Genomic DNA, 127,498 nt, shown 5'->3' with positions numbered 1-127,498 from the left:
CACACACACACTTTTCTGTAAACAAACTAACAGGGCAGATCTGTGCCAACTCCAGGGTGGTGTAACATCAGATGAGCTAAATTTTTGTACAAGGCACATGCAGAAGGCACTATAACATTATACACTGCAATTACATTCCACATAGAAAATGGCATTTACAAGTGTTCAGTTTGCTTATATTATGTGCTATATTTGTCTAAACTTTTATTTGCTCAGTTTTTACATTTCAAAGTCATTACAAAGAATTAAAAGCTGGGTAAAAACATTACAACAGGACACAGTGAGTAAAACCCAATTGAGATAGTACAAATCAAAATGGAGCACATAATTACTCAAGCACAAAAACTATTGTTCATCTGGTGTGACATAAAACACCCAAGAGAATTTTCTGGCCTAAGTCCCAGGGGGAGACTATTACACAGCCAGGTACTCAGGCCAGCAAATACGCAATTCCCTCAGGTCCTCAGAGAGGGTGCAGAGGTATATTGGATTAGTAGTTTACTGATTTACTCAGCTGGAGCAAGATTATTTATCGTCTTATTGATGAGGAGGAGGCTCATCACCTGAATCCTAATTTTGATCAGAAACCAGTGTGGGAACATCCAAAGAGGGCTGGTATGAAATTGATGTTGCCTTAATTAGCAATTTTGAACTAACTGTGATCAGGCAACAGCATCTTAATGAAGATGATGTATTTTTGTAATATTCCTCAGGTTAAAGTAGCAAAATTGTGTGAATTACTTAACATATTCAGCTGAAGTGTGTAGTAGAGACTCAGCCTGGGATAAAACTTAGAACAGCTTTACCCGAATTCAAAACGGGGAAAGTTTGAGACATCTAGTTTCTAATCTTGACCAATGTCTGAGTAGTTAAATTTGATATGTCACCAAGAATAATGGACAATTATCACTGTGTATCATCAGTGAAGCAATAATAAAACACACAACCAAACTGTCACATCAAGTGCCCAAAGGGGATCATATATAATGAAAATAAAATAGGTGCAAGAATTGACCCCTGAGGCACCTCACAAATCAAAGGGGCACAGATGGATGCCTTGCTATCAGTTGAAGCGAACAACTTACGTTTAGAGCTACTACTTGGACATCCACTACCAAGCCCAACACCTCTCTCTCGCTCTCACCCTTTGTGTGTATTTGAGTGTGTTGTGGCTGCCTGAATTTGAGCCAGTCACCACCAGCTGCAGCCCATTGCCACTATCAAGTTGTCTTCAAATACTCAGCTCTGCCACACCTACTTTGCCAGACAGTAGTCTCGGTTGCACCTGTCTCTGATTACCACCTCTGTTTGCCCTCCTTGCCAGACCCAATTAATTACCCCCTCTGCCCTAACTGCCCAGTTCCTGGAGCGCCAAGCTCCCAGCTACCAAATCAAACTGCATGTGAACGCTCAATAAATACTCCTTCCCAGTCTCAGCAGCCCTGCTGTGTCACAGTATTTTGGTCCATCTGTTCTTAAAATGCTAACCATTTCAATGCCACAGCAGGTATCCCAATAAGGTTTTCAACCAACCAATGATGTGATAAATCACGTCAAAGACTATACAATAATCAAGACAAAAAACACTGAAATGGTAAGTTTACCACAGTTTATGGTCACGAGAGGAGCTGTCAGCCCAGGTTGTTTGTGCAGCAGTTCATTATAACCCATGAGCAGCCCTGGTGATTGTGTCAGCAAGAGGGAAATGTGTGTCAGGGAAGTATAGAGAGAATGATACAGTCTCTGTTGAATTCTGCTCATCTGAACTCACAACCACTCCCACCTCATCAGGACTATTCCCCTCACCTGCTGCAGTCAGCTGGTCCTGATCACCAATCAGTCGGTATATAAACCTCTCCTGTGCACCCGCTCACTGTTTGCCAGATTGTTCTTAGCTCTCACGTAAAGACTTTCTAGCAGTCTTTACCACACTGATTGCCAATTTCCGAGGTTGCCTGTCTCTGACCTGTCTCCCTAGTCTCTGTCCTGGAAAAATTTTCTGCTCCCTGCCTGCTCCCCTTCAGCCTGGTTGCCCTTGCCGGAGGACCCAGCTCGTTCAGAGCCTTGAAACCAGCACCCTGCACCAGGTCAGTATCCAGCTTTTGGTTCCAAACACAGAACCCTCACATGTACGGTTGTTGACTTCAGTGGAGAGTTTATCGGATATGAAACTTTCTTGAGCCAGAAGTAGTTTGTGAGTTACTTTTTTTAATTGCTGATGTAAAAGATACATCTGTAAGTTCATTGGTCAGCTGTGCTATAAGTGTAGTTTCTTTAGAAGAGGTTGAACTGAGGTCACTGAAATTTTCAGGAACGTAGCCTCAGGAGAAAAATGGACTCAAAAGCAGAAAGTGATGCTCCAATACTGCTGATGAATTCTTTAAGTAATTAGGGAAGCACAATGTCAAGTGGGCATGTGGAAGAGCAACTATGGGAAATAGTTTATATCAAATCACTGAGGGAGATGGGAGAGAAGTGATCCAGTGGGATGGGACAGATGTGTCATGGCTGATTATGGAGGCTGGGGAATATGATAACACTCAACCTACAAAAGGGACAAAGCATTTTCATCATCTTCCAACAACAGGGGGCCATGATAGAGGCAAGGTTCTTTCAGACATGCTCAATCAACCAGAAAAGAGACCAAACATTTCTCTTAACCAAAAATATTAAAAATTGAATTTTGTTTTTTTAATCTGACCTATATCTTTGAAGAAGTGATGCAATAGCAACATACATTTGTGATCACAGACTATTTAATTTTATTGTGCCACACAGCATTATTTGGAGTTGATACTTGGAAGCAGAAGGGAATATGAAGGTAGCGAAATGGCAGATTCAGTAGACCGTGGAATAACCCATTCACCGGATATGTTCAAGAGGAGAATTTTCTCTATGCTGTTATGTGTGAACATTTCACATTTTGTTCAAAGTAGATTTGCCGTGTTATCTCAGCTGTTGATTTACATGAAAGAATTTACAGTCAGAAGGATTTTTGATTATCTAACCGCTCAAACAAGCTGAGATGTTGTCAAGGATTATATGGTTTAGCTAAATTTGTCTCTGTCCAACCTAAAGTCTATTGGAGTTTGACTGTTTCACCTGTGATAACTATGAATCACAAACTACACATACAGACACTGTTGTTTCTATGGTTTGTTTATTTTTGAGTTATTTTATTTTGAGTCACATTTATGATTCTCATCTGCATTTGGGCAGTAATTCTTTATCAAATAGGCGGCAAAGTAAGCAACAGCTCAGTCCCCCACAGAGGGGCTTCAGTGCAAGAGAATCTGTTTGCAAAGTCTGCCAAACTGTGTTTTTAGCTGTGCTGGAACAGTTTAGAAGTTATTCCTTTGTTGGCTTGCCTACTAGACCATTACAGTTACCATCAGGTTCTGCAAATGGACAGTAGTGTTTGTGAAAGCGGTGCATCAGAACCTTTATATGGAGGTGCATTTTGTTATAATTGTCTGAGGAAAAAAGGCAAATGTGTGTATATACACACACGCACACCGTAACTGGGGGAAAAAAAAATGTTGCATTAAAGACTAGAAACTAGCAGTTGAGACCATAAACTGGGTAAGAAAGCATTTATTAAGGTAACAAATCAAGTGAGAAACATGTCCATATTCATGTTTCACATCTGTACAGGCTTCTTTTTGCAACCAGTGAAGTCGCCCCCTGATGGTCATTAGACAGGATGCAGGTTTAAGATTCTTCAGCATTGGCTCCACTTTAAAGAGTAATAGTCATTGTCCACTTTGCAGGTAGTGTTCTGCTGTTTTTGTGCAATGAATAAACCTGCAAAATTACTCCATGATTTGCTTTTGTTGTAATCTCCTGAATTTGAATGTCTCACCTGACACTCCCCTCCCTGTGGTGCAAGGAAATGTAATGAGTAAATCATTTTGTTTTATTTTTGCCATCTCCTTGATTGCATTCATTGAAATTGACATTACTTGGATCTTACCGTATTTATGAAGTGGATTCGGGTTCATTATTTGCTATTGTATCATTGAATGCTCTATTCTGACTTTCCAAAATGACAGAGCTGAGACAAGTGCAACTGGAATTTGTGGCTTTAAAATCACACCTGTACCTGTGGAGCACATTTTTGCCTGACAAATAAAAAATAATGGTGCACAATTATTTTCACCCATGTGTGGGAGAAGTTGATTATAATGTGCTCTGACATTTTGCAAAGAAAATAGGCCTATTTGCAGTTTATGGTGATTGCGTGTTAGAAGTTAGGTCCCCCCTGATTTGAAGCAGTAAGTGGAGGTGATCTGACTGTGTGAGGCAAGAAATAAGCATTATTTGCCGACACAGGGTAGAAGTGTTAACATGAGTGTTAACATGAACATCTGCCAGCTCCATAATAATGCTCTGCAGTTATTTTAATGTTTTCAGTGCTATATAAATTCTATATAGTTACATTTTCTGTTGTCTAATTGTGAGTGGACTGAAGATTCTGTGTGCACGCTTCATATGCTGAGATCATTTAGCCAAATTCACATATACTTTGTATTAAACGCGACATATAACATGTTGGAAGAATCTAAATCTGAACTGAGGCAAACAATAAGTGGCAGATTAAGCATAACATCCTAATAATACACATTATATTCTAAGTATTTATTATGACTCAAATATCAGGAATCACAAAAGACAGATACATTTTTGAGACACTTTAAGTTTTATCCTTCTTCTAACTTGGACTTGACAAAGATTTGTGTGTGGCTCTGACTCGCTGTAGTTGAAAATGACATTATTTAAAAAACTGGACTGAATACGAAAATGATTTTCTGGAGAAAACAATGAAGGCAATTTTGTGCTCTGACTAGGGACTTGTATGTTTCTCACAGTGGATTCATCTACTTTTACCTCTGGTGTTACAAGAAGATACCTTTTGTTACAGTTTTTGCCAATCTAATGTTTCCGCTTCACAAAGGCTTTATTTTCAATTAGGTCATCCTCATCATTACCAAGTGGATGTAGTCATTATCCACACTGCTCCCAAGTTTGACGGACTGACTCATTACAGAGCACTTTATCTTATTACACTAGTGAATGAAGCCTCAGAGGCTGCAGGGAAACGAGGCTGTCATGACAGCCATGTCATGTCCAAATCCTCAATATAAGGCTTTTGTTATTTGATGATTTCTGGCTAATGAGCTCAATCAAATACATCAGCCCTCCATTGTTGGCATGTCTAGATATGATCAAGTCTGCTTCAGCACAGGAAACAAAAGTCTTTCATTTTTAATTGTGCATGCGTCTTTGTGTGTATGGTAATCATTACTTTGTTGGGCCACAAATATGTTTACATAATCACATTGTTGGGACTCTTGTCTGATCTAAAGAGACATTTCAAACCAGTATTTTATGGCCAGGGGTTACTGTAAGCAATGCATAAATGAATGTCAGTCAATACAACAGCCACACAAGATAAATAAATCACTGAGTGTTGTGTTCTCATAGCTTAAATGTCACTGAGCTTGTATCCCACCTCTCATGGCATTTCTCTTCCCTCCCACCTCCCCTAATTGTCAAATCGGATGAATAACATTATCTTAAGTTCTATCAGACAGAATTAAAGATGTTTTTGCAGCTGCAGCTTTTTTTATACATTTTATACATAGTGCACTATACTTTTGATGGACAGATGTTTAAGCTCTGAACGGGGGAGTCCCTCCTCCCCCCCATTCACTGACAAGAGGGAAATGAGGCTTATTCCATGCCTCAAGCCAAAACCCCATTCTGCTCCTTTACAGACCGTGGCACTTTACATAGCTAACTATTTATGAAGATAGATTGAAACTTGTATAATCATTGACCTTTGTGAGTAATGTTGCATCAGCCTAATTAATTTGTATCAGATTATTTCCATGTTTATAAAGAAATGACCACACTTAGATTTTGATCCTGCAACCCATTAATTTGTTTAGATTAAATATTAAAGCAGGGGGAAACAGCAGGCCTGGCCTCATCAAAAGACAACAATGTCTAACAGCACATTTAAAGCTCAGGATTGTTTACTTTTTATTCTGTTTTCGGAAAAATTACGCCTTTATGTACTTATTCTTTGGTTACACCAACAGACATTAACGTACTACTGATGTGGCATGAGTTTTCATCCAGGTGGGTATTTAAAAATGTAGCAGGCAGTTTATATTATATATGTACTTGGTCATAATCCTGACAGCAGTCAATTTGACATACACTGAGGATCATTTTTATTTGACAAACACTACCTCTTTATTTTCCACTATTTGAAAAAAGAAAATTTAGCAAACAGTTCTCTACAACCACAAACATATGTGACTGCTCATTCCTCACTGAATGCACCTGCTGATTGGTTAAGTGTTTGGAAAAAGTGACACTTTATACATTTCCTTCCATATGGACAGTTGTAACTCTCATTGCAGTGACTGTGTATGTGTATAAACATTGCCCTACAGTGAAACTAAACCTAAATAGCCAATAAGACAATGCGACAGCTCTAGGCCTGCCAGGCTGCAGTACACTGCTGCTAACACATTTTGTGAAATTAGTTTTCCTGAGAACTCTGAGATGCAGATTTTGTTTTGTGGACACAAATTTATGTGAACATTGTGTTCATCTGCCATGAAAAGATTATGTGACACTGCCATAAATTGGACTTTATGATAATAGTACGTTTATAAGCTAAGGGCCAATCTAATTTTATTGACCATATAGGCTATAGCTGCTATGACATGGGTCATTGAATTTGTGCTGTACTCGATAGTTTTCAGTGATGTCAGCATGAAGTTGGCTGCCGGGTGTGGAAGGTTCCTACAAATAATCCTGGATGTCTTGATACCCACACAACAAGAGAGAGGAGTCAAGAGCGCATGACTTGATTTCTGTGCTTTGAGACGACGTCACTACAAGAAATTGCAGAAATTCTGACAAATGATGCTGGACTTTGAAAACAGGTTCTGTTTCACACAGAGATAGCAGGCTGTACAGCTCTGTCCACCTGATGTCCTCACTGTTAAGTCTTTGACCCTGATTTGCTTAAGCTTTTGCACTGACAAGCCTGTCTGCTTCCCCAGTGTGTTTGTTCCAGAACCATTTCTTTTCCCCGATGGTCCTTTGGCCCGTGTTTCACCTGCCCTTCAACATCCCATCATGTCTGTGCTCTGACTGTGCCGGTTGGCTCCTGTGCTTTAGTTTCATTTGCATCCTGCTGAAAAACTCCTGCAGCGCTGACTGTTAAATCTTTAGGTTTTAACATTGTCAGTTTCATTTTACTTTTTACCTTCACAGATTTAAAATTTTCAATTAGGTTGGATAGTTTCATCTCCCCTGCCAGTACAAAGTCATGCTAAGTAGGCTTTAACTTCTGAATCTGCTGTTTAGCATTTAAGGCTGTACTTTATAATCTCCCTAAACTCTTAAAAATTTGACTTATAATCTGAATGGGCATGCAAAAAGATTTACATTTGATAACAATTGTTAATTCTAAATTTACATAGTTTCCTCTGTGCTGGGTTTGCCCTTTTTTTTTTTCTACAGGAAACTAAACTGTTCTGTTTTTTTACAGAAGTATTGGTGCTTCCTTTTGAAATTTTCTTTCAGTATTGAAAAGTGACGCATCTTTGGAAAATAGTAATATTGTAGAGCCTCTTATTTGAATGAACACGACATTATCCCTACAATTATAGTTGTCCTTTAATGCGAATGTGACTATATAAGGTGCAAATCTCCGTCAAAATCATATATCTGTGAGGAATGATGCTCAATTATCATCTGTTGTGTCCCTGTTAAGCTGCTGTAACTGAGAGAAGTGGTCGTCAGTCCCCTGACATATTCACATAAACCTGAAGAGCCAGCTCATTCAGTTATTCTCCTGTGGTTTATTTTGTGTGTGAACATAAAACTGCCAAAAGGCCTTTCACTAGCTCAACCATTCAGCTACTTTAACACAAAGGTTTTATAACAAATGAATGACATTATTGCTCTATTTTCTATGCAAAACGTAAAGCTCTTGCTCCTGCCAGAGTTTCATAAACAGCTTTGAGCCAAATCATTTGCATTTCATGTTGAAGCTTTTATGAACTAATACAAAGGAGGAAAGAAATTAATGTTTTGATATTTCACAAACTCTCAAAAATGAAATGACAAGGTTTTTATTGAAAATAGATGATTTATATTGGCAGTCATGTATAAAAATCATTAAAATTGTGTAAAAGTAAATATTTAGATGGATCAAGGTTAAATTTACATCACTACAGATGCTTTTATTAAATCAAAAACTTTATCAGGAAATTGTTCACTTTAGCATGTTGCAAAACTGATACAGATGAATTTTGTCCATACAACAGTGACTAAACTCAGACCTACAGACAATTTAGAATCACCAATTAACCCAAACATGTCTTTAGACGGTAGGAAGAAACCAGAGGATAGGGCGAAATCTGCACAGAAAGGCCCCAGGCCAGGAACCAAACCTGCAACCTTCTTATTGTGGGGAAACAACGCTAACCACTACAAGGCCGTGCTGCCTCATTTCCTTACAATGACACGTAATTATGTCACACATTCTGGTATTGTTCTCCGTTTGCACTGTCCTTGACCAAAGTGTGAACATGGTTGAAAAATTGTAGTATAAAAAGCAATTTCAAGTACAGGACATCCATAAATGGATGAGGAAAAACTTAGATCAGCAGAGAGGTGGCCTTACCAACAAATACAATCAACTGAAATGTTGAAATTTGATTTGGGAGAAAATTGATGTTAGATCCCTACAAGTAATCCAAGCTTTGAAGACTGACCTGTTGCATTGATCATGCTGAAACGTTTGTATGCAAAAATGATAGCTGAGGGTGAAGGAAATCTCAGCATACAACACAGCCAGCGAGAGGAAGGGAAAGGTGGGGGGAGATGAGCCTCAGCCAAAACACAGCTGCTGGCTGAATAAGTAAAGCCACCTACAGGAGGAACAGAATGATGAGAGGAAGCAAGAGAGAGAAGCAATTCCCACAGACGACTTCTTTTTTTTTTTTTTTTTTGGTTAACATACTTGGACAAATTTCAAGAGAAACCCATGTACCCAGGACAAGGAGAAACCGATGCCTTAGTTCTTAGTTTATTTTCTGACACCTACAGGCCTGCCCAGCAATATTGCAAATCATGCAGGCACAAAGCAGAAGATTGAGAGGACATAGAGCGGCAGCTTTTTGAAAGGGTGGGGGTTGGGGGAAATATTTCTGTAAGAGAGCACATAGTGAGAGACATGAGGCAACAGATGGAGAGACGAGCTCCACAGAGACTGACAGCAGTGATACTCCGGAGGGAGAAAGTGGAGGGGGGGTGAAGCCCTGTGTACGATAAATAACTATCAGAACCTTATTACGGAGAAGCAATAACGGGGTTCAGAATTAGACCTGAGACCATCTATTGATATGTATGAGTCTATTAAGCTCGAAGTGGTGATTGCATGTGTGGTAGCACAAGAAAAAAATTATTATTTTGATTTAATATCCAAACATTAATGGTAATTTTTTTTTAAAGCCAATGATTGCATTTGTAGTTAGACCCAATACAGTGCATGTCATTATGCCCCATCATCCACCGAATTGCACATCAACAACAATGTACAGGCATAATGTGTGTGCTTGTAGAAAGGGGCAAGTTAGGAAATTGGAGGAGGGGTGGGAGGAGGTGGAGTAGGAGGAGGAGGAGGAAAATGAAAATGAAGATGAAATGTTTGATGTATGTCTTGAGAGCAAGAGCGGCCTTAATGATAAAACACTGTCAATGAATAAGTCTGCCAGTGGACAGGGCGGGCCTGTCAGCGTAAGCATAAAAGGTGATGAGTGAGAGCTTTGCTCTGTTAAACCTTCATGCTCCAGGATGCACAAGGCTCAAGAGGAGGCCTGTGAATATAAAATATAGCTGTAGGCTAATTAAGTGCTGGCATAAAAGTGGCAGCACCCACTCTATTTTTCAACAAATAATAAAAAAAGAAAGACACAACAAACAGGATTTGGCCTGAATCAGAAATCTCAGTTTCATTAAATTATTTGCGGTGTCATGGATGTGACTACATTCAAAGATATTTTTGCTACGTCTGTCAACAAAACTCAGCATTTCATCTTTGTTCATCTTTTCACCAAATACGAGGCCACTGTTTTTTCAAGGGAACAGCCTGGTGTGCAACAAAAACTGTCCGGTTATACATGCGAGTTGGCTGTATGGAGGTAGTGGTGAGCCCAAATAAATAAGCATCAGTGTTAGATTGCTGATATGAATTAATGTGTATTAGTTTGATATATTAACAGAATTTTGGGCCCAACACATCTCACACTGTCACACAGGGGTAATAGATTGAATTCACAGATTTTTACTCATCAGTCTTTTTACATTTTGTGGAGATGAAAGACAAAGTTGTGTAAATCCTTTTGCGGCTCCACAGGGAGTTGTGTGGAATCTAATTATTTGCCTCAAGTGATGTCACTTGAGTTTCCCAGACCTCTGTAGATTGCTTTTCAGGCTGGTAGCCAAAGTGTCGGCAATGGAATTGCATCTTAGGTAATGTAGGCATCAGGTTTTGAAAAGTTAGAAGACTCCATGTGATTAAAATAATAATAAAAAGATGATATATCTGATTCTGTTGTATTTACTTTGATTCTGTGATTACAGGAGTGCAGCACTTAGAGATCTGGTTGGAGTTAGATTGAGCCTTCAGGGAATGGAAGTCAATTATTATCCGGGGATGGTCTATCACAGCCTCAGTAATCCACATTGACATTATAAAGTACTTCATCTTCAAATTAATGTGACCCTAGTTCACCACCAACATCTAAACCACATCAGCTCCAAGCCTCAATGTCATAAAAAATGTGTGCACTAACAGAACATTTCACACTCTCATGATTTTTTATTCTGCACCAGTGTTCTCATATCTGCAAGTTATCAAACAAGTTCTCCTTTTAGCCAACAGGCACTTTTATCAGATACTTGAAAACCTGCTTTGAATAGATTACCATGCATGATGAAGTCTGCGTTTTAGAAGTCTGAAGATAGCTTGTTATACATTTGGTCTTAAATTCATTTTCATTGCCTCGTAAACACCTGTTGGCAAAGTAAATCTAAAATCCCTGCCCTAACAGGAGCCCATCACAATATCTGTCTATCTTAGTACAACTTTAATGGAAACAGAGACTGTGGGAGAGAAAAATAAAATCAATGTTGTTGTTGTCTTTTTGCTGTTTCATCCTGGTGCATCATGTTTTTATTTATTATGGGAATTTAAACTAAAATTTTGCAAAGCTGTTACATTAGTATTGGTGAGTGAGGCTCCTAAAGAGAGTGTATTAAAACCTCGTGGCTCCTTTGTTTTTGTTTCTCATTTTTCTCTGTCTTTGTAATCATGTTGACATTTAGCGTAAAGCTTCACAGAGCTGAGCATGAAGCTGGAAACTCTAAGTAACTCTCACTCTGTAGTATTTCACTGTGAGGTTTTAAAAGCACCTTGAGATTTAAAGTGATTATATCCATGCACTATTTTACCCACACATAAACACACACGCACTATAAAAAACACACATACACTACTGAACAAAACACTGACACAAAAAAATACAACTCCTATGGTAATATAAATGCCAGCCAGATTATCTGTCTCTGATGTAATTGCACTTACATCAGTTAGGCCAACACGGCGACCCTTTGTTCTCCCAAATGGGGTCGATCAGATCATAGCAACATGCTGTGAATAGGTACAACTGAGACACTTAGCAGCGTAACCATAGGAGACCCCATAAGGAAAGACATTTAAAGTGCATTTTTATGTGCAGGAGCTTGTGATTATAAAAGTCACTTCAGGGCAGATGTCAGCTGATTTCCAACCAGCTTTTTAGCCCTTTGATTCAACTGGGAGCTGGTGGTCAGACCTTCAAAGCCTACAGTCAGGAAGGGTGAGGGTTACACAAAAGCACTTCCTCTCTATTCAGTTGTGTACAATGGCAGAGGCCCTTTTCGAGACTTTTGCTTTGCGGGTAAATTATGCAACTTAATGGGTTCATCTTCTGTGATGGATAGGAAGGAGAGAGTGCAGCGATGTCTGGGAACGTTGAGAATTACAGGGGAGGATGAAGGGATATAAAACGGGGGCAAAAGAGAGGAATGGGAGATGGGATATCTCAGAGGTAACGGTAACCAGGGGCTTTAAAGCTGTAAATCTTTCTTTCTTGAAGCGATGTGATTTTTGCTCTTGCTTTTAATTCTTCTTACCTCATGCCCAACTCCTCAGCCCTGAACCTCTCATCTTAGAGACAAAAGCATAAATGCACATATTTTCTCCAGCAGACATTAGACCGCACCATCCATAAAATATAGAATAGTCTAAGGTGTAAAAACAGAATATGCTCTTATGCTTAAAGAAAAGTGAATGGTCATCTTTAATAACAGGAAATGATTATCTCGATTACCTGTGAGTCTTTCACTATCCGCGTCATTCAATTTCCTTGCTATTGATCGGCATTCAGTGACAACGCTGCTTATATTCTGAATGCTAATTCAAACTTTTCCGGTCACTCAGAGAAAACTAATATTCCTCTCCTCCAAAGTGCATGAGCGTGTTTACAGTCTTTAACATGCAACACTGAAATGTCCACCGGTACTGGCAGGATACCAGTTAGCTATTTAGATTTTCTGCCATTAATGCAATATTTTCTCCACTTTCAATATTTATTTATTTATTTATTTATTTATTTTTTACATATGAGCCTTCAGATACCAAACAATACTCCCCAAGGGCACCTTGGCAATGTATCATATGAGTTTGTGTCGTCGGAGGAATCCTGCACAGAATCTAAACTAAGAAATAGAATGCAGGGTACTGTGTGTTCTGTCCTTTCTCTCGGATGCTTTGGAAAGATGTTGCTTCTAGTTCAGCAACTCTTCGTATGCAATTTAATGTAGGTAGGTGAACGACTACCTTATCATATGAGAGCTGGAAACTTGAGTAGCAGTCTTGACAGTCAAGGTGACAAAACTAATTCTTTGCTATGAATAATACAAAAGTGGTATACTTCCATAACAAATAAGCTGTGTCGTCAGAGTTAATGGCTGTAACAGATTTTTCAATACTAGACCGACTGACAGTCATGTAAAATGAACTGACATTGTGACTGTGCTGTAGTGTCTTTTTATTGTAAAACACATGATGATATCCAGTGAAAGCAGCAAGCCAAAGAGATGTCAGCCAGGAAGGTGAAGAGGTGAAGGAAACACACATCTCTACATGTGTGATGGAAAGGCACAAGCTAAGGGATGGAAGAATGAGTGGTCCACCTGTCTTCTGTTTATTAAATGAAACTGGCACTGGATCAAGACGGCGAGCAAGAGCTGATAGAGGGAGTTGGAGAGGATTAAAAGTGGTATTAATTCTGACCCATAATCTCTATGCCTCTGTAATTGAGGTCGCACATCAAGGGAGGCTGAGTTTGGATAGCAACTGGCTTTCTGCTTTTCTAAGCTCCAAGGAAGGAGCAAACAGACACAGAAATGAACTGAGGTGATGTGATCCCTCTCAGACCTCTTGACTGTGGAGTTTGTATAGAAACAAACTGAAGGGAGTCAGTCGAGGACACAAAGAGGACGACCCCAGCAGAATCCCACAGATCCACAGTGGAGACAAATTAAAGACAAGACTAAAGGGAAGTTTGCTCAGAGTCTGACATGAGACCTAAAGATCAATACACAGAATGCATCCAGGTTTCTAATGATTATGTGGCTGAAATAACTTGCAAATTTCTGTTTTGATTTTAACATAGTTAAAAAAATAAAAAAATAAATAAAACACACACATGAAAAAGACAGAATCAGAAAATCACAACCACGCAACTAAAACTACAAATATTTCCCCTCTGTACAGAAAGTCACACTTCACAGTAAGGCCTCCTGGTGTGCCACTTCACTTGGCAAAAAAAAACATCAGAAGAAATTTAAATTGTCTGCTTCTACAATATTAATACCAGACTTAGCTTAGCTTGCTCGTATGTGGCCCCACTGATTGTTCTCGCTGCGTTTGTTTTTTGTGTCTGCCTCCAAAACTTCACTCCTCTATTCACTCTGTTCTTCTGCATCTGTGTGAGATCAATATTGTAATAACTGGAGAGGAGGCAGTCCCATCATAATCAATAAGAGCAATGTATAGCTAGGCAGAGGTAGACAGAGAGAAATCATTCTGCCCAGCAGCAGAGCTGAATGTTTCTGACACCTCATTCATTACACTATTGAATAATCCATTGGCTCTGTCACAGCCACAGAAGAAGAGAATAAGCTCCAGTGCAAGCACATCTGCAGGCGCTCACAGCAGGAGGAAACCTACAGAGAGCTTCATATTTCCTTTGATTACACACAAGATTCATATGAGTTTAAGAACACATTAATGTATCCACAGGAGGCTGGAGCAAGTCTCAAACAAGTCTCAAGACTTTCATAGTTAGGTCTCAAATCTAAACTGGAAGACAAAGCTACTAGTAATCCTCATTTGAGCATTTTAAAACAGCTGATGAGTCTAGTGAGGCATATCACATTGCTGTGCTGTCTTATGTCTCACTGTTTAAGCAAATGCGTTCTAAAGTCAAGTAAGCAAAGAAAGTCAAGGCTCAGAGTTGTCATTTCCAATCAACTTTTCCGTTGTGTGTTGCGTGTCAAATCTGCAACTTATGTCTACAGCACCACAAAATCCTACGAGAAATGAAAGGGCAAAACATCTAAAATGTAAGAATATTCAAATATTCATAGTTCCTTCATGTCTATTTTTAAGCTTATCTGTTGTTTCATCAAAAGAAATACCTGCGTTGGCATTATTTATCAAATATTAGGTAAAATAATGGTAAGGGAGCCAATAGGACTGTGGCTGTGGTATTGAGATATATATGTATAGTCAGTGTTAGGAACCAAATGTATGTGATGACGATCCCAGGAAAAATGTTGAATCATTTCAAATCTCAATTTCTTAAAATGCAGAAACACAAATCGACTTTGATTATGAAGTTGTCATAAGAGATGTAATGTGTTGGCCAATATTGTTGCATCTATGCTCATGTTAATTTATTTTTTTGACAGCAGTTCTGCTTGAAGTATTGCAGGGAGTGATGGAACAAGGAGGAGCAGCCTTAGGGAGCTGTTACATGAGCAGCCAGGTAACCAACTACTTTCACAGTGCCCAGCTGTTTGCAGCCTCAAGCTGTGCAACATAAAATCAGATCATGGAAGCCCACAGAATCACAGGAAAAGACCCAATTATTGACTGACTTTATTATAACACTGACTTGTTTTGGTGCTCCTAGAATTCTTTGACCTGTTGTATTAATGCATATTTGCTGTTCTGACCGTAAAGTACAGGTTCCAAACTCAGTTTCCTTAATTCCCTCTTGATTGTCACTTTTTTTTTTTAGAATGTTGTGAGATGTGAATAATAGAGCGTTGGGGCATTTTTAGTGCAAAAGAACTGAGTGCCTGTGAAAGTGGAATTTGTAGTTGTACAAAATAATGCGAGCATCAGAAAATTTGAGGTCAGAGAGATAAATGTCTTCAGATTAGTACATTTGCAACAAGAGCAACACAGAATTTACACCCGCTGCATTGCAGGGGCACAAATCCTCTTCCGAAGTAAAACACATTGCTTTTGTTTTGCACCACACTCACTTTGGAAACTGAAGGAAAGAATGTGAGCGTATCCATTAATAAGAAGGCCTGCCGTTGATATTTTTGACAAACAATGTGTGAATTTGTTTGCTCTGAATTATGCACCAAATAACTTCAACAACCTCATACAAGGCTGCGCTGACATGTTGGATTAGTCATAAGTTTCACTGGAGTGTAAAACATACAGAGCTGCAGCTGTTCAGTGCATCTATAGCTGAGCATATGAACAGCTAACATAAGCTCATTCTGATATAGCAACTAAAGCCATGCCAGAAGGCTAAAATAAAATTAGCATTCTGATCGGAAGATGTACAAAGTTTGTTTGTTTGTTTGTTTTATTAAGGGCGTGTGAATGTGTACTGCACCATCGATCGAGACTGTGTTGGGATATGAGTATAGATTTATTTTATGTTGTCCATTCATTTGTGACCTGCACAGTAGGATTTGTGTACCTGAAGTGCGAATTTTAAGATGCTCTAAATTTTGTGTTGTATTTGATGGACTGAAAAAAATTGTGCAAATACAGAAGAATTTTAGTTTACTACATCAAAATTCCCGATGCACGTGCGACTAGTGTGTACAACCACAGATTTTCATTGGTTTTTCTTCAAAACTACACTTTTTGGAGACTACACACTATCAGGTTGGTTCAAAACAGAGAGGACATTATTATGCATGACCATTGTAGCCATTATTGGGCATCAATACCTCTTTATATGCTCACACCACTGCAGCTGACATATCACCACAGATATTGTTTGTAGTCCATCATTTCAGTCACCTCTCACAGCCTTAGATGGCAAGTGGGTTGTCAAAGTTTAGAGCTCCAGTGTTTTAGGTAGCTATTTCATTCTTTACAAGTTTATTCACTGACAGCGACATCAGTTTACCAAACCCTGAGGAATTAGAAAATCCATGCACATTAGTGGCCACCAAAACTTCATAACCTGCTCTACCGTCTCTGGGGACAGTTAGGACATTAACTAATGATGTGATGTTATCAATATAGCTTAGGGAACTTTTCTTTTTTTTTTTTTCTTTTTTTTTTTTTTTTTGCTTGATCTCTGGTTGAGATTAAATTTGGTCTTGCTTGGGTTAAAATTATTGCAGCTGCCATGCATATAGCTGACATCCACCTCCACTGAAATCATTACACCCTGAGTACAGACGCAGAGGTGGGAGGAGAAACACTTTTCACATACGATGCAAAGTCACCAGCTCCGACCCACATGTGCCTGACAGATAGAATGAACTTCTTAAGAATTGCTCTTGGAGGGCCTGTCAGTTGACTTTGGTGTGCTTTAAACTCAGGGCTAATAAGAATGTGCAGTTGGGAATTTGTGTGCATGACAGCTAAGCAGAAAGAGAGGCTTTGATTAGCTATGGGGCCCTTGCAAAGGAATCATAGCAAATAAACCAGTGGTAGACCTGAACGGAAGAGTAAAAAAGGTTTGAGGTCTACAGAGGTTCAAGATGGTTTAAGGAAATTACAGCATTCAACATGCATTTCCTCTGACTAGATGCAATGCCTTTTAAGGTTAAATGAGCAGGCGATCTCAAGGTCAAACACATTACACTGCACTGCTAAGATGTCAACCATAGCAAACACATTAGCAGTACAATTGTGTAAAACAAGACAGATACCTAGAGAACAGCCTGGCCCGTCTGAACATGTGAAACCAGTTGAGGATGTCAAACTGTACTGTGCTAATTTTTGGAGTAACATAGAGTCAGTGTGTTAGACCATATCTCTCTCATAAAACAACTTTAACACATGAAATGTGTTAATGATTAGAAAACATAAGGGACTCTCAACAGGGGCCCTGGTCTGGTCCAGTGGGTGTTGTCTTCAGGCTATTTCACACTAAGTGGAACTCATTAAGCGGCTGTGATTCATTTTGATTGGTGGTTGCAAAAAATAAATATACTGTGACCATTTTGGGTCATAAAAATGCAGCAATAACAGCAGTTCAGAGCGCCCAAATGATGTATCTTTAATCCATTAAGACCTGAACTCCAGCAGTATTAGATATATAAATAATATTCATATCTAAACTTAGTATTGTGTGCAATCACTGCTTTAAGCTTATTAGAGGTCAGTTGGTGTCAGTATTGCCGCATTGTTATATGTAGCACTTTTCTATTTGATGCCACGAACACAAAGAAAGTAGCACAAACACACAGTATTTAATGAAATTATTAAACTAAAACAATGTAAATAACTTAATACACATGAACATGGTTACTGAGTTCAGAGCTCAAATGCCTTTCCAATTAATATGCCATTAATTTTAAAGTAAGAAAAAGTGGTTATTAATATCTAAAGTCCAGAGCATGAAAATATAGTTTAAAAATGTCTTGCCTGAAATGTATTCAATATATAGATTTTTTTTTAATCATTATAACTTCTAATCATTCTTGACTTAGACGATCAATTTTTTTAGTCTTTGCATTTCATGTGTAATATGAGCAAAGCAAAAGAACAATCTGAAAATGCTAACATGCTGACTTTATTTCACACATACACACACACACACATATATATATATATAAGAAAAACATGGTAGTACCTCAGACAGAGTTCATTCAGACCTTGCCTACTTTGTCATCCAGCTGGACCGTTTTTTCCACAGATTAAAAATGACTGACCTCAAGGGAGACTGGACTGTAGTGTCCTCCAATCACAGCACAGGGCAGGAGGACGGTCTGCATCATGTCACGCTCGCTGGCAGGGAGCTTGGGAAATGTGCAGCCCGACAGGAGGGCGTATTGACACAAACACTCCAGCTGTTTGTAGACCCCACATTCTTACGCACTGGCAGCAGGTGACTGCATCCTTTAGTGGACGCTTTTATAGGTCTTTTTTTTGAGCCAGCTTCTCACTGTGAGTCACGCTGCCCTTCTTCCTACCAAATTTACAACAGTTTTTGTTGTCTCTCCTGGGTCTTCTCCACATAAATCCCATTGGTCTAGTTGTGTTGTGTCTATAGGCCCTTTAACACATGGTGATCAACAAAATGCCAATTTCTTTGGACTGTGGAAGGAGAGAAACATACAGACGAAGGGGGAGCAGTCAAAGCCCACAAAGAAAGGCCAGGGTTCAAACCAAGAACGCCCTTGCTGCGCGGCAACCGTGCTAACCACTTCCCCACCATGCCACCCTGTTGCCAGACTACTGTAAATCAAATCAGGTCGAGCTGCGCTCCCACAGTCCTACTAAAATTAACGTCCTGCCGTAACATCGGCAGCTAATACAGCACCAAGGATCACCTTTCCAGACACGACACATTTTGTTTTTGGCATTTCCAGAAACCAAAACAATATTAAATAAACTATATTAATGTGACATTGTAAATCGTAAAAGAGCATGACTTTCCCATCCCAGCCATTCACTGCTCTATTTACATCAGATACTCTCCAGTTAACATCATAAATATTTCCTCTATCATCCTCAGGTACTTATACATTTTCTCGAGGGTGCGTATCTGAAACCAGCTTTACCTATTTAAGCTTTTTCTGAATGTCATACACTGAATCTAATAGCTGAATAAAGTGTAAAGTTCCAAGACCAGGATTCAGCCTTTTATACCTTATTAGACCATGTAGGGAGGAGAGAGTGGGGACATTTGGGAGAGAGTTTGGGTGAGGAGGATGTGCTTTAAAGGTCAGGATTTGGACTTAAATCAATAATTTGCACCTGGTTGATTTCTACCTCTTTTCTTCTTTCTCCTTCTCACATCCATGTCAATTAGTCTTACTAAAGAAAAGGTAATTTGTTTTGGGTTTTTTCCCCTTCGTGCAAGCAGTCTAGCGTGACTTAAGAGCTCCTGACAGACCAAGTGACAAGATGACAGTTGGGGGAAAGAGCGGAAAGGCAGTGAGAGATTCTTCTGGACAGCTTCATATTACTTGTTATTCCCCTAATGCATAATGATCTCAAACTGTTTACTCCCTGAGCCTTAATTGGCACGGCTCATGTAGATGTGCAATGATTTACAATAAGGATTAAGAATGCAAATTAAGTCAAATACGGACATATTTCAAAAGCCACTTTGTTCCCTGACTCTCCACCACAGCTGCCTGTGTTGAAATTTCATCAAAACAAAAAGCAAATCAAGCAGTACTAAGTTTTGTACCACGGCTCACACAGCAATAAGGAATACCTGGCTTTATTGTCATGGAAAATATATTTTCAAGCAGCAGTCAATCAAAGAATTTGTTCATAAATCTCTTGCTGCTCATGCTCTGTTACCTTAAAAACAGCTGAAAAAGCTGTGCCAAAGAGAAGGAGAAAGAAGTCAAAGGGAAGAGAAATTTAGAGAGCAGCTGTTATTTGATGCAGAAGATGTAGAAATAATACGAGATCAGCCAGGCCAGTGAGTGCAGACAGATGGCAACATCTCAAGGCAAAGCGAAATGAGAGGAGGAAATATGAGTGCAAGTGCACCAAAGAAAGATGATGCAATAAAGCTCTGACACTACAGAGAAAGATGGAAGTGGAAAAGGGAGATGGATGGACGGAGGGTGAAATAAACTGGAAATCTGTGGAAAAAATGTTTCAGGAAAAAAAAAATGGCGGTTAGCAAGCGGCCGTTGGTAACCACACATCAACAGGAGATAGAAACACGTAGCGGGAGAAGAAGAGAAGTAGACGCAGAGAAGTGGGTGGGTGGCCATCAGTGCACAAGCCCGAAGCAATGAAACATTACGCTGGGATAATGAAGATGGTTCTGCTCGGTCACACTCCACATTAGCCCTGAGTCAGGCCGACCCCAAAGTGTCAACAAGTTAATAGACTGGGTATCAGTGACTCTTTCGCACTGCTGCTCTCCTCCACAAACTCCAATTATTTACAGGAATTCTGCGGATAAATAAACATAGATACCTCCACATGAAAATTGATAACACAGTCTCAGCCTGAGGTACAGTCAAGTGTGTGAGCATTAATGAGTGGGGTGAATTGTTTATTGCCATGTAGAGTGTGTTGCCCCTGGTGTGATAAGACTATTAGTGTTTTATGGTATTTGTGTGTAAGAAAAAGGCAAAGGAAAAGAGGATCTTTGCTGTGAGTCTAGTTACCTGTTTGTCGCACTGGACAATAATTATTTCTTCATAATCACAGTAGGAATCACAGTGTGAAAAAAGTACAATGTTATTTTATCTTAATTTTATGTAGATTCTTTTGATGTTCAGGATGTTGTGGTAATACCAGGAGTGATTATTCTAAAATGAAAATCAGTGGGGTGTCATGTAGCAAAAGAAAGGCAATTTCTTTTGATGGACGACGTGAAGCTTTTGCACTGTCAAAAATCAGTTTGATTTTCTGATACGGGTGCTGAATGAATTGCAAATGAAAACAAATTTGTTTACTAAAAAAAAAAAAAGAAAAACCTTTTGGTGTAAAACAGGTGACTTTAAGATATATTTGTGTGTAAATTAAATATAGCGACAAGGGAGAGTTCTTATATTTTAAGGATTCACAGTGGAGACATCTTTTTTACATACCCATATGAGTATTTGATGTGTGCTCTGCAAAGCATAGTGCACAGGAGCACTGGCTAACTTATTGCCAAGTTAATTAATCAATTCATTCATTATTGAGTAGCCTTTCAAAATCTATGTGGGATCTCTTAATTAATTCAGTGTTATGGCCTAAAACATTCAATAGTTTTCTCCCGTCTGCAAAAACATTTTATAACAACAACAACAAATAAGGCAGTCTGCTGTCTGCTGCTATCAGCTCCATAGTTTCTGTCTAAATATCACTATAGTATAGAGTCTGGCCTGCACTTTAGCGCAGTTAAGCCTCCTACACTGTATATTATAACTTTGTTGTGTTGAAAATATAACAACAACAGAAGGTCCTTGGCAAAATCAGATAAATGGTTGTTAATGCTGATGGTTGCTTTGCAGGAAATAGGATCCTGTAACACTTACTTCAGAATAATGGCTGAGTCTGCACCTGTGGCTGATGGGTATGTCATTAGTATTTGGTCAAAAGTGTTTGACAGTAAAACGTTGATGTGATGGAGACATTATTTGGAAAACAGATCAACAAAGTGATTAAAAAGGATAGCTGCACCAAACTTTATGGAAATCCATTCAACGCTTGTCAAATGTGAACCTGAAGTCACAGTGAACCATGAATGCGGTTTAAAACATCTAGTTGCTCAGATTTTACGTTTTTCAGCTGGTGGCTCCAACCGAAGTAGCGCTTAGTTATTCATGTTTTAAGGCTAAACAGAACTTTCCTCTCAATCTCCCATGATTCATTGCTTGACTCTCTACACAATAAAAGCAATTTATTGGGATGCATTCCATTAACATTACGATGAAGACTAGCTGGACTAGCTCTGCCCTTTAAGGCACTTGTTACCCGAAGCCCTGAAGCCATGAATCTTAATTCATATTACTGATGAATATACCATTCTTTTGGACTGAATTCTTTGGACGCCACACAACAAACACTTCAACAGTATGTGATCTTGTAGAGAGCTAAGAAGTAACAGCCCAATGGCAGATTTATAGATCCTAAATCAATTCTTGTTTTGTCTGTCATGGGGTGATATAAAATCAAACTGAAACTGCAAGAGAGTCTTTGGAGTACAAATCTTAGGTGCTCATTCTGATTATTTCAGTTCACACAACAGTAAACATCAAAAGGAGGCTGCCATAAACAAACCAAGCATCTCCAAGTTTTCATTTGAGCAAAATTAAATAGAGGGGGAGCTCTTAAAGATAATTTGCAACCCTCTATCTCAAGCAATTAGGTAAAGATGGGATTGACAGCAGCAGAAAGCAAGTGGAGAAATGTGACAGGCAGCCGGGCGCTCTCCAGTGTGGTACACCCAATGCACCTAATATTTTGGCTTGTAGATAACTTTACAGATCAGCTATGATTATGTTGCTTATTAATTCAATCAGTCAGCTCCAGCTGGCTGCTCTTTTATTAGTGAAGTCTCTTACTAACTTACTCTACAAAGGCATGATGTTGAGTGATGCAAGGAAAAGGAAAGGAAAAGAGGGAGAGGCAAATAGACAGAAGACAGAGGAGACCTTTGGCAAACTCGAGTAATTTTTAAAAGGGTTTTGGGGATGAAATATTGGTCTGTGGATCTATTTAATCAGTAGCTGACTCAAGAGTTGTCCTTTAGCACAGAAAAGGCTGAAATAAAATGGAATTCTGGGTTTCCGATTTTACATTTCTGACATTCAGGGGGGTTCCACATTAATTGACCATATCAGAGGTCTTTGCCTCTCTCAGCAAGTTTCTACAGATTCAGCCTCACCTTGTCATGAAGACCAAACACACCCTCTGACAGCCACCAGAGACCCAGCTGAGAATTTCCTTTTCTCTTTTCTTTTTAGGCCAGAGAAATCCTCAGAAGAACCTGCTTAAATTATTTATTATATCACACTTAAAGCCTAAATCTTACAACCTAAATCCTAAAATCATTCTTGAACCACCAATACATCACATGACAAAAGATGAATTTATTCATCACTCTGAGTTCCATATTTCTTTTGCTTCTAACACACGAGAAAGACACTGTAATCAAATTGTATGCTGTACAACTGTATTTACCATGTTTAGATTGTGTTGTGTGGGTGAAAGAGAGATAGACAGAGAGACACACACAGAGAGCGAGAGAGAGAGATTTACAATGCAGTATGTATTCTTTTTTTCTCATTCATAGCAAAACACTATAAAATGCACTCACCTCCTGTTGTTTACACATGAAGAATTGATTTCTTATCCTTTTTCGCTGCCTCTCTCGTGCTCCTGAAGTAAATGTGAATACATCATATTAACTTATAATAGAATATGATGTTCTATTATAATACACATCAACTTAAATAATGTACGGGACTGAAAGGCTGATCCGTGAATTTGACTGTTTTCTCACATGAATTCACTCAATGGCTTCCATCAAAGGTTTGCGAAGCAATGGGAAGTCACTCCTTATTTTCCTCAAGAGAATCAATTTTTAATCATTTCTCAACATTGTGGTGGTAAAGAAATTCAGACACTCTGCTCTATCCCTGTGGAAAAACAAAGCCGATACTAAAGTTCAAAAATCCATTGTATCCAAAAAACTTTCTGAATATTTCTGTGATTCTTGAATGACAAGAGCTGTGTGAATAATGTGATTAATAAATTCAATACCTCTCTCTCCCTACACCGTCATAGCCTGTAATTCACTCATGTAAAACAATAAAATTAGAATTAAAAACAAAGGCTCAGCCATGTGCCGTTAATTGAGCTTTAGCAACAATGACACATCCCAACCACAGAAGGCAAACACAGAATAGGCATTTCCCTTCTCTGAAGGTAAATGTAGCCTTACATAGCTAATCAACCTTAAAATATAAAACTAGAATTACAGAGAAAAAGCTGTTGGTTTTACCATCGCTAATATATAAAATGTCACTCAAAAGTCCAAATATAACTTGATATGCAGTTGTACATTGCACAAAGCAATGAGTCTCTTTTGAAAATAGCTGTCTAACCATCTTAATGATTCTTTTGTCCTTGTTCGGCATCAGTTTTTTAATTATTCTGCTTAGTTGTTAATTAATTTTGTTTCAAGGCCCTGCGTGTGTTTAAAAGCTTGAAACAAAGAGTGAAACAGAAAGAGGAGGCATGGAAGTTTTTTAGGTTTTTGAATTAATATATCTTCCTCAGCTTTTAAACGCTCAAAGTGTTTCACCGTGTTCAAGCATGAATAACGGCAACAGCAGTCTGAATCGGGGGGATAAAATAGTGGCATAATGGGGACTCAGTGATGTTTCGCATCTCTTCCAGGCTTGATGAGGTCTCCAACATGCCGCTTCTTCAAGGCCTTGATCTAAAAAAAAATAAATAAATAAATAAAAAAATTGCGGTTCACTGTCAGCAGTTGAGATGACGCACATATCTTCACACACAATGATGTAGTGTATGATGTGCTCATGTCAGCAAGTTCATCAAAAGTGTCCCAAGCTGCTGCAAATATAACCCAGTATGTACACGTAAAAACGCATCCTTAGAGGAGCAGCATGGTCACACTTTCCCAGCAGAGCAGAGACAGGCAGTGAGCTTCAGAGGTTGGCACGAACCTTTACTCATGTGTTTTGTCCACTGGGACATATCATCTGTTCCTTGTTGTGGAGCACCTCAAACAGCAGCCTGCTGTGGTTTACAGTGGCAAACATGATAACAGTGCAAAGCGTGGGAACCTCCCAGTGTGATGATGAGGTGATCCACCACAAAAAAGAAGGCAGTGGCTCTTCTTATCAGGATGTAAATATAGGTCCCAACAATGGAAATGTATTCTTCACACAAAAAAGGGGGGGGACTCTGTTTGAGTTGCTGTTAAAATGAACCGAAATATTAAAGGCTATTCAAGTGGACGTGACCTTACCTTTAAATTTAAAGGGTATTCCAGTTTGCCAAACAGCATGAGAACTAGTGTGGTCTGGATGGTCAGACTATCGTAAGTAATTTTTCTGGTCTGAAATGAAACTAGAATTTATTTTACAGCTAAATGATTTGATATTTAAAACCCCCGGACACACACCCCCCACCAGAAGTAAAGGATCTGGTTCTAAGGTCTTGGTGTCAGATACCACACCTCACCTTTGGAGGTCTCGTGGACTGGGGTCGTTTTGAGGTAAAAGGAGACAAAAACAATGTTAGATTGGTGGTCATAATGATATAGCTGATCAATATACATTTTCCATGTTACTGTACAGTAAAGGTGATGATATATCAGTCACATAAAATGGGAAAATTTTATTTTGTTTTTTTTATCATATTTTGTACAGATTTTTTTTTCCTTAACTTTTCAGTTTCACATATTTGTTTTTTTTTTTTTTTGTTTTTTTTTTTTTTGGAAACTTTGCAACCTAAACCAGAATTTAGAGTCAGCATTCAGTTTACACAATGTTTGGCTCCACAGCATGAGATTGTAATGGCCATAGACTGGATATAAAAGTGGATGTTGACTCCAGGGCTGGAAAGTGAAGCTAATACCATCAGGGGGCAACTGCACTTGTCCAAAATAAATTATATAGAGGTCTCAGAGAAAATGGCACTAATCATCATTTGACTTACTACCTCAGTAAACATTTTCCTAATGAGCTTATCTCAATTGTCTCAATTGATACCTTCAAACCATCTTGTTTAACACAAGATGGTTTTTATTTTTTTTAATTTAGGAGGAAAAGAGATCAAGAATTTCATTAGGGCATGGCTACCGTGTGAATGACAGACTCTACCAACAACACAACCTGTCATCTTCCAGTTTCAAAAGAAATAAGACAACATCCAAACTACTGAATTGCATTTCACAAACCAGTGGGTGATATCAGGGAAGTTTTTCATTTGGTTATGGCTGAGCAGCCAGCAGGTCAAACTAGCAGTGCCAGTCACTGCAGCTCAAAGGTCAAAGTTTAAACCTCAATGTTGATTTTTAGAGGTCAAGGCATCTTGGGGGGAGATGGTCCTAAACCCGTGTATGTCACAGATGTTCCCCATAAACTATAATGAAATTGGTTGCTACATTACATTTACATTGATCTTAGAAACCATCATCATTTGTCTCTGTTTCAGCAGTGGGCAAGAAACACTTTTAGTTTTCTAATACTGATGAAACATTTTGTTCCTTTAAGTATTAAGTAAAGTTTCGGTTGGAATAAAAGTAACAGCAACACACAATATTGACCTCTTTGATTAATTACCTAAAAGCATTGAACCGTTTGTTGGAAACAGCATAAAGCATATAGTCCTGTTATAAATTTTGTAAGACCTCCCAGGAAGAAGAATTGATAGCAGAATTTGTGTCATGTTTCATAAAATATTGACTTATTTATTTATATTTCCTTGAATGCTGCCATGTGCCATCCCAATACATGCTCTGTGCTGCCATTTCTGACCTGAATTACATCTGTTGATAATTATGTTGGACTGGCTTATTACATGTCTAAATTCATCCCTGCACCGTAACTCCTGCAGTTGACCGAGAACTCAATGGTGTGAAATTACTAAAAAACTGCACTCAGCGAAACCGAGGGGATTTAAATTTTTTGGTGTTTCAGTTTAAATGCGATGCGGTGCCAGGTTTAACTGAAGGGTGACTCTAACTGAGTTATTATAATTTGTTATGAGCAGCTGGCCACATGATACCGGTTGCCAGCAGAATCCATATTCCACATAGAAAAACCGAAAGTAAGAAGGGTATTGTGTACCAGAAAATAATAACGGCGGTGTAATTGCATATTGCTGACAGAGGTTTTCCATACGAATTAGACAGCTACATGATTCCAGTGTCCTGTGGATTTGGACAGCGGGGTGGGAGTGGGGGTGGGGGATAGCACTGGGTTGCATGTAACATTAGATTTATTGTGTCTACTCCCACTCCTTTCAGCACCTGTCCCAAAAGGCAAATTAATCCCATACCTCTCTCCCCCTCGGTGCACAGACATGACACATCTGTCTCAGCCATTATCCACCACATGACATGTTTCTGGGACACATCACATGCCACCTCGACTAGGAGGACGTGGTTACTGCCTGGCTCTGCCTGACTGAGAACAACTTAAATTATGAGCTCTTTTTATTAATTGATTTATTTTTTTTTATCTCTTTTCTTTTTCCTTTTCTGTTGTTGCGCCTCACCTCTCTTCTCTCCTCACATTACCTCAATCAAAACACTTTCTCCGTGGTAGAGAATAGACAACACTTGAGTAGAAAAATGTCAGATTACCCTGCAGGGGACGGCCTATCTCTACACGTTGAGGTGGAAAGGAAAGACATTTTTCTTCAGCATCATGTCTTGAATAGCATGCTTCCCTTCTCTTTTTGGAGAATGTAAATACTTTACCGTGTCACAATGGCACAAAAAGAGCCAGAAATAAGACGATAAATATAATCCAGTATTGACCAGTGACTGTGTCCCTGTGAAGGCAGTGTGCTGCAGTGCCCAGTGCTCAGGTGGTGGCTGTCCTGATGAGACATGGCTGTTGGCTGCTTTCAGTCAAGCAAACATCGTCATCAACAGCCAATCACAGGGTCATGCACTGATCAAAACCACAGGGACTGGACGTGCCCGTAAAACCACATTTTCACGCTTTCCTTCACAAATATAACAGATGTACAGAAATGTTTTTCTTTAAGGACAGAATATCACAGTTTCTCTCTCAAACATGCTTTCTATTCTCGCTTTTTTTTGTTATTTTCAATTTTTATATTACTATCTCCTGCAGCCATACCAGTGGACCTCCAGCATCTAATGGTGCTTTGATATATACCAGCAAAGAGAAATAAGAAAGGGGAAACAACGAAAACACAGAAAATAACAGTATCCAAGCTTTTATGATAATGAATATCTAATAAAACAGACAAAACCCCAACTATTTTAGGCTCATTTGAACTTTGATCTCCACCTTTGAAGAGATAAATTGAGCAGTAGCGCACTCACTTTTATTATTTATACACAGAGAATGTGGGCTCACATGACACACAGACATTATTGTATTTTTGTAATAATAAAAACAGCAAATCAAAATGGCATATACTAGGTATAATTATGCATTATATTGATTTTTACAAACAGCTTTAAGTCACAAGGTGAAACCATACACACACACACACACACACACACACACACACACACACACACACACACACAAACACACACAAAATCAAGCACATTGTTGGCACATTTTCCCTTTCAATTACACAGCTGTCTCAAAATTCTGTCTCAGCAGCTCCATCGCGCACTTTACTGCCCCATACCTGCAGGAGGTGTATGTGTGTGTGTGTGTTTGTGTGTGTGGTGGAGAAGTTTAAGTGAAGAACTACAGAGGCAAGGAGAAAAAAAGACATCAGAAATGTGTGTGCACGAATGTGTATGTGGGAGGAAGAGAGGAAGGGCTGAGTGAAAGGAATGGACTATATGGCCCATCTCTGCACCTCTTTCAACCTGCTCAGTGAGCCATGTGCTTGGCCTTGTAAACTGCACTGCTACTTGATTACTTTGTCAGTCTTCTTAAGTGGCTTTTGCTCTGTGGAGAAAATAGGGAGACATGTCTGACAGAGGATGTCCACCAAAGACATGGGAGGAGGTGAGTAGAGACACTGCAACAAAATGAAGGGAAATTATATTCTCGTGTTTTGTGAGAGAATAACGGAGAGTTGTCAGACGCATCAAGATTTTTTTTTTTTGAATGATGCATTTTATATGTCCTATCAGACCAAACAACCATAACTTTAGTATCAGGCTGCACTGCCGTGGAGGAACCATCCTCTCTCAGCTGTGGACATAGCTCAAAACTATTCTGTCATCCTCACTTTTTCTCAATAAGGACATTTTACACACACTGCTCCAAAGGTAACTTAAAAGAGAGGGGAGACAGGATGTGGATGGTCAACCGTTTTGTCAGATTTGTTAAGAAATTATGGTAATGCTGGTAGGTCAGTTGTAGGCCAATTAAAACTACTCTTATTTTTTTTTTCTAATATTACAATTTACACAATTTTAAAAAGTTTTATGGTAGCTTGAGCATTTTCCTTCTCCTGTCCTTATGAATCCAGCCAGACAGCGCCACTCTGTGGCAGAAATAGGTGCTAAATTAAAACAGAACTGAGAGCCATTATCCCATCAAAAGTGCACATGACAATCCAAATGAATAAGTAAAGTTACACCTGCTGCAGGAAATCTAAAACATTTATATCGACAAGTATGCATTATGAATGCACAGAGGAAGTTTTAGTAAGAACTTGCACTACATGTTATTTCTTTTTAAATCTTAGCACTCACCTTTTTGTTCTGTTGCTTTATTGTTGGATAAGGCAGCTCTGGACATCAGTCAGGGTGAGGACTGTGATTAAAAAACACTTTTTTGCCTCTGTAATCACTGTGCGCCTGAAAGAAATTACATGTTTCTGCTCCATGCCTCACACGAGACAAAGAAACTCAGACAAACAATACTTTAAAGAATGCACATGCACAGAGATTCAGAGTCAGAGTTCACTGACAGTTGTCATGTGGATCTTAATGCATGCTGAGTGTGTGAACACCTGCCAGTCTAATGTTTCAATGGTACATGCTGGATATAATTACTGGGTTCGACATATTAACTTGCTGTACATTTGATCCTTTGCATGCATTTATTTTCCTAAAATGTGTCTATAAATCTATTATTATACCAAAGAAATAAGTGAGGATTTGACTGGTATACATAAAAAATGCTGTGCTTGTATTTCTATGCAATTCCCTGAGATTTTGACAGACAGGAACATGATGAGTCCTTGTCAACTCAGCGCCATTGAAGCAGGGCTGAGCACAGAGGCCAGTGGCAGGAGCTGGGCAGGCAATCAACTGAAAAACATTACGATACAAGAAAGAACCATAATGCCGCTGCTCTTTCACAACTTACTACTGAGTTAGATATTGATGAAATTATTTACTGCTGTTTCAGTCCAAGCAAATGCAGATAATAGGCTGGGTTTAGCAGAGCAATAAAGGGCCATTCAAAGGACATAAATAATGACTGTCTGTGTGACAGCTCTTTATATATCTATAGCTGTGTAAATTCCAAACACCTGCATGGTGACATACTATGTAGGGGAATTAACTATTCTGGGGATGAACTGGATATTTTAATGCTTGTAGTAGTGCCCCCACAAATACATTCAACAAAGCTATTCAGAGAAACATGCTTAGATAATCCATCACAATCATTTCATTTAAGAAAGACAATCCTATTTTCTTGCTCTAACTCCAGTCCAACTGGTCAGTTATTTTAACCTATGATCCTTATAACCTCAGAGAGTCAGGAGTAAGCCTACTGTGCAGCAGGGTTAAGCCCCAGGGTCATGCTGGGATTTCCCACATTTTAAATTACGAGTGCAAAACAATCGTAAACTCAGGGCTTAAAGAAGTCTAAGTCCTTGCCAAACAGAAATCTCAGCCAAAGACTAAATATAGAGGGGAAACTCTACTGATGTTCCATTCATTAATAATATCCATGCAGTATATGTTTACAGATGAACTAAACCCAACAATATGGTTGTAATTTTAAATGGATAAACTGCAGTGGGGGAAAAAAGTGCATTTAAAGTGCATTTTTTGTAATTCCTTTGTTATAATAGCAAAAAATATTTTTTTATTTTATTTGTTTTTTTTTTTTTTATTGAAAATGAAGCTTATGGTGCATAATGGCTGACTTAAGGATAACGAATAGGAAAGGAATTGACTAACACATGGAGCTGTTTGCAAATGTGTTTAAAACCAGTCAGAAATCTATGACATCTGAAACAAATTACATGGCTGCAATAGCAAATGCTATTTCTGACAAAATTATAAATATCCACAAGTCTTTTAATTTGAGGGCAAGCGGAAGTGACGTCATTCGGGTGAGCGGGACTTCCTCTCTGTAACTTCCACCAATAATAGTGCGGCTTGGTAAAATATGAAAATGGCGGCTCTGTGTGGTGAGTTTGGAGACCTGGTCCAGATCAAGAAACAGTTGATCTCGGTGATATCGCTGTGCAAAGAAAGAGGCCTCCTCCACAGCGCCAAGTGGTGAGTCTGTCTGTCTGTCTGTCTGTCGGCTCAGTAACTGATGCTAAAGGTTCATTTACCGCCCTGTTAGCCGCGTTAGCGCCACTGTTGACAAGTCCCGTTTGAATTCAGCTAATGTTGCTCACTAACGTTACTATGATATCACTATAACTACTAAAACTGTGTTTTAGTGATGATTAGTTTGGTTTGGTTTGGTTAAAATATATCGACTGTAAGTAGAAATGATGTATAATCTGACTACATTACCCAGATATATCACATTAGTGTGTATAATGTTGGAGTCCTGTGTTGTTGTCCGGCTCCACCTCGAGTTGGTGATAGTTGCTGAAAATTAGCAGCCACATACTGAAATGAAGATGGGTGAAAGAGGAGAGAATCTAAAAGTGTTTTTTTTATTGTCTTCAAACAGTATCTTCTTCTATGACGCTGGGTTTAAGCTCATGGAGCTATTATAAGGTTTAAGATAAGTGTTTCATTTCTTACTTGGATATCACTGTGGTAAATGATGCTGAGCTCCTAACATGCTCCAGAGGATCAGATCAAAACCTGTCAGCTGGGTGAAAAATCACAAGTGGCAGCTGACATTTATAGAAATCAGTCAGTTCTTTTTGTTGTTTGAGTTTTTACATGCTTTCACTTATTAACATCTCTAACAAGCAAAGGCCAGTTCGTCACCACATACGCTGCCAACAGTTCTCTGTCCTGTGAATCTGTTGGTCGTACCGACCAAATCATTCTTATGTCACATGCAGGGCTTCTGAGTTGGCTTTTGCTTTGGACCCTCTTCCTAAGGATGAACTGCCCCCGTCAGCTCCCTTCACAGAGGTTTGTACACTGCCACAGAGTAGGCTTTTCTCAGTTGTTTTCATGATATCTTCAGATGTTGAAAACATCTTTGTCCACCTCTCACTCTTGCTCTCTCTGATACAGTCAAAACATTTAGGCACAAAAAAAAAAAAAAAAAGTTAAGCCAATAGCTCATTATGACTCGGGCTGTATGTTTGATTGTTGTGCTTCTGAATAAATTGAGTGTGGGACAGATTAGTGGCCTCTTTTATCCTAAAATCATTAACCTGCAACATTTATTATGTACAGTTCCTTGATCCACCTCTTCATTGGCACGCATGCATGATTTATGGTGGCGCATGCGTGGAAATGTACTCAATGTAGTGTGTACATTTTCCAAGGATTCAGATGAGTCCCCCAACAGCCTCAATCGAAGATGTGCATGTATAAATAGGACATGATAATAAACTGTCTTTATTAATAATGCTCTGGATACAGACGCCACTCAGTACTAGGCTCAGCATAATGTTGCTTTTTTGGGGGAGTTTCGTGGGCTCTTTGTCAGCAAAAAATTTAAGTATCTGACAATGTTCAGACTATTTTTGAGTAGTAATGATTACTGGCTGTATAGTCAAAAGTTACAGCATATTAATTTAATTTCTTAGGTTTTATTTTCCATTTAATTACTACTTAGCGAAAATATTCTGTCTTAGCTCATGGTTTTATATTTGATGATAATAGAAAAAGGCTGTTTACTAATTTATGAATGTACTAGATGATCAGAATAATTTTTATTTTCTGTTCAAAATGCAGGAAGATGCACAAGATCTGGATGCACTTACACTGGCCAAATCCTACTTTGACTTGAAAGAGTATGACCGTGCTGCGTACTTTCTGAAAGGCTGCTGTAGTCAAAAGGCTTATTTCCTCTATATGTATTCTCGTTATCTGGTAAGAGTCTGAAGATGAACATGACAGGCATATTCATCTTCACTTTGTCACAACACTGCCTTTGCTGTGATTCTGATACCTGTGAACCACTTTGAAAAGGATATTTCTGTGTCTTCAGTCAGGAGAGAAAAAGAAGGATGATGAGACAGTGGACAGCCTGGGTAAGGACGTGACTGTTTGTACTTCCAGGATTAAAAAAATGCTTTTGTTCGCTTTTTTTTTTTTTTCCCTCCACATCCTGAAATTGTGTGTGCTTTTCTATCTGGTTGTAGGTCCTCTAGAAAAGGGTCAAGTTCGCAATGAGGCCTTGAGAGAACTGAGAGTTGAGCTTAGTAAGAAGCACAATGCAGGAGAGTTGGATGGCTTCACCCTTTACCTGTAAGAACACTTCTTCCAATCTGTGCACACTTACTTCAGATTATGCAGAGGAATCGTGTGGAAAGTGTCGATCATAACGTGTGTGTGTGTGTGTGTGTGTGTGCGCGCTAACAGGTATGGGGTGGTGCTACGTAAACTGGATCTCCTGAAAGAGGCTGTGGATGTGTTTGTTGAGGCGATTCATGCACTCCCTCTTCACTGGGGAGCTTGGCTGGAGCTCAGTAACCTTGTCACTAACATAGAGATGGTAATAATTTGTTTTTACAATTTTGAACCAAATATTGCATTTCAGAACAAACATGGTACGATGCAATCTTTCCTCTTTGTTCTTCTCCCCAGCTGAAGTCACTGTCGCTGCCAGACAGCTGGATTAAAGACTTCTTCATGGCCCACATGTACACAGAGCTGCAGATGATCAAAGAAGCATTGCAGAAATACCAGAATCTCATCGAGGCTGGCTTTTCTAAGAGCACGTACATCATCTCCCAGATTGCTGTGGCCTACCACAACATCAGAGGTTTATTTTTTTACCAATTGATTAAGATTTTTGGCTCTCAGAAGAATTCTATGGGACTAGGTTCAGTCTTACAGCCTCTGTCTTGTTTCATTTCAGATATTGACCAGGCTTTGGCTCTGTTCAATGAGCTGAGGGACCAGGATCCATATCGTATTGACAACATGGACACATTCTCTAACCTTCTCTATGTTAAGGTGGACTCAAATTACTTTTTTCCTTGGCACTTTGACAGGATGGTTAGAGGGTAAGGATGCCTTGCACTAAGGCACCTGAGTGGGACGTGTAGTTATTGGCACAGTGCGGTCAATGTTTCCCCTAAGTGAATTCATTTGAATTCTAATCATTATTATTGTTATTATTACTTTGACCAATGATTTATGCCTGGGGTTAGTGAAGAGACTGACTATTGAGAGAATGTTTTGCTCTGTGGCTGACGGTAATGCACGTTTCCACAGAGCATGAAGCCAGAGTTGAGCTACTTGGCCCACAACCTGGTGGAGATTGACAAGTACAGAGTGGAGACGTGCTGTGTCATCGGTAAGCATTCAGCTGATCTAACCCATTCACAGCTTCTACACTATACCCTTTTGTTTTAGATTTTTTTTATAATCAATGTGTATATTTAAAATATTAAAATAAATTAATGAACTATCAGATGACTCAAATAAAAAATGGTTCAACTCTTTTGTACTTTTGAGCATTACTGGGAGCTGAAGCCATCACTCTGAACAAAACCAATTTCTGGTTAGTGCTGATAAATCATGTGTCTTACTGACAGGTAATTATTACAGTTTACGCTCTCAGCATGAGAAAGCAGCTCTGTACTTCCAGCGAGCCCTCAAATTGAACCCCCGCTGCCTCGGTGCCTGGACCCTCATGGGCCACGAATACATGGAAATGAAGAACACCTCAGCTGCCATTCAGGCCTACAGGTTATACTGAATATGTATAACATAGAAAATATCTTACCAGACCTTTCACAAACAGAATTTATATTGTGAGTACTGGTTTTTAGTTATATGTGTGTGTTTTGTTTTGTTTTGTTTTTTTTGTTTCCCCTATCAGGCATGCTATTGAAGTGAACAAGCGGGACTACCGTGCCTGGTATGGCTTAGGTCAGACATACGAGATCCTTAAGATGCCCTTTTACTGTTTGTACTATTATCGAAAGGCTCACCAGCTCAGGTATGGATGTTGCCAACATAGGAAGTTTTAAAACAAAATATAAACATGAACAGCATGAATAAACCAAAAGGTCATTGTTTGTTTTTGACACAACATGATCTCTTGTAGGCCTAATGACTCACGTATGTTGGTTGCACTGGGTGAAAGCTACGAAAAACTGTCACAGCAGGTTGAAGCCAAGAAGGTTTGTTTGTTACATCTGTTAGTGAATTCTCCTGTATGTAATGAATTCATAAAGTGTCCGTCTTAGCGTGCGTTTTCTCTGTAAATCTAGTGTTACTGGAGGGCGTACTCTGTTGGAGATGTGGAGAAAATGGCTCTACTAAAATTAGCAAAGTAAGTGTCTCCTACTGTCCCAGTTTATCAATAAAACAGATCATATGGTCTAAAAAAATAGCATATATCAATTTTTTTTTTAATAGTTACAGATAAAATTATAGAAGCCCTGAAAGGCAAGAGGAGAAAAAAATGTAGTTCATCTAAACATCCCCCTTGAGGCAATTGATTTATTTTTTCTCATCTATAAAAACAACATTTTTTTCCAGGAAAACAAATCACTTATCTCTCAAGTGTATTTTCAAAAGGAAAATAAAAGAAAATTTCACTTGCCTTTCAGGGCTTCTGTGAAATGAAAATCTGATATGCAGCTTCTTGTTCATTGTCATCTGTTATTTGTATTACCTGGAAATGGATGGTAAATACGAATTCTGCTTTTTCTTGACAGGCTCCATGAACAGCTGAATGAGTCTGATGATGCTGCTCAGTGTTACATGCTTTACATCCAGGATATTTTCTCTTGTGGGGTAAGTATTTTAAAGCCCCTGAATACCGATGATGTCTGCTGTCACTCCTGCAATATTTGAAATGATGGTTCCCAAACTTCCTGGCAGAAGTTTGGAGAATTTCTGTCCCTGTTTCAGCATATTTCCCTGGCTGTGCTCAAAGTTAAGTCCATTATAAAAAAACAAAAAACAAAAACACAAGTCATCTGTATAGAAACCTGACGTGAACCCCATATAACACCCGGGGGATGAATTGGAAAAACGACTATGCGGTGCCTTAGCCACTGAGCCGACTCACTACTACAACTCACTATTCTTTTATGGCTGAATAGAGTAAATCCCCCAAACAGCATGGAGGCAGTAACACCGGATTAATGCCCGTGGTCTTGGTAAAAGGAATGAAACGATCAATATCACAAATGGGTATAATATCTATTTGTCCATATCCTTCAGGCCATGTCTGATATCTGTTTGGAAAAATTTTAATAAAATCTTGTCATGACAGGAACAACTAGAACATGCTGAAGTGAGCACAGCCCTGCGGTACCTGGGTCAGTACTATTTCAAGAACAAGCTTTACAATGAGGCTTCTCTCTGCGCTCAACGCTGCTGTGACTACAACGATGTAAGTGTGTCTGTATAAACTGAGTGTCCAGTTCTTGTTTTAGTAGAGCGTAGAAAGAAATATTAACTGCTGTTAACGATTCTGTAGGCACGTGAGGAGGGAAAAGCTTTGTTAAGGCAGATCTCACAGGTCAGAGATCAGATTGAGACACCGTCAGCAGATCTGTTCACGCCGCTCTCAAACAGTAACACTCCAGTCAGGAGGGTGTCTCCTCTGAATCTCATCTCTTTTACACCCTGACACCACCCTCTGGCCTAGAAATGGATGATTTCTGTATCCTGTGACAAAAATTTTTGGGGTGGTTTGACTTCACCTAAAGACTGTTGGATAGATTTACTTGTACAGAGTTGTTTGACATTAAAATTACATTTATTTGTAAAGCATGCAATTCTGATCATTTGTTTCCTGGAAAGGTCAAGAGCTATGCTTCAAAATTAGAAACCAAGTTTTTCTTTTTTCTTTTTTTAAGGCTGAGGTCAGCCAGATTTCTGAAAATATTTTTCAGTACACAGAGCTTTTGTGCAATCTTTAATTTGTAAAGCAAAGTAAGAAGTACAAATGAAAAGACTCCTTCAGCACACAGGCACTTAATACAGAAGACACCTTGAACCATTTCCAAACAACAAAAAGGATATCACACACATTGAGTTACAGTCATGAGTCTCTCTCTCACACACTCACACAAAAAGTATATAACTCAAAGTAGCTAAGCAAATACTGTTTTTGTATTTTGTACAGAATGACTGTAGTGAAAAATAAATGTAGACTTAAAAAAAGAATGATTTAAAGTGTAAATCACATTTTCCTAAAAACTAAATACTTAATTGATTGACAAATAGGTATTTACAGCAAAGGCTTAGTGAGCAGTTTTAGAGAAGGTTAATTATACATGTGTGCTTTTACCATACAAAATTCAACCGCACCTCAGTTCCCTTAGTATGCTGCAACCTTTTTAAAGCATTAATTGTTTTACTGGCATGAACGTAATTACTGACTTTGGCATCAGAGTTACCTGCACTGCAAACTGTAAGCATATAAAAACCTATAAAAATACTATAAAGTTACCAGAAAGTATGCTTGCAGGTGACATAAGTTTTGCATAATGTGTATATCAATAAGGACATTTCCTCTGCTGCTAAATGTGACTCAGTACTTCCCCCTGAGACTACGAGGGGTGGGGACAGGGCTGGGAGGTGGAGAATGCTGCCGAGAGCGCAAGATCCGTGAGTAGGGCGTCACATTTGGTTCTTCGGCACCTCGAGTGTGGTATTTATGTGTCGGAGTACGTGTTGGGAACAGAGAGTGGAAAAAGCGTTTCTGCGGAGGCCGGTTCTCTGTGTCACTCACTGTGTTGGCTCCACAGCCCCTCTTCTTACAGGAAGCAGGTGTGGTGGAAGCGGAGGCAGAAAATCCAGACGGGGGCAGCTGGGGTTGGCTAGCCTGCATGTGGGCCAGAGTGTCTGCTTTCCGTCTCAAGTCAGCTTTCACCAGCATCAGGCTGTTCAGGAGCTCTATGAGGATATGGTCCTAAGAAGAAGTCAGTGAACAGGGTTAGACAAGACCACAGAGTGAAGTGAAGGTGAAGAACAGGGGTGAGGTTGGAAGGTGACACATGCAGCCCTGGAACATGCTTTTGGGCCTTGTGTCCTGGTGCAGACGTTAGGAGCCCAGATTTAGATTAAAAGGTGGCTGTGCATCAATTGTTATTGAAGCAAGTAGAGGGAGAGAAAAACAAAGGATTTTAAATTGAGATTTGCATTTTAAACAGATGCTGCATTATTATACTGTTAATTACAGTTTCTCCAAAGACAGGACATCCGTAATCACAGATTATTACAGACACTGCAGATATACAGCACTATATAATTTGCGTGGTTTTACCTGTTTGGCGAGTGTCTCGTCAGCAGCATTTAATGCCTGCCGCAGCTTTTCCCCCCCAGTGTTGCGACAGCAGGCTCGTTCTCCAGACTGCAGATCTGCACCAAGCCTCTGCAAATCCAGACGCAGTTGACGCAGATTCTGTTGAGAAAGAGTCCAGATTTTAGTCTAGGGCTCGGATATTCACGTGCAGGAAAAACAACCGTTAGTAGCAGTAACTGACCCGTTGACCTTCCTCAAGCTTGCGGTCAGCTGCATTGGTGACAGTGCCTGCTGAGCCAGGCACTTCCAGCTGCATCTTTACCTTTGTCAGCTCTGTAGAGGCAAAAAGAACGAAACAGTCAGCTACCATTAACAGTACCCAAACACGTACAGGCCATCAGACAGTACCTTGTGTCTTGGTGAGCAGCTCTGTCTGACACTGGTCGAGCTCAGCACGTAGTCTGCCAAGTTCTGTCTGAGTGGTGACACGCTGAGAACGACGAGGCCCGTCGCCCTGCGTCGCTGACACAGAGACCAATTCAGCTTCTTTTTTTTGTTTAAGGGCTGCAGACAAAGATTCAATCTCCTGATCACGCTCCTGAGAGAAATGATGGCACATACATTCAAATAACTCAGCACAGACGCAGGAATAGTATCAGAAAAACTGTATGACACCATGCATACTGCATCTGGGAAATAATGCAGCTTTTAGACTGTGGAGTCGCTCTGACAGGTGGAAACTTAAGGCTGAGCATGAACTCTCACCTTCAGCTCCTCGCTGTAGAATTTCTTCAAATGTTTCTGCAGGTTGGTTATCTTGTCCTCATACCTCTCTTCAATTAAAGCTCTCTCTGCCTCCAACGTCTCGCTGTGGGGCAAAAAAACATCACAACTTATCTGTATTCATCTAGATCAGGAAGAAAACCATTTTCTTTCAGCTTCTGTCAGCTTTTTAACTGAACTTAAAACCATTTACTATCAACAGGGAACTGTTAGATTATCATCTAAAACATTTTGTGGTGTTTCTAATACATGTCCTCAGCACCGCCTGGTTAGTGATAAAAAGAAAAAAAGGTGTTATTTTGATTTAAACAAGGCAGACACACCTGAAGCCATCCTGCATCCCAGTGATAACCTCCATCATCTCAGAAACCACCTGCTCTCTCACAGTGGCCTCAAGAGCATCTTTCTCCTCCCGTTGGCGCTGCACTTCTCTCTTCAGAACATCAATAGCCTGCAGCAATGCCTGAATCGAGTACAGTCAGCTGTTAGCAGCACCGGACAAGTATTTTTAGATTTTTAAAATGCTCCTAGTACACACTTAGTATCTGAGTTTTACTGTGTCCTTAGAAGCTTCATATAGGGGCTCATGCACAACACTCCTGTTGGAAACCTTAATCCAACATTTTCCAACCTCGTATGTTGACGGAGGATGTTACCTCAGTATTCAACATGGTGATATCTCCATCTTCAACATCACTCTCCTCCTCTTCCTCCTCCAGCACTGTGCTGTCGTTACCATGTCCTGTTGGCTCGCGCAGTAGAGACAGGATGTAGGCCACTCTGGTCTTTGTGGATGGGCCGTGGACCAGCTGAAATGTGAGGGACACCATAGGTCTTTTTTTCTCATACCTGAATTACCATCAATAAATCAGACCTTTGTACGGCAGTATTTCTTACTTGGGTTGCAATAGCGGAGAATTTTAAGGCTTGAAGGGTCTCATCATAGACAGAGGCACATTGATTGATGTTGACCACCATGCTAGAGGTTCCTCTGCCACAGAAGAAACCCTGCAACACCCGGGTCAGTTTACTGTCCCTGAACGGCACCACCTGAGGAGGCCGTGATCTGTGGATGAAACACTGCGCTCTCAAACAGTTCATCCATATTTCTTCAACAAAATAGGTCAATTTATTATTCACTTTCAGTCACATCCTGCAGAAAATAAAGTTAAGAGCATACTTGTTCTGGTTGTGCCTCAGAGCAGCAATACAGCGGCCCAGGGTTAAAAGGGAGGTGTTAATGTTGTTGGCTTCCTTCATCCTCTCGCCATTACGCTGCTCTTTACAGCGTTCAGACCCAGCCAGGTCACACACAGTCATTCTACAAAGAAACACTGCATGTTATCACTTTTACACTTTTTAATCCAAAGACAATAATTCCTAATAATAACTGAACCTGGATATGTCACAGAAATTGTATATTAAACTAAAATAACTAATATTAAACTTGCAAATTAATGATAATAGAAATTTTAGGGACAGTTTTATTTTAAAGAATGTAATCAAATGCAAACTTTTTTAATAAATAACTTCTAAGGGGTGGCTGAAATCAGTGCTTTATGGATCTACAAGACCCACAGATACAGTAACTATAAGAGCTAGAGGCTGGATCTCAGAGGGCGCTGAATAAATTTAGAGAAACAAAGATAACGTACTCGCTGATGTGCCTGGCCTGGCCAGAATCTGCCTCTGGGCGGATGTGCAGGACACGGATGGAGAAGATGCTGTGACTGAGGAGATGATACATATATGATTAGAGATTCTATGAGTACAAGCCAAACAAATCTGTTACAATAAATCAAAAATAGGGTCATTTGCTCCTACCTGCGGCTGGAGTTTTGGTTGAGGTGAGTGCTGGCAAAACTCTGGTTACAACGTCCAACCTTGAGAATCTTCCACGCCTCCTCAGCACTGCGGACATGGATCCAGGTGAGATCTGACAAAACCAGATTAAGAAGCAAAACTTTACAATCTTGCAACATGAAAAGCAGCTGGTGCAACATTTTATGTGCTTCATTTTGAAATAACACCAACATCCTCTGCAATTTGCATAACTGGATTGAACTTCAGCTGGCTTAAAAATATGCTAGAAGCATATACTGTAGAATACAAAGATGTAATGCTTGATATGATACCATTGTGAATGAGTCAGCCTTACCTTTCACATAGGGGTTTCCCTGCTTGTCATCACTAAGTCGCAGTGTGACTCTCTTCCGGGGCTGCAGCGAGGGTGAAGCGTCCAGCAGATCATACAGGAACTCATTGTAGATCTCGTAAAAAGACACCCAGATAGAAAACTGCACCCCTTCCTCCAGGTCATTGCCACCACTGTGTGAAAGGCTATCGGGCTCCAGACAAACACTGTCAGTGTCTGCAGATTGAGTCAAAAAATAAGCTTGTTTCATATTTAAAATGAAGATTAAACGATTACACACTTTTTAAGATGTGATTCGACAAGTGCAACACAAACTGTTCACAGGGCCAATTAATTTTCCTTCTGCAAGGAATTTTAATGGATAAAACTTTGACCATCCTCCTCACCTTCCAGATGGCTGGGGATATTACTTGTAGAAGAGAGCCCTCCGATGCCACTGTCCCACATTGTACTTGTGCCACCTCGACGAGAAGTTGAAATCCCATCCTGTAACATTCAGTAAGACGCATACATCAACCCCAGTCCGTGCAAGGGCCGTGTCAGTAGCAGTCACCAAAATCAGCTAACGTATTACCGGAAGAATCCATAAATATATACTGTTTGATATTTAAAAAGTGTTGGATGTTTTATTCGATTTCCTGACTGGTTGGGACAAAGATGAGGATGAATTCCATTTCAGTTTCACATAACCATAAAACATTTCCTTCATAATTGGATGCATAAACCAACTCTTTTGTTGTTTGTGGTCTTTGCATCCATCTAAAAACTGCATTGTCCAAATAATAATCAAGTTCAGCTCATTCAATTCAGAACCCACTACAGCTTAGTCAGCATTTAATTACAAAGAATGTGTTCATGCCCAAGTTCAGAATGAGCTGCTGAAAATTATTTTAAAAACATGCCGATGATACAAATGTATATCTATAGAAAAATTAAAAGCATATTTCTGTATTTGCATAAGAAAAGCAGTCCCTCCGTTTACCTCTTTGAGCAGAGAGTTTCTGCGGATTTCTTCCGACCTGACCTCACCGGGTTCAAGCTGTCTCACATCCTGAGACATGACAGGCTTCAGGTCCATGGCATGATAAAGACGACCCTGCAGTTTCCTGAACAGAGACACTAAAGCTCGCGGCAGGAGGCCTGCCTGCTGTCCACTGCCTGTAAGTCAGAACACAAGCATAACCATTTAATACAGCTGTAAACACCAACATTCCAGCGGAGCCTGGGTTCTATGCTAATATGTCCAAGTATTGTTAGCAGAAGAATAAAATCTTACCCTGAATGGTGTACGTCTTTCCAGAATTGGTGACTCCATAAGTGTAGAGGAGTCTGTTTTCTCCTTGAAGCACATCCTTCACCATTTCTTTCATTGTGCACTCATAAAACTGCTGCTGTGTGGTCTCTGGTCCAAAGATCTATGTAAGAGGGATAATGAAAACAATCAGTGTGTGATGCATAAATCAAATTACTCCAGCACCCTCTTTGTTTATTACTGACATTGGTTATTATTCAGGCCTTTCAGCCGATATTTACTATCAATATTTTTCAGCAAAATGCCAGTGAGGAATTATTATCACTGCCACTCAGGTCATTCTGCCGGCAGCACCAATTTACCATAATTTCCAGATTATAAGACGCAAATTTTTTCACACACTTTGAATCCTGCGGCCTAAACGACTATGTGGCTAATTTATGGATTTTTATGGGTGACGAGCTTCATGCCACCAATACATTTAGCGTCACATCAGACCAATGAAATTACCCAACAGGTCACAGTGGACCACTGAAATTATTCAAATTAAAAGCACACACACTAAAATCTTCAGATGATTTATTTTGCGTTTCATGCACACACCCTTATCATGGAAAACAAACAAAGCAATGCATATGATGCAGCTTTCAAGTTAAAGTCGATCGATCCGGCGAAAAGGCGAAATCTTTCTGTGTAACATAATTCCTGCCAAATGCCATTTCCTCCCATATATAAGACACCTGTGTCTTATAGAAAAAGTGCAGCCTATATATGTACAAAACCGTTTTTTGCTTTAAATTTAGCAGGTACAGCTTATATTCAGGTGCGCTCTATAGTCTGGAAATTACAGTATATTTCTATTTTATGACAAAATAAGTGCAAGCGTATGATTTTAGGTTGAAAAACAGTGCACAATATGTAAACACAGAGCCCAATTTTACCTTCGAGAAACTGAACTTGTGCATGCTCTGGGTGATTCCCCTCTCTGCAGTCCTCATGTTCTGAGAGTCCTTTGGTGCTTTGAGCAGCAGAGTCTCTTCATCTTGAACAGCCACACAACCCTGAAAGAAGAGTAAACACTGAGCATGTTGGTCACATCCAGAAAAACTCATTCTTGTGGACTGTAAACATTCTGAAATGAACATCTTACCTGTTCTTCTCCTTTCACCTTCTCCATTTCAGTAAGTGGCCGGATGCGCAAATAAACCTTCACCCTTTCTCCATTTCCTTCATTACCACATCCTTGTCTCAATAATCCAGGTTTCACAGCTGGTTTCTGTACACATAAAGTTAAAGCATTTTAAACAACTCAATGTTGACTCAATACACCCATTGTTTTACAGTGGAAATGTCACCAAGCACACTGCATGCAACTGTCAACTCTCACCGGCTCTGCAGCAAATGGTCGAGGATCCAGGCCTGGGGAAATGACAGAAATCTCAGGTAGACGCGGTCTGTTCAGGCCGCCATGTTCTGCTGCTGTAGACTCAAACACAGCCACTTCCTCGTCCTCATCGGAGGGGCATCCACACGGGGAGGACAAAGACAGGGCCATCATTACCTGCTGCAAAAACAAATTATATTGAGTATGATGTAATAACAACATAGGTCAGCTGTGAACCATTGTAAACCCACTCTGTAGCCTCTTTACAAATTTCATTAGCATTACAATAAAAACATTAAAAAAAAAAAAAAAATCAAATCAGATTTAGTTATATAGCGCAGACTCATAAGAAAGTTACATCAAGGCCCTTTAGGCCCTCTGTCTCCCAGCTCCTCTCCTCATCCTGCAGGTAGTGACTTGTTCCTGCAACGCCTGCTGCTCCCTGATCTTCACACTACTTCATACTACAGCATGTTCCATCCCCACCCAACCGGTCGAGGCAGATGGCCGCCCCCCCTGAGCCTGGTTCTGCTCGAGGTTTCTGCCTCTTAAAGGACGTTTTTCCTGCCACTGTTGCCAAGTGCTTGCTCATCGGGGGATCTGTTGGGTCTGTTGACATCACTTTATAAAGAGTTTGGTCTAGACCTGCTCTATATGTAAAGTGCCTCGATGTAACTTTGTTATGATTTGGCGCAATACAAATGAATCTGATTTGATTGTTTGCCCTTCAGAGACAAACAGCAGCTACGTGAGCACCTTGGCTGTCAGGACACGTTTGCCACTGCAGCAGCAGAAACGCGATTTTATGAATAAATACAACGAGCGAGAGGAATGTTAAACATTTGTACTAATTATGTGGGACACTGTGCGCTTTCAAAAAGACGATGACATTTTTCACGTATTGCTATTAATCTAAGTGCTTTGTCCCCGAAACCACGCAACCAGAAAACATCACACAGGAGCACAAACATCCTGAGCTGCTTCCTTTTCTTTTGGGTAAAGGCTGGTTCACTCACCTCGGAGGTGCTGAATGTTGAGCACTCGCTGAAAACCGTCGGTGAAACGGACTGAACACGGACACACCGGAGGTGTTCCTGCAGCTCCGTTTGGTTTTTGAACAATGCGCGTCCCCTGGAGAGCGAGCCGCTGATTGGCTGACGTGCCCGCTGGCCTGCCTTCCGATTGGCTGACGCAGGTTCAACACGGTGGGCCGTTTAAAGTGCGCCTCCCTAAACTAGGACGTGTTTCAAAAGTTCCTACCACGTGTTGTAAATAAATAAATGAAGGCGACACCTCAACAAAAATATGTGGGCAGTTGGTGTGGGTTAGCAATGTTGTCATAGGGGATTTTAAAATATAGGCAATGCAAAAAGAATGGAAAAGAAAAGAAAAAAGCTGGAGAGTTGCTCAACCAGAATTTTAAATCACATCATATTTATTTGACAAAAATATACAGATACACAATTACGCTACTTTGAGTGATATAGGAAATAGAGGAAATGCAGGGAACTGAAAATTTATGATTTCATCTGTTGAAATGTGGTTTATTGATTGTAGAATAATTACACACATCATTACACATATGGGATTTACCTCCAGGATATAAACTTAATGTTTTCTTTTGGCAAGAGAGCTACTTGTTTCTAGTAGTTGCCTTTTTCCAGAACTTTTTGAAACTGGTGGCATTTACATTTAACGCACATAATGTCTTGTGCTCACGGCATGTTCTTATCAGTGAATTGTTGTTCAGCCACTGTAATCTTGTCCAGGTTCAGTGTTTTGCTCTATATTTGTGGTAATGCTGTGAATACTGACTCGGCTGTGTGAATTTTCAATCCTTTGTTTTTGCACGCTGTGCTGGACACCATAACAAAAGTAGATGATTAAACCTGTTGAAAAAAAAAGTTGCATTATCTCTGGTTATGCACACTTTAGTTTATATTTTGGAACACTTTTTGTTTCAGTGAAAATTTGTATATTTTCATGACGTTCTTTGCATACCTATTGCCATCCACACTGCGTAACGGATCCATGTGTCTGATCCAAGTTGGACCATAAGATAGACATTAACAAAGGTGCTGAAAACAGGAAGCAATGGCACTAAAGGAACCTGTACATGAGAAAAAGCAGAAAGACTGTGAGAAACAAACCAAAATAGTAGAGATGATGGCTGGATCAATAACAGTTGGGATTTTTTTTGAAGGATTAGGGTTATTCCCTGATAAAGACATATGATAGATGAAGTAAGCAATACCATGAAAGCTGCTGTTGTTGTACTCTGAGGTTGCCTCCAGATGGCCAGGACACTGAGTGCCAGAATCAGTGCGACCACGGTGACGCAAAGTAAACTCCACCACTCAAGGGCCTGCAGGGAGTTTACTGTCCCAGATATGAAGAGGCTAAGGATGACAGCTAAAGAGACTGAGGACAACATTGTAAGTTTCAGTGGTAATAAACAAATTTCAAACAAACAAGGAGCATTTTAAAAATTTCACTTACTAATGAAAACAGTTAAAATAGACACATTTCTTGATGTCCGCCTGGTGGCTTGAGAGGGAGGAGATATTACGTGGCCGAACGAAAAGGGTTCTGCTTTATTGAAGCTTGAGTCCTCACTGGGGTCTGCTTGGTATCTGCAAACATTTTATATAAATATACCAAGACAGTGTTGGTGAGACATAATTTTTGTATACATATACATAGCTGTGACTTAAAACAAGTGTTAACTGGGTTTTATTCTTCTCCTTTATCATTTCTCACTTAATAATTGTTTCGGGCACACACCAGAACAGGGTCATCTTGTGTAACACAATTTTTTATTTATAGCCACTGAAAGTAGTTAAATGAAATGAACCTAGAAGGTATCAGTAGCTCAAATATTTAGTGAAATGTTGATGGCCCTACCTGTATATGCTTAGGTTGTTCTTTTGTACATAAAAGATGTAATTTAACTTTATTGTCCCAAGTTATTATGACAACCTAAAATTAGACCCTGCTATTCTTCTGTCTGTTGGCATTGAGCCACAAGTACAACTACTTTTTTAGACTGCAGGGATATGATAACTGTAAGGACTTCTAACATTTCATACCTTAATATGAGGATACAGATGGCAACAAGAGTGTAGGCAAAGAGTGTTCCGATTGACATCATGTCAACCAATGCCTTCAGGTCAAACAATAGCGCCATGACAGCTGAAAAAACACAAACAAGTAACATGAACCTACATGATGACACGCTCATTCCAGTTAGCATATTTCAGCCACACCTTCACCCAAAGGTTGGTCTACAACTTGTAATTGGAGATTTAATACTCAGAACTCATTCTACACAAGGAGAGACATATAGATATCAATTATGAATATTTTTTCCCGGCCATTGTCTTATCACCTCTAACCAGCAAAATTTATGAAACTATACTATATAGCTAAGTTTCAACTATTGTTAAAACATTGACAATTGAACAAAGAAAGGACATTAAAGTCTGATGAGTTTTACCTGATACAACTCCTGAAGCCAAAGTTGCTATGACAGGACTTTGTCTATCACTCATTTTACTGAGAGGTCTGAAGAGAAGGCCATCCCTGGCCATGGCAAACAGGACGCGAGGCATTGGAAACATCGATCCAAGGAGGCTGGAAGAAAAAAACTCCAATGAGTCCATCAGTGACACACGCGTTGTTTATTCAGATCATTTTCATTTACAGTATGACAAATCGGAAATTTCATACTGATAAAATTAAGCTTATTTTGATTTTACTGGTGGACCAGAATGAGATTTGCAAATGGCACACCTTGTTGACAGTGCACAGAGGGAGCCCACAGCTACTGCATACTTTGCAGGGCCCCAACCAATGTATGTAAAGGCCACAGGCAGTGGGCTGTGCACACTGAGCAAATAGTAGGGCATCATAAGTGTCAGGGCAGCAGACACACCAAAATAAGCCAATAAGCAGATCAGAAGCGACGCCACAATTCCAAGTGGGATTGACTTCTGGGGATTTTGAACCTCCTCTCCTGAAGAAAATAGACATTTAAATTTATAATTTATAATTTGCTCAGCAATTACAGTGTTTTTTTTTTCTGTATAAATTCAATGTATAGTGCAACAAATACTGTTTACTGCAATGTGTTCCAGGTCTTTGTCCATATTAGACTTTCTTGTCAGCAGTTTGTTGTTCTATTTGCACCAAGCAATGCTCAACAGCTTTGCAACAATAATTTTGTTGGCTTTTCTTTAATTACCTGTTGTAGCAATGCAGTCAAATCCAACAAACGCGTAAAAGCAAGTGGCTGCTCCTGCTAATGTTCCCTCAAAGCCAAAAGGAAAAAATCCCCCGCTGCCTGCTCTGCTGGTTTCATTCAGTGATGTGTGGTTTCTGTAACAGGCAGGCATGTTGATATTTGCTCTTTTAATAATAATAAACAAGCCATTAGGCAAGTCACGGGAATAGTTATTCAAATGGAAAATATATTTTACTGTATGCCTGTATGGCACAACATCCTATTTCTTTTCTTTGTACGTGTTTTTTTTTTTTTTCAAATTAATAATGCATACTCAGTCAGGAGCGAGTCTTCACCAATGTACCAGTTGTTGGTGTCTCCTTTCATGAAGCCAGACAGTATAACAAACAGCAACACCAGGATGTTAACTGCTGTAAAAACCTTGTTTACAAGAGCTGACTCTTTCACACCAAATGCAAGAATCCCTAGAGAGAAAAGAAAAAGTTATTCAATTAAGTTCATCATGAAGTACAATCAAAAGCTAATTTGGCAAAAACAACAACAACAACAACATCAATAACAACAACAACAACAATAATAATAATAATAATAATAATAATAATAATAATAATAATAATAATAATAATAATAATAATAATAACATAAACGTTTAATTCCAAGAAAAAAAATAAATATATATTATATATTATGTATATAATTCAATATTATTTACATTTTCCCTTCATCTTTACAAAACTTGCCTGCCAAGAGCATTATGAGGCCAGCTGCAAAGAAGTCCGGGTAGGGAGCCAATCCAGGTAAGTACATTGCAGCCTGTTTGCCCAGGGAGTTGGTAATAATGTTTCCAATAAGGTCATCAAAGGTCCCACTCCATGCTCTGGCTACACTTGATGTTCCTAAAGGACAGTTAACAGGAAGGAGTTAAGCAAGAAATTCACAATATGTTTATTTTGGTCATTTTATTTATTTCAGCTTTGAGGCTTGTGATATCAAAAGTTTACAGAGAAAGTACGTTTTTGCTGAAGCGATTTTTCCAGGAGAACAATTAAACAGCCATCACATACAAACATACTCAGAGAGACAGTGTCTGTACCTATAACATAAGACAGCAGCAGGTTCCAGCCAGTGATAAAAGCCCAGATCTCCCCCACAGTCACATAGCTGTAGAGATAGGCCGAGCCAGTCTTAGGAACGCGAGCTCCAAATTCAGCATAGCACAGTCCGGCAAAAATGGAAGCAACTGCGGCTATCAGGAAAGAGATTATGATGCTCGGCCCAGCCACGGCTCTGGCCACCTCTCCTGACAGGACATACACACCGGCCCCCAATGTGCTGCCGACCCCCAGAGCCACAAGGTCGAGGGTGGTCAGGCAACGGCGAAAGTTGGACACTTCACCCTCTGGCTCCAGAGGTTTCCTGCGTGACAGACTCCGCAGGAACAGCAGAACCTTTGCACCAGACATCCTATTAATCAAATATTTGGTGCTCATTGTTAGATTGCTCAATATGAAGTTAATAGTGACACAAGCACAATCAAATAGCAGTGCAAAGCCAGTGATTTCACATAAAAGTCTAATGCACATGCTTTTTAAAAAGTAGCAAAATGCAAACAACCAATTCAAAGATTTTCTGACCAAAGAAGGGAGGACTCTTACGTTATATGAACAATTTCTAATGAAATGCTAAAAACATTGGACACAAATAATGGATTTTTTTAGTTTATTTGTAATAAATCCCTCAAAGATACACATCCTGTTCATTTGATTTCACTCTTTGCGATATAATGATACTACTGAGAAATTCAGGAAAATTACAAGCAAACACAAAACACACACAGACAAAAACTCCCTGTTCACAAGATATCCCTATTACAAAGTATATATTCACAGTAATCCTTCCAATTCCATTTTAATATCAGGACATTGTTGAAGATGAACAACAAAAACACCAAAAGTTACTGCATGCATTTATTTTATCTGTTGGCAGTTACTTAACGACCTGTGTGTATGAAAAAGGAATACATTATTAAAGTATGTTTATCAATTTGCTGTCTTCATGATTTATCAGTAATTCATCAGAGAATTTGAATTTTTGTTTTATACTTACTGGCCACGATCTGCAAATGATTTTCTTAATTTAAGAAAGATTGTCTTACCTGTTTCAATGGAAAGCAGCAGTGGAAGCGACTGTTTTGTCCCAGAACCACTATATGTGAAGATAAACCGTTTCACCATGAACTCCCCACACCTCAACATTTTTGACACGTTATGTTACATTTCGGACATATGTGCCATTTCTGCAAAAGACATGATCTGAGGGAGGACATTGCTGAGAAGAGCAACACTGGATGAAAACGTTAAAGCCCCACAAAGCTGCTGATTTCAGTGTGTGCTTTTAATTTTTGTCTCCTTGCGTTAATTGTACATTTTAACTGAAGGTCATGAAACCGGTCCAGACCTTCACTATACATTTTTACTTTCATCCATCAACTTTGCAAATCTCTTGCATGGATATAAAATAAATCGCTTTCCTTTAAGTTCAGAGACTTCTCTTCCTTTCCTGTGTGTGTGAATAAATAAAAAATAAATATAATGGCAACTGAAAAGTCTAGAAATTCCTTTCAGTAATATTTAATGCATAAAATAAAACTGACTCTCCTGCTGCTGATTCATCAGCTCTGATACACCAAGTTCTGTGTGTTACATTCCTAATTGGCTTTTCCTTGTTTTATTGAACTCCTTTACTGTTGAAGCGTTTTCATCTACTTTTAGAAGAATTGGCAAAAACAAAGAAGCAATGAATTCATCTTTTTACTGACACTAACAATAACCATCCTATCTATGCTTGGCAGTTTAGATCCCCTTATGTGTCTGGTGCCTTGTGTGCTGGGTTGGGACACAGGTAAGTCAACATGTTGTTCACTGAAATTGTTCTTACTAGAGACATCTGCCCAGCAACAAATTGAAGACTCGTCCATCAGAGCAGAAGGAGACAGCTAATTGTTTGAGGAACATAATGATGCAGTCCATTGCTTCCAGGGGCTCCTGGTATCACGCTGCAGCTCTGCCGCTAAAATGCAATGCCAGATCAAACCTGCTTAGAAAACTGATCACTGGATGTCAAACAGATGCAGACACAGGCACCAGGAATGACTGAGGATTAGAGGAAATGTGTGTGTGACTGCTGAGAGACATATCTGAAATGACTGAAAAGAGATACCATCATAAAACACTGTTAGAAGACAGAATTAGTGTTCTATTTGCACATGTTCCTTCAAAAGTTCCTTCAGTGCTGTAGTCATAGTAGATCATTACAAATTAAAGTAACCCTCCTAACTCACTGTAGGTTACGGTGGCTTTGGCTCAGGAGGAGTGAACTGTGAGCAGACTTCATTAGCTGAAGGAAATGGACTCCCCTCTCTCTGTAAATGATTCATCTGCAGAAAGAGATTCAGAAGCTCACTCCTTGTCCAGTAAATCCATTCAGCATCCTGTACATTTGGAGGAAAGGTCCAAAGAAATCTGTTCAACTGCTTTTTTTTGAAGGGTTAGGGCAAACTCCGGCATTCAGGTGGTAAGTTTGGGCCTGTGTTATTGTCTATGTTTGATGTTTTAATAGTTTTACTTTGGAAGTTGAAGTTATTTAATTAGCATCAGTTTTAGAGAATTTGGAATTAACCTGTTTAGTTCAACTTCGTTTTCCAATTTGTTTTAGTTTCAATGTTTATTTTTAACAAACTGGAAGAGCTGACTTTTACACTGATGTTGCATAGTCTCTGAGTTATTTAAAACTAACAGTGAACCCAATCTTTGCTGGTAGTTACATAGTTAGTTAGAAATGGTGTGACTAAATCTGTTTTATCAATTTAGAACAAGTGGAAAATAATGTGATGTGTATTTTTATTGTTATTTTCAAGGAGATGACTGAGGGGCCATTGCATACCAACACTGGGCATTGGATAGTTATATAATTATGCTGCTTTCTAGCATAGTTATTTAGCGGCAATAGATCTAAATCATTTTTATTTTACTTTATTTTTTTGTTAATCTTGCTTTCAAGTACTTTTCAAGTACCAGCAATAATAGATTGAATAGATTTTTTCAGGCTGTGTGGTGGCGTTCTCTCAGTCATGGTTAATATGGCAAACAGTGGCTCTTTAAGGCATGAGTTGCTTCATTATCACAGCTCTGCCCAAGCATTTTTCCAGTACTATTAGCCAGATGCAGTGAGGCTACTATGGCTTTTCTCCATGGTGACTTGGTTCACTGGCCACAGCGTGGGACTGAGCATTTTCAGGAAGGAAGGTCATTAGAGTGTGACTTTACTTTTGCCTCATGTAAATCCTGCTTCTATTTTGGGTGCAGATGGATATTTCAAGCAACAAAGACAAGTGTGACCACATTGTTACCGAAGTTTTAAATGTTCAAATTCATTTGTTTTTAGAAAGAGCAACAGAGAAGTCAGTTTATTCCAAAAGACTACACGTCTGATTCATCCAGCTAACGTCTCAGATTCCATACTGCCCTTTTTTATGAGGTAAGTGACTGGAGTTTGTTGGATAGTCTCACCATAGCAGCACATCGATGTTTATTTATTGCTGGGTTATCAAGAAAATGTAAATGAGATCATTTTTCTGCCAAAATAAAAATGTTATTTTTAACATCAGTTTTATCGGAAAAAATAGCTACCTGCAGTTATTGAACCCCTTTTAATTAATCTTAAACACAGCAATGACATGCTTCTTTTGTTTGCTTCCTACAGGTGGGCAGTCTCATTAGTGCAAACATGAATAACACAAAACAGAGCAGCAGGCAGATCGGTGGGAGGAGATTATACTGAGAATATTTTATACTCTGAGAAGTTCAGGAAAATAATCCTATCTATTTTCAAAAAGAAAGGATGAAACTGCTTCTCTATTATCTCATACTTTTGGGGTCCAGCTATGTCATTTCAACCTACGGGCCCTATCAACGAGCACAGATGACTGGGGACATCTTACTTGGAGGTCTTTTCCCCATACACTTTGGTGTTTCATCCAAAGACCAAGACCTTGCAGCCAGACCAGAATCTACACAGTGTGTCAGGTAAAATTCGACATGGCTTTTATGTCGACACCAAACATTTCTGAAATGTAACTCTAATGAAGCTCTTTTAAATGTTGTTTCCTGCAGGTTCAATTTCCGTGGTTTCCGCTGGCTCCAGGCCATGATTTTTGCAATTGATGAGATTAACAACAGCAGCGCTCTCCTGCCCAACATCACTCTGGGATACAGGATATTTGATACATGCAACACGGTTTCAAAAGCTCTGGAAGCTACGCTCAGTTTTGTGGCCCAAAACAAGATAGATTCCCTAAATTTGGATGAATTTTGTAACTGCACTGATCACATCCCATCAACCATTGCAGTAGTCGGAGCAGCTGGATCGGCAGTGTCCACAGCAGTTGCAAACCTTCTCGGCCTTTTTTATATTCCTCAGGTGAGTAGCTGAGTAACTTGTCTCTATCAACCACCTTAAATCCTGAGCAAATCCTAGAAACTATGTTCATACATTATTAGTTTTGGATAATGTAGATATAACTTATTGACTAGACTGACTAGACATTTGTCAAAGAATGACAAAATCTACAACATGAACACCATTAAGCAATTGTAATCAATACTTTTCAGATCAGCTACGCCTCCTCTAGTCGTTTACTGAGTAACAAGAATCAGTACAAGTCCTTCATGAGAACCATTCCCACGGATGAATACCAGGCCACAGCCATGGCAGACATCATCGAGCACTTTGAGTGGAACTGGGTCATTGCTGTGGCCTCAGATGATGACTATGGACGGCCAGGGATCGAAAAGTTTGAAAAAGAAATGGAAGAGCGAGACATCTGCATTCACCTAAATGAACTTATATCTCAGTACTTTGAGGATCATGAAATCCAAGCTCTGGCCGACAGGATTGAGAACTCCACAGCCAAAGTGATTGTTGTTTTTGCCAGCGCGCCAGATATTGAGCCATTAATCAAAGAGATGGCCAGAAGAAACATCACTGATCGCATTTGGTTAGCCAGCGAAGCGTGGTCAGGGTCCTCCCTTATTGCCAAACCAGAATACCTGGACGTTGTGGCAGGGACTATCGGCTTTGCTCTGAAAGCAGGGCGGATACCTGGTTTTCGAGAGTTCTTGCAACAAGTCCAACCAAAGAAAGACAGTCATAATGAATTTGTCAGGGAGTTTTGGGAAGAAACCTTCAACTGCTATTTGGAAGACAGCCCGAGACTGCAGGAGAGTGACAGCACTAGCTTCAGGCCTCTGTGTACTGGTGAGGAAGACATCACAAATGTTGAGACCCCGTACCTGGACTACACACACCTTCGCATCTCCTATAACGTGTATGTGGCAGTGTATTCCATTGCACAGGCCCTGCAGGACATACTCACCTGCACGCCTGGAAATGGACTTTTTGCCAACAATTCTTGTGCAGATATCAAGAAAATGGAAGCATGGCAGGTGAAGTATTGCTTCTTCCTATGAATAGTTACATTTCTTAATAAGTGAATCATCCACATGTATGTTTGCACTTTTACAGGTGCTGAAGCAGCTCAGACATTTGAATTACACCAACAGTATGGGGGAAAAGATGCACTTTGATGAGAATGCAGACCTGGCAGCAAATTATACCATTATAAACTGGCACAGGTCCGCCGAAGACGGCTCCGTGGTGTTCAAGGAGGTTGGGTATTACAACATGCACACTAAGAGAGGAGCCAAACTGTTCATCGACAAGACAAAGATTCTGTGGAACGGCTACGGCTCAGAGGTCAGTCGGACTGTTTCGTTGCAAATGTTTGAGTTAGAGCATTCCTTTTTTTCCCATCATTAGGAAGTTTTTTCATTATCATGCAGTAATATCTTTAGAATTGTCGACAGATAATCGTACAGTTTATCTTAAGATGATCTCTGTGGACAGATGCAGTTCATCCCCGCTTTAGAGCTGCATCAACAGATTTTCTTTTTCGTTACTCCCTTTGTCACTCTTGGCAGATAGACAATCAAAGATGGCCTGTTAAAGTGATGGTGAGGTAGTCATCTGTGTATTTTCTGCAGTAGATTCAGATCAGCACGATCCCATTCTACAGAAGCAGCAGGATCACTGGCACAGAAGATGAATGATGTACTGTTGTGAACAGGAAACAGCATTTTATGTGTTGTATGTTTTGAATATTTACACTGCTTGATCTTGTCCCCAAACAGTACCAGGCTGGATCTATTTTTTCCACCTCCAAACTAAGTCTAATTAGACTGATGCACTTGAACTTGGCTCAGACTGAGGAGCACAGTGTTTGTTGTAGGTCCACAGGTCCACTAGTGTGTACCAATATGTGCTGTAGTTCCAAAGGTAAACGATATTTGAGGGCAGGATTAAGTTGTGAAGTACTGAAAATAAAACATACACTTAAACTAATGTTGACTTTTTTTCTTCACTGGTGCTCCTATTGCTCCAGGTATTACACCGGATATGAATCTATCCCACACATCCCCACATCAAATAACCCAAACTATCACTTTAATGGTGACAGTGTAGATGAAAGCGACATTTTAGAGCAAAGAGAAATTGAATCGATGGGTAACAAAGAGGATTAATCACTTTAACTGACCACATTACTGAATATTTACATCCATTCTGAATGTATTTTCTTCTCTCTTTGTGATGCAACTCTTTCTGATGTCCATTTCACGTCCCATAGGTGCCGTTCTCTAATTGCAGTGAGGACTGTGAACCTGGCACAAGAAAAGGGATCATAGATAGTATGCCCACATGCTGCTTTGAATGCACGGAGTGCTCAGATGGAGAGTACAGTAACCACAGAGGTATGAGGAAGTCAAACATTCACTATGATCTCATTCTACTAATATTACACCTTGCTACAATTTCATTAGTTTAACATACATGTTCTTTATACAGATGCCAGTGTTTGCACCAAGTGTCCAAACAACTCCTGGTCCAATGGGAACCACACATTCTGCTTCCTGAAGGAAATTGAGTTTCTCTCTTGGACAGAACCTTTCGGCATAGCTTTGGCCATATGTGCAGTGGTGGGAGTTGTTTTGACAGCTTTTGTGATGGTTGTCTTTGTTAGATTTCGGAACACCCCAATAGTGAAGGCGACAAATCGAGAACTGTCCTATGTTCTCTTGTTCTCACTGATCTGTTGCTTCTCCAGCTCTCTGGTCTTCATCGGTGAGCCACAAGATTGGACATGCCGCTTACGCCAGCCAGCCTTTGGGATCAGTTTTGTACTCTGCATTTCCTGCATCCTAGTGAAAACTAACAGAGTACTTTTGGTGTTTGAGGCCAAGATCCCTACAAGTCTCCACCGTAAGTGGTGGGGATTAAACCTACAGTTTCTGTTGGTCTTTCTCTGCACATTTGTCCAAGTCATGATTTGCGTCATCTGGCTTTACAACGCCCCTCCTTCTAGTTACAGGAATCACGACATTGATGAGATTATTTTTATCACCTGCAATGAGGGCTCTGTGATGGCTCTTGGGTTTCTTATTGGCTACACATGCCTCCTGGCAGCTATATGCTTCTTCTTTGCATTTAAATCACGGAAGCTTCCAGAAAATTTCACAGAAGCTAAGTTCATCACTTTTAGCATGCTTATATTCTTCATCGTTTGGATTTCTTTTATCCCCGCCTACTTTAGTACTTATGGCAAGTTTGTTTCTGCTGTGGAGGTCATTGCCATCTTGGCATCCAGTTTTGGGATGTTGGCCTGTATTTTCTTTAATAAAGTTTATATTATCCTCTTCAAACCATCAAGGAACACCATTGAGGAGGTCAGATGCAGCACTGCAGCCCATGCTTTCAAGGTAGCTGCCAAAGCTACGCTAAAACATAGCGCAGCTTCCAGAAAAAAGTCCAGCAGCATTGGGGGATCTTCTGCCTCGACTCCATCCTCATCCTTCAGTCTGAAGACCAACGGGAATGACTGTGACCCAACATCTGTAAAACATAAGCCAAGGGTGAGCTTTGGCAGTGGAACAGTTACTCTGTCCTTGAGCTTTGAGGAGTCAAGGAGGAGTTCTCTGATGTGACCATTTATGTGTGGAGTTGTTAGATTTCAGCTTCATCAGTCCCATTAATAAGGTGTGATTTGGACTTATTATGTAAAGGAAACCTGCTAATAAGGGGAAACATTTTGTACAATTAAAGATATTATATAACATCCAAGTTGTTTTTCCTTTAGGTGCTCTGTCTATCTATCTATGTATTTATACACTCTCAATATTTGTCAATATTTAAGGTTGAGGAGCATGTTTACATGTGAGGTGGTCATATAGAAAGAGAGGATTTAAGAAGCATGACAGTGTTGAACTTTCAGGGAACTTTGTTTGCTTTTAATAAAGCTGTAACAACTGCAAACAGTATTTGCTAATCTCACATGTTAATGTCATTCCTGCTGTGAGCCCACACTCATAGCTCAGACTACAGACTATATATATATATATATATATATATATATATATATATATATATATATATATATATATATATATCAGTATATGAGAAAAACTGCTTAGGAAGAAAAAGTAGGTAAAAGGCATTTGAAAACTGTAGCACATTGCTTGGCAAGAAGATGACATGCTGAGACAGTCAGGATCATGGCTGACCACCTGAGCAGGCTGGAGCAGCTGCACTAAGTCCACTGTGAGAAGGACGAAGACCTTTATCCTCATAGGCAGTGGAGCCCAGCAGAGAGAGCAGCATGTTGTCTCTGTGTGGGCTGCAGGGAGCAGAGAGGCAGACTGTAGAAGAATGACCCAACTGTGTTGAATAATAGAAATGTGAATTAATGTTTGCAATTACAATTGGTGTATGTCACTCGTGATTACAGCACATTTTAGTATGGCTGCCCTGTAGCTACAACATGTATTGATCTACTGTGTTATCTATTAACTTATTTTTCCTCAGCAGGAAATAGAGGTTCCAAGAATTGCAACAACTATTTTGAAAACCACCCACCGGAAGTATGCAAATCACATGAACCCCGTTTTTCGGTGTTTAATCACATAAAATAACAACTGCTTCCTGTTTGGCGTCGCTGCCTTTAAAATAAAATATATTCTACACGTTTCCTTTTGGGAAATAAAATAGAATTTTTAAAGGTATCTGCTGAGTTTTCAGCAAATTTCGAAAAAAAAAAAACTATTTTTGAAGACTGTGATAACCATAAATAATAAATTAATAGTCACGGCTTAGTAGGCACTTATGTTGCTATCATATAATTTATGCGGCAACATATCTATTCGAGATTTTTCGCTGAATGTTATTATTATTATTATCTTTATTATTCTTATCCTGTAGATTTAAAGCCCTCGTCCATTGCTTGGGCTTTTATTATGAAATACATTCAGCAGACATGTGTGTATTTCCGTCAGCTTGACATCGCTCGCTGTTGCGATAACCTGTATAATGACGGTGTGAATGAGGAGAGATGCGGCGGTCCCTCATCAGGAGTCCGGACAGGAAGACGCTCAGCTGCCGATCACTCCAACGGTGAGGCAGTTACGGCCTAAATATCTTCACAGGACCCTAACGGAGGCATTTCCGTTAGGCAGCTAGCGGACAGCTAGGTGTAAAACAAAACAAAACAAAACAAAAAAAAACGGTGGATGTGGACATTTACGGGCAGGTATGGGGACTAACCGGAGCCGGTTTACCGGGCACAGGAGGCAGCTGTCCGGGAAAGAAGGAGATGTCAGCCCATAAACACAGGCAGACATGTCGGCGAAGCTCAGCCACGGTTAGCATGTGACTGCTCCATCATGAACACCAACACGTAGAGATGGAGACACAGCTTTAACGTTACTCTTCATACACAGAACTTCCACCGGCAACACGACTAGTTTTGTGCTTGTGCTCTGCCATCTAAAGTTTACTTAACGGCCCACACATCTGCCTTCAGTGTTTGCTGTCAAACAACCGAAGTTTTAGCCCCAGAGTTGGCTTTGTGATGGGAACATTGGTGACGTGTGAAACGAGCAGTCGGTCAATCATCGTCATTGTGGAGAAGAGAGGGCGCAGTTTGGACTGGAAAGAGGGTAAAGTGATACTGCAGCACGAGACAGTGTGTGTGAATGATCCGAGCTGAGAGTGAACAAAACAAGTCAGGTGTGTGTGAATGATCCGAGCTGAGAGTGAACGAAACAAGTCAGGTGTGTGTGAATGATCCGAGCTGAGAGTGAAACAAGTGAGACAGTCTTTGTATTTCAAATGGATGCGTCCATTTAGAAATGTAAGATCAGAGCAATTTAGTTATCCCACGTATGGGAAATTTCTTGTTACAGCAGAAGCCATAGATATGATAAAATAATACTTTTTTTGATCCCCGCTGGAGTAATTCAAATGTCACAGCAGCACAAGGCAAGAGGGTTAGGGTTAGGGACAGGTGAGAAATGAAGAAATTAAATAGGACACAGAGGACAGGTGACAAAAAACATTAAATAAGACAGAGACAACAAGAAGATTGGGAGGAAAAGAAAAAAAACTGCTACAGAACAAAGTGACCAGAAACTAAGTGGAGATCAGACAGCTAGGTTAGGACTGTGTGCTGTCCAAACTGCTGTTGTGCAGTCTGATGGGACTGACTGAATGAGCTGCCCATCAGTCAGGAGCGTGTTGTGCAGAGGGAAGGCAAGAAGAAGATATAAGAATAAAAACAAATACAAACAAAAATACCAAAGCGAGAAAAAAAAATTATATAAAAATTATATTTAATATATATATATATATAGTTAGTGGTAAAGATAACGTGACTGTGAGAATAGAAACTCTCATCCACAAAAAAAAAAAAAGAGATGCAGTTAGTGTGGAGTGCAGATTTTTTTATTGCAGCTACAGAGAAGTGTTATAAAGTTTGATTGCGGTTGGTATGAATGGCCTGCATAGTTCCCCCACAGTGTCATGAAGCGTGTGGGAGCGGTTGTCCAAGATAGATGGCACTTTGGCCAAGATCCTCCTCTCATGCACCTCCTCAATGCAGTCCAAAGAGCAGTCCAGGACAGTTCCGGCTTCCTGTCCCTCTCTGAACATCCACTGCATGAAAGACGGCAGATGCTTGAGTCATAGAAAGTCCTTAGCAGAGGCCTGCACACTCTAAAGGACCTCAGTTTTCTCAGTAGGTGGAGACGACTCTGGCCCTTTTTGTACAGTGCATCAGTGTTTAGTGACCAGTCCAGTTTGTTGTTGAGGTGAACACCCAGGTATTTGTACTCCATGTTCTGTATAACCTGCTCTGTCAGTTTGTCATCCTGCAGAGGAGTCCAATGTAGTGTCAGAGCAAGATGGAAATAAACCTTGTGTTTCATTCTCATTTGTGACTTCTATTCTCTTTAAATCCATTCACAGGTTTCAGAGAACAACAATTTTGGCATCATTTCCTTCAAGTGGACTTTCTTCTCCCTTCATTGATGGATTCCTGTCTATAAGCTTTCATTACTAAGCAGTGATCATTTCAGTGGATCACTGTCAAGATCAGCGGCATGTTTCAAAACCATGGGATGACTGCTTAGTAGTTCTGTGGCTCTCAGTATTTTAGCTGAAATGGTCCACGAGGGGGATATATCTTAAACTGTAGCTAACGGCATCTCCAGCTGCCACTTTCACTCTTTCACATTTACAAACTCAAACAGCGATGGGCTTCTGTTTGCCTGTGTGCAAGGTTTTGCGCAGGGGAAAGTATTTTTTACTGCTCTTTCTGTCGCTATCGCTGTTAGCGTGGATTGTAACTTTTTCAGGGGAAACAGCCAAATCCTTCCAGGTTTCCTCTGTCACAACACAAACTCAAAATCTCATAGAAGACAGTTTTAGGAATAAACTGACCCCTTGGACTGCAGCACCTGGTCGCCTAAATACTCCACCACCAAAAGTGGAATGCCCTCAGGAGTCACCATTGTTACGTAAGTGTGGATGAATGCAAATGTTTTAGGAAATGACAAAGTTGCAGTGGATATATATATATATATACATATATATAGATGGAAAAAAGGGGAGTAAATTGTGACTTAATTGACGTTATAAATCACATAAGAAAATAATTGCAAGCAGGACTCGGCTTTTTACAGAGGGAGTGGTGAAGCTGTCGTTTGAGTCTTCTCTGAAACTGAAAGACGTGGAGAGTGATAACAAAGGTGTGACTGGGGGCAAGTATGAGCCCAAAGACTGTACAGCGAAGCAGAGCGTAGCGATCATTATCCCTCATCGCAACCGAGAGAGACACCTGCTCTACCTGCTGCACCACCTGCACCCCTTTCTGCAGAGGCAGCAGCTGCATTATGGCATTTACGTCATCCAGCAGGTACGGCTCCGCATAAAACGCGTCACACAGTTTCCATACAAAAAGGAATGATCAGTTTAATATTATAGGGATGAATTAATTATTAATGTTAGTAGGGCTGGATGATATGGCCAATTTTGATATCACAATATACTTCAGTCAATACCAGATAGTTCAAATGTCGATATGAACCTTATAAAACTTGTGTTCTGGTCTTTTTGCATGGCTTGAGTAAGTGACAATATATATATTGCATTAGGTTCCAGCCCGAAATGCTAGTTGTTCAGGGGCCTGCTGGTAATTTTTCTTTTTTTTTTTTGTTGTTGTTTGCTAAAATACCTCTGACAACAGACAGCGGAAACTGTCTGAAGGCACTTTACATAGAGCCAGTTTAGAAGGGGTATTTAATAATAATTACAGAGATCGACATTGGCAAGTATTTGTTGACTGTCAAAAAGCATCCTTTTAAGAAGCAGAAAGCTCAAGCAGAACCAGGCTCGGGGTGAGTGGCCATCTGCCTGTACTGTTGGGAGAGAGGTGAGAGAAAAAGAGGCACACAGGCTGGAACTCATGCTTGACAGAATAAACAAACAAAGAGGCGTAGTAATTTTCACAAAGTTTACAGTAATTTCATTTGTGGGACAACATGAACTATGCTGTATTATTTATTTAATGAGAGAGAAACAAACCTGCCAGGGGTAAAATTGTAACAGGTGCAGAGTCTGAAACAGTGAAATGGGCAAGTTTATACAGGTTAATTTCTGTTTCCTTTTTTTTTAATAGGCTGGTTCTCTAACCTTTAACCGTGCCAAATTACTGAATGTGGGCTACTTGGAGGCACTGAAGGACTACCGTTGGGAGTGTTTCATCTTCCATGATGTGGATCTAGTTCCTGAGAATGACCACAATTTATACGTCTGTGACAAGCAGCCCAAGCACTTGGTGGTAGGCCGCAATGCTACAGGATACAAGTGAGTATATGACTAAGACTTAATTAATCTAAAGTAATGAGTCAGAAGTTTAATTTTCTATTAGCTTTGCCAATAAACAACATGGCATTAATGAATCACTGATGATAATACCTTGAAAGGACATCATCTCAAACAAATCAAAATTTTCCTCCTAATCTTTCAGGCTTCGTTACAAAGGCTACTTTGGAGGAGTCACAGCCATGACTAAAGAGCAGTTCCTACAAGTGAATGGATTCTCCAACACTTACTGGGGTTGGGGGGGTGAAGATGATGACCTTCGCATCAGGTGAGACAGCTAAGTGAAAATAGAATTTGTTATAATTAGATAAAAATTGCACTCCCACCAATCTGGAGCAGCGAGATGGTTCTGGATATTCTTTCTTTCATTTATTCATTGATGGATGTGGGTCGGCTGTGCTCTGCAGGGTTGAACTGCAGAAAATGAAGATTGTGCGACCTCCAGCTGATGTAGCTCGCTATACCATGGTCTTCCACAAACGGGACAGTGGCAATGAAATAAATAAAGACAGGTCTGTAAATGTGTTGTACTGCAGCATACTGTATTTCAGGTTTTTTAAGTATGCAAAGCCCAGTTTGTTTAAATCTTTTAAATGGATTTATTTGTTCTCAGGATGAGATTATTGGGACGAACACCCCAGGTGTGGAGAAAAGATGGACTCAACAGCTGCTCATATAAGACTCTGTCAGTGGAGAGGGTTCCTCTTTATGTGAATGTCACGGTAGATATTGGTAAGCCACAGAGTTGAGATTTAAAATGAAAAGTTGTGCTGAGACCAAAAATATTTTTAGATTTTATACAGAATGCAGATTCCCAAGAGCAGAAACACCACAATGTGTCCAAAATGTAATACTAAAATGCTTATTGTTTTGATTAGATTATATATTAAAATCAAGTTTTGGTTGCAGCCACATTAGCTGGTGCATCTTTTAACCAAATCATACTTCATCTCTTTATATTATTACTTGACTTTTTTCATAATGTTACTGAGTGGCCTGACAAATGTTTCTCAAAATCCAGCTGTCACACTTCATTTATATGTATGCAGGGTTATTTATGCATGATTGCATTAAACGTTAAAACACACCATTTTAAATATATTTTAGAATGGTGCTCCTGCAAGGCAACGAGCTGAACTAAAAAAAGACAGAACTGTGGGGCTGAGACATGCACAGCTCTACAAACAAATGCAATTCAATTTCAGATGGTTCAAATTATGGAGGTTGTAGCATATGGAATTTTATTATTTTATTGAGGTCCTGAGAACTTACGAGACGCTATAATAGAATTGAAATTATGACAACAATAACGGCGTTGGTGTGAAGGTGAAGACTTTTTCTGTGTGGAGTTGTCATAGTGTGTGTAAGATGCTAAGTTGATAAATGATCCATAGTCATAGGCTATTTGGTTATCTTAAATGCAATCTGTCTTTTTAATGAGATATGTTTTCATAGTGAATTATACCACAGGGGGTGTTGAGAGATTGCTTCTGTTTTTCCAGTTTAGAAATCACTGTACCGTCTGTGTGAGAAATGTGTTTGTGTGTGAGATCTCAGTCTAGAATATTTTAAGGGGAAGTAGAGCCAGGTGGTGTCAGTGCTAGATTGGTGTGAGTTTATTTGAAGTTATGAAGTGTCCAAAAATTTCATTCGATTTCGACCAAGCTGCCAGAGTCACAGATATAAATGTAGTAGGTTTTTTTTTTTTTTTTTTAAATGGGTTGTGTAAAAAAATTGAGGTGTGATAGTGTTTTGAGATACTATCACTCTTGGAGTGTTGTTCTGGGTCAGGCCAGGAGTGTAGCAGTGATTGAGAGTCATAAAAGGTGGAGGGTGTGATTAAAGCTTCTTATTTTCCAGTAGAATCTAGTGTGAACCAATGGGATATGGGCTGGACTGGGATCACGGAAAAAAACAGTTCCCTGGCTGCAAACGTGTCTTTGTACAGAATATTTTCTTCATAGTGTTTCATACACTAAATTTCACAGCGCCAATTTCCAATGGAAGCAAGTTTGACTTTATGGCACTTACACAATGGAGCTGCACAAGAGGAGAAAAATGAAACCACTCATATCCAACTGAGGTTAATGTGAATGGTGTGAGCAGGTTATTGCATCTCTGCAGAGTTTGAAAAATACTGACGCCATCAATTCTGTGGAATAAATCCAGCGAAGAGCACCATTTCGTAATTTGGTTTGGTGTTTTTTGGTTTTTTTTTTAAAGAATAAAAATACAAAATAATTTATCCCCATAACCCAAATCTAAAATGTCTGGTGTCTGTAACAGTTATGCAGAGCTCTTTATCTATGTCTTGTCAGTGATATTGCTGCTCTGTATCAGTGAGAAAAATGTAAACATTACTTTGAGTCTGCAGTCTTATGGCAGACAACAGACAGGATTTATTGAAGCACCACTGAAAAGCAATACATTTATATGGAAGGATGAGTGTATCAAGTGATATTTAATAAAAAGTGACTGATATTGGTTAACTGTAATTTACACAGCAGGTGTTTTTTATGTGTGACGACTGGAAAAAGAGGAAACAAAAGTATTTCTGCTCTTAGGATTTGCTCTGCTCTAAAATCTCTGGCTGCTCCACTATAGACCTAAGTTATCATTGTGTTTTTGTCGTTTGCTAACTAAATTCTCCTGCTCTGGAAATACAGCAAGCTCAAGGCAGCCCAAGTTTTTTATTTTACTGTTGTTTTGGGGAGGAGGTTGGGTGTGTTTTTCTTTCCTTACACGTTTGGCATTTAAGATGAAATTACTGGTGGGCTGATTTTGATTTCTTAGTGAAGCGTTTCAATAATAATTGCAATCATTTGATGCATTTTTGTAGATACATGATTTGATTATCGCATGCTGCTTAGAAATGTGACAGATAGACCCATATCATTTTTTAAAAACTATGTGTGTATAAACTAGTGTAGCCGCTGGGATGTTATGAATACAATGTGTTGTATTATTTTATCTTTCGAAGACATTTAATAAATAGTTTTTTTTCATATGCATTGTGGTGTTTGCGTGTTTTTAAGCATCCAAAGTGTGAAAACAAATGCACCTGAGTGCTACAGTGATTCTTTTAACTGTCATGATTGCAAAAGTAACTGTCCTGTAGTACAAACTCTCATTAAATCTTGATGATCTTTGAGGGTAATAAGCCCGTTTTGTTATGACAGTTGGTTGTGTACATGCACTTTGTGGGCATTATTGGTTGTCATATTCCATCAGACTTAGATTCAGTGGTGGTAATTCAAACCATGCTCAAGCATCATCCCTCGTCAGCAGTGTTTAGTTAAGATTCTAAAATTCCTATCTGCATATTTACAACCAGTAAAGTCCCACCAAAGTTGCAACAACATGCAGTGCATGGGTGTGACCAGTGGAGGGCAAAGAGAGCACAACCCACACACAAACAGTGTGGTTTCTTGTCCTTTTTAATTACAGAAAGATTTAATTTATAGCACGGCAGTCTTAATGCACCAGACAGACTGATTAAGTCTTACTTGGCTGAAAGGTGGGAATATGTTGAACACACCATGAGCTGTATAATGGGGAAAAACAGCAAATCTAAGATTATCAGCGCAACTGAATAAATGAATTATCAATGTTTTTCCCTTGTAGAATTAAAATGTATTGACAGGAAACAGTAAAATGTGAATTTTGAAAATTTAAAGTTATTTTGGGTGATAAAGAATGGAAAATTATTTTGTTCACCTTTTCATTAGGTGCAGTTTCGTCCCGCTCTGGCACATTGTTGTTAATAAGATGGATACTGGGTATGAATATAAATTATGGCATCCCAAATAGGACCAGGCCAATATTGTAGCAAATCATCAAATGGTTTCTGTTTTGAAGTCACATAGCCTGAACTACTTGATTCCTGAACATGGATTTCATTTTCTGACTATTATTTATGGCGAATATGATCCATCTCAGTTAATAAGATGAACTTTTCATGTATTATCTTTACTTTTCAGTTAACTAGATCTTATATGCAAGAAGGGTTATCTTTCCTTTGCCTCATTTTACTATTTCCATGCTCTCACAGTAGAAGAAGCTAAACTGAAGACATTGCATCACTCTAAAGAGATGTACTAAAAGTTAAGTTCGAGAATAACCCCTTATTATTCAGATACAATGAAATGTCTTCTCAACATGAGCAGATTTTCTTTTCCTTTCACCAGTGTGCAAAGAAAGAGCGGGATGGACAGAATGATGTCATCTCCTCTTCCTATGGTGCAGAAAGAACGCTTTGTGTTGGTGAGGCCAGGCCTAGTCACTAGTTCACATGTGACATTCACAAAACACTTTCAGCACAAAAATATCAACTCTTCAAGGCAGAATACTTCTGTTTTACAAAACTGCCAGTGGTGTTTGTGATGTGTACTCCATTGTTCCTGCCTGTAAATATAGTAACTTTTGTGTCCAAGAGCGTAAAAGTTTACCAGTGCGGTATTTATATTTATTTACAGCAGCAAGGAGAATATTAATTAATGGAAAAAATTAAACCTCGGCACTCTGGATTAAATATTAAATAAAGACTTCATTTCAAAATCAAAAATGTGATTGAATTCACACACGCAGAAATCATGTCTGATGAGCATGATTTAACAGTTGGGAAGTAAGCTGTTTTCCAAACTGATTTATCAATCGAGCCAGAAAATATCAAATCATTTTTATTGTACTATTTAAAAGCAGCCCAACTTCATGGCAGCGGGATCTGAGGCTCCTCTACCTGGCTGAGCCTGTTTCCTGCCTCAGCTCAAAGACATGACAGTGAGGTGAACTGAAAGCTCAGCAGATATATTTGTGCTCATGCTGGAACAGGCTCTCCCGTAACTTGATTAGAACTAAGCAGATAAAGAAGATGGATGGATGTTGTGTATGCTCTCTAAGCAGTAAACATTTTTTTCAAAGAAAACCAGCACAATTAAAGCTGCGATAATTAATTAATATTTCCATGTGAACAAAGCCTTTTAGTGCGGAGAATAGTGTATAGAATAATAATATAATATATATAATAGAGAATACATAGTGAATAGAGTCACTTGTGGAGTCCATATTGGATCATTACTTAACTGTTTTTTTTTCTCAGCTCCACCAATGGCTTCAGCGTCTGTCAGCTCATTGTTTTAATTTTCCGGCCTGCGGCTATACTGCTTTGGTGCTACTCTGAGTTCTCTTCAGAAAAAAAAAAGAAAAGAAAACCAACACTAAACAGAGTTTGCAACTAACTGGTGAACACAGTGACACATTTAGTTTCAGGTAAAGTTTTCCTTTAGGCGCTGGTGGAGACCAAAACTGAGAGTGACTTATGGATGTGTAGCTCAGCAACCATTTTCAAAAAAATTCATTATTTGAGGTTTAAGTATGTTCACCAATTGTGCATCATTAAATTTGTTGCATGTTGCATTTTTACCTCTTGAGAGGTGACCATGTAAAGGCCAGTGCAAGTGTTACACCAGTGCATCAGTAAGTGGATGTCAGTAGGTGAATGTTGCTGTTTATTCCTGCTGTTTGATTACTGCTAAGAGTAGTGGCCTTGAATTGCAATTTTACAAAATGTTGACAACTCAGTAAATTATTGCAGACACTTGTGGTTTGACAGCAGTCCAGCAGGGCTATTAGTGATTAGGTCTTAGTTCAGAGTCTGTTATTTCCAATGTGAATCTGTTAAAATGCTGAGAGTACGAGGAATGTAGTGCCCTCCACTGAAGGATACAACAGGACTGCATTTACTCAAACAAGAAGCAACGAAGATATTCTACAGTGAATGAGATCAATTACTTACTTTATGGAATTAACATCAGTGCTATAATGCATTCATTAATTATGCGTTTCTGATTAAATTGCTTGTCCAGTGTTAAAAAGAACAAGATGACACACATCGCATTGAGTAACGAGAACCATGTGCCGTCCATCTCCTTACCCCTGCCCCCCCTAGTTTCCCCCCATTTCCCATCTGTGCCCTTCAGGCCCTCACTTCAGTCACCTCCCACTTCCCTCTTCCTTCAGAACCCGTCTGTTTTTGTTTTCGAGCTCTGGCTCTTTGGACAGGAAACTGTATACATTGGGAGCATTCAGGAAGGCAAAGAGAAGCTTTCCCGTTAGCTGAGTTTGGGCACATGGAAAAAAAGTGGATAAAAGAGGTCAGTAATTCCTAAAGTAGTAGAGAAACACAAGTCAGCTGTTCTCCTCCCCTCACTTCACTTCCCTCCCCTTTATACAATCTCTGCATTTCAAAAATCCCTGCCACACCACCGCCACAAATTCAGCTCTAAATCCAGAATATTTCAAAATCTTGGAAACATTAGAGTATAACCAGAAGCTAACACTGCTGAGGGGATCTACCTCTTCATACATGTATGGCTCCTCAGCCATAGAGAAAAGGGGAGACTGTGTGGAATGAAGGAAAGGAGGAGGAGATAAAAGAGGAGCAGAGAGAGAGAGAGACTGGCTGGGGGTAAAAAAACAACAGGAAACCAACCGATTCTAATGCTGTTTCTGCAAATCTTTTGGAGATAAGGCAGCGGACTGCCACGTCCAAGTCAAACAGCAGTCGCACCATTTCTTTTCTTGGACCATCACTGGAAATAATGACAATCTAAAAGGAGTTAAAGTTTCAAACGTGACGTCACTTCTGCTCTCAGCCTCCGACACTGTGGTTAGTCAGAATGTGAGCGGATGCAGACTTTTGGTAGCTGATAGCTGGGATTTCAATGTGGCTGCTTTTTGACCTACAAACCTAACCTTTTTTCTTGGGGTCATATGGATCAGTCGCCGTGCTTTCAAGGATCGTTGTCTTTTAATCATCTGGACGACTAACTGGAGCCACATGAAGAATAAAGGGACTAAGCAGAAGTCCAAGAAGAAAGGAAGTGAAAATGCGTTCGGCTGTGACCTGACAGAACATCTTCAGAATTCAGGACAAGATGGTAAAAGTTTGTTTGTTTGTTTTTTCATTTTCTTTGAAATTCAACACTTGTTTAAAGCAGCTCTCAACGAACTACACTTTTCATTTCTTTGAGCAGTTGGCTTAAAAAATAAAATATAATATTTATTAAATTCAGCCTGATTGCCTTTATGGCTTATCATTTTATAAACCTTAAAATGTACATTGTGGTAAATTGAAGTCAAAGTGATTTCATAAAACCCACACAGGCTTTCGTCAAATGTTACATGTAGAAATTGTAGGTGCACATGTGTTTTATATTTAGGAACGCCATTCATTCACCCATTGGCTGTATTAAATGGTCATTTGTGACTTTGGGTGTGGCTCTTACATTTTTTGTGTTAATTTCCTTCAGTGACTATAGTTCCTATGACTATTTTTCTGTCTGACAAGAGACTGGGCGGTGCTACAGCTTGAAGATAAGAGAAAAATAATAAGCCAAGAGAGAAACCAATCAAACTATATCCTAACATAGTTAAATACAAGCTGGGGGCAGGTTTGTTTGAGAGCCTTTTGACCTAAAAATCTCTTTTCTTTTCTCTGATTATATGCTTTGCTCTTGTCTTACAACCAGCATTTGTGATATTTTTGGAAGCACTGTGAAATGTAAAATGAAAAAAAGTCTCCCACGTGCATAGGCATAAGAATAGCTATGCTGAGGATAACTTTAAGGCTGACCTGTCGGAGTGGACACACACAAAGGCGGGGCATTCAGTGCAGGAAGTGAGGGAGGAGGTTTGGGCTATATCCTTCATTATGACTGTCCAGCAGAAATATGGCGGAGTGCCCTCCAGTACTACTGAAAGCTGCTCAGAAACATAAAGATACACAAGTTTAGAGATCATCAAAATTGTATTACGAAATACATCTTTTCTTATGAATGAATCTTGTGTTTTTATTCAAATGTTGCTGGTAACTTTGTGTTCCCTTCATAACTATAATTTGGGTGTTGAAGGTTAGAGTCAGGATAGATCTTGTTTTAGCATCACAACCTTACTGAATATCCAAGCCAAAATTTTGTTCTTCTTCATTCTAGCTTGTCTCCCTAAAGGTTTGTCAAATTATATTGGAACATTAATTGGCAATAAAGAGATGTGAATTAAAAAGTTAAAATCTGTGATGGACCAAAAAAAAAAAAAAAAGAAACTCAAAGTTCCTGTTATAATGATTACATAGTTTGAAGTATTTTAAGGTCATTTCTGTTGTGATTTTCAGACCCATTTGACTAATTTTGTAGGTTGTCATGTTGCTGTTTTAAAACTGCAACAATTTCAGAAAACCCTTTCAAACCTAGACAAATTTCCCTTAGGACCTACTTTATAATAAGGCTAAAAGGTATCATGTGACCATTCAGCATGTCAACAAAACCTGAATGAGCAGCAGCTGCACTTTCATAATTTAATGGGAAATTAAACATTACAGCAGAAAGAAATGACTAAATAACTTGCATCTGCTGATTTTGTGTCAAAACCTGAGTCATAACTAAAGTTGAAACTATCCCTGCATGCATGACACATTGGTTTAGTTCCATGTGCTACCTTACAACATCTGTAAAAGTCAGCACAGAGAAGAGAGAAGCAGAAATGTTCTCTCAGGGCAGAGACAGACACGAACTGCAGAGTTCATCATCCAGCATCTGACCACAGGCATGTCACTGAAAGTCCAATTAAGTCAAATAGGTCAGTGTATAAATGGAAGCCTCTTAACCTGGAGTGATGACACGAGGAACACTTTTTAACTCATATTAAATCTGACTGAGTCCCTAGAAGAAGCCTACAGAACAACAGAATAATTCATTATTACTTGGAAATCTAATAATATGGTGTTGTTAAGAAGTGAAGCACTGAATAGACGTTGAAAACTGTGAGAACTATGTTGTAATGTTCTGTACTGATTTTATTTTTGGTCTATGGAACAAATGCTATTCTTTATCAGTGAGCTGCGATTAAATTAAGTTCAAAAACAAGCCAAGCCAACTCAGCAGTTTATATTTTATTTTCTTTGTGAATATTTAGTTAAAAGCCTGTTGCTCTCATGCTTTTGAAAGAAAAAAAAAATTAAAAGTCGCAACGCTGTCAAAAATACATCAGTCTTGTCTTCAGCTCAAAATTTTTTCACAAAGGTCAGCTTGTGTTTCCCAACATCTGTGCATGAAAAACTGCAGAGTTCAATTGAAAAGAACCAGCGTTTCCAACAAAACTAATGTGCAATCAATTGTTATTTTCAGTATAAGCTAAAGGTTCAGACTGAATCAGAGCAAGTCATTTAAGAAAGTCTGAAATCTGTTGACCAAAAAAAAGCTAATCACAGTAGTGTACAGAAGGTGATGTACTGTAGCTAAGAAAGCTTTGTCGGTCAGTGGTAAGATTTCAAAAGGCATTTTCTATTAGAGGAAATGTCGTAAGTAATACAAGCTACAAGGACTGGGTGTGTCAACCTTCCTTTGAAACAAACAAACCATTTTTAACTTCCTGTCAAAGTCCACCTACAATCAGCGGCCCAAAGGGACAGAAAAGAGCCATGGTGGAGCAACGCCATACCATGAAGTCAACCTTATGTCCATTGTTACCAATGGAACGTCACACTTAAAAACCTTTCCTTCTCCTGCTTTTAAGATTTACTTTTGACCGTCAAGTCCACAGTGCATGTACAAAATAAAAGAGGTGAAACAGGAGGGGGAAAAGTGTTTGAATGATGACTAATACAATTTATTAACTACAGTTCCCCAGGTTCTGAAGACTTGTGCAGAGTTTATTGAGAAGCATGGGATTGTGGACGGGATCTACAGACTGTCGGGAGTCACCTCAAATATCCAGCGCCTCAGGTACAACTTCGCTTACAGCAATCCATTTCCAAAGCTTTGCAATAGTGAAAAATCCAGCTGCTGCTGCATGAAGTGAGAAAAACACTATCAATTTTAGGGGCTTCCATAAGACATTGGACAAAACTAATTAAAAGAAAATAGTAGTTTTATAACAAAGCAGTAGCCTCTAAAATGGTGGACTACAGTGTATGAACAGAATGTATCCCCTCAGTTCAAATGCTGTACAATTACATGCATAGATCCTCTTTGGAGCTGCTCTAGTTATGCAGTAAAAATGAAAAATGAAAGATGCCACACTAAATCAAATTACGCCCATGAAATTAGTTCGATCAAATTTTTGTTATCCGTGCAGACAAAATAAATGTCATGGTATATTTAATTTACATAATATTGTTTGCTTTGACTAGAATTGAGTTTATTTTTTCAAAACGCATGTCAGTCAAAGAGGCTAAAATCTGCCGCAATAGCTAGCTGGGGTGTTAAACAATCACAGCATTCAGCTTTGTGCGTGTTGTGTGCGCAGGCAGGAATTCTGCTCTGAGGCGTGCCCTGACCTTACAAAGGAAGTGTACCTCCAGGACATCCACTGTGTGGGTTCCTTATGTAAGCTGTACTTCAGGGAGCTACCCAATCCACTGCTCACATATGAGCTATACAGCAAATTTACCGTAAGTACGTTTAAATCACTTTTGCAGTTTTGATGAAGGGTGAAAAATTCATGGTTCACAGACAGCAAGGAGTTACGGAGTCAACAAACCATGTTTATCCCACATGACAACTCTGTATATTTGTGTCAGCACCACATGAGTTTGACCTCAACTTTCTGCTTCATTATTAATCTACTCTTTTCATCCCTCCCCTCAGGAATACAAATTAAACTACTCCTTCTATCATAGTGTGATTTATTATTATTTTCATCTTCAATATTAGAAGTGGTAGTTTTACTGCCCTTTAATTGCACAAAGATGAGTCTGCTCAAACTTGATGACAAAGAGACTTAGAGAAGTGTTTGTGATGTGTTTTAGCTTTCATGTGTGCCATTTCTGTGTTTTTGACAACTACCCTGCTGCCAGACCCGCCTGACAAATAACAGTTTTGTTCTGATATGCTGTTTACCAGAGGAGCTTGAGTTTCCAGCCCTTCCGGGCAAGGAGTTTAAGCTTCACAACGAAGCAAGTGAAAAAACACTGAAATAAGATCCTGTATGATAACCTGTGTGGCACAATCTACATTTAATGCTTGAGAGAAACAAAATTTTCTGGATGAACTTGAACTTGAATGATTTTGAAAGAAGCTAAAGAAATGAGCTGGGGAGAAGGGAACCAAAATATAAAACTGTGAGACTTGGCTCATGCTCTCTGTGTAGCTTTCTGTTCTTCGGGCCATTTGCATACTTTGGCATTCATACATGTCTTCCTGTTCATGCCTGAAAACTCCAGTAGTCCAGTCTTTTAGGAACATATGGACCTCATATGGGGCAATATATATATTAAAAAACACTGTGGTCCTATTGTAGAACTTTCTTTTTGTCATAGGAAGAATGTTTTACATAGTTGCACATTGGATGTCTTTTTTCTTGTTTTTTATTTCCACATCTAATTGATCTGACACTTTGTTGTAGATTGTGGCCTTTTCGGATAAGAGCACAGGACCACACAAGAAAACTTTTCAACGACTTCACACATGACTCGCACAACAGCTGTTCAGCCCTAAATCACATTAGTCTGACTGCATACTCTCTAGCACGCCTGTCTACATTTTTTTTAGCAGGGAAAACTGTGTTGAGAGAGTAAGAGTAGGTGGGTAGAAGGGCCATGCAGAGAAACGCAGCTTCACACTGCAGTTCATCAGTGATAGGGGAGAGCTGGGGAGAAGCAGCTGTTAGATGTCCTGGTGGAGTAGGGGCATGTCTTTGAGTTTTACAAACGATTGAAAGATACTTGTCAGAGAGAATTTTAAGAGCGCGCATTAGAAGAATGTAGTTCATATGTAAGATCAAGTAGCTATTGGAAAAGCATCCACTTTAAAGATCAGACAGATTCCTAACACATGATCATGAACTGGAAAGAAACATTTGAAGGCGAGGTGCAGTGATCCACCACCATTATTTTATTTAAATTGAAATTCTTTTACTATAGATGTCTGACTGTTTTACATGCAGGAAGTGGTGTCAGTCCAGGGGGATCATGAAAGACTTGTATACATTCAGAAGGTCGTCAAAGAACTGCCAACCCCTCACTTCAGGTGAACATTTACTTCAGTCCTTTTTATTCTCAGTTTTATTCTCAATTATCCAACTGATTGTGCCGTTTCATTGTACTCATTAATAATAAATAATTAAGTGACTATTTTTTTTTTTTTTAAATCGACTGTCCTCAGGACTCTGGAGTACCTCACAAAACACTTGACCCACCTCGCCACCTTAAGCACTCAGACAAACATGCATACACGCAACCTGGCCCTGGTGTGGGCACCAAATCTGTTAAGGTGAGTTACATTAAAACAATCCTTAGCTTTCTTCAGGTAATGCAGAAAGAAAATGAAGAGATGCTTTACAAGCACAAACATATGATTGTGAACTTGCTGTACAAATTGTTAGTCAAAGCTCAAAGAATTTCAGGAACTGATTTGCAGAATATGCAAATAAAGAAAAACATGTCTTATTTAAATATCCTGTTGTTTTAGATCTAAAAACATTGAAGCTTCATCTGGTAATGGAGACATGGCTTTCCAGGAAGTGCGAATACAACAGTCAGTTGTTGAGTTTATTTTGAATCACACAGATCAGATCTTCAGCAGTGGTTCAGTGCAAATCAAACCCAAAGAAGGTATGGCATTCAAAAAGTACAAACAAATTTATTTGTGAGAGGCTTGCAGCTATGTGACATTCGCTAACTCACATCCATTATCATATTACATGACTATATCCGAAAATGTCATTCTGCAGGACAGAGTTTGATGTGTGGGGAGAAGTACGCCACACTCCCAATCAGCGGCCAGTGTGGGCCAATGAAACTGATGAGCCTGGAAGAAGCTCAGGCTCGTTCCTTAAGTCCAAACCACCCTGTACATAAAGAACGCCAGCGAGAGAACAGTCTTCCTGACACCAGCACTGCTACGCTTTACCACACCGTCATAGACATATCAGACAGCAAGTATGATGATGATGGACAATATTACTGTATTTATTACTGCCAGAAGCTGTGGGGGAGAACAGGGCTTAATTATTCTGCTTTGTCTTTTAGGAGAAAGTTTTCAGGAAAATCAAAGAAGTGGAAGTCCATTTTTAACTTGGGAAGGTCTGTGGACTCCAAGGGAAAACTGAGCCGGAATGGGAGTGTGTTCATAAGAGCACAGGGGATCACAGGTAGAGTGTCCAACAGGACAGATCACTCACACACTCTTACAGAGAAGGTCACTAAGTGAAGATGTTGTTCCTGCAGCTGAAGTTAGTCCAATGTGAACATGACCGGTCCCCATGCCAAACAACAGAGAGACAGACATGAAACACGATGACTTAGGAAGCTAGGACCACTTGTAATGGCGACTATTCCAGCATCAAAGTGGGTTTTCTGTCCATCCAAAAGGCAGCCTGTTTTACTGCTGAACCTCTGATTGGACTATTTTAAACCATTTAGGCTCTTTTAGCTCCAGCCCGAGACTTTTGCTGTCCATACCTTATGACAGTGTGATAACATTTCTGGAACTTTTTTTCACAGAAAAGGCAGCTCTGCGTCCGTCCAGGAGCATGGAGTCATTGTGCTCCTTACCGGCAGGTGGGGCATGAAAAGTATAGTTTCATTAACAATAAGCATTGCCTTCGCATCATTATAAATGGTGGTGTTGCATCTATAGCTGTGAGCTGAAATTCTTTACATGTTTTACTGATGGCCAACTTTTTTTTACTACACAGATGATGACAGAACAGCAAACAACAGTCCAGCTGGTGGACCAGGCAGCATTTTTGTTCCAGATGTGAAATCCAGAACCCTGGGATCTGACTCGCTCTATGAGCTGAGCGAACATGACCAAAACTGGGAGTTTAAAGGGAAGAAAGATGGAGGGGCAGCAGGGGGCTGGAGCTCTAGCATGAATCAAAAAGGGTCACCAGGTGCCTCTGCACCCCCCCATAAAACACTGCCAGAGCAACTGAAAGTGTTCAAAGGTGATGACCTCAGTGGCTACAAGCCCACATCTCCAAAAAACAGGAGGATGTTGTACTCTGGCTCGTCCCACAACAGCTCATCTCGGCCCTCCTTCCCGGGAAGCTTCTTCCCGCTGGAGTCCTCACCAAGGCATCAGAGGCGAGCTGTCAACATATCAGAGCCTTTTGCTGTGTCTGTACCCCTGCGAGTATCAGCCGTTATCAGTTCTAACAGCATGCCATGCAGGGGGCATACCAAAGACAAAGCAGCTGCTCTGAAGCCATGCAAAGAGACCTCAGAGCAGAGCAGCAGCGCTGCAAAGAGCAACACTTTCCCACAACTGGAAGCGAAAAAGCTGGAAGGAACTGAGAAGAAAAACACAGAGGAACCCACCTCGAGAGCATCACAAGAGGGTGACTGCATCTCCATTTAAGGCGTTTGGGGGAAAAAAAACAAAACACAATAAAACTCGTTCAGCTCAAACGTGTAATATAACCACAAAAACATGTTGTTTCCACAGATATAACATGCAAAGAAGCTGTGCCAGAAGGTGAAGGAAGGATGAAGAGTTCTGAACTGGAACCACAGACCCATACAAACACGAGAGAATGCAAAGATACAGCGCCATCTCCTGGGAGAGAACCACACAAGCAGCCCATAGCTGCAGAACTGGTAAATCATTTCCTGTTCAAATTTAGCAAATAAGAATGCTCTTATTATCTAATATGGTTGTTTTGTTTTGTTTTTTTAAAGCACCTAAAAGAAACTTGGAAACTTAGAAAAATAACATGAGGCTGAACCCTTATAAAATGTTTTGACCACATATCTATGGCTGAGACCAGCACATAATGATGATTACAGCTGATTGTTTTACAAATTAGAGGTGGAATTAATGAATCCTGCCTGTTTTTGTGTATCATGTATCTTTTCTTAGCACAAGGAAAGTCCTACTGGGAAAGAGTTGTGGTCTGACATCCACCAAGAGCTGAAGATAACCGAACCTGAAATTGACCTGCTGGATGAGACTTTCAAACCAGTTTTCATCTCGAGGAGCACTTTTGAGAGCGCAAAGTTAGGGATGGATGTTAAATCAAAGCGAAGCCGCAGCTCTCCATCGCTGTCTTTGTTATGCAGGGAGCAGTCTTTAAATACCTCTCTGAGTGATCACGCAATTGCCTCAGGTTCAGACTCTGCAAAGAAACAACCATCAGAGTCAGATATTTTGTTTTCTCTTCACAAAAACTTTGATGTAATCAATGCCTGCCCTGTTGACATGATGGATATGAAAGGGAAAAAACTACGTCAAAAATTCACACCTCTTAACAATGATGATCCCGGTTACACCAAGCGGTTCCATCTTCCCTTAAAGGAAACATGTCAAGATAAAGTCACAAATCCATTGAAAGCAGAGGATTCTCCAACAGCAAGAGTCCTATCAGGATTAGATTATTCAGAAAAATCACAGAAATGTGAAGCTCCTCTGGAAGACAAAAAATTATCCTGTGATGGAGCAAAGAAGAGTGGGATTCCTGAGGTGGAGGCTGCTCAGAGGCTTTCAGTGTGTTTGGAGGAGAGGAGTCACCTCTTGGAGCTGCCGAACCTCGAAGATGACGAAGGATGTGTAGGGAACTCAGAAGAGCTGGACTTGGTGGAGCCCTGGGAGGATCTTAGCTCCACCAAGCAGTGGGTTACCAGCCCTCTCCACTCACCAGACGTGGAGGAGTTGTTTAACCAGCTGTCACCCTTCAGCTCTCGTGAGGAAACTGTGAGCCCAGAGGAGGGAAAGAGCTCATCTCTATCAGTTGATGGCAGCAAACAATCTGCCATGAAGGCCTCCGAGCGCTTCTCTGGAAATTTTTTTCAAATGCTGAGTAGCAAACCTGAAACTAAATGGATGTACTTGCCCTCAGGGTCATCACGGGTCAGTGTGAACAGCATTAACACAACACAACCTCACGCAGGGAAATCCAGTACAACTAAACAGAAGAATACGGTGTCATCTCATAGGTTTTACAGACAGATGTCTTACGAGGCCGCTGCACCAGAGAAAAGAGAGGAAAACTGCTTTTCTAAGCACAGGCCATATTCTCTTAATTTAGACCTGGGATATAGATGTATCAGAGATATTTCTAATCAGCAAAACTGTAATTCATCAGAGTTTTCGGCTTGTCAAAGAGGATTATTAGCCTCTTGTGGAACTGTAAACAGTGGGCTGTCCTCAGAGTTAGAGTTGTTCCTGAATGATCGGCAGGCACCTCTGCGTCGAAATTCAGCCCCGGTTAGCGTGTCATCGGTGCGAACAGCCTTCATGATAAAAACATGCCAGGCCAAAGCTGTGCCTGTCGTCCCGCCAAAGGTGCAGTACAGTCAGATACCTCACTCCAGACACGAGAAGGATTTTGATGCAGTAAAGGAACAAGAAAAGGAATGTCCCAAAGTGAACGCAGAGAAAAGTAATGCTGCCCCTCCTCAGATGATGTCAGATCTAAAAGAGGAGCTCGAGAACAAAGAGCCTGTCCCAAAACACCAAAAACAGCCAAATGTTGAGAAACCCGGTGAGTCGTTGAAGACCACATCTTCTCCAGAACTGCCAGTCATAACAAGGAAACACACTCCTAGTCTGGAAGTGTTTGTCGATTGCCCCAGACCTAACAGAGGGAACCTTCTACAAAGACCATCCTTTAGGAACAGGCAGAGACCTCAGAGTCTCATCCTGCTCAGCCCTCCGTTTCCCATTATGGACTATCCACCGTCAGGGGACGACGGCAAGCTCCTGTCATCCATCAAAAGCCTGAACGACACATCAGCAGCTAATGTCTTTTCTAAAGAAATGGCAGAGAATTTCAGGACGACTGAAGGGATCACTCTTCAAAACAAAATGACTATCCCAAAAAGTGGGCAGAGACTGGAGACATCGACCAGCTGCTTCTACCAGCCACAGAGGAGGTCGATGATATTTGACAGCAGAAGCCACCGGCAGATTGAGTGACTGGAGGTGTAGCCAGTGATTACATGACTGGGTGTCCAGAAATAGATACAGTATATTAGGAAACTTGTTGAAAGTTACGGGACAGTGACATGATAACATGTTGTAAATCACAGAGCTTTGTTTGTTATATTTCTTGAGGGCTGAAATGCAAAGAACTTTTATGGAGTCTTTAAGTATTTAAGAAAGAATTGGGGACACTGTTTATGTGAGAGCCATTTAAGTAATTACATTTTTAAATAGCTTATTGCTTTCTGAATTAATATATGAATAATTTGGTCACTGAAACATGTTTGCTCAAAATTTATATAACCTATTAATTGATGAAAAAAATAAAATTGCTAATTTGTTTACTGCAAATTAACTATTCTATGGTCAAGCATCACATTCATGGTGCTTATAGTGACAAAGATCGTTTTCTAAGTGGATTTAGAAAATTATCTGACCTTAAATGATCCCACTCAGTCTCACGGTGCCACTAGCTTTTTTGAAGGATTTTATCAGAGGCGGAAAACCTATTCACCTACTTACTAATAAAAGTACTGATACGACTGTAAAAATACTATCAGCAACATGCAGTAAAAATGTCTGTAAATCAGTCTCTGACTGATATATGATTGCTTGTCAATGCAGTAAAATATAAGCAGCATTCTACCAATGTTGCTGATGGTTGTAAGGAAGATTTAACTACTCAACACACATTTGAACAAGTTAGTCTGATAGTTTTCGGTGTCAGGCCCCTTTAAGGGCTCACCGGATAAATCTGAGGTACAGTTCCTGAGTACATCTACTTAGTTAGTTTCAAACACATCTCATATTTGTTTTCTGTGAATGGTGGTTACCAAGTTGTCAACAAGGCCACTGAGCAAGCTCCATTATAAGAGGAAGACTGTAAGATGCAGTTGAAATTACAGGAAAAAGCTAAAAATGTGAGTGTAAATGTTTTAGGCTTCAAACTAAACCTAGATTTGTTTTTTGTTTTTTTATATATATATATATATATATATATATATATATATATATATATAATAGCCATGGTTCATACTGGATATGATCACAACCTCCTCACATAAATATTCATGTCTGAACTGAATTTATTCCTGAGCATTAAGCACTCTTAAAATGGGAAGTGTACAGTAAAGCATAGCAACACATGAAATGGTCAACTGAAGAAGTGACAGGGACACTGTTTATAGTTTAACACCGCTACTTCTCATCATGAAGCTGAAATGCATTTATTTATCTCAATTAATAAAGGAATCTTGACACCTATGATGTGTTATACTGTATGTTGGCTCTGTGATAAGCTGATGTCAATGTATTTTTTAAACTAATATTTAAAAGGAAATTCCTCTTTCTGATTTAAATTTAGCAGAAGTGAATTAATAGTATTTACCCACAGAAGGAATTTAATGTGTCTCTTTGTTTTCTGTAATTACTTTATATTTTATCTTTATTCTTTAGAGGCTATTTTGTTTTGTTTTGGGGGTTTTCGTGACAATAATGATAAACAAGCTTTGCAGAAATGAGGAATGATGTCAAAGGCAACGTTTTGGTGCTACTTGTCTGACAAGAAAGTGGAAGCGGACTTTGTGCACCGATTGAATTCAGTGACTTTGGACCTTGAAGGTGCTTTGAGTCAAAGTGGAGGATGCGTGGTTTCTCTGGGTTTGGGGCTTTTTTTTTTTTTTTTTGCATCACATCAAATAGCTTTTTATGCTATTTATGGGTGAGCACCCATGTTAAAGGATGTAACACTATTTTTGATTTGGATGTTGCAAGTGTGTTTTATACTGTAGCTTGGGTTGAATGAATGAATGATTACACTGTTAATCAAGAAATGCTTTGATTTCAATGGAGACCTTTTGTATACTTGTTGATAGTGAAAATGACTGAATAGTGCATATCACTTGGAAAAAAAAAACACACATAAAAACTGAGATTTTGGAGAAAGGCTTTGGATTAACTGTCAGGATGATGGATTTATTTCTAAAGAAATAAACATAAGACACCTAAGTTTTGTTACAACTAAAAGTTCTGAGAATAAATATTCATGGAAGTAATTTGCCCTGTTTGGTCTAATTTCATTACAGCATACAGTGATATTCTCAGTTAATGGAAAAATGCAACTGATGTGTTGAAGTTTTGACATTACTTTTTTAATCATAAAAAGAGTTTAATTTCAGAATAAACTAAACTTGGGTCTATAATTTCCCTATATAGTTCCAAAATGTTTCCAGACAGTGGCGCAAGTACCTTGACAGAGAGAGGGTTGAAGGCTCTGCATGTTCTCCACGCTTAGCTGTCTGTATCTGTCAGGCCTGTGATGGACACGAGACCTGTTCGGACTCAACCCCACCCTCACCCTGTCAGCTGGGTTTGGCTCCAGCCCCTGACCCCCACATTGCAAACCTCAGTGCTGCAGCTATCTAATGACTGAATGTGGGATGTTGCCACTGTCCATCTCTAACTATCATTTTCTCTGTCTGTCTGCTTTGATGCCCTGACTGACTGTCGTTGAGTCTAAATGCTGGATGCTCTGCAACAACCGAGCAATTTGATGAAAGCACTTATTTGCCATTTTATCTCAGAGTGCAGAGGATGTCAAAACTTCCACAGAGTGCTTCAGAGGCCAGCTCACTGAGAGGGGCGAGATAAAAGAGGCCGTAGTGCTGCTGTGTGAATGAGGAGAATTCAAGGGGCCCCCGAGAGGAATGGGGCCCTTTCGAGATCACATGATTCTACACCCAATTGATGCATTTGGGACATTAAGCAGCTTGTGTTTTGCTCTTGCATGGTATTTTTAACTATAATAAACTATTATTGTATGATATTAGAATGTTGCTATATTATATTTAATAAAAAACATTAAAATGATCCAAATCATGGTAGTGCAGATCTATATTGCTCAACTATCTCCCTCTTTGCCACCAGATGACGCTCCTGCTCCACACTGGTGGATCTGATGTGGCCAGTAAACCTGTAGGCAGACCAGCTGAAGACACTGTGCAGCACACACAAAGTATTCAGACCGCTCTGCACACACTGTGGCCGGGAAGTGACAGTGAACATCACCACACCGAGTACAGTGCCCCAAAACGTGAAAGCGCATTGCATGTGTGTCAGCAACTTCTCCACAACCAAAACTTGCCTTTATCTTTCTGTCATCCCTTTCAAAATAAATGCCAGCAGCAGAGTAGTCTGCTGCTGGCCTCTGTCATTTTCTGCTGCTTCCTACAATCACAAAGGTTGTGTAGCGTCACTCCTCTCATTAGGTTGAAGGGGAGAGTTGTTATCACACTGCTCAGACTTCAGTTGTCTCAATGATTTGGGGCAAGTTGTCACAGGTGTTCCTCTGCTAGCATCAGACTGGTGTTGCTGGGCAACACCAGTGGTGACAAGTCTACCAACTCCAGAAGACATTTTGCCCAACCCAAAAGCTGGCACCCTGAAAAACTACTTTTAAAGGAAGAAAACAGCGCAAAACAGCTATTCTAACTGACACACCAGTGAAGCAGGCACTAGAAAGTGAACAGAATAGGGAAAAAGTTTGTAAAAGTCTGTTTCACAAGAAACGAAAAGAGAGGAGAGAGTGAAATTATGGATCTGCAAAGAAGAAGGCAGCTAGAAAGAGAAAGATCTGATATATGGCATCAACGGATAAACAGGACTGGTTCTGCCTCCTCTGTGGAGCCATTTCCAAAGGAGATTTGGGTGCAGTGTGTGAGGTGTAACAAATTGGCTTATGATCCTTGCACCTCTGATTTGTCAGACACAGATGTTTGTTGTTATTTACAGATAAATGCTTGCTGTTATGCATTCTTTAATGGTGCTACATTTGGTTATGTATTTAAATTGTTATCTTTTTATTTGTCAATCAAATTTACCTGGCATAGTATGACAACCTACCTGCTGATGGGTCAAGTTGTCACAAGTACACACACTGTATTTAACTGTCTACAAATTTGTACTGAAATAAGATATGGAAATGTGATTAATACAATTTTTATTTATTTTTTTTAATGTATGACATTAAGACCATTATGATGCATTGAGCCCAAAGCTGTCAGTATGTGACAACATACCCTACCCCCCATACACAGCGGAAATCACAAGTCATGGTAAACAAAAATTAACACTAACACACAATGGAAGAGATTAAATTTAATTGTGGTTGTATGTCCACAATTTTTACGTGAAATTGTTAGAACCTGCACTTTATGGTACATATATGGAAAAAAGTAGCCCCTGGTTGGTTGCTTGCAGGATAAATCTCAGTGCCCAGTCCTGTACACATGTGGACTGGATGCAGGTGACAGAATCGAAATCGATGGTAAACTGTGGGTTAATTTTATCCAAATGTCACATTTGGAGTGAATTCCAATTGAGAAGCTTTCACTTTGGAGCAGCCTGGGCCCATGCAGTGGTTACTTCCATGTCTGTGCAGTTCATTATTTCTCGACCCCTGACACCGCTTGTGTATGGACCGAGAATTAAAAAGGCGGATTCTCAGCAGCACACTGAAAAAGGCACGCAGAGCACGGTGCGCGCGTTGAATATTCAATTAGAGGAGGGGGGAACTGAGGAGAAGGGAAGCTGCGTGCCAGTCCTTCATCTTACATTACTGATTAGCTGTTAAACAGATTATATGCAGCTGAATGGGTTCAATGTTGCAGCAGAAAAACGGCAGCAGTTCAAGGCAATGACAAGTGGGTTTCCTTCCCTGCCACTTGAGCAGGCTCAACACGCCTTTGCCAACACTAACATCTCCATAATGAGACATGTTAATGTCCCATTTCCCCAACTTAACCCACAGCAATTCAAATAAACATATACAAAAACTACCGAGAGCCCCTTAGTGTGTTTCTCATGCGGGGCGAGTTGAATCTGAAATCTGAATCTAGAAAACACCAGATAGTATTCAGATGCATCCCGTGTTGATGATAAACTTCAAACATCGCCATTCTCCAACAAACATGCTCAGATTTCTGTATTTATATCCATAACATGTTCTCTAACGGCAGCGTGTTTATGAGCGAGAAAAAGCAAAACGGCACCACACATCAAAAAGCCACAAATGAAGTGTGAAGTTAAACGTGCATTAAGCTATTAAATGTTTATTAAAATGTCCTCTTGAAAATGGAAAACAGTTTATCCTTTTCCACCAACAACATGGCACTCGACATGTGCACAGACAGAATGGGATTCTGGAGCAGTAGCCACTTGTCCTTTAATGGCGAAGGGACAAAACATGTTATAAATGTGTTAAAGTGTTTAAAAAAAACTTTACAAACTGCTCTGTTAAAGCATGTATGTTAACATGTTAGGTTTACAACTCGCATTTATTAAGCACGATAAGTTTAAAGTAGTTGAATGTGCAGTGCCACAGCAAGCCACGCGGGTCCAAAAGAGCTCTCATTGAGAAGCCACGTGTCCGTTTCCAAAGGCTCTCCAACTTAACCACCTCCTTTGTACGACTAACCCACATCGGCAGCGTCCCTCCACATAAAGGGATTTGCAATTTCAAGATATTTCAGCTTAAATGTTTTTGACAGTTCCCTCGCTTTTACCTCGGCTTGGTTATTTTAACTGTGCCAAATGGGTCACCTTGGGTTGCTGTCTGCGCGCAAAGGGCTTTTGCGCGCATTCAGTCTGAATTTTTTCCAACTTTCCTTGACGGGGAAACCAGCTGCTGGTCGTGAAAAGACGGCTTATTAATTGTCCTTTGTCATGCAGAATTGCTTGATTTCTAAAGAAACGTACAAAGGCTCTTTTTCAGGATTCAAGTATTTTGTTTCGTGCGTATTTTCAAACCATCGAATCAGCTGCAGCGCCGCGCCGTCTACCAGACTCTCAGGTACTGACTGCCTGCTCCCTTTGTCCCCTTTTAATGCTGTTGTAAATCGTGCAGACTGATTTGTTACAAGCTGTTCTTTTAATCTGATAGATAAGAGACATGTCAAAGAAAAGCCGTAAATAAAAAATTAGCCAGAATAAAGACAAGGGCGAGTCTGCTAGATGGGCGCCTGTTGACTCAAGCGGCTCTCCAGCGTCAGGGGAGCCCTCTCCTCAGCTCCGTCAAGGTTACGTCGACAATTCCCTTTTCTTCTTTTCAAAAAGACACCGTAGTCCTTTTTGCTTCAATGAATTGATCGGCACAAAATTAAGAATAAATAAATTGAGCTTTTGGAGCACCGAGCGTATAAGCTCCCCCAGGGCGCATACCCCCGGGCTATTGAATGGATAAAGGGCGCTTTGCAGAGGACGTTGTGAGCAAAATGGGGCTCTACGGTGCAATTAACAAAATAGTCTAATCCCATATCTTAACAAATGCAAATATTAGAGTTTTGTTAAAATGGTTAAGTGAACAATTAAATAAAAGTTTACAAGTGAAACTTCTCATTCAAAAGAGGCACACTGATGCAGATAATGTGCTGCATGTAATTTAAGAACAGTTTTTACTCCCTTTAAAAATAGTCTATACATTTCTAAGACGGGAAATTTAATTTAAAGCCGATTGAACACAATAAATCTAACTTTGAGAGCCAAAGCCTCAGCCCGGGAGCAGCTGCAGCGGTGCGTAAAAATAGGCGAACAAAACTGGAACTGTATGATGAAGTCCTGGCTTGGTATATTTGGAGATGTTTTATTGATCATTTGACATGATTTTTATTGTAAGAAAAATATAAATATAGATTAAAACCTTTTGGGAATATTTTTTTTATATCAGAACAACAAGAGTATTTTACCTAAAAGATTACCTTTATGTTTGAGACTGCTGCCTGAAATTTGAAATGGCGTAGTATTTAATTTTGTAGTTGTAATTATGTGCCAAAAAAACTAAATGAATGCTAATTGATGGGTATGTTTTGATATTTTAAAATGGCATTTGCTGAGTTGGAGAGGCTTGTATCGGGGCTAAGACACACCTGGGGTTCATAAAATCGACAATAAACTTGACCGCAGCGGTGCGTTAACAGCACAAACAATGTGGGTCATGGTCACCAAGCTGTGTCTTTTCGTCATTTATTTTCATGTTAGATCGATATCTTAACATATGCACACTCCTGGTGCCCCATTACACACCCACAGTGATTATTAACTCGGTCACACGAGACGGATCATTTCAGATGGGATGAAACTTGAAAAGAACTCAAAGGGACCAGGCAGTGATATCTGTGCTGAGTGTCCCTCAGGGGAAGCGCATAAGAGGACCCCACAACAACGTCTTTATCACCTCTGAGGGATAAACATCATTTAGCATTTGATTTACTCCTTCAGTGTAAATGTGATCCAATGTGCTCCCTGGCTGCACAAGCACATTTTGTCTCTCTGTTGTGTGCAGGAAAGACTGGGAATAAAAACACACATTTCTTTCTACCCAAGTTTTTTTCGGCTCCTTGTTGACCAAAAACGATGAACCACGATCACTTTTATTTCCTTGTTTTCCTCACAGCTTTTACCTTTATGCAAGAGAATGCTAAAGCATTTGCCCTGCTCATCCGCATACGGTGCCACATGCACGCACACAACGCAGCCAGGACAGTTAGAATGTGTGGAGAACTTTTTCATTTTTACCATTTTGACCAAACACACTCACACAGTATTTGCCATCATCTAATTGTGTTCTTACAACACCTTTTCCTTAAATGTGATGTCCAGGCTACTAATAGTAAGCAGAGTTTACGTGCGCCATGCGCGCACTCAGTGTGCGTAAAGACCAGAATATTCAACTCACACCACAACGTTGTCTGCCGCTCAGAAATATTTTTATTCAAGTACCAACATTTTTAAATAAATAAATATTTTTCGATTACACTGAAGATATACTTTCAGGGTGATCTCAGCAATGTAACAACGTTTTCCATAGTTTAGGTCACAGTTCCATCCACATAGAATGAATCTAACCAGTATTCGTCGAGTATACAAAATACTGTCTTCCCCAAAATACTAATAAACAATGTTGCTATTGTTTTTTTTAATCATTTGGGTTTCTCTTTGCAAATATGCCTACCATACTCATCGGATTGGCACAAACAAATCAACCGTTTTCAGAAAAAAACTACATACAAAACGTACAACATGTATACAGCTATACAATAATTCAGGGGGGCTCCCTGATTAAATATTCTCTGTCTATGTACAGACATTAACATAAGCGGAACAGTCTCTCTTTTTGGCTGTATTCAAAATCATGAGGACCAAAAGCTTTGAGAGGGGAAGCCATGGGCGAGTTCAGGGGGAGACGGACAGGTCCACGTCCTCCTTTTCGGATGAGGATGGAGATATGGGAATGTCATCCTCCTCTTCCTCCGAGCATCTTGCCGTTGACAGAGAGGAGCATTTGCAGTTATGTGATCCAGTCCTTTGGCCGCTGCTCTTGCCCTCCTTTTTGTGCTTCACTCGGCGGTTCTGGAACCAGATTTTCACCTGCTTCTCTGACAAGTTCAGGTATGTGGCGATCTCGATGCGTCTCAGTCTGGACAGGTACATGTTGGAGGTGAACTCGCGCTCCAGCTCCAAAAGTTGTGTACTCGTGAAGGCGGTGCGCATGCGCTTACTGCTCTGAAGTTTGCCATTGCTGTTTTCTGCAAAAGTAACAATAATTGTCAGCGACGGCGGTTTTTAGAACAACAGATCAAATGTTGCTTTCCTGACTATATCAAACATGAGGGCAGCTCGTACTCACCGATGGAGATGCAGTGGAACTGCCGCGGGTCTGGGACAGAGTACGCAGCCTGGTATATCCCCGGTCCGTGGCTGATGTTGACGCTGTTGGACGAGGAGTGCTGCCTGGACAGGGCTGAGTGGCAGTACTGTGAGCTGAAGGGGGGAAAGGACGCCTTGAGGAGCGGCAGAGCCGGCGGGGAAGGGTGCAGCTGGGAGGCGGCCATGCACAGCGGACAGAAGCACAGCAGCCCGGCCTTCCTGGAGTGGCAGGAGCCCGGCAGCCCGTGCGGGTGGTGCGGCGAGTGCACGGTGTACGGGAATAAAGGTGGGTTGTTCTCGTTCCCTTTGTCGTTGGCCTCCCTTAAAATCAAGGAATCCACGAGAAAAGACCTCGGCATGTTTGCAAACTTGAGGATCGGCGTGGTTTCAGTCAAAGCCGGCGCGTCGTGTCGGTGTGAGGCTGCTCTGCTCTGCAGGTGGACAGCGAAGTGGTGCTGAAGACGCGCCGCCGCTCCTTAAATAGCCGCCCAGGACTCGGTTCGGCCATGTGACGGTTACGCCGTTAGCGGCCGAGAGCTCTCAATAGGGTTTTGTGCCTTTCTCTCGGCATTCCCACTGCACGCTTCCCCATTATTTCACTTGTTAACTAAATGAACTGCATAATGTAGTCTATTCTTGTCAGCCCCACCCACGCCGCAAGAGGCGGCACTGCCCATTCTCCCTTTTATCATCACTCTCATTTTATCATAGAGCAGAGCTTAAATTTGCGAGAGAAAACGTTTCTGTCACATTCAGAAAGCCAGCGAATGCATTCAAGTTTTGTTTCAGACATTAAGCAGTCTATTAGGTCTGCATGTGGAGAAGTTAGAGACTTAAGACTTAATGTGTCTGTATCACCGAGGCGAGGGGGAGAGATAGTCATGTAAACTTTTATAAAGATGCAGAACTATTTATTTATTGTGTTTGGTAAACTGCTATAATTTACTAATAGCAGCTTGTAAAAGGTATATAATTATCAAAACTTTTTATTTTAAAATGGCATGGATTACGATAAGGTTTAAACAGCTATAAAAAAAAAATAGGCCGAAGTGGCTTTATCGTTTATAATTAAACGCGCAAATTAATGCGTACCTAAATGTATTGCTGCATACATGCTGTAAGCAAACATTGTTAATTATTTCTGATGAATCTCTCTGTCTATGTGCTTGTGTGGCTGTTTTCCTAGTCGGGATGAGCTGAAGCATAAACGCAACAGCTGAATGTAAAGTTTGTGCACAGATCCATTTTAAGGTTAATGTGTCATTTCTGGGCACAAAACAGGGACAAGTCATCGCCTGAAGGCAGTGCTGTTAAAGAGCAGTGATTAATTCCTTTGCTCGGGCCCCTGCCGAGTCGGCGGGGAAAGAATATGTAAAAATAACCAGGTTTTCACTCTGCGGCCCTTATTGAATGTCATTGTGGAGGGTTTTCAATGAGAGAGAAAGAGAGTCGAATTAAAGTGTGTGACAGCGGCGGATAGACGCAACAAAGGCGACTCTGTCATAGAGCGGCCCAGTGCGCGGCGCGTGAAGCCCCCGCCTCGCGCTCTGATTGAATTAAGTAATAGGAAAACATTTTCTTTCACTTTAAGGCTTTCTGAACAAGATCTTCAAAGAAGGCCAGAACCGTAATGTGTGAGTAAATAGTAGAATGAGAGTTCTTTTCTTCTTCTCTTTGGTAGACAAACACGGAAGCAGTGCGATAATAAACGGACATAAACAGCCCCGGCTGGGTTTGATGCCCCTAAACGTCACATTTGAGAATGACGGTGAAATATATTTAAGTTGTCTCAAAGTTACTGCAAACACAGTATCTGTTAATGCCACTGGGCTCATTCAATGAGCCACAAGCCACAAACAAACCTCTGGCCTGTTTATTGTTTGCATGCCATTTTACTGTAGGCACTATGTTCACCATAAATTGTCACCTTCGGCGAATTAGCTCCTCAGCTCCAAAACATGATGGTGTGAAGCTATCCGTGTTTCTCATCATGAAAGAGGCCCTAATGTGCTCAGCTTCACACCACTAATCTCCCATAAAGGCCAGACCTGTAATTAGCCTGCGCCATTAAAGTAGACACAAATCAGGAGCAGTTAAACCCTTTGACGAGATCTAGTTATTCGGACAAAAACCTGTTATATCGGCCAGAGCCACAGTTTTTTTTTGGATTAGTCTTTCCTTTCATTTCCTGGCAGGAACGAGCCATTAACTAGTCAGTCAATCTTGCTGTAATCTTGCTCTGAAACCTGTAAATACAAATTTATCGCTTTTATGTAAATTCTTAACGAGGTAATAAGTTAATGACATGTTTTCATCATACCTTAAAAGCACTATTATTCCCAGGAAGAGTTTGCTCTGAAGCCCGAGAAGAAAACAGCCAAAGCATGTGTGGTTTGAGGCCTGAAAGTTTCAGATTTAAAAGCGAATTATGGCTCAAATTCAGCTTTTTGTTTCTTTCTTTTTAAACAGAGACAGAGAGCCTGTGTGCGGTGGCAGCTTGATGCATTGCTCAACATGAAGATGTTATCAAAGGCCCTAATTTTCAAATTATGTACAGCAGTCACCCTGTGGATAGGAATAGAGGTTTCATGGGTCGTCACGCAGGGAGGCTCATCCTAATTTGCAATCCCAACTGGAGACTGACAAATAGTTTTGACCTCCCTCTGGAGGCGCGGGCCAGAAGTGCAAAGAATCCCATTCTCTATAATCACTTGTTACTGAGATAAATAATCGAGGGAAATAGCCCACTCACATTATAACAACTCTATTACATTTTTTCTGCACTGTAGTTCCAGGCAAAAAATAAAAAAAAGTAAAAATGGACATCTATAGCCACTTATATGTTCATGCATCATCACAGCCATATCTGTGTTTTCCTTCACAAACCAATAACCCAGACTAATTCAGCATAGCTTCATGTGCACGACAACTAGCATACAGCTGTGGTTGGGGAAAGCTTCTTAACTTTACTGTTTGATAGGGGGGAAAGCAATGCCCCTGAAACAGTAAATTATTTATAAGATATTAAGTTGGAACAATTGCCATCACTCAAATTCATCCCTGATGATAATGCTGACCAGAGCCTGCTGTGCTGTTGGAGAAGCACATTTTCAGGGGCTTTTATGCAATTATACCCAAAGATCTCGTGCCTGATGACATAAAGAGAGCAGTCTGTTTATGGAGATGTAGTCAATATCTCCTTTTCTTTTTGGTATGAATAATTCATAGTTTAAGACACTATCCCCCCGCACTTAATATGTACACACACTTAAACACCCACACATCTCTAATACAAATGATGGTTTTAGCTGACAGTATAACAGGATTTAAGGTCCCAGTGGGGTTTGGCCCAGCCGTGGATGGGCGCTGTGACTGTCGACGTGACACAGAGGGCCGACTGCCCCTCCTAATCTCCCCCTGAGGCAACATCACAGACTGCAGATCCCGCTGCACCTCTATGGACGCACAAAGGCCTGATTATCATTCATATGCTCACCAGAAACACCAGTCCAATAGATAACAGATGACACACAAGTACCAGCTGAATGGTGCAATATGTTGAGGCTGCTGGAGTCTATAGGGACTAATGAATCCTTAAGAGAGAGAGAGAAGCTGACAAAGAGATGCAGTCAGTTGAGGTACCATAACATGACAGATATAAGGCTCAACAGGTGAATTTGGACTTGGGTGAACCAGAGGAGTTGCATGATAAATATTTGTTGTTGCAATTGCAAATGTAATTTTTTTTTTTTTTAAACAAGCCTTCACTCAGTTTGGGATGGATAAATATTTAGTGATCATATCAAGATAAGCAGAACTAATTATTTAACTCAACATATTTTTTTTATGTAACATTTGAAAACTATTCAACATACTGCGGTCAAAAATGACTGAAAAATGAAGAATGATAAAATATAATGGGAAGCTTCTCTATCACATTTCCCTTCCCTTAACACTCAGTGGGGTGTTTATCATCTTATTGTGGTTAATGCAACCCAAGTAATAGATTGTTTTAGTTGCATAAATCTTTTTATGATTTCAGTTTCACTGCTGTGACATGGTTAACTGTTGGAACAAAACAAATTACACTATTAAAAAGTAAAAAAAAAAAAAAAATAATAATAATAATAATATATTTACAAAAATTGCCAATATTGCAATGACTGATGGCCCATCAAAAGAGACCAGGATCAGAAGTGTAGTTTTTGGCCTGTGTATAAAAATGGGACATGTGTTTTGCAGCTTACTTAATGAAATGCGTGTAGAGACTTAATTACAGAGTAGTAAATCTTTTTAAAGCGATAATGATTTCTCATTCTGGCTCTTCCTGCTATCAGATCAGTATCACTCTGTTTTCAGGAATTTAAATTACTTGAAAGAATGCCTGCAATTCTAGAGAATTATAAAAACATTGCAACTAAATTTCATCAAATAACATTTAAGATTTTGGCTGTTACACTGTATGACAATGGGGAAAATATAGCCTTGCACAGCAGAACGTTAAAACTGTATTTCAGTTCCCCCACAAATATCAACCATGGTCAGAGTAAAGAGGTGAGCCGAGAAAAGTGTTAAGAACTTTGGCAGGTTAGGTTACAGTAAAACATTTTAAATGTGACAACCCTTCATGGCTGAACCTTTTAATTTATTTATTTATTTATTCTTATGTGCTGTCTAGTTCTCTCAGCTGTGGCAATTTAAACCATGCTAGAACAGGCACTCCATCACATTACAAGCATAGGCGCCCAACAATACACCCCTCTAATTACAAGTGACCCGAGCACTATCACTATCACCCTAAGTAGTTTGAAGCTGCAGGTGAAAATTCAAATTTGCGTATTGAATATTTGATGTCAAATGCTAAGCTAGTAACGCTGTGCTGTCTTGTGCTGTGATAGCTTTAAGGTTTGTTTACATATAACCATAAAGGCTTTGGTACATTTAATTTATTGGATTAATTCTACTGGGTAAGTGACAATTAATATACATTCAGCACAAATACTTCAACAAAAAGATGTCCACTGAAAAGAGTTGCAGACTAAAACATCTCGGTGACACACGAATGTGACAAATAGCAAATCGTATGTCAGACTGACAGAAGTCCATTGATTCATTGAGGTGGAATATGAAAATCTCCCAGCAACCTCCATCATGGAGGTCAATTAGACATAATGAATCAAATCCTGTAGTGTGGAAGGATGAGGGGTGAGCATATAGATATAACTTTATATCAGTTGTTTTGGAATAATTAATCAACAAAATTGAAAGATACAGATTGACTGAAAATTTTTGGGCCTAAATTTTTTGAAAGGAAATAATAAATTAGAAAATTATGCAACATGAATACACTGGCCTACACTTGGAAAACTGTACCTTTAACCCCCTTTGTTATTTAGGAGAAATTAAGAAAACAGTAAAAGGGAGAGTAATTAAAATATAACTTTTTTGGTTTCATTTTATTTATCTTTCAGGATTTCTCCCCTGGTGTTAAATCTGGTTGCTGAATTTACGCCTCTCTCTGCCATGTAGAGCCTCTCTGATGTGGTTGAGTCCAGGTCAAGTGCTGTTGCTAGGTGCATCATCACAGCTATGCCTGTCTTCACATAGCTGGCCACACTGACAATCTCAGCACCAAGTCTTTCCAGGGTTGTTGGGTATGAAAACCAAAACCACTGAATGCAATCGATCTATAATGAATAATCAGTGAAATAAAGAACTATGTTTCAGAAGGAGAGCTAGTCAGATGAAGTCTGAAAGAACAGGCTGCATTTCAAAATAATAGCAAAGTAAACTGCCATTTGAACTGTAGCTGAAACTATTAATTTTAGCTCAGCTCAAGGTCACTGCTAAATATAATATGCAATGTGTGTGTGTGTGTATATATATATATATGGCTCCATATTACCTATCGTCAGTATGTGGCTTGTATTCAGACAAAATGAGCAGCAAATTAAAATTTGAGAATTCTTTACCTCTCATTTCAATATGAACAACATCGTCATGCATATGGTCTGTCCATACATCCATCTTCTACTGCTTTTCCATTTCCGAGTCGTTATGCATATAGTGTAAATTATATTTTCTTTTGTAAAGTATTTTTCTAAATCCATCTTACAAAAAGGAAACATGTTACCATAACATGTTACTGTGTATGCACCTTCTTTGTACATTAATGTGTAGATAAGATGCATTTTGTGCCATCCCTGGGAAAACATTTTTAGATTGCTGGATTAATTTTCTGTCAACAAAGTCTTTTAAACAAAGGGGAGGCCTTGGTGAAGTGGACAAAACTGAACTTGAGCCACACAATGAAAACATGTGGGGACAACCAATGGCACAGTCGGGAAAGATGAACTGCAGGCAGGCTTTATATTGTATTTTGAAATGTTTCCAAATTTTAACACAGCAAAAGGTCAAAATTCTGGAAAGCATTGTAGTTGTCAGTTCTGTGCTTAAATAACTAAGGTACAATTTTTACAATCCAACTTATTCATTTATTCACGACTTATTTGATAAGAAGCTATACATTTTAATAGAATTAGCTGGACAAATAATTTGTCAGATAATAGCCGCATTGCTTTTTATGCATTTATACTGCTGTAAGTCAAAGAACTTGTTCAAAGATTAATTCAGAGCTCCTCTGCTTCACATTGATAGTTTAGCTGAAAACAGGATGCTGTGGTCCCTCGCCTGTTTCTGACAAGAATAAATGGGAAATAAATGCAAACCTGATCATCTGGCCTTCTCTAATGAGCCTATTTACATCTAAATGTGATGATCTTATGGGAACTAAAATGGTCAAGTAAATTTTTGCCTGAACTTTTCTTAGTTCAGAATAAGTCACATAGTACGATCCAGGACTATTTGCCATTCAAAGACCTCCATACTAACAAATTAATGTGTTAAAAATGTTAATGTGCCAGTCCTTGCACTTTTCTCATGAATGATGAGAAAAGTTGTGGAAAAATTATGGAAATCTTTGCTTAAAATATTGGAAAAGCTCCACAGCCATTGGAAGTCTAAATATCTTTGGATGATTTCAAATTCCCTTTTGATGTAAATCCATTGGTTCTGCTATAGATATATCTCAAACTTCCCCTTTGACCCTATTCATATAAAAGCCTTGAAATGCTCTTCAAAAGGGGTTTGTTACCCTGCGGAGGTCAGTAGGCTATTACGTATGGCTGACTCACATTTTTCCAAATCAGCAGACTTTTGGCCTAGAAATAACAGGTCAAACCAATGAATTTAATGAACTCTCCCAGACACAATGAATGCCTCTTGCCATTTGAACCCCAATAAAGGGATATGGGCAGGTCAGCAAGCCCTTTCAAGGGGTTTGTACACAAATGTGACAGAATGCAGTTGCTTCAGTGTCTACACTGACAAGTTGTTCAAAGTACTGGGGATGTCAGTGATAGTGCCTTCAACCACACTACCCCCTTTGTTCTCCATTTTCTGTCTGTTGCTCTTTCATTCAGTCCCTCAAGTACAAAAGCGCAAGAATGCAAAGCGTTTTGCGATGTTCTGTTTGCTTCATTTCTCTCCGCCAAATGTTATCCTGTTGGCCAACATGCAGGAGAGTTTATTGTAGAGAAAACAAAGCAGAATTGCGACGAAGAACAACTTCTGATGGTGCCTCACTACTCCTCCCTCCTTTTCACCCCTTTACTTCACTCATCCTCCTCTCTTTCTCTCTGATTGTTCATTTTCGATGCTCTGATGTTTCCATTGGATCCTCTTCAACTGTTTATTCAAAGTGCAAGGAAAAAATCTTTCCTATGATTTTAAGTTTTATTTCTAATTCTAAGTATCTACATCAAGCATGTTTTCTCGATACAGCTGTTTTGTGCTAAGATGAGAAAAAAAGCATCTTTAACCATATGGTCTTTGTATGTTCACTTAATTGAATCAATTGGAGGCCCATGGGAAACCACAGAGGGGGGTAAGGGTTAGGGAGGAGGGAGGTCAGAAAGTTAGAATAGGAGGGAACAGCGAGAAAACACTCCAAAAACTCTTCATGTAACTTTTACATAGCCATTTTCAGCAGCTCATGATTACCTCATTCACAGTGTGTTTCTCTAAACAACAGAATGAGGATGAGCCTCTGGAAAAAAGTCCTAAAAGGAATCTGAGACAAATACCACTGTGATTCTTTAAAGTTTATGGTTTTCTCATTAATGACCTCCTGCAGTTGGCCCATTTCCTCTCCATTCATGTCACATTAGCATCTTTTCAGGAGTCACTATTGTTTTGGGATTGTTTTCATTTACTAGGATACAAATGTTTGAATGTCAGCACAAACCTCCTATGAACATTTTAAAACAAAACTGTTCACTTTCAGCCACACAATGTAGAGACAAGGTACATGTTGATAAAAAGAGAAAGAAAATAACAGAAAAAAATTGCTTTTACTTTTAAATTGTGAAAAAGAGACCTTTTTGTCATTAACTTGCACCAACTCTGAGGATTGACTGGAGGGTGTTATCTCAGTTGGACCAACTCTCTCAGGCAATGAATGAGATATCTAGGGACATTTGCATGAGTAAGAGCAGACTCCCTGTATGATTTTCATAACCCAATATCCTCCTTTCTTCTAAAATTTCTATTGGAGGCATTGTGATATGGGGTCAGCTTTTGTTTTATTTGTTTCCCTCCCAACATTGTGTTTGTTGCATTTTACCCCCTGCCCCTCTCTCTCTCTCCTAATGACCTCTTCGACTGCTTTTTACTCCATCTCCCACTCTGCTTTTGACAAAATGCGAAATATATGGCTCAGTCTCAACTTTCTCTCAAGACTTATGACGTAAGCAGTGTGAAAAAGAGGTTTAGGCTAATTCAATGTCTATATATGACCATATATGTGAGTTAGTGTGATGACGGGTCACTGCCCATCTCACAGGGTCCCCCAGCTTTCTGCAGATGCGCTCTATTGAAGAGGCGACACGCGGCGGGACGCTGCTGGGAGGTAGTTACTATTTCCCCATTACCATAGAAACTAACACACTGGCTTTCAGCTGGTCTAGGCCTGGGGTCCGCTGACACCAACTTTCACACTACTCCAAGTCCTGACAAAACCCCAAATGGATCTTAGGACTCTGAATAATGCCCATTTGTACCCAGTTCGCTTACAAAATGAGCTGCCAGCAAAATGCTATGACAGCCTGTCTGTGCACATGACACCAAAACATAAAGAGGCCTCCTTTCTGGGACACTTTTTGTAATGAACACAAGACAGGGAATACTCAGACAGTCATATGGAGTGAAAAATAAAGCTGGGAGATCTAAGAAACAGGTTAACAGCATCTAGATGTTTAACTTGCCCAAGACCAGAGTGCGTTGTTGATTATTTGTCCAGCTGCTTGGACTGCTCTCGATGTAAAGTGTTGCATTCACATAAAATGTCCAAAAATACTGTGATTTTTGTGAATCTACAGCAAAAAGTTGGTTAGATTAGCTCATCCCAAAACTGGAAGCAAAGGGAAACTAGCCTGGCTCTGTATGTAACAAAATACACACACAACACACACAAACATTTCCTGTAGATTATTATATTTTGCCAATGCAGATAGCAATATCTGTCTCCCATAATCTGGATCTTCACCTGCTTCCAACTTGGGCAAAGTGTTTCTGCAGCAACACAGATATGTGCCTTTATTTTACATGCTATAGGTAACAATTACAGAAAGAAGTCAACTCAAAAAAGTTCACACTGGAAAGGCAGCAAAGTAATAACTAGTTTACACACCATCATGCAGCAACGGGTCAGAAATTTTTTGATCAATGTATCTGATTATGAAGACCTCACAGTGGTTTAAATTTATTACTCTGCTAGCCTGTCACTGTTTATATCTCGCCTGTGAAAACTGTTTCTGCAGCTGCTCATTGCCAAAACATTAGAATATTTTGGCCCATCTCTAATGTATGACGTATATATTACATGGTATTGCTAATAATTGGGCATTGTGGAAGGTACAAGGTCAGAGTTCACAATTGATCCCCTCACCCATGGCAGGTGCAGCTCACAGGAGTGAGGGGAGGCGGCCCCTCATCTCTCCCACCTCTTCACGCTGCTCAGCAAGAGAAAGGGAGGAGTGTAAATGAGTGCTCTCCAGAAAGCCATCACCTGCTCCCTCCACCCTAAAATCCCCACCAACTCTGCCAGACAGAGATATCCTACAACCACAGCTCACATTTCTCCTACTCCGATTAATGAGAGCGACAGATAGAGACAAAAAGAGCAAGGAAAGGAAAGGGAGGGAGAATGAGAAAGGGAGTAAAAAATTTTAAATATAAGCATCCATGCCTTGATTTTGTTTTTAGTCTATTTTGTTGTTTTGAGTATTAACACATTCATTGGCAGCAAAATGTACATTTGTCATGCCTATAGAGGGAACTCAATTGGACTGGAAGGGGCATTGAGTTTGTGCGCACAGAGAGCCCAAGGGTGAGGTTGTGTATTGATGGGTGCCCCTCCCAGCTTCTCCCAGATTCCCCCTCTATTGTGACTTTGAGTGAATGTATCCTCTTGCTAAGGGCACTGGAATGTGTCTTCTCAACTTGTGTGATGGATGGGGCCTTGTTTTGCACTCCTCCGCCCCTCCCTCTGAATCCCTCTTTCTCTCACTCAGCCTTTGACTCTTTCATCACATCCTTTTATTCGGCACTAATAAAAGTCAGTGATTCTTCATCGGCCGTTGTGCAGATCTGAGGGCTGCTGTTATTTTTCATCAGGAGTGTGTCACACATCACCATTCAGCCCCTCCGTCACACAAATTCAGACACTGGCACAGAAGCACAAGCAGGTGGAGATACACCATCAATGAATTATTCAAATGAGACACCGGGCATATCCCTTAAATTCAATTTAAATACTTGGTTAATTTTGTTTAGTGGTTCTGTATTGCCATTGATGCACAAGGTTGATATACTGTTTTAGCCTGGACAAGTTAAAAGAGTAGCATGCCTAACAGAAAGCAAATGACTAAAAACACAACACATACATGGGCGCGTAGCATATTGTATGTAAAATTTTAAATTGTGTTTTGTTTTGTTTTTTTTATAATGTTCATAGGAATATTTTCTTGAAGTTGGCACCGCGTGCATCTCATGTACAGGATAGCTAAAAGTATCTGTGCAAAACAAAAAGTGAAAAATTCAAAATGGCTTTGGAGTATAGAGCAACTGTGAATCACAGCCTCACCAGTTTGATTCTCGGCAGGGATTTCTCTCCTTAATAGAAGGCAAAAAATTATCTTAACAGCTTCACATATCCAGTGACATGGAAAAGCAATGTTTCAAACAAGAAAAGTGTTCAGACATTTCTGTTGCCCAGATTAAAGGTTTAATTAGGATAGCATCTTCATGATAAGGGTTTTGTTTAGTTGTTGTTGCCCATCCGCTCTCTCATGGTGCTACACAACCTTCCTTGTTTTTTTTTTTTTTTTATCTGCTAACTGAGACAGACATAAGCTCACTTTGGTTTCACCACACTGTATGCTACTTTGGAAACAGAGGGTTAAAAAAAAGCAACTCTTTAACACATTATTATATTTTAACTTGTTATTGTTTTGTTGAGGTCAAAAGCAAAATTTGTGTTGTCATTAATCTAAAATCTATATAGCCACCTTATTGGTGTGTGTATGTGTGTGTGCATCTACATGTATATAAATCAGCATGGACAGTTCAATGTTTTGTAACCTTTTGCTTTACATTACCTATCCTGAAGAAGAACTGATCATTTCACAGTATTACACCTTTTCAATGGAGGTTTATTATATTCCAGTGCAGCATTTCCTGTGTTATCAGTGCAAATTCACTCACCATTTACTTTAAAAATATTATATTTTTGGAAACAAATGCATTCCAACATGCAAGTGTATTTAAGGTACATATTTTTGAATCCCTCACCTCCATTATTGACCCCCTTTTTCTTAATTTGTCTTGTAACATCACATGATACCCTGCTCAGACAATGTTTCCCATCTGTAGCTGTGTGGAAAGTAAGAGTGTCTCTATTTAAAAAGTATTATTCAACAGAGTGTTATGTAAAAGCTCCAAACAGGAGTCAGGCCACGCAAATGAATCATCAGCTCACTCATCATGTCAAACAACGATCCTTTGGCACTTACAGCACTTTATGACATTTTCTGTAATCCAAAAAGACTCATGCACACCTAAATACAGACAGAAGTATCACTTAGATGGATATTAACGCATTTTACTTCCAGCCTTAGTGTTTGGACACAGATATATCAACACTAACAGCAGTAATTGTAAGCAACCTATTGCAGCTTTTAAAAGAAAATGTTTCAGGTTTGGAGTTCACTAATCACTGATCCAGGTTACACATTTAACAACTTCAAAGTATGTCACAGAACAAAATATCAACAGGGAATGAAAAAATATCTACCACTGTTACACCATAGTAAACTTCACAGAAGATAAATCCTTTCAATATATAATGAAGTACATTTTGGCATGACTTTGCATTTGCTGGTATACAAAGCCAGAATTATTTGGCATTCTAGTTAAGTTAAGTAAGTAAATCAACTGTATTAATAAAATACAAAAAGCTTGGTTTTATTCATTGTGACAGATCTGGAAATGTAATCCACAAAGTAAATTTGCATTATTTGGATATAGGACCAGTGTATGCAAACAGTGAGGTAAGTTGCTGCCAGAAATGTTGCCATCTACTTTTATCTAAATATATATCTGAGACAGTGCAGTCTGAAGGGATGCAATTAAGACATCAACTAAAGTTCAGCAAGTTCTTCTGACAAAAAGATGTGTCATTTGAACTTGACCTATGTAGAGGTAATACTATTAATGTTTACAGAAGAAAGTAATGTGTTGTCAGAAATGACAAGTTGCAACAGTTAATGTCAGAAAGTATGTCTCACTTAGAACTCACTACATCTTGTAAGTGGAAATCATTACATTATTAAAAGGAATTTCAAACTAATAAACAGCAGCAGCCAGCAGTACAGTGCTGGGACAAAAGAAAGCCAGGTGATTAAAAGTGGACCTGGTGACAGGGCTCTCTTAAGAACAAACTTTGCATAAAAAAAAACAAAAAAAAAAACAGCCAGAGGACTACACATGATATACACACTATACACATGCACATAGCATGAAAACACTGCCAAGTGTGGGTCAGGGCTGACTGGGTAAGTTTGAGCTTTATGACTTTTATGCTAGGGACAATTAGAGGTAACAGAGAGGGCAACCCGAGAGGTTTAAGGAAATTCAGCCTTGATATCCTTAGATGGGGGTTTAATTTCCACATGAAGTCACATTTGATTCACAACAGTATGGGTTATTTCATTTTAAAATCCGAATGGTTAAGTCTTGAATATTTTGCACTCAGACAAGGTTACTGGGATCTCAAACTGTTGTGTAGCCAGTGAACAAAAAAGAATAGCTGGATCGTGTCTTGGGTCATGAATTCAGGATTTGTCAGTATGAACAGCTTGACCACCGAAAGGAGTTGTATAGCTACATTCAAAAACTGACAAATTAATTTTATGATAAGAACATTAAACGTCCCCTGATTTTAACATTGAAAAAGGGCTTTTCCCTTGAGATTGAGATGTTTCTCATATAATCATATCACTGTATGAACAGTCTTCCTAAACTAATAGAAATATTTGGGTTCTCCAAGTTACAATATAAGTACTCTATTGCATCTACGACTGTGTATATTCTATATATTTATTTGTGAAAGGTTATGAGAAAGTTAATTTGAATGAGCCAATTTTAATTAGAACAACGAAGAGTGAAATTTGAAAGTGGGACATTCACAATCACAACATAAAAGAAGCTTTACTGCATTATATTTTCCAATGGAGTATTGCATTAGTTGTTGAATTATTTAATATTTTAACATTTTACGATTACATTTAATTTAATATGTTTAGTCAGTCAGATACCAAATAACCCATAACATTTATATACTTCTTTCACTATTTCGTGATTAGACATCATGATGTACTCTGCATTGTTGACAAAGGTTTTAAATATCTAACTTTAGTTCAGTTAAATTTTTTTTTACATTAATTTGTCATCCTAATTTTTACCAGCGCCCTCTGCAGGCTTTTAATATCACCAGTGACGATTACACTTCTCAACACACTGAGCAGAGTCACATAGAAATAGCAAATTTATTTTATGTTCTTTAATATTAAGCAATAATATTTATAAGCCCATTTTAAATTTTGTCGAGTAATGCAAATGTATAAAAGATCAGTGGATAAATTAGCTCATCTGACAAATCAGGGTGAGCATTTTTTGTCGAGGATTGCATCCACAGTTTGTATCTACCTAAATTAGTTCAAGCTTACCAAGGGTAAATATATTGCTTAGCTGTGCATTTTCCTCATCACAGCCCAGAGCTGTGATGCATAATCTGACTTCCTCAAAAGAAAATTTGAAGACTTAAGGCTCATCCTTTACTTAACACGGGCCATTCAGCATTTTAATTTACCACTGATACTGATTGGTGAGTTACCAAGTTGTAGAATATTAGTTTTCTGTTTATTATGCTGTATTTTATTCCTTTCTCCTCCTTTAGCAATGCTCTCCTGACTTGTCTTTTTACCACTTCATTCAACCACAGGACACTTGCTTTATCGACATGGTTTTGTGTGTTCTGATGTGCAGGCAGGAGCCATCAGCAGACATTTCTCAGCTGGTGCCTCTGCTGCCTGCAGCTTATCAGGAGTGTCAATCATCAAACTTAAAGCACTTTGTTGTGACATTTTATCTAAATATTTCAAAATTTTTAAGCTTTTCTGGGAAAATACAAGGCAAAATATAAATAAATCAGTAAGTAAGTAAGACCAATTTTTATTTACATTTTTTCAAACTTTCAAAATAAATTTGGACATAGAAATATAATTTAATCGACTTAAATTTTGATTTACTCCTTCCTTTGCCACCCTCTTCATCATTCACCTGTCCCTACATTTGTTTCAAAGCTGAAGAATTTTGCTCAATTTTGTTATGTGTGATATTTTTATTTATTGTGCATCTCAGAAATACGTTGATGTCAGTGTGTACTTACGGACAATGAAAATAAAACGAGGCTGGGCAGTCATTTAATAGTCATTATGTCATGAACTTAAGGTACTTAAAATATCAATCCATTTGTGGATAGTTAATTCTTCAAAAGAAAATAATTGATATGACATGCTTTTGTTGATTGAAATATTGTTATTTCAACCAACAAATGCTATTTATGAATGAATTAGTACACACACACACACACACACACACACCATCTTTCAATCTACAAAGTCTATCAGATATGAATTTTGGAAGGGCAAATTACTTAAATAGAAATGAATATTAAATTACTCAAATAATCAGTATTTGCAATATTATCAGTAACGAAAAGTAATTGCGTGTCTATATAGTATACTTATAATTATTAACCATAAAGTCAGAATGGTGAAATATCAAAATATCCTCTAAAATATAAAGCAATAATAAATGAAAGCAAGTAGCAGTTTTTTTTTTACAAATTATTAACAATTTTGTAATTTAACTCTAACCATTCTCTAACAAACTGAATTGATATTTCATATTTAACAGACACTTCAGTTGTTTAGGAGGACAATTGATGGCCAGCAAATCTTACACGTTTTAAATGATGCGCATGTGTGTTTGGGTGTGTGTGTGTGTGTGTGTGTGCGTGTGCGTGTGTGTGTAAGGCAAAAGTCTAAATGTGCATGTTTTTAATCAGTCCTGGTCTAACCTCTTGAAGCGCAGAAAAATGGCAGAAGCATTAAAAACATAAAAGGAAAAAAGGGCAGTAATGAATTTAGAGGAAAATGGACATTAATGGTATTAGCATTACTCATGTTCCATATAACAAATTATTGGAAATTTGACAAGCACACCAAATTATCTCCTCATGCCTGACGGGAGTGTGGTGAAGTCCTCTCTACCTGCTGAGGAAAGACAATTTCTGCTCATTTTACTATTTTTAACAATAGAACCAACCCATTAAGACAAATTAATGTCATTATCAAGTCTCCATGAAAATGACAAATACCACCGTTTCGAGCAGCTTTAGAGGCTATTGACAATAATGAAATTCGCTGTACAGGTACTGAAAAGAAACACTCCAAGTAATTATTTTCTAGTAGCTTGTTTGTCTGCCATCCGTTCATTTGCTTTCAGCTCAATTATCTGACTCTGTGAGCATGTGGAGGCGCATAGTGCTCTGCGGCCCACAGAGCGAGGGCCCTAATTGGGCAATTACCGTTCTGTTTCGGGGCTTTTAGCTCTAGTTGAGAGTGGAGGGAGACCGCAGTGTGTAAAACCACGAGGACCTTACATGTACAAAAAAACCACACATATACACTGTTAAAACAAAAACAAAACCCCTCATCCTTTATACACATAACACAGACCTATATGGTGCAGCTTTAGTGCAGCTCATGCAACAAACACTAAAAACATAAAAAGTGACATGAGCTACAGGCCATAACACTGTAATTTCACACATACACATAATGCAGGTGAAACACTGCATTATGTGTATTGTAATTTTTCAAACATGTGATTATTTCATTGCAGCAATCTCATGTGCATATGCATTCTTTCAGGGTTGTCTTTAAACACCATCTCATCTGACTAACCACCGTCTATAAATAGCTGAGAGTACTCACTATGTAACCCTGCTGAGTTTTTGGGGATGGGCTGAGGTAGCAGGGGTGCTGATGTACATAGTGACTGCAGGGTCAACAGTGGGTACCACTTAAAAGTGTTGTGTATCATCAGAAAGCTGGAAACTAGAAGATTCTTTTTGCAGCAATGGTTTTCTGGTTGCAGTCATTTCAATTGAATGCAAAAAAATTTAAAAACCAAGAAACTTTGCGATGGATTCCTCTGTCACCAATCCTAAAACCTTATGGACTCTAGACAATTAAGAAAGGAAAGAGCAGACTAAATTAATGAATACATAACCAACAGGCACTTTCCTAAAGTTCAGGGTAATATTGCTGAGTAGATGGACGGATGAGTATGGAAACCTCAAGAATGATCTACTGTCGGCTTCACTCAACAGATCTAAACCAGTTGAACACCTATAAGAGCACTGAACCTAGTTTGACAGACCTCTCCATCATCATAAAACTAACAGCTTTCATTCCAGTAGTGATCCGGAGTTCAGGAACTGACTCAGGGTGGGCAAAAATCATCAGAGCATTGCTGGATAAAAAAAGGGAAGGTTCTTATGTCAGACCTGGAAAATGTTTTCAGAACAACGAGTAAGATGGGGTGCCTTCTGCAGGGCTGATGTGGCTAATAGGAAAGAGTGGTGATCAAACCAGATCAGACTACAGAGATTCTGTAGATATTTTTTTCCTGACAAAATCAACTGGGAAATTATCCAGAAACTCCCTGTGCTCTTTCAGAGGGAAATACAAAAATCTTTAACAGACTTTGAGCTCTCTTCATTATTTAATGATTTGGTTTTTTTCCCCAAAAAAGTGAAAACAGCATCTTACATCTATTACACATACGGTGCTGATGTTTGTGACGCAGATGCTCCAGCAGTACACAGTAATGTGTAAAAACTGGAGCTAATTCTAGACTTTAAGCCTGTGAAATAAAAGTTCGCACCTCAACCCCCTTCCCTTCCCCGCTCTTCCCATCTCACCCTCCTCCTCACTAATTTTCATATTATCCCTACGCCGTGCGCTCTCCCCCTTCACTTTCACATTCTGTCACACGCTCCCCGGATCATGTAGCTTGTGTTAATTAAACCCTCTTTCAGATCATTTTCTTGCTCAAGTGGCCTCAGTGCAGCACCCATTAGGCAGAAAGCTCTGTTATCTGAATTTCCAAATGTAGCTCAACATTTATTAAAGTGAAATTCATCCAGTAATTGCCCGCCTCTGTATGCCCCATGTCTCCCTCTTACCTCCAGGGCCACCTGCTCAGAGACACCTCCAACTATTTACCAGCATGACGCAGGGTAATTAGACCTCTCTGACCCCGTCCACTAAGAGCCCCATAATTGCGTTAATAAAAAAATTAACAGCAGCAGCATGAGGATCATTATGTAAAAATACCCAGTAATGAAGCATTAGCCTTGATTTTATTTGGATTAAAAACAGCTATAGGTATTTAAGGGTTACAGTGTCTGCTGAAACAATATTAGAGGAGATGGGAATTTTATTTATTTATTTTAGATGATTTATGGTCATTCTCCTGCAAGTCCCCCACACAACTTTTTCACAAGACATTAAATGCAACATCATGCCAAACCTGGACATGAGGACTGACATCGGATGCAAAAACGTATCTATTAACTTTGTTGAGCTAATATTTTTTTAACTGCAACAGGTCATGTGTGGAGAATTATGAAGCTCCTGTCAAAACCATTTTACACTTCCTAATGTACAGTATACCAATTCAGATATTATGCCCATCACCACAAGAAAAGATAAGGCAAATATAAATGTCAACAAAATAATACAGAATCCGAGGTTTCAGTTTAAATTAAATTAGTGCAGAGCTGATAAGTGTTGAGAGGTCAACACCACATATCTAACCTCATCCTGCAAACAACATAGAACATGAAGGGAACAGAAAGTAAAGGCATTCATCAACAGCACAAGCTCTGCAAATAAGAGCACTGAGCTGAACAATTAGTGTAAGTGGATAAATAAACTTCATTTATGTGTTACTACCCCCCCAACATTCATTTCACAACAACAGTATTAGTAGTCATTTGCCAACTCAATTTCCACCTTCAAAGCTCTACTTCATCCTCCATGGCAACAGAAGGTTGTTTTTCTTTTTAGTATCTGTACTCTTAAAAGGGTAGATCAGGTATTTTGACTCAGGGTGTCATTCGTGATACTGAAGCAACCAACAACCAGACAAAGCTGAAATACAAAAGTGGAAACAAACCAAAACAAAGATAGGCCAACTACATCGCCTGTCTTATCCATTAACTATTCATCAGTAGCGTGACAGCATTAGGAGGAGCCTGAGGAATGAGACACAACAACACACACCTGCATCCACGCTTCAAGTGTCAACAATCCATTTTTTAGAGCAACTAAAAGAAATCACATCCAGCTGTGACACTGGTGGGACTGTAGACGAAGGATGTTCTGTCAAACTGTGGCAAGATCTTTGTGTCAAATCGCATTAGTTAAAATCACACAGAACTTACACACAAGGTTCAGCATCTCTTCTGCAATGGATACGTTTTTGATTTCCTCATTTGTTGCTAAATCAATAATTCTATTGCTTATTTAACCCAAACCCTTCAAAACAAATTGTGCCTGATAAAACAGGAGGCTTATTGATGTTGGGTGTAGCTACTTGGTGTCCAGTCAAATATGTTATGTAATGTCTCTGGTCTTGTACTCGGATTGGTGATGATCTGTTGTGTGGAGGCATTTTGAGCTATTTTATAAAGTTGAAATATACCAAATAAATATTTTCAAAAAAATCTATCCATTTTGATAATCCATTATTTATTTTAATAATTAAGCTTAGTTTAAATTTCTGTCTGCGGTCAGTTTTTGACAATATGTGCTCAATTTCACTATCAAATGGTTTCATAAGCTTTGTAAATGAAATTATTTATGCCACCCTAGAAATACAGCAATAAATTCTAATTTTTTTAAGATAAGATAATCATCTATACAGTGACATCCTATGGGCAAACAGTGCAACTGCAGGTACGCAACGTGCTGTCAGTGCTGTCAGCCTGTTTTACTTTAGATCTGCAATCAATCATTTGATGTGCAAAGTCTGCTGCCTGAAAAAAAATCTGAAATTTCTGACTGCACTTCAAATATGGAGTTCCTATCTTTAACTAAAATAAAACTCAAAAATTTGATCAAATTTGCCATTATTTTAAAAATATGAAATGTAACCAATAGTGGTTAGTTATGTTGCCTCACAACAAGAAGGTCTCTGGTTTGGTTCCTGGCCTGGGGCCTTTCTGTGTGGAAATTGCATGTTCTCCCTGTGATTGCATGGGTTTCCTGCAGGTACTCCGGTTTCCTCTCACCATCCAAAGACATTATGTTTGGGTTAATTGGTGACTCTAAATTGTCCGTAGGTCTGAGTGTGAGTGTGAGTGGTTGTTGGTCTGTCTGTCTGTCTCTGTGTATTGGCCCTGTGATGGACTGCTGCAGCTACTGTAAATACCTACATAATATATTTTTTATTTTTAATACATATGCAGAGTATCAAGACTCAAGCTTCATTAATATATGAAAGTATTTGTATGATATTTTGCGCAAGCATCCTGTGGTTCTCTCTCAAGCTCAAAACACCAGTGCTCTGTCTCCAGTACTCTGTCTCTGTCTCCAGTACTTCTTCGTCAATACTTCTATAAGTATTATAGTATTATTCCAGAAAGTCTTTGTTTAAAAGAAAAAGGCAGACTGTATTTTTGTTTGTTTGTCTTTTGGGTCAGAGGGCAAAAAAGAGAAAGGGCTGACACGATACAACGGCCCAAACTCAGGAAAAATGTACTGAATTCCAGTATTTTCTCTTGTATTTCTTCTTTAATACACAGTTGGTGGTATTATAATGAGTGACATTTCATTCAGTCCCTCATCTGGACACTGTGGTTTCTCAGTGTGTTAAGGTTTGATGTTGCTGCAGTTTTAGGAAGCACTGGGAATTGCATCAAACTTATCTGTAACATGTCATTAAAGGTCTTGTGATGATGTATAAATCTGAGATCAACTTTCCATGGGAGCCAAGTTGAAACCAACATTACCAACACAATACCTATAAAGTTAAATTGCCCAGATTCAAGCACGCTTTTAGTAATTACCTTGGCAGTGTTGTGTTCATTTTAAATTTTTAATCAGCTCTCCAAAAAGCAGATATCCATTATATGGTTTAGGAAGTCTCACAAAATTCCAGCAGCTGAATTCCCAGACAAGATTAATGAGAGAACAATACGATTAGCTTTCTGTTGTAAATGCATTTCTCTTCATTGGTGTCTTTGTTCAGCAACAACATTGCTCCCTGTTCAGCTCCTTTGGTTTAATGCTTGAATAGAGAGCTGGACCGTGGCCTCACTCATTACTAACTGGTCCTGTCAGTATTTACAGAATCACGGTGGGTTGAACTCACAGTATTCATAGCTTCACACCTCACACCCCACACCCATTCACTTGTTAGAAAATAAACACGGCTGCACTGGCCCCCAAAAAGGAACCGTCTCCTCTGAAAAGATACAGATGGTTTTTGTGGCTTAACACAACTTTTTTGTCAGTTTGTTTCAACAATGCGGGATGCTGCACAAGGAAGCAGAATCCCAACACTAATGAGGAAATGAGGACCATCGCTTTTTCCATCTTGAATGCTCTTTCGAGCATCTTTTTATTTCTGATCGGTCAACCATGCTCAAACATCCACCTGCTACATTTAAATGATGGATGTTTTTTGTTCTGTTCTTTCCAAAAGAATTTAAATGCGTTTTCAATCATGTGCACTTTGTAGCCAATAACATGGAGAGCACTGGCAGGCCATTGGGGTGGTGGATTGTTGTGTTTGGCTGTCTACAAAAACTCTGCAATGTAAATAATTTGGTCGGTGCTTTTAACATAAAGCTGCTTTAATGACCAAAATAAAAGCTCTTTGAATAATACTACAAAAGTCTGGACAATTAGGGACTGAGCGCATTAAGTAAGTATAGCATTTTATAGGTCTTGCATTTAAAATGCAAGCTATCATTCTCACACCAAAATAAGAACTACAAAGCTAGCAAAGAATATTTTAACTTCATGTTATAATCTTTGATTTGATTTTTGGCTTAAGACGGAAAGTTATGTCCATCTTAACTTCAAACCAAACTTCTTCTACATACATCAACTGGTTTTTTAATGCAAACACGTCAGAGGAAGCTCAGTGAGAAGCCACCTGTGTTACGAGCAGGTGATGACGCTTTATTTAAAGCAGCTGTTTAAGACAGTCCACTCCACTGGCTGACGCTGAGGTTAAAGTCACAGAAGAAAGCAAAGATTAGACCCTCTTTGTGCTGATCAGCATTAAACATATTACTCTTTTGCTGTTCATTTGACTGTGAGATCTCTGGAATCAGTGTTTCTAAAGACCACTATGTGAAGTTTGTGACTGAACTGGCTTCAGGAAAAGTTTACCAATACATGAATCCAACAAATGTAACCAAAAAAAAAAAAAGTAGTATTTAACAGGAAACTTAAAATTAACAAATGCCAAATAATAATAATAATAAATGGCAATTTTTCTGCATTTTGGAACATCTAAGTGAGCCTAAGAACAATAGCCTCTTCATTCAAGCCTCTACAAGGGGCTTTTCCTTTGATGGTCAGGCTGAAAGAAATAATTCTGTCAGACCCCAAGCTCCAGGAAAGTCCTACAAAGGGCCATTTCTGAAAGGATGAGGAGTCCTGAGAAACAATGGAAAAGCAAATGTTGAGAAATGAGAGCTTAGAAGAAAATTTTATAGAATGTGTAAGGGTAGTATTAAATGCAATTCCCAGGAGAGAACATGAAAACAAAGGCCAGCAGAGAGGGGTATCAGCTGAGGTCAAATTGTGTCAACCTGAGTTACGTTCAGATGAGTGCACTGGAGTTGACCTGTGGACCAAGTGTAAGCCTGCATCGGCTTGTTTAAAAAGCCCGCTTTTACTCCAGCTCCTGGATGTCATTATATCTCCAGTGGGCCATGTGCCTTTAGTTGACAGCCTCCTGGTTTGACGACATTATTTTTTCACAGCCACCCGTCGGTGAAAGCGTCCTGAAGTAGGCCGTATTAGTAAAATGGCACATTAGTGATCTGGCAACAAATTAGGCTATTCATAAATTCAGAACAATGTCAGGAATTCCTGTATTCAGAGTATAACTTTCAAAAGCCCGCTTCAGCGAAGCGGCACAAAGCATATATGGCAGTGACCTCTCTGGGTTTTGTTCATTATAACACTTTGGTGATGTAATCTAAAAACTAACATTGCATTTAGGCAATTCATAAAACAAAATCTTTGACAGCATTAAACTTCAAATCAGCACAAAATATGAGAAGTGAATAACTTGCCGCTATGGTATATGAATTTAAAATTCATGTAGTAAAACTAATACCATGATATTGTTACTGTAGTATACCATTGGAATTACTGCTCCACATCATGATAATGATGTGACAATAAAATCTTTTATCTGGGGCTATTTTTGTAAATGTCTAATTGTATGTATACACGATGTACATGTGCAAACAGAATTTGATATTATGGTTTTCTTTTCTTTACTTTGCCAGGCACTACCCTTGCTGTAGCTCTGTAACTATCTCCCAGTGTGGCACTAATAACAGACTAACTTATCTTTTGTGATCTTGCACTGAAGACATCTCATTATTCTAATGGTCATTTGCTCCTGTGACAAAGATCCTTCGCTTGCTGATTTTATGGGAAACTGTACTGAAGATTACTTTGTCATGCTGCATGTAAATTTAAGGGTGTAATATTCTACTTTACACATAAAATTTGTTGACATTTTATCTGAATATCCTGCAAGGGAAGGTAAATAGGATCTAAAAAAGGTTAATTGTTCCATAACCTGAGGTTTACCGAACATTAGGTTTATTGAGCAAACGTACCCCTGTGGGCCACTTTTTCATGCAATCAGCACACATTATCATCTCTGAATTGACAGAAGTTGATATAGGTGTTGGTAAAAATGTGGATAGAACCATATCCATTGCCCTGTTTCCATTCTTTGTGCTAAGCTAGCCTCAAACATAAAGATTCAAGAGCGAGCGTGTATTGAGTGTAGAGGTCTGTGTATTCTTTAAGGTGAATAAAGACAATCCTTACAAATCATCAGAACTAAGAATAGGGAAAAAAAATAAATCAGCAAATCTAAAAAGTAAAACTAAAACTACACAGTCAAAAAAGCAAAATTAAGTGCACCGGCTCAAGCTATCAATAATTCACATTGCGCAACATAAAGAGAACATTACTGAGATTTTAATAATTCTTATTCCTTACAAGAGACCAATAATAGCCTGCATAAGAAGAAAACATTTTACCAGGAACTGATGCTCATTTCAGTTAGTTAGGTATCCATCTTGTGGTTAAAAAGTAGAACTACAACTCTGACTTTTGAATTAAGGCTGGATGTGTCAGTATGTTGATAATATTTGCTTCATTGCTCCAACAGAGTGAATTATAAGTGATTAATGCCAACAAAATAAGCACATTTGGCTCATAGACTTACATCAGAGGAGCAGACACAGCATTAGAAATTAAGATAGGTAGACTGCCCCTTAGCTGCATACAAGTTAATTATCTGTTGGATTTGCTTAGTTGCCGTTTTTTTTTTTTGGCACTGTTTAGAATGAATGATCTAAAACACACCTGTGAATATAGTTTACTATTATCCTTGGCGGAAAAAGCCTCTTGGTGTTGTTTCAAGGGGAAAAGGTAATTCATTTGGGAATACCCTACAATACACTTTGGCTTAAGACCTCAGCAAACAAACAATTCCATATTGTCGGAAAATAGGGGCAGCTGCTTTTGATTCCATTTGATCAGATGGTGCAAATAAAAGGTCAAATTTACCTAAGCAGAGCAAAGAATCAAATAAAGCAGCCTGCTCATTTTCTCCTCTTTATATCTCTATTTGAATTGAAGCACTTGAAACTCTTCATGGCCTCACAGCCTCACGTGCCCCCTGAGCTCTGCAGTGATAATGGATGTGTTTTTTTCCTTCTTCTTCTTCTTCTTTCAGGCTGCACTTCATGGCCTCGTCTACTTTGCAGAGATATTGTGCTTTCTTCCTGCCACCCAACACACACGATGAGATTCCTTGGCGCACACAGTCACACAGGCTTTTAGACACTCATTAGCCACTACTAATACAATAAGTGTCACCTTCCATTACATGGTGCAAGGCTGGATATCAGGATTGGAAACCCACCAAATCTCCACACAAGGGGCACTACCCCCTCATGCACGACATTGTCTTTCCACCACAATGTCGAATTGTTTTCTCTTTTTCTTTCACTAAGATATAAAATATGCATATATCCCCTAAATATAAACACATAAATGCATAGAAGTTTTCTTGCATTGCATTGAATCCTACATTGTAGAATATCTTTGAAGATATAACTGAAATAGCACATTCCTTCATACTGTGGATCTTCATGTTAACTTTCGAGTTTGTTTTAGTGCAGGCAGCTGTTTACAGATCCACCACACCCCACCCTATTCAAGCCTGTTGTCTCGCATATGAACAGCACATGCAGAGTTGTGAAAAATCTTAATTAAGACTCCTAATTCTCCATGCCGTCGCCTGACCAAGGGCTGTGCACTCACGTGAAGCGCTGCTAAACACAATGTGAGGGTAGATGTTGGATAGAGACAGTTGTGTTTGCTTTGAGACAAGAGTGTGAGGAAAATCTATATGTAATCATTAAATGTAAGAAAGGTGTGTGCTTGTTCTTACAAACTATATCAAAATGGTAACTGCTGCAAAAATAAATTATATGTGTGTGTGTGTCTGTATATAATGTGAATAATTGAAAATAGCAATAGAAAATTTTGCTGCGTGGAATCAAAAAAAAAAAAAAACTTTCATGTCTTCAGTCATCTGGTTTGAGAAGAAAGGTTTGATTTGTTAACAGTGTACATGCACGTTAATTAATTGTACTCATTATAGAGAGAAGCTCCAGTTTGCTGTTCATCATCACACACAGATAAAAATATGAAGTGACAAGTGTTTGCCACTGTAAAGGTGATTTCAGCTCTGGGTTTTTTGTAGCCCTTGGATCTGAGGCTTCTCCCTCTGAGCGGTGGCAAAGGGCATGTAGTCCTCTGCGTGCAGCAGATGCCCTGAAGAAGACTTGCGACAGATGAGTCGAAAATGAGCGTGACATGTGTTAAACAGGCAAAGCCCCACAACACTGACGTTTGACAAGATGATGGGTGTAGGCAATCATTATTGTCTCCACTTAAGCAAGCAGTAAATATTCAGTGGAGAAAGCTTTGAAAGCAAACACCACCATACAAATCGGTCTGAACAGATTTTCATTAATGACTGAAGTGTCCGAAGAGGTCAAATACAAGACTGGCAAAGAGACTGGCTTCAAAATGGGTAAACTATCAGTTGGATAATATTTCAAGATAGGCCCCCCTAATTTAATGTTACATCTTATACATCTTATAACTTTCAAGTTTCCCTTGTAATTGTCAGAGTCGATGGATTCTTTCCTCAGCCACTTGTACTCGTCTCCACATCTAACAGACCTTCAACCTCAGTCCTTCCTGCCTGACAAAGGTGCCAATGATAGTGAGTTAGGCATGGGGAGGAACATGCCAAGGAGGTGCCCCCCTTCTCCACTCCTCCAGTCCCTCCCCTCGACCCACCCTCCAGAACCATTTGGACCACAGGGAATGGATTAATCACATTAGAGGCCCAGAAGAGAGATGGGAAGTAGACAGTACCGTGACAGCCGGGGTAGCACTGGCACGACTAATCCCGTTAGGCCAAGGAAAAAGGGGGACGCCATCTCGCCTACAAGGCTGAGAAAGAAAAAAACATTTTCCCAGGAATGAGTTCACCTGTATGGTAACACAGAGATGTTGGTCTGTTGATGCCTATTAGAAGAAACAATTGCACTTGGCACATACAAATGTTTTTTTTCATGCTGGGCACTAATTTATTGTCAATGCCTGAAAAAAAATCAGCAGCAGACAGTGGCATTGCATGAGATCCTCTTTTATGCCACGGTGAAGCAGCCCCTTTCAACCCAGTGCTATCAGTCTCTCAAACAGTGAGAAGATGGGGAGGGGTGCTGTAAGAAGGATAGAGCTTACTTCAACTGCCATTGTAAGTGCACCCGAGTTCAACCTTAATGTAAACCTTTGCAGGCAGGATATGAATAGGATGCTCTCTATAAAAATACATCCTGCTGGGTAATCCGGCAGATGGCCACAGCAGCGGACACTACAAGCACGGCTGGCCACTTCAGGGATAACGGGGAATGTCCGATCAGCAGCTACTCTCCAGCCTGGGAGATGTGGAATCAAGATTCTTAACTCCCCTTGGCAACGCTGGGAAACAGAGCCGTCAGTTTAGATCCATCAAGTTTCTACTTAATCTCACCCACCATTTTTTTCTCTCCATTTTCTCTTTTTTTGTATCTTCCCCTTTTGTTGTGGGGATTAAGCCAAGTGGTAAAACAGTGATTTAATGATCTTTCCATGGCTATGTGCACCACTTAAAACCATGAGACAAACAAGCTGAGGCATTCTAAGAGTCACCCCCTCGAAAGGCGGCTGCTCAGGATCTGTGAGGCTTTTGATACAGCATTAAGCACTGGTTGATTATTTTTCCCACTGTCATGTGATGTGCTGGGCTTTGCTATGGGAAAATCTAAGAGTTTGGAAAGACCCATTGTGAACAAGACAAGAAGAAAATTATTGGATAATTACTTGATGATAGCTTTATAATATTGAGGTAAAATAAATTTTAGTGATTTAGTGATTAAGTGTATTAATTTTAGTTTAATGATTATTGAATTATTACTGTATACAATTATTAGTGTACACCATTTTAAAATTACAGCCATTACAACCAAACAACACAACACCTGAATATAATATATGTGAAATTGTCATGTGTGTTTTACAAAAGTGTTATTCAGACCCTACAAAAGATTTAGGGTGGGGGGGGGGGGGGGGGGGAATCACTCACATACTCACTGGATAATAACTGGCAAGGCATTGGCAATGATCATGATAATAGGAGGACAAATATCAGAGGAGAGGCAGTGTACGTTTTAATGGATGATGGTGGTGTTCGTGTTTGGGTCTGTGTGAGCGGTAAGCTGGTGGTTGGCGACATTGTATGAAACCAGCAGGGTCAAAGATGGCGATAATGGGCAGGGTAAATACTGTATTGGGGTTAATACTTTTGAGCTGGAAAGAGATTATGGCACTGTCAAAAACTGAAGACCCCTCAGTGAAATGCCTTGCTCTCCACAGCTTCTTCATCAATTTAGTGGATTTAATTCCTTTATATTCTGCCAGGCAGCACAGCAGACCATCATTATTTACAATGGATGTAGAAATATTGAATTGCCTGGTATTGTGATGTAGCTGGTCGCTGTGTATCTACAAGATTGCAATTATTGTGGTCCTTTTCTCACTTACCATAATTTTCTGGTAAATGCAGTCAATTTAACCTTTAAAGTATTATTTTACGTGGCATTTCTTCAAAATTGTCTACATGTAAAACCATGGCAGTTTTTGGCAGTCTTTAATGTTAGTCTTCCGATAAGCCATTTTGTGCCAATCACTGTAATGTACATTGCTTTCTGTTATGTTAGCAATTTCCCTTTTTAATCAATAGGGATTTGGAGCCTCAGGATAATCCAATAGATTAAGCAACTCTACCATCCTGTGTTTCCATGACTATTCTTCACTAAAACGTATTTCATTGTCTTTGCATTGCTCTCTATCACTTTAAGGATTGATTTAATAGCAACAAAAATAAAAAGCATTACATGGTCAGGTTTCTCTGGATTGATAGATGTTTACTGTCCTTTCCAGGATATGTGTTTCCACCTTCCGTACAGCCACAATAAGAGATTACACAGACAGAGACTCTAATAGCATATAGCATATCAATTTCAGAAATAAGCATGCCTTAGGCCAACACCTTCTTATTTCTTGTCTTTTAAATCCATCATAAGTTATAGTTTCATGGTGTACTGCTTCTAAAGATTTAAGCCCCATATCTGGGTTACACCACTCCCTTCCACAATCCTGATGATGCCATCTGTGAGGAAAAGAGCAGTGGGTGTGTTTGTGTGCCTCTGTGTGTGTGTGTGTGTGCGTGTGTGTAAAATCCAGGTCATCTCCTCTAAAATGGCAATGGACTGGCTGGGACATGCCATTGTGCCCCCTCGCCCCAAAAAAAAAAAAAAACAGAGATAACTGACTTAAGTTTAAAGTTTGCATGAACATAGATGAAGTGGTTTTGGAAGAACATTTTAATAAAATTTCAATGCCAAAGCCACAGTTAATTCATCAGTTAACAACTTGCAAGAAATGAAACAAATAATGTGGTGTCAGTAAAAGTGTCAAACATTTAGTGTTTACTGTGTTTCAATAAATTTGGATTTGCTTCAGACAAAGCAAGCAGTTTTAGAACTGACTACACTCAGAGATTCACCAAGAAAACAGGCTCCGATAATTACAGTCGTTGATGATTAAAGTATTTAGTAGTTCTTAATGAATCCTTAATTTAATTAGTTGTTGCTATTAATAATTAGAAATTAATATCAGCCACATAGAAGGAAGGTAATGAGCTACAAATCCAAAGAGGACCACTGGGACTCACACATCCTGAAAGAAAACACTTGATGTCAAATGAATGACATGACAACCGTGATTGGACAGCACAAGTAAATCTGCTGACCAAATCCCCTCATGGCTCAAGCTGTGATTTGAGACCAAAGAGATTTGTTTTCAGAGTGAATTCAGTCCTACAGAGATGACTGCTGTCACAATCCAACACAGGTCTGCAGAAGCTCAGCAAAACGATTGTTTAATTTGGATGAGACAGCTTCGACTCAACTGTCACTGCTCCTTCCCAGCATGATGACATGATAAAAACGCAAATGCAAGATGGAACTAAGGATCAAACAAACACAACTCCATGGTAGGAGAGAAATCAATGTGTTTTTACGTGCAGTTGTTATTGCTCATGTTTTATGTATTGTATTAGTATGATGTTAGTACTGAAGAATGAGAAGTACACTGAAGTGAAGTACACTGAACAGTGTTATTACAAATAATAGATACATTTAGTGTAACCTAAACATTAGACGCCTCACAAACACGACATAATGTGTCAGTAATTGTATCCTGCAGATTGTAATGTCCAGAGATTTTACAGGTCTGTCGTGTCTCCTAACAGGTATTATGGTCGAGATCTGAGAAAGGATCATGCCGCTGGTGAAAAGAAACATTGAACCTCGACATCTGTGTCACGGTACAGTGCCGGATGGAGTTGGCAACGAGCTGGAATGTGTAACCAACAATACGCTATCAGCCATTATCCGCCAGCTCAGCAGCCTGAGTAAGATTACAGTTGCTCATGTCAAGGATGTGTTTCTATTACCGCATGTTGTAACGGTCATGTGTGACCCAATTTCCCAGTAACTATCACTACTAATGTAACAGTGAATTTACAGGCCTCTCATCTTTTTCTTAACTTGTTTATCAAGTACCATCACATCTATTAATGCTTCAGACAGTTTAAAAGCACTAAACAGAGCCAACATTTTTAGTGTCTTAATAAATTACGAAATAAACCTAGCAGTCAGTCACAGTGTGTGTAGACTTTCACATCTTTTGTCCTGGACATATTGACTTACATCTACTCTGCATTAGGAGTGCCTACATGTTCTTAATCCTTGAAAAGGTGATTATGAAAAAGCAACCAAACAGCCCAGTGTCATGTCACTGGCATGCTTTACACCTCATGAAGCACATTAACAACAAAGCAATTATCAGTGTCAGAGATGTGCATCACAATCCATCATTCTAGTCAATTAATAACACTTATCTACTGTGCAAAAATAGGAGTGTTGTTTCAGTGAGGCATTTTCTGATTAAGTATTTTTGCAGCATTGTGTTGATGTACAAAAGTTGTCATATTGAGATATCATAGAAAAATTAAGATGGTGAAATTTTTTTGGAAGCAAATTTATTCTTGGACATTGGACTCTGGTGTGTGCATGCATGTGGATTTAGTGAAGTTAGAGGAGCTTAGAGCTTACCACGAAGCTTTGTATCACAGGCAGATAAGACGGAGAGTGGTGGGCGGGGACACAAACACAGGCAGTCTAACGACAGCTTCCAAACGAAGTGGATCTGAGCTGTGTGACCAGGGCCATTCATGCTATTATATGCACGGACTGAACACTTAATGCTTTTGTATAATCCAGATTAATATAATAAATTCAGAAATGCAAAACTCCAAGACTTCCTGTGTTATGAGATGTGCATATAAAGCGTACCAAAATGTAAAATTGAAAATGCACAGTTATTTATTATTATTATTAGATTATTATTAGACTCGGCTGCTATTAAGGCTTTACTATCAGAAAACATTAGGCAACATGTAATAAAAGTGCACCTTCTGTCATGCCATATACCGCCATTCATTTTTAAGCAGAGATGTTTAAAAAAAAAACCTTTATAAACAGCTCTACTTCATCCTTCCTCTACTTGTCATTTTTGCTCTGGCTGCAGGTAAACATGCAGAAAATGTATTTGGGGAGCTTTTTAATGAAGCCAACACATTTTATGTGCGTGCAAACTCTCTCCAGGACCGAATCGACCGCTTGGCCATCAAGGTCACTCAGTTGGACTCCAGCGTAGAGGAGGGTGAGTTCACTAGAAATCATCTGCATATTGATTTAATATCTTATTTTCTGCTCTGTCAGTCAATCTCTTATCCTTTATATTAAACTTAATACCTCTGCCTTGGTGTTTTACAGTCTCTCTTCAGGACATAAACATGAGGAAGGCATTTAAAAGCTCTACTGTCCAGGATCAGCAGGTTTTGTCCAAGCACAGCATGCCAAACTCTGTGGCTGACATGCACTCCAGCAGTGACAGGCCTCCTCCCCTCAGCACCCTCACTGCCTACAGGTACTGCATGAATTTTACAAAGTGATCAAATTTCATGTTCATACTATCCACAGGCAGTCAAGTGTGTGGAACCCCCTATCCCCAAATACAGACTAATTTTAGAAATTTATGATGACCTTCATTTGTTGATTCGTCTTTATCTGAATATTTTTGACTTGTGTGTTCAATGTTGAGAGCTGCCGAATTGTATTTCTATTGTTTCTGATAATGACAATAACGTCACTTAAGTCTAAGTCTATGCTGGAAATTGTTTTTCAATTTTGAATTACAGGGAGGATTCCGCTGATGGGATGAAATTCTACTCAGACCCATCGTATTTTTTTGACTTGTGGAGGGATAAAATGCTTCAGGACACAGAGGACAAGAGGAAAGAACGGAGGAAGCAAAGGGTGAGTACATTCTACTCACTTCTTAAGCAAATGGTTTTTCATTCTCATGTTCATGTTCCATTTATTCATCTTCCTAAGGAACAGAAACGATGTGTGGAAAGCAGCACCCTTCAGCGTGAGGTGAAAAAGGTAAGAAAGGCTCGAAACCGCAGGCAAGAGTGGAACATGATGGCTTTTGATAAAGAGCTTCGCCCAGACCACCACCATCCACAGACCCTGCGGAGAGGGGCATCATCTGAGGGCTCCCTCTCCCCAGACGGCAGGTTAGTGTTTTTTGTGTTTGGCCTTATTTTATATTCTTAAAGTCAAACACATCACCCCTGTGTTCGCGATGCAAATTAGGATCTCTCTCTCTCTTAAGAAGTTCTCTGTCATCCATTGTTTACCCAGACCTGACCTCCCAGACTACCCTGTGCCACCACTGCCTGCTCACGCTGCTTGTAACTATGCCAAGTCTCATGATTATGTCCCTGGGAACGCACATCCGTCACCACCTGTGGAGCATGAATACCACAGCATTGATGTCAACTACAAGCGAGTAACCTATGCTGCAGCAGAGTCTCACACTTCAATACGTCCACCTGCAGACTACAAGTATGTTTGTTTTAATTGCATAATTGAAGAAAACTGTTGAATATGATATCATTTTTCAACACAATTCTTTCTTTCACTATGAAACAGCTCCATCCCTCCACCCCCTGCCCCAGGGCCTCCAATCCCCTCAGCACAAACAGCCTTTGATTTTCCCATGGGTGCACTGCCACCAACACCACATAATGGAGGTTTATACGTAGGCCCAGCCTACCTGCTTCCACCTGTGCCTCCCCCGGGACCACACACCATCCCTCCTCCTCCAGGCCCACCTCCACCACCTCTCCCTCCCCCACCTGCTCCCTCACACTTACTGGGCTACAGTGAAGGCAGCCGAGCTGACACTAAACCTGCGAGAGATGCAAGAAGTGATCTGCTGTCTGCCATTCGAATGGGTGAGTCAGGGGTATTTGTACTATCAATTTTTTTATTTAGGCATTCTCTGTTGGTCAGAAAACAAGCAACCACATGCTCTATGTGTGCCCTTATTAGGGATTCAGCTGAAGAAAGTCCAAGAGCAAAAGGAACAGCAAAAGAAGTGGGAGCCGGTGGGGAACGATGTCGCCACCATCCTATCCAGACGCATTGCTGTTGAGTATAGTGACTCTGAAGACGACTCAGAGTTGGATGGAAATGAGTGGTCAGATTGACCAAACACAAACTGTAGCACACAGTGAGAATTTTACTTTGTGGGTCTTTAGTTAATTGCAAATGAGGCAAAATTGTGAATAACTCATTGGCTCCAACTAGTGGCCTCTACACTGGCCAGAGGACAAATATTTTCATGAGCTACTGATACTGTGGAAGGAAAATGTATAAATGTATTAAAGACCAGCTTGTATACAGTTTTCCAAAAAAAAAAAAAAAAAAAAAAGAAAAATCATGGTAATATGAATGTGAATGAATGAGTGCATTATTAGCAAATAAAACTTGCTATTGTGAGAGTTTGATGAATAATAATTGTTTTGGATATTTTATAATTTCTACCTCAATTTGTCACATTCCACTATCCAACGGTTGTGTTTTGGGGAATTATGCATGTTCACTCTGCTCTTAAATTCTTTTTCATTATCTGTCTTTAGAAATGTAACATATTAAACATTTCTGAGCATCAGCCAGACAATTTTGTCATTACTGTTCCTCCGTCAGTACCTGTTTGTTGCTCGTCCTTGTATTGACTTTTAATGCTCTTACTTACTGGGAACAAAAACTATAAACACTAAAACTATATCCCACTTCTCCTTTGAAAACTACAAAAGTATGTCACAAAATGACTGAAGTGGTTCAGAATAGGTGAGAAGGCTTTGACAGATTTTATTAGTAGGGTTGAAACAATAACCTATTAAACAACTGACAAAAACATAAGTTGAGAGTATTTTTGATAAACGTTAAACATTCTTCAGTTACAAATTTGTAGACTTTCTGTTTTTCTCTGCTTCATGATTTAGGCTGAAGTGATTTGAAATTACTCTGTTGGGATGTAAAACATTGTGATGGTTGAATAAACATTAAGTGAGAACCTACTGAGAAAGTGAATCCTATTCACTTTTTGCCTCATTATAAGCTGTTTGCCTCCTCCTAGTGGTTGACTCTGATTAAGCATCTTTTTTACTCTAACCTGATCCATTGTATTGTATATAAAGTTTTTGTATGAACCATAAGGTTTGTAAAACATGTAGGAGTTGATGCCAACGATGTTCAGATTCAGGTTTTCCCACTAAATATCTTATGGCTGTAGAGGTACCACAGTGCTCATGACTGACACCATGATCTGTAGAGTCAATATACAGCACAAAACCACTTCTACCAAAAGTCACTGAACACTTACTGTGGGTCCAGGTGTTTCTATTGTTATTGCTACAGTAGTAATATCAAATAGGAAAACTGGCCAGGGCAAAAGTTGGTTGTAATTATAGTTGGAGCTACCCCTACTGAGGCTTTGAATGGCCTGACAACATATCTTCTTTATAGTTCTTCAACTTCATGTCTTTTTGACTGCTGACCAAACTTCACATTACTTCCATAACCCAGTTGACTTTAAGGACTCTGAATTCAAGCTGCTAACATTATGGGGAAATGATCCTGTGTTTTCTTATAGTAAGTAGTCCCTAAAGGTTATTTGCCCTTTAATGACTTTTAATTCGGTGAGATGATCTTGTTCGGCCTAAATTAGGCTTGTGCAGCCTATTGGCAGCAAAACCTTGTCCCGCCCTCTACAGACACTCAATCCAGGTTTTGAATTACAGTTTCTCACCAACAGGTGGGCCAACTGTATATACAGGGTTTGCAGTAATAGGCAAAAGCCTGTGACCACAACCTGGATGATCACACCAACACCTTTAGATATAGCTCATAATACAGGATTTACACCGATTGATTTTAACACAATGGCGACAGCAACATCAGTGCTTTAAACGTCCAATATGAATGAAATAAACAAAATCTTCTCTTTCATGCCTTACTCCGCCATTACAGACCTCATTCGTTAACTAAGAGTGTTTCAACATTACATAATGCTCTGTCCTCTAACAAATAATGTGTGGCCCTTAACACACACGTACATACAGACACAATGACACAACAGCCAAATGTTCTCCAATCACAGCCGACATGTGCTGATTCACAGTGCATGAACACAACACCTTGAGAAAAAAAAAATCAAGCTAGTCCATAAAGTGTGAGTAAGAATATAAGAGAGGGCTTACCTCACTGGAGGATTCCTCCTTTTGGCCTTTCTCACATAGAAAACTCCATCTCATCATGGCAGCCAAGTTCTCTGAGTGCAGACTCCCACCTGAACAGAGTTCAAGGGTTAATGGCTCCTCTGTGCTCTTAGTTTATGTTGAATTCGCTTTGTGGAGAAAACGAGAGCTCCCGTTAGCAAAGGAAAACCTCCTTAAACGTATTCATTTGAAGCCACCTTCCTCAATATCGCCCGACATCTTTGACTCTGAGTCTGAGGTTAAGGTTCCTTAGCAACAGTTGGTAAGTTAGCACCGTGCTTTCTCTTTGCTAATGCTAACAAAAAAGGGTCGACTTATGGACTCCGTCTCGTTGTTGTTTCTGACTTTCTCTGTCGTGTGGCATTACCTCCCAATGGTCACCTGACCTGACGTGATGGACGTGATTTATAGATGTCAGCGTGATTATTGATAAAGGAAAATGTAAATAAAATTTCAAATAAAAAATGAATATGAGGTTGGGTTTAGGATGGCGACTAGCATTGGACAGTCCGGCTTTAATTGGAGTTTAAGTCTGAACATTAAACCATTAAACCATAGCGTTGTGATCAAGTAGTTACATGCAGGCTGAAATTTGTCATTTTCTGATTGTGCACATGATATTAACAACGTATTTTTGAGTGGGGTTAAACATACTGTCGTGATGTAAAGTATTTTACGTATTTATGGGAGATGATACCAGATGGCAGGACACTTATTATTATTATTATTATTATTATTATTATTATTATTATTATTATTTTATTTTGAAACAGTTATGGGCACAAATGATATAATGACAGTAAATTGATTAGAAGGTAAACTCCATTAGCCAATAAGGCTAACATAGAGATTATATATGTTAAGATAACGATGCAAAACAGCTACAAAGGGTATGTATTAATTTTGTGTAATCTAAAACGTCATTTCCCGCTTCATTCATCGCTGAAATTTAGTTAACCAATTTAAAACTGTTGGACACCATTATTGTTTGGTGCTTTGCGGCGAACCTTTATTTATTATCCAACAGAGGTCAGTGCTCCGCCTAGTGACAGTGTTTTCACCGGCGGAACTTATTCTCCACTAGGAAACTGTCGCTCACTGGACGCCATGTTGGCTTTGCCATCAGCCAATCACGCCGGAGAAGGGGCAGCCCATTGAGCCGCAATGGAGATGTTTTCTTCCTGTGACAGTTTAGTGCCTGGCAGGTGATTAGCACAGCCAAGCTCACCCTCAGCCCGCTACGACACTGACAATCCTGGACGGCTGCATAGAAAAGAGGTAAGGAATTTATATGGTCGCTTTAATAAAAACTTTCATCAACAGCAGATTAAGATTTCACACCAATCTAAGCTCAAACGCTGCGTCAACGCTCAGTAGTTTCGCTTAACCTGTCCGTGATGATGATGATGATGATGATGTGACGACAGCTACTGTTTGCTAGCTAGTCACCTGACCTTATACGTGCACACGCACAAATCAGCTTTGCTCTGAGCGCTACGTGCGTGTTGCAACAAACATACAGTTGCCATCTGGCTTCAGTGTCCCCAAGACGTACAAGTAACCCGGCTCGATGTTAGCCCGTCTATTTCCACAGTGGAGAATTAAATGCCCTGCTTGTGTTACATGGTATTATTAGTTAAAATAATTGCAAGTGCATGAACATTTTTTGTGCTTTTAAAACCTGACTATGTGTGTCTCAAATGGATTTTTCACAACAGAAAGTATCAAGATGAATACCTCAAAGCTTCCTAAGATCCAGGATGAGGAGCGTGAGAGCCAGTTTGGATATGTACACGGGGTTTCTGGACCAGGTCTGTTTACTTTTTAATGAATAAGATTGCACTGTTAAGTGTCAGAATGGCCAAAGGACACTGAACTCAAAGTTCCAGCTGCCAAAGGCTTGATAAGGATTGTATACTTGTGTTTTACATTTGTAGCTTCCCGTTGTATGGATAAAGTTCTCCATGACTCTACATCTATTTTTACACTTTTATTCTGATCAATAATGCAAATTCCTGCTCTAATCATCACACAAAGTTATATTTAAGGTACTGCAATAGAATAAATTATGCAACATATGAGTACATATATTTGTATCAGCTTATGCTTTAGCGACTAAATGAAATAGCATTGAGTTTTAAATGCCTTTCATGCTTGTTACAGTAAAAGCATGTGCAAATACGCTGCAGTCACCCATTGATACTCTCTGGAACAACTATAAATAATCCAATGATTTCCATCTTTGTCAACCTGTACATCATGTCACTGTAGTAACACATATATTGTTTTCTGAAATAACAGGTTTATATAAAAATGCTTGACCTTTTATAAATATATTTCTATATTTTTCTTTCCTGTTCAAACTGATCCAATCAATAGTGGTGACAGCTACTGCAATGGCGGGAGCTGCCATGTACGAGCTGGTTCGTGTCGGTCACAGTGAGCTAGTAGGAGAAATCATCCGTTTAGAAGGAGACATGGCAACAATCCAGGTCTATGAGGAGACTTGTATCCTTTCTGCTATTCCTTTACATTTCTCTGCATTCAAACATGCAACAAAACATGCCATTATTCTGCATTTAATGAGCAGTGTACCAAGTTGTTCGCAGTTTGGTTTATTTTTCATAACTTCATCCTACAGCCGGTGTGTCTGTTGGTGACCCTGTGCTTCGAACAGGAAAACCTCTCTCTGTAGAGTTGGGACCGGGTATCATGGGCTCCATCTTTGATGGTATCCAGCGTCCACTAAAAGACATCAATGACCTCACTAAAAGTATCTATATCCCAAGAGGCGTAAATATTGGCGCTCTTAACAGAGACTTGAAATGGGAATTCTCCCCTGGCCAGAATCTTCGGGTATGGAAAATGCATTTTCACTGTGGTGTGGACTGGGATGTATTTCTTCTGCAATAGTTCTGACTAATGTGACATGATCTCCTCTCCAGGTTGGCAGTCATATCACAGGCGGGGATATTTATGGCATGGTGTATGAAAACTCCTTAATCAGGCACAAGCTGATGCTTCCGCCTCGTAACAGAGGCACTGTCACTTACCTGGCCCCCCCTGGAAACTATGACCTTTCTGTGAGTGTGTCCTGAATCAAAATGCACCTTGTTTGATGCTGTTCTCCCCGAAACTAATTTTGTGTTCTTGTTGGATCAGGATGTTGTTTTGGAGCTTGAATTTGAAGGTGTGAAGGAGAAGTTCACAATGGTGCAGGTGTGGCCAGTACGACAAGTCCGCCCAGTAACAGAGAAATTACCCGCAAATCATCCGCTGCTGACCGGTCAACGAGTCCTGGATGCACTTTTCCCGTGAGTTATCCTCTCAAAACAAAATAAAATAATGCTCTCATTTGCCTTCAAAACTAAAATGTTAAGCAATGCAGATGTGCAGTGTATTTTCTAATACTGTATGTATCACTTTTTCATGTAGCCTGTCCAGTAGTGATAGTTTACTTCTCTACGGTGTCTCTTTCTGAGTTTTGAAATTCTCAAGCTTTGCACCTCAAATGTAGTGTTTTGACTTTCTCTATTTAAACTTTGTGATACGTTGGTAAATTGTGTCATATATGTGTGTTCACATGTGCAAAGCCTCCTATTTAAAACTGTGTGGGAAAATCTGAAAGCTGTATGATTTTGTGCTGTGTAGTTGTGTGCAGGGAGGCACCACCGCTATACCAGGAGCCTTCGGATGTGGAAAAACGGTGATCTCTCAGTCCCTTTCTAAGTACTCCAACAGTGACGTCATTATCTATGTTGGCTGCGGAGAGCGTGGAAATGAAATGTCTGAAGTGTTACGAGATTTCCCAGAGGTTGGTAGATATCTAACCACAACGTGAAATTGTTCAAGGTTCATTTACTTTTACATTGAAATAAGAATGTTTAGCTTCAGCAATGTTAGCACCAGGGTTGATGACTTGGATTAAACTGTCCAACAGCTTACTATGGAAGTTGATGGCAAGGTTGAGAGCATCATGAAGCGA

At 39.5% G+C, this 127,498-nt stretch overlaps 9 protein-coding genes across 12 annotated transcripts in view; 6 read left to right on the top strand and 3 right to left on the bottom strand.

Moving 5' to 3' along the window:
* Positions 1 to 31,135: 31,135 nt before the first annotated feature.
* Positions 31,136 to 36,886, top strand: cdc23 (CDC23 (cell division cycle 23, yeast, homolog)). Of its 2 annotated transcripts, none has more exons than XM_029518880.1 (16): positions 31,136 to 31,262; positions 31,672 to 32,087; positions 32,862 to 32,999; positions 33,118 to 33,160; positions 33,272 to 33,377; positions 33,492 to 33,624; positions 33,717 to 33,894; positions 33,991 to 34,088; positions 34,350 to 34,431; positions 34,673 to 34,826; positions 34,960 to 35,079; positions 35,188 to 35,263; positions 35,354 to 35,415; positions 35,804 to 35,882; positions 36,367 to 36,486; positions 36,574 to 36,726. In XM_029518880.1, the coding sequence occupies exons 3-16, from the start codon at positions 32,982 to 32,984 to the stop codon at positions 36,724 to 36,726; spliced, it is 1,422 nt and encodes a 473-aa protein (XP_029374740.1). In that variant the 5' UTR covers positions 31,136 to 31,262; positions 31,672 to 32,087; positions 32,862 to 32,981. The 2 variants fall into 2 exon arrangements, with proteins under 2 accessions (XP_029374740.1, XP_029374739.1); XM_029518879.1 differs by having other exon boundaries at positions 31,137 to 31,262; positions 32,015 to 32,087; positions 36,574 to 36,886.
* Positions 36,887 to 36,991: 105 nt separating this feature from the next.
* kif20a (kinesin family member 20A) lies at positions 36,992 to 45,024 on the bottom strand. Of its 2 annotated transcripts, none has more exons than XM_029518877.1 (19): positions 44,937 to 45,024; positions 43,924 to 44,100; positions 43,687 to 43,812; positions 43,478 to 43,597; positions 42,561 to 42,699; positions 42,267 to 42,442; positions 41,671 to 41,770; positions 41,288 to 41,500; positions 40,954 to 41,065; positions 40,785 to 40,859; positions 40,310 to 40,450; positions 40,027 to 40,195; positions 39,786 to 39,938; positions 39,453 to 39,592; positions 39,112 to 39,214; positions 38,755 to 38,944; positions 38,588 to 38,679; positions 38,368 to 38,505; positions 36,992 to 38,013 (listed from the first exon to the last, which is right to left on the bottom strand). In XM_029518877.1, the coding sequence occupies exons 2-19, from the start codon at positions 44,092 to 44,094 to the stop codon at positions 37,633 to 37,635; spliced, it is 2,739 nt and encodes a 912-aa protein (XP_029374737.1). In that variant the 5' UTR covers positions 44,095 to 44,100; positions 44,937 to 45,024; the 3' UTR covers positions 36,992 to 37,632. The 2 variants fall into 2 exon arrangements, with proteins under 2 accessions (XP_029374737.1, XP_029374738.1); XM_029518878.1 differs by having other exon boundaries at positions 37,633 to 38,013; positions 43,924 to 44,097; positions 44,937 to 45,013.
* Positions 45,025 to 45,607: 583 nt separating this feature from the next.
* On the bottom strand, positions 45,608 to 49,626 carry LOC115053963 (cationic amino acid transporter 2). The gene is made up of 11 exons (XM_029518875.1): positions 49,257 to 49,626; positions 48,904 to 49,059; positions 48,477 to 48,627; positions 48,164 to 48,297; positions 47,713 to 47,935; positions 47,417 to 47,553; positions 47,010 to 47,112; positions 46,420 to 46,553; positions 46,175 to 46,341; positions 45,922 to 46,030; positions 45,608 to 45,809 (listed from the first exon to the last, which is right to left on the bottom strand). Exons 1-11 carry the CDS (start codon positions 49,624 to 49,626, stop codon positions 45,667 to 45,669), a joined length of 1,827 nt encoding a protein of 608 aa, XP_029374735.1. The 3' UTR covers positions 45,608 to 45,666.
* Positions 49,627 to 53,062: 3,436 nt separating this feature from the next.
* Positions 53,063 to 57,258, top strand: casr (calcium-sensing receptor). Its single transcript, XM_029519945.1, has 6 exons — positions 53,063 to 53,247; positions 53,335 to 53,641; positions 53,833 to 54,666; positions 54,746 to 54,976; positions 55,905 to 56,028; positions 56,123 to 57,258. Exons 1-6 carry the CDS (start codon positions 53,063 to 53,065, stop codon positions 57,256 to 57,258), a joined length of 2,817 nt encoding a protein of 938 aa, XP_029375805.1.
* A 1,334-nt stretch (positions 57,259 to 58,592) lies between these two features.
* On the top strand, positions 58,593 to 65,499 carry b4galt4 (UDP-Gal:betaGlcNAc beta 1,4- galactosyltransferase, polypeptide 4). 2 transcript variants are annotated; one of them, XM_029520147.1, is made up of 7 exons: positions 58,593 to 58,720; positions 60,572 to 61,122; positions 61,288 to 61,520; positions 62,283 to 62,470; positions 62,634 to 62,756; positions 62,896 to 63,000; positions 63,102 to 65,499. In XM_029520147.1, the coding sequence occupies exons 2-7, from the start codon at positions 60,858 to 60,860 to the stop codon at positions 63,235 to 63,237; spliced, it is 1,050 nt and encodes a 349-aa protein (XP_029376007.1). In that variant the 5' UTR covers positions 58,593 to 58,720; positions 60,572 to 60,857; the 3' UTR covers positions 63,238 to 65,499. The 2 variants fall into 2 exon arrangements, with proteins under 2 accessions (XP_029376007.1, XP_029376008.1); XM_029520148.1 differs by lacking the exon at positions 58,593 to 58,720 and adding an exon at positions 58,745 to 59,265.
* Positions 65,500 to 68,822: 3,323 nt separating this feature from the next.
* Positions 68,823 to 81,461, top strand: arhgap31 (Rho GTPase activating protein 31). The gene is made up of 12 exons (XM_029520144.1): positions 68,823 to 69,426; positions 72,165 to 72,267; positions 72,791 to 72,935; positions 74,429 to 74,511; positions 74,647 to 74,754; positions 74,953 to 75,095; positions 75,215 to 75,422; positions 75,513 to 75,634; positions 75,987 to 76,043; positions 76,181 to 76,825; positions 76,933 to 77,084; positions 77,347 to 81,461. The coding sequence occupies exons 1-12, from the start codon at positions 69,327 to 69,329 to the stop codon at positions 79,399 to 79,401; spliced, it is 3,921 nt and encodes a 1,306-aa protein (XP_029376004.1). The 5' UTR covers positions 68,823 to 69,326; the 3' UTR covers positions 79,402 to 81,461.
* Positions 81,462 to 87,633: 6,172 nt separating this feature from the next.
* On the bottom strand, positions 87,634 to 88,466 carry gsx1 (GS homeobox 1). Its single transcript, XM_029520012.1, has 2 exons — positions 88,088 to 88,466; positions 87,634 to 87,986 (listed from the first exon to the last, which is right to left on the bottom strand). The coding sequence occupies exons 1-2, from the start codon at positions 88,464 to 88,466 to the stop codon at positions 87,634 to 87,636; spliced, it is 732 nt and encodes a 243-aa protein (XP_029375872.1).
* Positions 88,467 to 118,097: 29,631 nt separating this feature from the next.
* LOC115054551 (wiskott-Aldrich syndrome protein family member 3-like) lies at positions 118,098 to 121,440 on the top strand. Its single transcript, XM_029519816.1, has 8 exons — positions 118,098 to 118,230; positions 119,409 to 119,543; positions 119,657 to 119,810; positions 120,082 to 120,199; positions 120,278 to 120,462; positions 120,590 to 120,793; positions 121,115 to 121,185; positions 121,283 to 121,440. The coding sequence occupies exons 1-8, from the start codon at positions 118,098 to 118,100 to the stop codon at positions 121,438 to 121,440; spliced, it is 1,158 nt and encodes a 385-aa protein (XP_029375676.1).
* Positions 121,441 to 124,678: 3,238 nt separating this feature from the next.
* LOC115053936 (V-type proton ATPase catalytic subunit A-like) overlaps positions 124,679 to 127,498 on the top strand; it is a 5,768-nt gene continuing 2,948 nt past the window's right edge. The window contains exons 1-8 of the mRNA XM_029518832.1: positions 124,679 to 124,791; positions 125,232 to 125,324; positions 125,893 to 126,021; positions 126,155 to 126,369; positions 126,459 to 126,596; positions 126,676 to 126,827; positions 127,165 to 127,327; positions 127,454 to 127,498. The exon at positions 127,454 to 127,498 is cut by the window's right edge and continues 64 nt beyond it. Coding sequence (XP_029374692.1) covers positions 125,243 to 125,324; positions 125,893 to 126,021; positions 126,155 to 126,369; positions 126,459 to 126,596; positions 126,676 to 126,827; positions 127,165 to 127,327; positions 127,454 to 127,498 — 924 coding nt within the window. The 5' untranslated portion in view covers positions 124,679 to 124,791; positions 125,232 to 125,242. The remainder of the gene's footprint in view (positions 124,792 to 125,231; positions 125,325 to 125,892; positions 126,022 to 126,154; positions 126,370 to 126,458; positions 126,597 to 126,675; positions 126,828 to 127,164; positions 127,328 to 127,453) is intronic.

This window comes from Echeneis naucrates, chromosome 14, assembly GCF_900963305.1.
Source record: "Echeneis naucrates chromosome 14, fEcheNa1.1, whole genome shotgun sequence".
In the NCBI taxonomy this organism is placed as follows: Eukaryota; Metazoa; Chordata; class Actinopteri; order Carangiformes; family Echeneidae; genus Echeneis; species Echeneis naucrates.
This window is presented reverse-complemented; position numbering and strand designations above follow the sequence as displayed.

Bases quoted from the DNA above. Each gene is read 5' to 3' on its own strand.
- arhgap31 (XM_029520144.1), top strand. From the start codon at position 69,327: ATGAAGAATAAAGGGACTAAGCAGAAGTCCAAGAAGAAAGGAAGTGAA. The intron at 72,268-72,790 runs GTACAACTTCGC...TTGTGTGCGCAG, and splicing joins TCAAATATCCAGCGCCTCAG to GCAGGAATTCTGCTCTGAGG. The intron at 75,635-75,986 runs GTAGAGTGTCCA...TTTTTTTCACAG, and splicing joins AAGAGCACAGGGGATCACAG to AAAAGGCAGCTCTGCGTCCG.
- gsx1 (XM_029520012.1), bottom strand. From the start codon at position 88,466: ATGCCGAGGTCTTTTCTCGTGGATTCCTTGATTTTAAGGGAGGCCAAC. The intron at 87,987-88,087 runs GTGAGTACGAGC...TTACTTTTGCAG, and splicing joins GTTCCACTGCATCTCCATCG to AAAACAGCAATGGCAAACTT.
- kif20a (XM_029518877.1), bottom strand. From the start codon at position 44,094: ATGATGGCCCTGTCTTTGTCCTCCCCGTGTGGATGCCCCTCCGATGAG. The intron at 42,700-43,477 runs GTAAAATTGGGC...CCTCTTACATAG, and splicing joins ACAAGTTCAGTTTCTCGAAG to ATCTTTGGACCAGAGACCAC. The intron at 38,945-39,111 runs GTGAGAGTTCAT...CATTTCTCTCAG, and splicing joins TCTACAGCGAGGAGCTGAAG to GAGCGTGATCAGGAGATTGA.
- b4galt4 (XM_029520147.1), top strand. From the start codon at position 60,858: ATGGGCTTCTGTTTGCCTGTGTGCAAGGTTTTGCGCAGGGGAAAGTAT. The intron at 62,471-62,633 runs GTGAGTATATGA...CTAATCTTTCAG, and splicing joins CGCAATGCTACAGGATACAA to GCTTCGTTACAAAGGCTACT. The intron at 63,001-63,101 runs GTCTGTAAATGT...ATTTGTTCTCAG, and splicing joins AATGAAATAAATAAAGACAG to GATGAGATTATTGGGACGAA.
- casr (XM_029519945.1), top strand. From the start codon at position 53,063: ATGAAACTGCTTCTCTATTATCTCATACTTTTGGGGTCCAGCTATGTC. The intron at 53,642-53,832 runs GTGAGTAGCTGA...AATACTTTTCAG, and splicing joins GCCTTTTTTATATTCCTCAG to ATCAGCTACGCCTCCTCTAG. The intron at 54,977-55,904 runs GTCAGTCGGACT...CACGTCCCATAG, and splicing joins GGAACGGCTACGGCTCAGAG to GTGCCGTTCTCTAATTGCAG.
- cdc23 (XM_029518879.1), top strand. From the start codon at position 31,150: ATGAAAATGGCGGCTCTGTGTGGTGAGTTTGGAGACCTGGTCCAGATC. The intron at 34,432-34,672 runs GTAAGCATTCAG...TCTTACTGACAG, and splicing joins GGAGACGTGCTGTGTCATCG to GTAATTATTACAGTTTACGC. The intron at 35,264-35,353 runs GTTTGTTTGTTA...CTGTAAATCTAG, and splicing joins AGCAGGTTGAAGCCAAGAAG to TGTTACTGGAGGGCGTACTC.
- LOC115053963 (XM_029518875.1), bottom strand. From the start codon at position 49,626: ATGTCTGGTGCAAAGGTTCTGCTGTTCCTGCGGAGTCTGTCACGCAGG. The intron at 48,628-48,903 runs GCAAGTTTTGTA...TTTTCTCTCTAG, and splicing joins CCTCATAATGCTCTTGGCAG to GGATTCTTGCATTTGGTGTG. The intron at 47,554-47,712 runs GTGTGCCATTTG...TTTTTCTTCCAG, and splicing joins CTCTGTGCACTGTCAACAAG to CCTCCTTGGATCGATGTTTC.
- LOC115054551 (XM_029519816.1), top strand. From the start codon at position 118,098: ATGCCGCTGGTGAAAAGAAACATTGAACCTCGACATCTGTGTCACGGT. The intron at 118,231-119,408 runs GTAAGATTACAG...CTCTGGCTGCAG, and splicing joins CCGCCAGCTCAGCAGCCTGA to GTAAACATGCAGAAAATGTA. The intron at 119,544-119,656 runs GTGAGTTCACTA...GGTGTTTTACAG, and splicing joins GGACTCCAGCGTAGAGGAGG to TCTCTCTTCAGGACATAAAC.